The 132,782-nt window shown below is 39.7% G+C and overlaps 2 protein-coding genes across 6 annotated transcripts; both read right to left on the minus strand.

Annotated features, from left to right (window-relative positions):
* Nucleotides 1–4,878: 4,878 nt before the first annotated feature.
* Nucleotides 4,879–12,435, minus strand: LOC131230475 (glycosyltransferase BC10-like). The gene is made up of 2 exons (XM_058226399.1): nt 11,658–12,435; nt 4,879–5,550 (listed from the first exon to the last, which is right to left on the minus strand). Exons 1-2 carry the CDS (start codon nt 12,303–12,305, stop codon nt 4,906–4,908), a joined length of 1,293 nt encoding a protein of 430 aa, XP_058082382.1. The 5' UTR covers nt 12,306–12,435; the 3' UTR covers nt 4,879–4,905.
* A 14,056-nt stretch (nt 12,436–26,491) lies between these two features.
* On the minus strand, nt 26,492–93,130 carry LOC131237621 (uncharacterized). Of its 5 annotated transcripts, none has more exons than XM_058235490.1 (14): nt 92,634–93,127; nt 89,460–89,607; nt 87,249–87,403; nt 72,043–72,225; nt 62,042–62,117; nt 58,305–58,382; nt 54,026–54,111; nt 52,716–52,789; nt 48,582–48,627; nt 39,893–40,002; nt 38,508–38,682; nt 28,995–29,055; nt 27,034–27,078; nt 26,749–26,890 (listed from the first exon to the last, which is right to left on the minus strand). In XM_058235490.1, exons 1-13 carry the CDS (start codon nt 92,895–92,897, stop codon nt 27,041–27,043), a joined length of 1,494 nt encoding a protein of 497 aa, XP_058091473.1. In that variant the 5' UTR covers nt 92,898–93,127; the 3' UTR covers nt 26,749–26,890; nt 27,034–27,040. The 5 variants fall into 5 exon arrangements, 4 of the variants coding, with proteins under 4 accessions (XP_058091472.1, XP_058091475.1, XP_058091474.1 ...); XR_009167334.1 differs by lacking the exon at nt 27,034–27,078 and adding an exon at nt 28,826–28,891 and having other exon boundaries at nt 26,776–26,890; XM_058235491.1 differs by lacking the exon at nt 27,034–27,078 and having other exon boundaries at nt 26,726–26,890; nt 92,634–93,125.
* Nucleotides 93,131–132,782: the final 39,652 nt, after the last annotated feature.

Below are 132,782 nucleotides of genomic sequence, written 5' to 3' on the forward strand. Positions count from 1 at the left end.
CTTGATTCCAACTTTTAAGAATTCTGATTTAGATACATTCGAGCATTATATATGGTAAAAAATTTAAATTATCTTTTAAATCTGAAAAATATGTAAGGGAGTGGTTGATTATGTACACTCTGACGTATATGGGATATCGCTAGAGGTTTCCGTTGAAGGGTCATCATGGTTTGTATCATTCATTAATGACTACTCCTGAAAAGTTTAAGTTTTCTTCATGAAACGTAAATTCAAAGTTTTCACCACATTCAAACAATGGTGAAAAATAGTCATGGCGAAAAATAAAGATTTTAAGGACTAATAATGGTGGAGAATTTACTTCCACTGAGTTTAATGAATATTGTAAAGATGAAAGGATCATCAGGCATAACACAATGCATCACATGCCCAAACAAAACGATGCAGCTAAACGGATGAATCAGACTCTCTTGAAGAGGGCTCAATGCATGTTAAGTAATGTCGCATTGGGCAAGGACCCATGGATTGAGGCCGTTAACATAGCTTGCTATTTGGTGAATCGGTCCCCTTCTACGGTACTTGATTGTAAGATCTCAAAGGAAGTATGAAGTTGTTATAAGATGGACTACTCGGATTTGTGCATATTTGATTATGAGGCTTACTCTTATTTACCATCAGTTGAGAGAGATAAACTAGACCATAGAGCCAAAAAGTATATCTTTGTTCGTTATGGTGTTTTTGTGAAAGGTTACAGGTTATTCGACAACGTCACACGCAAGGTCATCACTAGCTGTGATGTCAAATTTGATGAAAGCCTTATATTCTACAAGAATGATCAAGAGGAGTAAGAGGAACCTATAAGGTTGATCGTAGACGTCCAGATTAGCACAGATGATACTCAGTAGAGACAAATGCGCAAACAGAGGTATAGGAGCAGGTAGAGCAGCCACCTGTGAGAAGATACCCACCGCGAGATCGCAGATTACCGACAAGATACAGGGACGACTCTAATATCACATATGCCCTCATTACAGATGAGGGGGACCTATCTACTATTCAAGAGGCTCTTAATAAGCCTAATGTAGAAAAGTTGGAGGCAGTTATAGATGATAAGATGAACTCTTTATACAAGAACCACACATAAGAGTTGGTAGAGCTTTCAGTGGGCCAAAAAGTGATCAATGTAAGTAGTTATTTAAAATGAAATAGGATAGATACAAAGTAAGGTTGGTAACAAAGGGTTATGCTCAGATAGAAGGAATCAACTTCAAAGAAATATTCACGCCAGTGGTTAAGCAAGTGTCTATCAGATTCGTGTTAGCACTGGTTGCCTAATATGATCTCGAGCTAGAACAGATGAATGTTAAGACTACATTCCTGCACAAGGAGTTAGAAGAATAGATCTACATGAAGCAACCAGAAGGTTACGAAGTTAAAGGGGAAGAGAACAACGTTTGTAGGTTAACATGAGGTTATTGTACGACTTGTAACAGTCGCCTAGGCAGTTGTACAAAATTTGATTCTTTCATGTTGAGTCAAAAATTTACCAAGAATGAATACGATTAATGTATCTATTACAAGACACTAAGTGATGAAAAATTCATTATCCTAGCATTGTATGTTGATGATATGTTAATCGTCAGTCATGATATGTTTGAAATCGACGTACTGAAGACTCAGTTATCAAGGACATTCGAGATTAAAGATCTGGGGGCTGTAAAGAAGGTTTTCGGCATAGATATTCATAGAGACGGAAAGAAGAGCAGGCTTTACTTATCACAAGCAGAATACCTTGAGAATGTTTTGATCAAGTATGGGATGGACCAGGCAAAGCCGGTAAGCGTTCCCCATGCGACTCACTTTACGCTTTCCTTAGAACAATGTCCCAAAATATATGAGGAAAAGTAGGATATGTCTTATGTGCCTTATTCGAATGCGGTTGGCATTTTAATGTATGTCATGGTCTGTACAAGAGCGGATATTTCACAAGCAGTCGGTGTTGTGAGAAGATATATGTTAAACCCCGGTAAGCAACATTGGGAAGCGGTGAAATGGCTACTTCGATACATTCGAGGCACAAAAGACTACGTCTTAACTTTTGAGAAGACAGGAGAAAAGTTGGCATGTGGATTCAAACTACACAAACAGTGTGAATTCCAGAAAGTCAACTTTAGGTTACTCATTTGTACTAGCGGGTGGAGCAATCAGTTGGATGTCAAAGCTTAAGTCTGTGATGGCTCTTTCCATAACCAGTGTATATGGTAGTGACAGAAGCGTTTAAGGAAGGTGTTTGGCTGAGAGGCATGATAAATCAGTTAGGACTTTAGTAGGAGGCCGTGCCAGTTAACTGTGATAGCGAGAGTACTATTAATTTGGCTAAAAATTCTGTTTATCACTCACATACTAAACACATTGATGTTCGTCACCATTTTATCTGACAGATGCTTGACGAATGAGGCATAACTCAAAAGAATATTCACACCAGCATGAATCTAGTGGACATGCTCACAAAGGTAGTTCCTATAGAGAAGTTCAAGTTCTGTACAACTTCTCTGGGTTTGGCGATGGCGTGTAAAAGGAAGACAAAGTGTGAATAGAAGCATTGATGGAAATATGATGTAAGGCAAAGATAAAAGAAAAGGACAAGAAAATACACGTTTAAAGATTGAAGACATGGTGGAGATTGTTGTATATGATGTCTTAAATCGAGTCAGATACAAGGTCTGTTCAATGTCACCTTCGATGGCATCGAACAGTTCTCGATCCCATCGATATTTTTTGAATTTTCTTCAATTGGTTGTTGGACTAACTGGGCACTTTTTCGATGTCGTTGACAAGATTAGTTCGATGCCATAGACATGGCTTCAATGGCATCGACAAGATTCTACGCAGATTTTACGCAAAACTGCAAATTTTCGGGATTTGTTTTCGATTTCGTTTGGGATTCTTTCCAAAGCTATATATATGGGTGTAAACGGGATTGGGAGGTATTCCAAAGGTTTTTAAATCGTCTTAAGGTTTCAAATGGGTGTAACAAAGGTGAGATTCGAGGTTGTTCGAATCAAGTAAGCTCTTTCTCTTTGTAATTTCTTCTTTCATGGTGATCATCTGTTGCTTTATGCTATGGTTTTTTTTCCTGAAAAGAGTTTTTCCACGCTAAATCACTATATTATCTTTGTATTTGTTTGGTGTTATTGGATTATTATCTTAAATTCATCTATGTGGTGGTGTTGCCATGGTAATCAGTTCTCTTGTGAATGGGATTGTCAATGGGCCACTCTAAGGTTGGCTTGGCCCAAGACTTTGAACGATAGAGGTGGAGGCCAAGACTCAGCCCATTGATAGTCCTAATTACTTTTTGGTACTTTGGCAGCTATGTACAATGCGTCACAGGGCACTTTGAAATTGTACACATGGGATACATTACATGATTTATACTAAATAAATTGTAAATTGTGTTGACATTAAGGTCCAATTGATTGCGCCCTCCAAAAGAGCATTTCACAGCTAAACTCCATTTTGAGCTAAATGCCTAGTGTGTTTGGATGCACTTCCATAAACCCCCATTTCCCCTACTTGTTTAAATAATCACTAAAAAAGTTTTATCTTGAAATCACTTACCTCTTTCAGTGTAAAGCATCAAGGGATTATTTAGATGGTGGTAAATGAAGGAAGTTGTAAATGATTTACTAGTAAATAATTTATAATTTGCGTTTAGATCCCCTAAAATGCTTGTAAATTATTTACTAGTCATAAATGATTTATCATTTTCTCCATTTTCCTTTTCTAATAAAAAGTTGAAATTATTTCATTTATTATTAAATGATTTACTAGTAAGAAGCCTTCAACTTTTTTTTTTTGTTTAAGTTGGGAGAACGCACCTCCCTCTGATCTCCATTGCATGGAGATCTCTGATGGCTCTCTCTCTCTCTCTCTCTCTCTCTCTCTCTCTCTCTCTCCAATCTGACAATATCTCTCCCTTTCTCTCTCTCCCTCCCTCCCTCACTTTGCCAACGACAACAGATCTTACTACCAGCCTTATAAAAGAGCATTTAAATTCACGAGCCCACTTTTATAGCTCACATACTGCTTGGTTTTATGTGAGGATCAATCCTAAGCTTTAGTGAGAAGGGTTTAACCCAATAATCCACTTTAAAATCCACTCGATCTTATATGTCATTTGAATAATTTTTAATGAATTACTTTTCTAAAGTATCTCAAGTGTGAAAGCACAATTACAGAATATAAATCATTTCCAGGTTGTTTAAATATTGTAGATGATAAATCATCTACTACTCACAACCAAATAAATAGGTGGTAAATCATTTAGAGCCTATACAACTTAAATCATTTGCCACCATCCAAATGACCCCTAAGCAAAAGGAAGCTTTCAAAATCCAACATTTTTAGTAAAATTTTAAAATAAGCATTTAATTATATTTTAATTTTGCCAAACAATCCGACTCAGAAAAAATTACTAAAAATAGTCCTTTTTAGTGATAAATGCAAAAATTAAGTTTTACCAAACAAGCCCTTATTTTCACTAGAAAACCTCTTTTGCAGAAGTTCACATTTAAACGGGGTATTGGTGAAAAAATCCTAACATTCTATTCACGGACACTTGTTTGTTGAAACAAGACCATTGGATATTTTTAGATTTTTTTAACCATTATTCCACCTATCCTATACTCTTAGATAATAAAATAGCAAACTTTTCATTAATGACACATCTAAAATAAGACCCATAATTCAAAGAGTTTAATTTAAATTAATTGTATTCCACATGCAATTTCAAAGCATCCATGCCTCTTCTATCACACACTAAGAGAATATTAAAGTTTTTTAATTTTTAATTTTATTTTTTTTTAAATGGCCATCTTAAGGTGTTAGCAATAAGAAGATAGCTTATGCCAAAAATAAAAAAATAAAATAAAAATCCAACCACTACTAAGGATTAAACCCAAGCAACTTGGGTGCAATCTGCAACATGGGCTCGAGTGTATTCGCTTCAAATTTTCTAGCAAAAAGGAAGCAAATCTCACTACTATTCCCATTGTAAATGCAGTTAGACTCATGACGTATCCGATTCAAAAATCCCTCATTTATATCATTTCGTTTGAAACTCGCAGGGTGCGATCCGCCCTTCGACCAATCAACCCAAGTCACGCTCCGGTTCGAATTTAGCTCAGGGAACCGTTTGGTTACAAGCGTCGGCAAGTAGTGCTCGTCCATGTAGCATGAAGGCTTGCAATACTCTCGGAAGATTGGATAGTACTCGCGATCGGATATGATCTCGATGGCAATCCTACGGTTGAGTTCAAACCACTGAGAGCCCTTACGCCAGTCCTGAATCGTTATGAGGGGCCACATGCGTTTGTTGTAGCGTCCTCGGCCCATGGGGCGTGGATCGTCAAATGAGCCAAGGAAGGTGTGGTTGGATTTGATGAGGTAGTTGTAGATTGTGGTGAAGTTGAATAGTGGAATGCATGTTTCGGAGAGTAGAACGAATCGCTCGTTGGAGAAGTCTAGGAGGGCGTTTGCTAGGAGGCGTCTCTCAGCATCGATCATGGTGGCCCTTCCCCATTCCACTGGCTGAAAATGTTACAAGAAAAATGCACTTATGTTAATGGTGGTAAACGAACAATATAAGCCTTTATATGAGCAGTGTGAGAAACATCGCTTGGAACTCGCTATAATATAGCGAGAAACGCTGTATTTTCAAAATAACGGAATTTGTCATAGAAATACATACTAAAACGGGAAATGATAATATAAGGTCGACCCCTCTAAACTTCCCATGAGGTTGATCTATGTGGGCCTCACTATAATGCGTATGGACCATTAACATTGAGTATCATGGGTTCCTTTTAAGTTACTGTATAACCCAAAAATTAGCCGTACATGGAACTCAAGTGGGTTATACCATCTAAAAACCATGTAAAGACATGTCTAAAATATATAAAACTAATTGGTGGGCTCACATGAGTTTTAGATGCGGTTGAAACTTGATCTAGCCCCTCATCGAAGTAGGACCCACACAATGAATGGTCAGGATTTAATAACCACATCTCTGTAGGCTCAATAGATGATTATGAATGTTTTAATGGGAGCGTAGCTCCTCTCAACTTTTGTATGTGGTGTGGTCTACCCAATTCATAGATTAACTTGATTTTTAAGCCCGTGGTCTACCATGAAATGGTGCATTTGACTAATGGGATAGATGTTTGACACACACCACGGTGGGGTACATTTCCCTACTTAAATTTAAATTTATTTAATAATTTAAATAAATATTTTGTTCTATGCAAGTTTTCTCCAGTAATATCCGAGGAAAACCTCATAGTATGAAAATCTCCACAGAAATTTCCGGGTCGAGATATTGCCGAGAACGATATTTGTCACTGTGCACCAGAGGAATGATGTATTACAATGCTCGACCGGACAATGTGTATAGTTTTTTCGGTTATTTCATTTCGTTCAAGTGGGGCCCTTTTTTCAGAAATCGAAACTGTTGATATGATTAGGGCAGGTTTGGATGACCCGTGCTTTGATTTTGCAAAGTTGGAAAGATTCTTTAGAGAACACAGTACAGTCTTACAAATGAACGGTTCAGAAAAGTACATCAATGGATGTTCGAAATCTTGGAGATTTTTTATGGCATCCTCCGTCCACAAGGGGTCCATCAAATCAATGGCTTAGATACCAATTCGTGGCCCCCACAGCGATGCATGGACGGGGCGCGGATTAGATACTTCCAAATGGCTACTGAAGTGACGTCACCAAGCTTTGTGGACCCCACCATGATGCATGTGTTGTATCCATACCGTCCATCCATTTGGAGAGATAGTTTTGTGGAATGATAAAAATAATGAGATAGATCTAAAGTTCAGGTGGACCCCACCATAGAAAAAAGTGGGAAGTGACATCCACCGTTCAAAACTTCTTAGGGGCCACAGTAGTTTCCGATCAAGCTTATATTTTTGTTTTCACTTCATCTGTATCTATGTTAACTTATGAATAGGTTAGATCTAAAAACTACATCATGGTGGGGGCTATAAATGTTTCAACGGTGGGTGTGACTGATCACACGGTTTTCTGTGGTGGCTCGACTTAAATTAAGATCTATCTCATTCTTTTTCTCACGCCATGAAACCATATCTAAAAATGTTTGGACGGTATGGATATAACACACAAATCATGGTGGGGTCCACATAGCTTGGTGACGTCACTTCAGTAGCGTTTTGGCTACGGAAACGGATTGGCTCCTCCCCTGCCACCAGCCCCGTGGCTGATGGTCGGTGCTCTGTGGGACCCACCATGATGTATGTGTTTCATCCATGCCGTTAATCCATTTTTACAGATCATTTTATGGCTTGAATCCAAAAGTTACATGGATATATGTCTCATGTCCACCACACCACAGGAAAAAAATAGTGATTGGATATCTACCATTAAAATCCTCCTAAGGCACACTGTACTTTTTATTTGACATCCAATCTGTTGATTAGGTCATACAGACATAGATGAAGGAAAAAACAAATACCATCTTGATCAGAAACTTTTATGGCCCCCAAAAAAGTTTTTAATGGTCGAAGCTCATTCAACACTGTTTCCTGTAATGTGGTCCACTTGAGATTGGGATATATCTCATTTTTTTGCCCCAAAAATCAAACCATTTCAAAAACATAGGTGGGCCGCACTGCGGATTTAGAGGTTTCATGTGTGATTTTAATTGGTGTAACCCACCTGAGTTATGGACGGTCGTGATTTTTGGGTTGAAAGGAGAACGTCAGGGTGCTGCACACATGATGGACAGTTTGGATATCATGCACACATCAGTATAGGGTGTGGGCCCCACACATCACCTTGTGGGCACGGGTTGCTAACTCGCTCGAGTCGTACCTGACTTGTCTGAGTCGACTTGGACGTAGAGCTGGGTTGAAGCCCTCCTTGCGGGCGTGGATTAGATACTGACAAGGTCAGTATCCAAAGGAAACGGATTCGCTACTCCCCCTGCGAGTAGCCAACGGCTGATGGTCGGTGCTCTGTGAGCCCCACCATGATGTATGTGTTTCATCCATGCCGTTCATCCATTTTTATGAATCATTTTAGTATATGAGACCAAAAAATGAGATATATCCCAATCTCAAGTGGACCACATTACAGGAAACAGTGTTGAATGAGCTTCGACCATTAAAAACTTTTTTGGGGGCCATAAAAGTTTCTGATCAAGATGGTATTTGTTTTTTCCTTCATCTATGTCTGTATGACCTAATCAACAGATTGGATGTCAAATAAAAAGTACAGTGTGCCTTAGGAGGATTTTAAAGGTAGATATCCAATCACTATTTTTTCCTGTGGTGTGGTGGACATGAGAATCTTATACATAATTGGATTCGTTCCATAAAATTAGCTGAAAAAAAGGATGGACAGCGTGGATATACAATTCATACTTCGAGATGGGCCCCACGATCACGGTCCCACCCACATGGCTGGTTCGGGGGGTGCGGATTGGATACTGACAAGGTCAGTAGCCAAATCACTACTTAAGTGACATCACCAAGCTCTGTGGACCCCACGATGATGTAAGTGTTGTATCCATACCGTCCAAACATTTGTAGAGATGGTTTTATGGCATGAGAAAAATAATGAGATAAATATTAATTTAATTCGACCCACCACAGAAAACCGTGGGATCAGTCACACCCACCGTTGAAACATGTATAGGGCTCACTATGATGTATTTTTTAGATCCAACCTATTCATGAGTTAACATAGATATAGATGAAGGGAAAACAAAAATATAGGCTTGATCGGAAACTTCTGTGGCCCCTGAGAAGTTTTGAACGGGTCATCGAAAGCTGCCCTAATCATATCAACGGTTTCGATTTCTAAAAAATGGGTCCCACTTGAACGAAATGAAATAACCGAAAAAACTATACACATTGTCCGGTCGAGCATTGTATGATACATCATTCGTCTAGTGCATAGCGAAATCTTGGAGATTTTTTGTGGCATCCTCCGTCCACAAGGGGTCCATCAAATCAATGGCTTAGATACCAATTCGTGCCCCCACATCGATGCATGGAGGGGGCGCGGATTAGATACTTCCAAATCGCAACTGAAGTGACGTCACCAAGCTTTGTGGACCCCACCATGATGCATGTGTTGTATCCATACCGTCCATCCATTTGGAGAGATAGTTTTATGAAATGATAAAAATAACGAGTTAGATCTAAAGTTCAGGTGGACCCCACCATAGAAAAAAGTGGGACAGTGACATCCACCGTTCAAAACTTCTTAGGGGCCACAGAAGTTTCCGATCAAGCTTATATATTTTTTTTTTCACTTCATCTATATCTATGTTAACTTATGAATAGGTTGGATCTAAAAACTACATCATGGTGGGCGCTGTAAATGTTTCAACGGTGGGTGTGACTGATCCCACGGTTTTCTGTGGTGGCTCGATTTAAATTAAGATCCATCTCATTCTTTTTTTCATTCCATAAAACCATCTCTAAAAATGTTTGGACGGTATGGATATAATAGACACATCATTGTGGGTCCACATAGCTTGGTGACGTCACTTCAGTAGCGTTTTGTCTACGGAAACGGATTGGCTCCTCCCCTGCCACCAGCCCCGTGGCTGATGGTCGGTGCTCTGTGGGACCCACCAAGATGTATGTGTTTCATCCATGCCGTTAATCCATTTTTAGAGATCATTTTATGGCTTGAACCCAAAAGTTACAGGGATACAATCTCATGTCGACCACACCACAGGAAAACAATAGTGATTGGATATCTACCTTTAAAATCCTCCTAAGGCACACTGTACTTTTTATTTGACATCCAATCTGTTGATTAGGTCATACAGACAAGATGAAGGGAAAAACAAATACCAACTTGATCAGAAACTTTTATGGCCCCCAAAAAATTTTTTAATGGTCGAAGCTCATTCAACACTGTTTCCTGTAATGTGGTCCAATTGAGATTGGGATGTATCTCATTTTTGGTCTCATATTCTAAAATGATTCATAAAAATGGATGAACGGAATAGATGAAACAAATACATCATGGTGGGGCTCACAGAGCACGACCATCAGCCATTGGCTAGTCGCAGGAGGAGCAGCCAATCCGTTTCCTTTGGCTACTCACCTTGTCAGTATCTAATCCGCGCCCGCATGGAGGGCTTCAACCCAGCTCTACGTCCAAGTCGACTCAGACAAGTCAGGTACGACTCGAGCGAGTTAGCAACCCGTGCCCACAAGGTGATGTGTGGGGCCCACACCCTATACTGATGTGTGCATGATATCCAAACTGTCCATCATGTGTGCAGCACCCTGACGTTCTCCTTTCAACCCAAAAATCACGACCGTCCATAACTCAGGTGGGTTACACCAATTAAAATCACACATGAAACCTCTAAATACGCAGTGCGGCCCACCTATGTTTTTGAAATGGTTTGATTTTTGGGGTTGTGATGTAGAGCAGGTCTGGACACTTTCATGGTAAATATGGACCAGAGAAGGCCCTGAGGCAGAAATGATCGGCACAATCAGTCCCTTAAGACAGTCCTATCTTTTAAACCAGGATCAGTTTTTCAACTCGTTGTATATGATTTTGAGGTAAGATAAGCTACTTTAGCTAACCAACTCCTCTGTACCAGGTTACCCATATTAGATTTAGGTGATTCCATTTGATCACCATCAAGAGTATATCTTATTTTCAATTTTACTATAAATAGTAAATTTTAATTCGATTATAACTTTTAATCATTTTAATTACAGGAGTCCTACCAAACATGAAAATGATTTAGAAAAATTAGGAAAATAACAGGGTTAAGCTAAATTGCACACTCGCTATTTTAGACAAAAACCATGAAGTCTAGTAGGAATCATGACAGTCTATAAATAGCAAGTCACATTTTTAAAGAGTTTGAGTCTAAAACTTCATGTTAAGTTTGAGCTTGTTATTTAAAGGATTGTAAATTAATTTGTTTTTTTTTTTTTTTAATCATCAATAAATTTATTAAAAATTATTTCTATTTTATCTTTTACAAAAATTATTTCTATTAAAAATTATTTAAAGGATTGTAAATTCATCCAGAGAGCTTAGTAAAAATTACTTCTATTAAATATTATTTAAAGGATTGTAAATTCATTCAGAGAGCTTAGTAGATTTGGAGTGGTTATCCCAGAGGAAGACAGTGATAGACCTCATCACGTTCTTCCCTACGTCAGGTTGCCTCTTCATCCTGGTGGGCAACATCATCTGAATGGCTTAGATGGTATGTAAAAAAATATGATGGGCCCCACACGACATCTTAAATATATATTTTTAACAGTGGGCACCCCCATTCCAACTGTTCTTTATGGCATGCCCCACCTGAGTTTTGTACTGACCAGATTCTGGGTGCCTACAGGAACATGAGGGGGGCACATATGGATTATATTAATCTCATTCACACATCGGTGGGCCCCACACATCGTGCTGTAGGTTATCTTACAAAGCTTTGTAGTGGATCCGGCCTCATTCTAATTAGTGGGTGAAAAAACCATCAATACAAAACTCCATAGCATAACGATCCAACGGTGGAGATTAAAATGGGAAACGCAGTAGTAGAATCTAAACTTCATGCAGGGATATATAAAATCGTTAAAACGGGAAGAACCCAGATTCAACGTTGAAAAAAAGCTGACCTGGCTTGGTATCCTACGCCGGAAGAAGACCGAGGACTCCGGCGGCTCTTCATTGAACTCCGGCGACGAATGTAGGTAGATAGAGAAGAGCCCATCATGTCCCTTGAAGAACATCTCCCAAATGGGACCCAGTGGCAGTGCACCCCTAGTCAAGAACATAAATGCTACCTTAGCCGTCCGATTATATGGGTACTCATTGACACGTGGCACCATCGAGGCCCTCCACATCAGCTCCTCGTCGGTCATGGAATGCCATAGCTCTTTAGGAGCTAACCATTGATCGAATCGAGTCGACGAAAAATTGGGAGATGGAGATGAACATGAAGTGTTACAAAGTGGGGTGATTGAAGATGGTAATGTGTTTGTAAAAGGAGTGAGTTTATCCATTTGGGGGAAGAAAATTTTCTCAGAGATGACGAATTTTCGGGCATGGAAGCTGATGAAGAATCCCATGATCGCGAGCGATAGGCAGAAGAAGATGAGGATGGTTGTGATCGTCGAGTTTCCATCGCGAAGTTCTCTCCTGTTCTTTATATCCAAGTCCTTTGCTAACATTGTAATCTCCTTCATGGCTTCTCTCTCTCTCTCTCTCTCTCTCTCTCTCTCTCTCTCAATGTTGTGCCATGATTGGAAGGACCCAAGTAACATTTGTTAGATAGAAGTCCATGTAAGCTTTTCTATGAATACTAGCTTAAATAGATTAAGTGGATCTCTCTCCCTCTCTCTCTAGAATGTAAGCTTCTTTTATGTTTCAATGGATTGTATGAGTGCGGATCCTCTGTTTCGTGGAAACGGCGAGCCGCTGAATCCAATATTATTATTGGTCCACGTTACTGTAAGTGCCACGTCACCGGCTTTTTTTAATATATTAAAAGAAAAAAATTACATTTCAAGAAAAGTCTAACGCCGAGAGCCGGTTTCGTTTGGAAATCGGAGTAAACTCTGTGGGGTCCACCATGATTTATATATTTTATCCGCTCCGTCCATCAATTTTAACGGATAATTTTAAGGCCGCCCATCCGTTTTTCCATCTAATACAAGGGGTTGAGCCCAAAATTAAAGTATATCCAAGTATAAAGTGGATCATACCACAGTAAACAGTGGGGATAATAATTTCCACCATTGAAACCTTGCTAGGCCCCACAGTGATGTTTCTTTGTCATCCAACCTGTTCATAAGATCATACAGGCATGGATGAAGAGAAAACACAAACATAAGCTTGATCCAAAACTTTTGTAGCCCTTGAGAAATTTTCAACAGTAAACATTCAATTCAACTGTTTCATATGGTGTGGTCCATTTGAACATCGTATATGCATCATTTTTGGACTCAAGCCTTAAAATTATCTGATAAAATTGATAGACGTAAAATACATAAATTATGGTGGAACCCACAGAGTTTACTCAGTACGATAATGTAGTGAGTTACTCATTACCGGCTTCCCTTCAATTTAGGGATTCAGCATACGGTTTGAGTAGCGAGAATCGCTACTAAAGTGACGTCGCCGGGACATATGGATCCCACCGTGAAGTGGACCCCACCACAGAAAACAGTGGAGAGAGTCACACCTACCATTAAGAACTTCTAAGGGTGACAAAAGTTTTTGATGAAGCCGATATTTGTGTTTTCCCTTCTTCAATGTCTATGTTAACTTAAGGTCCATCGTGATTTTTATTTAAGTTTTCATGTGGGGATTCAGCGCAGAGGTTGAGCAAACGAAACTCGCTACTAAAGTGATGTCGCCTAGTTATGTGGGCCCCACTATGATATATGTTTTGTATCCACACTTTTCATCCATTTGGAGAGATTATTTTAGGGCATGAGCCAAAGAATGAATCAGATCCAAAACTCAAGTGAACCCCACCACAGAAAACAGTGAAGAGAGTACGCTCACCATTAAAAACTTCTGAGGGCCATAAAAGTTTAAGATCAAGCTGATATTTGTGTTTCTGCTTCTTTAATATCTATGTTAACTTATGAACAAGTTAGATCTCAAATAAAAATCACAGTGGACCTTAGGAAGGCTTCAACGGTGGACGTCACTCTCCTCACTATTTTCTATGGTGGGGTTCACTCCAGCTTTGGATCTACCTCATTCTTTTGATCATGCCCTAAAATGATCTCTCCAAATGGATGGACAATGTGGATACAACACATACATCATGGTGGGCCCCACAGAACTTGGTGGCGTCACTTCAATAGCGAGTCTAGCTACTCAACGTGTCGGTAGCTAATCCGCCTCCAATTTCTTTCTTCTAAAATTTAATTAGGCCATGTCATCTCACGACAATTTTATAAGAAAAAAAAAATATTTACAAAATTTGCTTGATTAACAAGGAATATTAGCTGCGACCCAGGATGAGTGATGTCTGTAGGATCCTCATCGTGGGCCCACCTTGATCTATGCGTTGTATATCTACTTTATCTACCCGTTTTCTCATATTATTTTAAGACTTGACCCGAATCGGTACTTGTGATCGGGTTAGATTTAGTCCGGATTAGTGTAGTCTAGACCCGGACTCGGATTGGGTTAGGCATGTTAGACTCGGTATCGAGTCAGGTCGAGTTCAGGTCAGGCGTATTTCAAAATCGAATCGAGTCGGGTCAGCCCTAACTCAATTTGAATCGACTCGATGCCCACCTCTAACCATGATGGTCTTATACACACTGCTTATCCATTTTGCCCACTTACATCAAGGCATGAGGCTAAAAATAGATAGATGGATATCTCAAATGCACCACACCATAGGAAAAGTGGTGATTGAACACATAGCATATAAACTTCGTAGAGACTAATGTAATGTTTATTATCCATCCAACCAACTGATAACGTCACAAAGACATGGATGAAGAGAAAATACAAATATCAGCTTGATTCAAAACTTTCGTAGCCCCCAATAAGTTTTTAATCTTCTAATCACTCATGTTTCTCGTGGTGTGGTCCACCTAAGATTTGGATCTTCCTCAATTTTGTGCTTGTGAACTACAATGATCTGTAAAAATGGATGAACGACGTGGATAAAACACATACATCATAGTGGTGCTAATAGAGTTTTTCCAATAACACATAGTACTACAATTGGTGGTGTATGCTACCAGTGTCTCCTTTGTCAAAGACACTGGTATGAGTAAATAGTTAATGGATCAGGTGGGCCGTACTGTGATGTTTTTTGAAAAATCAACCTGGACCACAAGGTGCGTCACCCCATTTTAGGCCATAGGCCGATAAAATTAGTTATATCTATAATTCAGGTTGACCACATGATTGTATATAGTGTATAGACAATCCTCGTCTTTCAAATTGTTTCCATTAGTCTGGCCCAGGTGATTCATGTATCGATATGATTTTTGGTATATATATTTTTTTGTTAATAATCTAGTTGTTGAAGTGGATTTTGACGTAAGTATAATGCTTGACCCTTTAAAATAAAGGGTGGACATATCTCTCCCAACTATTTCCTTTAGTGTGTATCTCTAGGCTCAATATGGGACTTAATAGCCAATGTTTATAATGGATATTACATAAACATCGATCATCATGGTGGGTCTTATAAATTTCAAGGGTGGATGTCTCTCTTTTAAATATTTTCTTTGGTGTGGCTCACATAAATCTCGTGTTAACCTAACATTTTTTGGATTCGGGCCTAAATGATTATGCATTTAATTGTCAGAATGGATTTTGCATACACATCATGGTGGGCCCTCGCCAAAAATTGAATCCCCCATACTTCTCCAATTGTAAAGAGAGTTTATATATATATATATATATATATATAATTTTGTATGGGGCATGACTCTTGATTTTTCCGCGGGCCACTGCGATGTTTATGTAATATCCACTATAACCATTAGCTATTAAGTCTCATATTGAGCCTACAGATACGCACTAAAGGAAATAGTTGGGAGAGAGATGTCCACCCTTTATTTTAAAAGGTCAAACATTGTACTTACATCAAAATCCATTTCAACAATTAAATTATTTATAATAAAAAAAAGCATTTTGCCAAAAATCATACTGATATATGAATCACTTGAGAAACAATTTGGAAGGTGAGGATTGTCTATACACTGTTTACAATTCAATAAACAAAGTGATGATGTTTGGATTGAATTCGGTCGTAATAAATGATAAGTGTAACTCTCTCCACTATTTTCTGTGGTGGAGTCCACGTAAGTTTTGGATCTGATTTATTCTTTGACTCATGCCCTAAAATGATTTCTCCAAATGGATGGATGGTGTGGATACAAAACATACATCATGGTGGGACTGACATAACCACGTGATGTCACTTTAGTTGCGAGTCTCACTACTCAACTTGTGCGCCGAATCCCCAAATGAAAACTTAAATAAAAATCACGGTGCACCTCAAGTTAACACAGACATTAAAGAAGGGAAAACACAAACATAAGCTTGATCGAAAACTTTTGTGACACCTAGAAGTTTTTAGTGGTGGGTGTGACTCTCTCCACTGTTTTTTGTGGTGGGGTCTACTCAAGTTTTAGATCTGATTCACTCTATGGCTTATGCCCTAAAATGATCTCTCCAAATGGATAGATGGTGTCGATATAAAACATACATCATGGTGGGACCCACGTAACTAGGTAGACGTCACTTTAGTGGGGTGTCGCTACTCAACCCGTGCATCCCCAAGTGGAAGGAAGCTGATTGCGTAGTAACTCACTACGCTAGTGAACTCCGTGGGGTCCACCATGATTTACGTATTTTATCCGCTCCATACATTAATTTTACCAGATAATTTTAGCTTGAAAACAAAAACGAACCATATAAAATGTTCAAATGGACCACACCATAGGAAATAGTTGAATTGAACGTTTACAGTTGAAAATTTCTCAGGGGCTACAAAAGTTTTGAATCAAGCTTATATTTTTGTTTTCTCTTCATCCATGCCTGTATGATGTTATGGACAATTTGAATGACAAATAAACATCACTGTGGGGCCTAGTAAGGTTTCAACGGTGGAAATCATTATCCCCGCTGTTTATTGTGTTATGATCCACTTGATAATTGGATATACTTCAGTTTTAGGTTCAACTCCTTAAATTAGATGGAAAACGGATGGACGGCCTGGATAGACCACATTTCCAAAAGAAACCGTCTAACGGGGTTAGACTTTTCCTAAAATGTAATTTTTTAAAAAAATATATTAAAAAAACCGGTGATGATACACTTACAATGACGTGGACCGATAATAATATTGGATTCAGCAGCTCGCTGTTTCCACGAAACAAAGGATCCGCACTCGCTTGCAATGATATGTGGATGACATTCACCGGTCCATCGTGTGGGCCACTTCAGATTCTTCTTGACTCCCAAAAATAAGGCCGGTCCAAGAATTCAAGTGGGCCACACCACATGGAGCAGTTGGGAGCTAGAGGGATACCCACCATTAAAAATCTTCTAGTGTGTGTGGCCCACCATTTTTGTGTAATCCATCCAAGATGACTGGAAAATCTAAAGATCATGTCATTCCAAAACTCAGGTTGGCCAGACCATGTTACAGAGTTTTAGGTATAATTTTACACAGCGTTGCCCATATATCGACGTGATCTTTTGACCCAAAGGATATGATGAGTGGACCCACATGATATACTGATTGGATGTCGTGATCACATCATGGCGGCCCCCACACATCATTTTGTACTTAGAAAGTGGATCTAATCACCAAGGATATCCCTGGTGACCCACCATAGCACAGAGTTTTTGTACTTAGAAAGCAGATTATCTGCTAATCACCAACGATATTCCTGTTGATCTACATGGTAAGATTTGATTGATTGGAAAACGAACCGTTAGAGATGAGCCACCTAAGCATGTTAGAAATTTAATGGATTTGGGCCATCTCTAACATGTGACCCAAACAAATCCCACCATTTTGAAAATGCTGGTGATTCATTCTCTTAAGTGGGCAGAAAATATTCACTGATCAACTGATCATAACCATTCAATTGAGAGCTACCAAAATGGGTGGTTAAAAGTAAAGTAGTAAGTTGTCCAAACTCCAGGGGAGGAAATTAGACGGTTATTATCAGTTTAATATTTTTAGTTATGCTCCACTCGGTCTACGATCTTTTCAGTACAAGATCTATCATTTCTAAAAGGGTGGTGAACTATCTCAGAATTCCACCATCTCTCAGGGATGGTAAGCACATGGAAAACGCAGGGTCACGGAGGTTGCATGGAAAGATTGCCTGATTTCTGCATACAAATGGGGAAGAGGATTGCGTAACTAGGCGCTATAACGTACCGAGTAAAGTTCGTGGGGCCCACCATGATGTATGTGTCTTATCCACGCCGTCCATCCGCTATATCAGCTCATATTAGTGCAGAAGAGAAAAAACGAAACATATCTAGAGCTCAAGTGGACCACACCACAGGAAAACTTTGTGAAATGAACGCTTACCATTGAAATCTTCTTGGGGGCGACAGAAGTTCTGGATCAAACTGATATTCTTATTTTCTCTTCATCCATGTCTGTGTAACCTTATAAATATGATAGATGACAAATAAACATTACTGTGGGCCTCAGAAAGGTTTCAACGGTGAACATCATTATCTTCACTTTTTCCTCTAGTGTGGTCCACTTGAGCTTTGGATATGCTTCAATTTTGGGATTTTATCCTAAAATGAGATGGTAACACAGATGGACGGCGTGGATAAGACATATACATCACGGTGGGCCCCATAAAGTTTACTGAGTACGCAATCCGCTTCCAACAAATGGAAAGTTTGCTGAGGGTATCTTCCAAAGCCTTTTCTTTTGCTATATTTTCATCGGATGTTTCAGTGCCGAATGATGGATGGCGTGGTCTACTTCGAAGAGGTGGGCCTGAAATTGCGGTAGGGGGTGTTACGTGGATCTCGTGAGGGATTGATAGTAACGCTTTAGATCCCTACACGTCACTCGTGACACATCTAACCGTTCATCGTCATATTGGCCTCCCCACCGTTTGCTTTCCAACGCGGTTATTGCAACAGGAAGAAAACAATGATAGTTCACAACTATTTTCTAAATGGTGGTGACTCTACCAAAGTACATCTGTGGCTCGCACGTACGTCAATCCAGACCGCTGGAATTGTGGGGCCCACTTTTGATGGAGGGCCCAGCGACTTAAATCCCTAAATATTCATTATACGTTTAGGATTTTTAACGGTCAGCGGTCTGATATCAACGTAAGAAATCTGATGGTTGGGATCATGCAATTTTGGGCTAGCGCTTGCAATGGGTGGGAATTTCAATCTGGCTTCTGCGAGTCGAGAATAACCTTCCACCACAGCGACAATCTCGTTCTCGGCAATTTCTCGGTCTGGGAATTTCTCGGGAGATTTTCAGATTTTTACATTTCCCACTATATTAGCGGAAAAATCTTGCTAAAAATAAAATATCAAAAAATATTTATTATAATTTAATAAAATTTTAAAATACGTATTCGCAGATTATTTCAACATCTAAGTATTTTTATTAAAATCTTGATAATTCTGAGAATATAAAGTTCAGAGATTTTAACAATATCGCTATACGATAATATCATTTAATGGTTCAAGTGAAGACTGTCAAATGGTGGTGGTTCAGCCTATTTTATTAGAATGTCCTCTAACCAATATAAAACTACTTTATTCCTTTTATTTTTTAAAATTTTTAATGAAAATGGTCGATGACGAAATCTATGACCATTTCAAATCAAAATGACAAAAGTGACCGTTAAAGGGTCACTTGCTCTCGGAGAATGCTTAGAACGTGATCCCTTTGCATCTAAAGTAGGGCCCACATGTCCCGAGCCCGGCAAGGCAGATATATGTTTTATCCACAGCGTGCATTCATTTTTCCGTATCATTTAGGTATAAGCTCGAAAAAAGGCAGCTCAAAGGCTGAAGTAGACTAGACAGTTCAAATCTTCTTACCGGCAACGGAAGTTTTGGATCAAGCTAATATTTGTCTTCTCGTTTTGTCTGGATTTATGCTACCTTCTGAACAATTTGGATGGCAAATATGTTGTCAAAAAATGAGTCCTCAAGTCTTCTGTATTGCTCGACCAGTCGAGGTTCCACTCGACCGGATGAGGCTCGCTAGACTCGAAGTCCAGCAAGCTGTATTTTTTGGTGTCCGGGCCGCTCGACTATTCAAGGGTCAGGTTCAACCGGTTGAAGACCTGGCTCAACTAGTTAAGGGTTACGAAGATTCACCGCGGATTTTGCGCAGACTATGTAAATTTGAGGTGATTTCACAAAGGTGCAGAAGAGAAGTTTCCTAAACTATAAATAGAGGTCTCTAAGGCTTTCTAAAAGTTTTCCAAGAATACCTAAAGGGGTTTTAGGGTTATCAAAGGGTGTAACAAGGGTGAGATTCGAGGTTGTTCGAATCGAGTAAGTCCTCTCTCTTGTAATTTCTATTTCATAGTGGATTTCTGTCACTTTGTGCCGTGGCTTTTTCCCATAAGGATTTTCCACGTTAAATCTTTGTGTTCTCTTATGATTACTTGGTGCCATTGGATTGTTATCCTAGACGTAGATTTGTGTAATTCCGCAGCACAAATCTCCAACAAGTTGTATCAGAGAAATCATTGGGGGCACAAATCTGAATCTGAGGGATTAGTAATAATGGAAGCACTAGGTATGAGATTGAAAAGTACTCAGGGAAAAATAAGTTTGAGGTATGGAAGATCAAGATGATCAGTTCCTTAATCAAGTAAGGCAAAGATGGTGCTCTTAAGGAGCAAAAGTTTACTATAACTGATGATGAATGGAATACATCTGATAAGAAGGCTTTATCATCGATCCGTCTATGTCTCACGGATGAGGTTCTCTATAATGTCATGAGGGAGAAAACTACGGCTAAGCTATGGGTGAAGGTAGAAGATGTCTATGCGAAAAGGTCCTCTAAAAATCGCCTACACTTGAAGCGGTGGTGGTATAACTTCAAGATAGCAAAGGGTGAAGATCTGGAGGCTCACATCAGCAACTTTAATAAATTGGTTTGCAAATTGTTGGATATGGAGGAAGTGATGAAAGATGAAGAACAAGCATGTATGTTGTTGAATTCTCTTCCGGCGTCGTATGAGTTATTCAAGGATACAATATGCTCCACGAATAAAACCCTGAGTGTCAACACCGCTATCTCAGACCTTCAAGAAAATGCTATGAGAAAGCTTAACGTTAACATAGGGATATCTTCTGAGGCACTGCTTACAAGAGGTAGAAATTCTGAACAAGGTACATGTTCTTCAGGTTCTAGATCCGAATCCAAGGGCAAAGGCAAAGGAAGGTAAAGTGCTGGAATTGTGGGATGGAAAGACATGTGAAGAAGGATTGTAAAAATTCTAAATCTAAGAGAGAAGATTCTGAGGCTTCATACAGGGAGGCCAATGCTGCCACGTCAGATGGATCGAGTGGATGTGATGGTGATGTTTTATCTGTGTCTACGATCAGACAGTCATACGATGATCGTAAGGACGAGTGGATGCTAGACACGGAGGCTTCTTTTCACATGACTCCTCATCAAAGTTGGTTCACCAGTTACAGGGAATACGATGGTGGACAGGTGTTTATGGGCAATGGCTTTGCCTGTAATGTTGTGGCTGTTGGTTCGATACGCATCAAGATGGTTGATGGGTTGGAGCGTACCTTGACCGATGTCAGGCACGTTCCTGATTTGAAGAAGAATCTGATTTCTCTTGGTGTACTTGAGGCAATGGGCTGCAAGTTCACAGGTATCGATGGTGCTCTTAAGGTATCTAAGGGGCCACGGGTAATCATGAAAGCGCAACGACTCGGTAACATGTGCAGATTGATCGGGAGCACTTCAAAAGGTGGAGCTGCAGTGGATGTAGCGGATTTCACCTCTGCACGTGTGTGGCATACTGGGCATTGCTACATGAGCGAGCAGGGCAGGAAGGCTGGGACGTGCAAATAGGGATACAGAGTAGGTGGAGCAACCACCTGTGAGAAGAATCACACGACATAATCGTAGGATATCGGCGAGGTACATATACGACTCCAATATCATAGGGGATTTGTCTTCTATTCAAACGTCTCTGGGTAAGCCTGGTGCTGAGAAGTGGAAGGTGACTATGGGTGATGTGATGGACTCGTTATACTAGATCGACACATGGGACCTGGTGGAGCTTCTAGTGGGCCGGGAAGCAATTGGATGCAGGTGGATCTTAGGAGGTTACAGCATAGATACAGGGCGAGGTTGATAGCGAAGGGTTATGCTCAGAGAGAAAGGATCGGCTTCTCAGAGATAATCCCGCCGATGGTATAGCAAGTGCCTATTAGATCCGTAATTGGTGCTGGTTGGCCAATGCGATCTCAAGCTGAAAGGAAGGATGTACAGTCTGCACTTCTATATTGGAAGAGCGGATCTACATAAAGCAACCAGAGCGGTTCGAAGTTAAAGGAGCCGAGAAGAAAAGTTTGCAGGAGGTCGTGGTACAACCTGTCGCCTAGGCAGTGGTTCAATTCCTTCATGGTGAGTCAGAAATTGTATATTGATGACATGTAGATCGTCAATTATAACATATCTAAGATCAAGGTACTGAAGACTCGGTTAAGTGGGACATTCAGGATAAAGGATCGGGGGGCTGCAAAGATAGTTCTCAGCATTGAAACTGAAAAAGGAGTAGACTTTAGTTATCTCAGGCAGAATACCTTGGGTAGGTATTGATCAAGTATGTGTGGACCAGGCAAAGCCGTAAAGCGTTCCCTACGCGTCTCTCCCCAAGTTTTCCTCAAGACATGTCCCAAAACTGATGAAGAAAAGCAGGATATATCTCATGAGCCTTATTCGAACGTGGTTAGCAATTTATGTCATGGTTTGGATTAGACCGGTTATTTTACAAGGTGAACAAATAACCCGGCAAGCAATATTGGGTAGCAGTGAGATGATAAGAAGACTACGTCTTTACTTTTGGAAAAACAATAACAAAGTTGGAAGGGTATGTGGATTCAGATTACACAGGCAGTGTGGATTCTAGGAAGTCGACTTTATATTACTCATTCATACTGGCAGGTGGAGCAATTAGTTGGATGTCCATGTTATCTGACAGGTGCTTAAGTAAGGAGGTGTAACTCTTGAAGAAATTCACACCTGTGTGAATCTGGAAGACATAATCACCAAGGTCATTCCTGTAGAGAAGTTCAAGTTCTGTGTAACTTTTCTGGGCTTGGCGATAGCGAAAAAGAAGGACGGATTGTATATGAAAAGCTATGATGTGAAGCTATAATATGATACAGAGATAAGAGAAGAGATCAAGAAGCTATATGGTTGAAGATTGAAGACTTTATGAAAATTGTTGTCAGAAAAGAAATCTTCAAGTCTTTTGCGCTGCTCAACCGGTCGAGTGGGTTGCTCGACCAGTCGAGGGTCCACTCAACCAGTCGAGGCTTATCGACTCAAAGTCCAGCAAACTGTATTTTTTTGTGTCCAGGCCGCTCGACCATTCAAGGGTCAGGCTCGACCGGTCGAGGGGATCCCTCGACCAGTAGAGGACCTGGCTCGACTAGTCGAGGGTTACGAAGATTCTCCACGGATTTTGCGCAGACTGCGCAAATTTGATGCAGTTTCACAAAGGTGCAGAAGAAGAGTTTCCTAAACTATAAATAGGGGTCCCTAGAGCTATTCTAATGTATTCTAAGGCTTTCTAAAAGTTTTCCAATGGTACCTAGAAGGGTTTTAGGGTTATTAAATGCTGTAGCAAAGGTGATATTCGAGGTTATTCGAATCAATTAAGTCATTTCTCTTGGAATTTTTATTTCGTAGTGGATTTTTGTCGCTTTGTGCCGTGGTTTTTTCCTGCAATGATTTTCCATGTTAAATCTTTGTATTCTCTTGTGATTGCCTGGTGCCATTGGATTGCTATCCTAGATTTAGATATGTGTGATTCCGCAGCATAAATCCCCAACAAAATAAACATCACCCTAAGCCTCGAAAAGGTTTCAATGGTGGGCGACATTATCACCACTGCTAAGCTGGGGACCAGCGGATATAGTATCCAGTTTGCGTCCAACTCCTCTCTTCCTCTCGACGTTGGACTTAGGATTGGATCTTTCACCTGCTTACATGGAACTTGGCAGAAGCACGGATTTGATCGAACGGCAGGCCAGATGAAGCTAGACCAATCAAATCTCACCACCTCAGGGCTCCTCCATGTTTCACCAAATCCCGTTCATCAAACAGAGTCCCTAGACTTTTTCCTCCAAATCCCTCTCTGCAACGTGCCTTTGCTGCATCTGCAGCCTGATGATGTGGCCCACTGTGATGTGTGTGTTTTATCCACAGTGTGCATCTATTTTACTGACTCATTTCAGGGCATGATTCCAAAATTGAAGCATACCCAAAGCTCAAGTGGATCACACAACAGAAATAGGGGGTATAATGACAGCCCATGTTGAAACCTTTCTCTGGTGACGTTTTTACTTAAGTATTTTACTGACTCATTTGTGCAACATTTAATTAATGAATTCCTACGAATGCAGTCTTCTTCTTTTATGCATCTCCCTCACTCGGATAGCAATTTTCTCAGGAGATTGCCATATTCTCAGGTTTTTCTCAGGATATTATTGGGAAAATCTCTTCCCCACAAATAAAAGATTTAAAATTTTATTGTAAATTAATTGCTAGTTTTCAATTTAAATATTTATTAATATAATGAATCATTTTAAGGTTTTAAAATTTTCACATTAAAATCACAACAATTTCACGATAAAACCATGAAATATTAAAATCGGTTGAAATTTTCAGAATAACACGATAATATTGTTCAACGTTTTTGTGAAAATACCATGAAACGTTTCCAAAATCATGGCGATGGTTGTCCCATTGGTACTTCATAGCTGTTGGAAGTTTTCTAAGCCCCTGGGCATGAGGAGCGCTACCCATCAACAAGCATACAGACATGCCAATATGGCACGTGCAAGATCTGAGCTTTCCATTAGGGGGGCCACACTGTACAAAAAGGAATAATGGATGGCTAGAAAAAATGATTTAGCCATGCATTCATCTTGTCCTTTGGCCCACCTGAGTGAAACCGCCTAATTTTTAAGCAAAAGAGGACTTAACAATGTGGCTAACCTGATGAAAAGCTCAAATCTTTTACAATTTTGCCATGTCGGCACATTGCTTGCATGCATTGTTTGGAGTATCTCCAATATTATCTCTATCTGCAGCTCGGTGATACCGAGAACACTGGTTGTGATGCCGGCAAAACTAGTAGGATTAGAAATTCTAGGTATCTGCGATGTATCACTAAATATCACCAATGTATCACCAATATTTTCGACTGTGTAAATTTTAGGTGTCACTTGTATCAATAATGTATCGATATCTCCATTGTATTGCCAACCTTTTCAACTGTGTAAATTACAGTTGTCACCTGTATTGCCAGTGTCACTGTGTATAAATATCGCCAAAAATCTGTTTATTAAAAAAATTCCATTTCAAAATTTTTTTATGGGTGCATGCTAGTATGCAGTGATCAAATTATTGACAATATTATCATTAACACAACATGGGCGATATCGAGATTTCATTCCTTTGTTTCCTTTCCAGTTGTCGATGGTTTCTCGATGAAATATCATGTATGTCAATATTCTAAAATACTGATAGATGTTTAGATAGAAGGTTGGATGGTTGGATGAATAAATAGGATTGATGGGATGGTTAAACTAATTTCTTACAACAATACATGCTTTTAAGCTCCCCATTAAATGAAAACTTATTATGTATGCATTCTTTTTGTAATTTTTTTATTCTTAAATATGCAAATATGTGTATTTTAGCATCTCTTGAAGTTTCACTGAAAAATTCCACCATTTTTTCCATGTTTCCTCGATGTTTCTCCTCCTTTTTGGTTATCAACGATACTATTAGCAATATTGATATTGTTTCCATATCCCCGGCCAGCGAAACTTGAAACAATACCGATACTTCAAACACCACTTGCATGTGAACAGGCAGGGCTCCATGCATGAAGGCTTAGCAAACTTCCATTTGTGTCAAGGCTACCATACAATCTCAGCTGAGAGCTTGTACGGTTGTACCAGAAGGGTCCATGGCCCAATAATTAACACCACAGATGTAACTCCTGCTCAGATGACCCATGCAAGAAAAATACCCAAGATTTAAAGATCCCAACTACGGCATAGGTTGATATTCTTTTTAGGTTGAATGCATTCTTTCTTAAACATCTATTTATTGGACCACCTACCCAAAGGTTAGGATTTTTCATGAGAGAGACATTTAGTACATCAGCCATCCACAGTGGGAACCATAATATCAATGGTTCAGATCACTGAACAATGTTCCCCACTTGCACAAACTGAATGCCTGAAGGGTACTGTCCAGTGTCCAGACACTGTATAACACCTCTTTTCTTAAAGGACAGATACTTGGTACTAAGCAGTGTGATGCTTGATAGGGATATTGTACAGGTGGCATGTATTAACTCAAATTAAACTTCCTAAATTGTGGAAGCCCATTGTAACTAAGTCGGAGCCCAAAAACCAGATTTGCCAAACAAACCTCAGCTCTGATTCATGGACACTTGTTTGCTGAAATAGAACCGTTGGATAATTTTCATATCAGGCATCAGATAAATGTTTATCGGTCCAATAGGTATAAAATTAAGAAAGTGCAACCCATAATAATTCGAGTTCAATTTGAGTTATGTGCCGATTGTACAACTTCCCAGTGCCTGTGTATCATCCATCACCCTCTATCGGAGTATTAAAATTTTCTTCACTAAATGTTACTCTATTTCACATTTCTACTCTTCATGATGTTGAAAATGATGGGATCAAATGTTAAAAAGATTTCAAATTACACGGTCTAAAGTGGCATCTTATATGAAAGTTTGAGCTGTCTACAATAGCATTAGATTGGGAACTGATATTTATACTTTCATTTTTATGCATTCGCCCCTCTTTTTCTACTTTTGGTATTAGAAACATACCAAGTGGACTATTCAATTAACAAAAGTATAAAAGAGAACTGTACGCTGTCCACCAAAAGCATGGTGTGTAAACGTTTCTATTAGGTGCTTGATTTGCATTTAACAGAATAAAAACTTGCAAAACCTACCACAGCAATGGCAGTAAGTAACTTACATGTCATCAGCTTACTAGCTTTTGAAATAACTCCGCCTTTCAGGTATGCCCATACCCATCTGGACAGAAAATCTAGTCTGCATGATGCCTTAAATTTTTCCATGGAAAATTCCTGCATAACCCGAATATAGAAGATTCAGATGTCCAAAAAAAGCAAACACAAGTTGTAATGATCGTAATTAGGCATATCAAGACATGATTCCCATGTCAGCAGTGTTTTTGTTTGAGGCAGAATTTTGTGCAGGTGGGGCCCACCCGTCAGCTATAGCCCTACATCTGGTGGAACTAAACGTTGTTCACCTGAAAATGGATGGTTCAAAAGTAAACATACACAAAAATAGCTCATATGCAATTGGACGCGGTCCGCAAGTTGTGTAGCTAGGATTTGTCCCATATACGAGAAATTTGTACCATCAACTGTCTGTGGTGGGGCCCATCAGATGATAGGTTTGGATCACCTGCCTATATGGAATGTTAATCTGGACTAAAGCTAATTGAGATCAAGGGTTGAGAAGGCCTGAAGAAACTCACTAACAAGGCTTTGGAGGACTGGGAGGAAGGGAGACCGTGAATAGATTGCTAACGGGCATGCCTAGTTGGCAGAGTTCAAAACTACTGGCCTGCATTGATCCTTCAAGGGGTGTCTCAGCAGAGAATCCTTCAACCAAACAAGGGCAGAAAATACAGTAGTAGATGGAGAGATCAGCCATTCTCCTCCATCTAAGGTCCCGCACCAGCAGTCTCAGCCCTCTAATTGTCATGCACAGCCTGGTGTCTAGAGACACCCGAACATGCCAATTTGATTCCTATTCAATGGTTAACTTTGTAATTTTCTCTCACCTGACATGGTCAAAGATTTCATGACCGTTGGTAAATGGATCTGAACGCACCCAAATTTCAACAATTTTCCACCCCTTATTTAGAGGGTTGTAAACAAGCCATTTAATTTTCACATACTGAGTTTGTTAATTCTCTTTTGGGTAATTTAGTGGAGGACACATAATTCAATCTAGTTTTCATCATGTAACTTTTTTGTTGTTATCATATATACGTCGGGTAACTTGGGGATCTGCTCAAGCCAGGGTGTGCTCCATGGTACTGGGCAGATGTAGGTCTCAGTGATGTATTCACAGAATCCAAACCATCCATAACATGCGTCACCTCAGAAAACCTCCAGAGCCCAAAAACAAGACCGATTCAAATCTCAGGCCACAGCACAGGGGAGCATATTGAGGGGGAGCGCCCACCATTGATTAAAGTGGTGTGTTCAACATGTTGTGTATATGTAATCAAGGTCATTCAGACCCTTCATCTAGTCCTGATTAAGAGTCACAACAGACTTCAGGCTGGTTTACAAATCATGTGGGCCCCTGTGAAATTCAAGGGCAGGCGTTCCTTCCCAACTTGTTCACTTTGCTGTGGCCTACCTTAGTTTTCAGATCAGGCTGAGTTTTGAGTCCTAGAGATTTTCTCAGGAGAAGCATCTGATATCATCGTAAGCTTAGGGTGGTACTGGTGCCACTCATGCCTTGCTCAAGCTACCTAAGATAATGTATGACAAAATAATAATAATAAATTGCATGATAAAATTAATAAAACTAGGTTGAATTTAAAAAGTGCTACCCTTGAATGACCCAAATGTACGTAACAAACACCATATATGAAAAATGAAATGACCTATTTAAAACCCTCCAATTAAAGGAAAGAAATTTGTTGGAGTTTGGGGTAATTTCAGATCCATTTACGAATGCCAATGTTGTCTACTCATGGGAGATGAAATACAGTGAGACCAGGCATGGAGAACAGGAGAAAATTACAAGGTTAACCATTGAATGGGAATTGAATTTTAGTAAGAGGGTGTCTCTAAACACCTAGCTGTGCACCAAAGAACAGGGGTGAGGCTTTGTTGGTGTGGGACCTTTAGATGGAACTGAGACAACCCCTCGAGGGAGAAATGGAGGCCATTAGTTTTGAATTTGCAAACTACACATGCCCCTCAGTAATCTATTTTTTAAATGATCCTCAGCAATCTAATCATTGCCTCTACCTTCCCATCATCCAAAGCTATGTCGGAGGGTTCTTCTAGTCTTCTTGACCCTCCAATCTCATATGGCTGCATTGGGATTCATCATCATGTAAGCCTTATCCATCTTGGGTAAGTCAAAAAAGAAAAAAAAAAGGGTATGAATTGATAACTCTCGTCATTTGGGTATTACCGCCATCCATCTTGGCAGTGAATTCCTCACGGCTGCAATGGAACTTTTCTAAAGAGAAGTCCTGCACACTCCCAAATGAATACTTAAGTCTTTGCTCGAAATATGGAGAATGCAATTGATAGTATCTCCATGGACCCTTCCCTTAAAGAAGAATGATAAAAGGAGAACCCTCCCCATGAGAAAACACAAAACAAAAAAAGAAATCAAAAGGGGGTCTCCTGATTAGCATTTTATAAATTGGCCAACACGATGTCACCTGTTTTCACCTCTTAAAAGAGGGCTGTAGTGACTGGTGCCAGTGAAGGGCTGCCTTTTATGTTTTTCAGTATAAAGGCTATCCATATATCGTTCCCCTTAGGATAAAATATAGATATAAATAGTGTTGAAAGTCTTACACGACACAGTAGCAAATACTATTTCAGATGAGGTAGGGTACAATGTGCATTTACCATGATTACCCAGTTGTGGCAACTCATCCCCAGTAGAAATGGCAAACAAAATGCATTCAAACCATGGGCCCCATTGTGGATGGATTATAGGCCAAGAAACACTTAGTGAACAATCCTAACCATATGGCAGCATTAATGGCTGGTTCCAAAGAAATATTCTCCAGGTCCATCCATGATGGAGCCACAATTTGGAAGGTCTTGATTGGCATGCATATATGCCATGCGTACCGTGGATGAGTAGCTACGATTTAGTGTCTTGTGGCAAACTTACGTTGAAGGCTATCCCTTTCCAGAGATAAAACCAACATGTCCTTTTGATACAGATTAACAAATATTTTTTTTTTTTAAGTACAATTGAGATGTATCCAGCCTTCTGCCCAAATGATTCAAGGGATGCAGTGTTGGTGATAACCTGAGTTGTGTTGGATAGGTGAAGACTTGGACAAGTTGAACATATGACTCACATAGATTGGGTTTCTTTTTTCTTTTTTCTTTTTCTTTTTTTGTGAGATGATATTTTATTAAGCAAAGAAAGAAAAAAGAGGCCGACCAAATGTTTCAAGCGGCGCTCTCATCACTCAAACACACGGTCAAAGCAAAACGGCAAAAGGCTCCAAAAAACAAGTGAAATAAGAAGCAAGGGGAAACCAAAGATAAAGAAAAACACTTAGGTCCCTATTTGGTCGCCAACTTGCCACTTAAAAAATAATTTCATCTCATTTTAGTTAATAGTAATCATGTATTAGAGATCACCTTTTATATGGGTTATCAAGATAATTTTTAATCCTTACAAAATTATCTTGTTACCAATCACATTATGAGGAGGAGAAAAGAGTTTTGGAGAAGGATTTTGCTTACATAATCAGCCTCAAAAGCCAAAAGATCCTTATTAACTTAACCCTAATGAGATACAAGAATAGTGATCCAGAGGAGAACCAAAAGAGACATGCATACACACCCTTACAAGATGAGGCTCACACTAATCAACTTTTCTACACTCCCCCTCTCAAGCTATAGCAAATATGTCACACATGCCCAGATTGCAAACAATAGCTTGACAATGGGAAGGATGAATGGCCTTTGTAAGAAGATCTGTAAGTTGATCGTTAGTTAGAAAATGAGTATGAAGAAGCCCAGACCAGATCTTCTCACGAACAAAATGGCAATCAACCTCTGTGTGCCTTAATCTTTCGTGGAAGACAGGGTTTGAAGCAATTTGAACAGTGGCCTGATTGTCACAATACAACGGAATCATAGTAGAAACTACTATGTCCATGTCATGAAGAAGAGACTAAAGTCAATCCACACAAGCAGCAAGTGCCATTGGGTGATTTTCTACTTCAGCGGATGAATTGGGCCACCACTGACTTTTCTTACTTTTCCAGGAAACAAGGTTGCCTCCAACAAACATGCAGAAACTGGAAGTGGAACAACGATAAGCAAAACATCCTACCCAATTAGCATCAATATGCCTATAGATCAACGTGAACACAATAGGTGTACAAGAGGCCTTTTTCCTAGAGTTGATTTTAGGTAAAGAAGGATTTTGTGCATGGCATCCAGATGGTGAGAGTAGGGAGTCACATGAACTAGCTGACTGCACTCACAGCATATCAAGACGTGATGGTCAAATAAATCAGCTTTCCAACCAAGTGTCGATGCCTGACAGGATCACTAAGAGCAATGGACTCGGTATGATGAAGATGAGGATTTTAATCTCAATCAGCATGCATGGAGGCCGATTGGGCACCCAACATCCCCATCTCATGAAGTAAATCAAAAGCATGTTTCCTTTGTCAGATGAATATCTGCGCTTCAATTGAGCAACTTCAATCTCAACAAAGTATTTTAGTAACTTCCCAAATCTTTAATCTCGAAGGATCTAGACAAGAACTGCTTCACAGTGACAATCTCACTTTCACTACCACCTATGAGAACAATATCATCTACACAGATAGCTAAGATAGTGAATGATTATCCAGTATCTTTAATGAAGATAGAGTAATTGCATGCACTTAGACCGAAGCCTATCTGAGAAATCCAGGTGGGAGAGACATACAAATTTTTTTATGGAGATCACTACGAAGAAAGGTGTTCTTCACGTTAAGCTCATGAAGAGACCAAAGTCTGTAAGCTGCTATAGATAAAAGGACATGCACGGAGTTCAACTTGGCATCAGAAGCAAATGTCTCATGATCATCAACCCCAAATTGCTAAGTGAATCCCTTGCAACGAGACAAGCCTTCAGTCGAACAGTAGACCTGTCTAAGGGGAAGGTGACACTAGTGGAGGCAGTAAGAAAAGTCATGAGTACTATCATTTAATTGATGATATGGTCCATGGTATAGTGGAATGGAGAAAGAGGATTCGTGTATCTTGTATCCCACTTGTGCAATACGAAATGCACGCTAGTGCGATATATCCCACTTCTTCTTCTTTTTTGCTATAAATCATGTTAAATTAGTTTCAAATGTTTACAAATCCGTGATTCTTCATGTTTTGCATGAAAAAATCATGGATTTGGAGCTTTGATTTCGGGATTTGGGGGAGACGGGTTGAGTTGCAAAAGTTGAAATTTCCCAATTTTTCGCAAACTGGTTGCAATCTTTATGTCCAAACACAAAATCAAACATTTATGTAACTTGATCTCATGATTCTTGGTAATTGGGGATTTTTTGAGAGATTTTTTTTTATAAAAAATGTTTATTATTTTTTTTTTCTGAAATTCCACTTCGATCAGTGATCAATTGGTCCTTATTTCAAAGTATTTAGAACTTTTTGATGAAATCACCATCACATACGTTCTAATTTTGGAATGTGGGGGAAGATGGGCCGATTTTTGGAAAATTATGGAAATTTCGAAATTTCCCCAAATTTTGTCAAATTGGAAAGGATGAGTACCAACATTATGTTAGAGAGTACCTTCGCTGGTATCATTCTATTATAACCTGGGCATGGTATTGTTGGTTTGTGGAGGAATAGTACTATGCCCCGCCCTGTTGAGATGGAGACGATGATTTTAAACCACCATGCAACTCTGTGTGGGTCTAAACCACAGCCACAAACATTATTCAAAAGTATATTTCTAGTGTTTTCCTTTTCAATGTATTGCTTGTGTTTTCATATATATCTTCTTACATTTATAAATTATATGAATAGACTTTGAATATATTTGCATCAGTTCAGTCAGACAACACATAGATTAGGAGCCCATATACAGGAAACCTATTATATGCAATTGTTTTTTGTGATGTTTTTATTTTTTAGTGTGTATTGATGTACTTTTTTAAAATCCCTAAGGTTTCATTGGAAAATTCGACCGATTTCCCAATGGATCCTCATGTTTCCCAACAACAACAATACATTAAGCGATACAACTGATATCCCATGCCATAACCGATATGTATTCGTATCCCAAGGGTGTGATACACTATGCGATAATGATACGGAAAACATTGGTTGTTTCAAAACAAGAGGCACGAGGAAAATTTTCAAATACCATATCAATCTAAAATCAATTAATGATAAAGGCTTCTGTAACAATACTTTTTTCGAGTAAAACTATATAGAATCGTTCATGGTCTAGAAGAAAGAATGTATGAAGAAGATAAATAGTTAAATAAAAAGAGATACTTAAGCTTTAAGTTCGTAATTCATAATTCACAACCAGTGTTTAAATAGCTTATGCTACATATTGTAGTGTAGCCTTCTCACCATGTGGCACATGAAAATAGCACAAGTTGCATATTGCATACTCTACACAAAATGCTACCCATTATGTAGCCCACATTGCACACTTAGCCTATGCTAGACGCTACGTAGCTTACACTACAAGTTACTTATCACTAAGACAATAAAATCAATTATATTTTGGATGATTTGTTGCAAATTTCTATTTGTCAATAAAAATCAGTTAATGTTTTCAATGATTTTAGTGAAATAATACGAGCAACGGTATTAAATTAGTTCCACTTCTATTTTTTATCTTTATATTTACATTTTGATCTCTATTTCCTCTTATCTATATCGTTTCAAAAAAAAAAAAAAATCTCTGTTATCTATACTAATACAAATCATAATAATTTCTACGAATTTTCTTTCTTTAAAAAAAAAATTCATATATTGTTTTCACCACTTCACTGAAAGGCCCTTGCAAATTGTCCTTTTCCTCACTTATAAGAAGGGCATTATAGTAATGTACACCCACCCAAATCAAGGGTAAAACACTAATCCTCCAACAGACTGGTTCCTTTGCTTGAATACATCCTGAAGTTTGCTAGTGTACTACAATAAGATATGGTGGGACTCTAGCCATTGGGTTTGGGCCTTTGATGGTGGCCCACTTGTAATCAACCCACACATTAAGTAAGCTCCATGATGATGATGGATTGCCCCCAAAATTAGGTTTATCCAATCATCAGGTGGCCACATGGTTGAAGACAATGGACAACCACCCATAAAACTTCAAACTCACATGATCGCCCACCATATTTAAGATGGAAATCCACTCCGTCCATCAGGTGAGAACCATTATTTGAACCATGCATACAAAATATCAATATCAGCTCGATAAAAAACTCTAACGGGCCACACCAATGGGAACAATGCAAAACTACTAATAAAACCTCTAAGTTCACATGGTGTGGCCTGCCTAATATTTAGATGAGGCTGAGTTTTGTATTTCACTTCATCCGGGTGAGTTACTCCTGATTAACGGGATTGATGAAAGATACACACCATGGTGGCCCCACATACAAGACTACGGTTGGTATTCCATCCCCATTGTTCCACATGGTGTAGCCCACCTAAGTTTTGGATGGGCCTGATTTTTCGCATACAAGGGGATCATGTGGGTCCTCACACGATGGATGGAGGGATGTCATTTAAACATAATGTTGGACCCCACACACTGAAATGTAGAATAGGTTTATTCTACAAATGTCATACATTGCCTGAGTATCATATAACTAAGTCCCTGCTTGCAAAGAACCAAGGCAGCCTGACTAGGCACAAGGGGCGTGCCTGCTACTAGTATATGTAAATATGTGTGTGTGAATATATAGTGAAATCCTCATATGGGACCCGTTCTCATGGGAACTCATGAGCACTTTTTGACACGTTATGCGGACACAAAATCCAAATGGTCCACTAGATAAATCACCTCATGAAACCCCGAGGGCCCAAAAGTTAGACTGATCCAAAAATCTAGTGGGCCATAGCAAAGTGAGGGGGAATTCCCTCCCTTGATTTGCCTCTCACTTTGCTATGCCCCACCAGATTTTTAGATCAGGAAAACTTTTGGGCCCTAGGGGTTTCATGGAATGAGTCATCTAGTGGACTGTTCAAATTTTGTGCCCGCATCACATGTGAAAAAGTGCTCACAAGTTGCCATGAGAACCAAGATATATATATATATATATATATATATTAAGTGTGTGTGCGCGCGCGCGCGTATGCAAGCACATTACACACTACATGACGCAAGGATGAACGTGATGAGGATAACTACTCCGAATCCACGGAGCTTCTCTGGACTCCTCACAGAGACTTCTCGAATCCACGAGGAAAGAAAGCAGAAAATAGAAATAAATTCTAATAAATTCGAAATTGATTAATTGATCAATACAAACGAGTTCACAACCCTTTAAATAGGGGTACCAAGCAATGGGGAAGAAATCAGAATCAAACTATAACTCAAACTCCTAGAATCCGCGACTTACTATAAATAGTAAACTTACTATTTATAGACGGTCGTGATGTCTACTAGTGCGTAAGGTTTTCGGCCAAAAATAGTAAGTGTCCTATTTGGCTTCACCAAACCGTTCTCCTAATTATTCTAAGCTCTTTTCACGTTGGGCGCAACTCCTAAAGCCCGACGGATGAAGAGTTATAATCAAACTAAAACTTACTATTTATAGTAAAAATGAAATTAAAACAGGGAAACGACCGTCGATCCAGGGGTTTTTCGAAATTCCGGGCTGCGCAACCCAGCGTAGCTGGGTTGGTTGGCTAAAGTAGCTCGTTCTACCCCAAAATCATATATTTTACGTCAGATAACTCATTCCGGATTGCGAGATACGCCCGATCGAAAGTCTAACGGTCCGAATCACTTCTGTCGTCGACCGGGCCTTTTCTGATCCATCTTGGCCATGAAACTGTCCGCGACCCGCTCTACATCACTCCATAGCCTACATCTCACGGTTTAAAGGGGTGAACCCTATGCTACATGATATTCTCATTTTTTAGAATGTGAATTATACGCAAAAGGTGGTAAGAAAAAGAAAGAAAGAACGAAAGAAAGAAAACAAACTGCAATTTGATTTTCAAGAAATTGAATCGTGTTAAGGTGTGTTTGGATATGTGGGTAAGCACATTACAAACTACGTAGCCTACATCCCACGGTTTAAAGGGGTGAACCCTATGCTACATGCCATTCTCACTTTTCAAAAAATTGTGAATTAAATGCAAAAGGTGGTAAGAACAAGAAAGAAGGAAAACAAACTGCACTTTGATTTTCAAGAAATTGAATCCTTGTTAAGGCATGTTTGGATACGTGGGGAAAAAAAGTCCAATGATGATTCTCATGAGAACTATAAAAACATAGATTCCAGCTTCAAGTTCTTGTTGGGTAGCAAGTGGAGATCATGTATTCCTGATGCAGGACACATGACTTAATGCTAGCATGCAACATGGAGATTATGAAAGAGTCCATAAAGCAATTCAAATAACAAAATATACTAACCCACCACGTAATTAAAAGTAATTGGAAATAAAATCTGATTTGACCTAAATCACATACCCGCATGCTAAGAAATCACATAAATCAATTAAAACTAGGTTAGATGGAAAGATAGAACTTTTAATTTAGCATAGGCACAATCCACACTTAAGGGACTAACTTGTAGGTTCTATGATTAGGGTTAGGAAGGAGAATATCTGAAATTTAGAAAATTAAGGTTCATGGGAATTGGGAATTTTGGTATAAGGGTTTTTTAGCATTTGGTGAAAAGATGAAATTAGGGTTAAATGGGGTGAATTAGTTAAGGTGGTTGATGGATTTGGGTATTGGTAGAGGAGAATTAAGGTCTTCGATGAAGAGAAGTTAGGGATTTTGAGTCAATTAAGGAAATTAGAGATTTGGGGATTGATGGATTTAGGTATTGGCAAGGGAGAATTAAGGAGATTAATAGATTTAGGTAGAGAGTCAATTAAGGGGATTGATGGATTTAGGTATTGGTGGATGAGAATTAAGGTCTTCGATAAAGAGAAGTTAAGGATTTTGAGTCAATTAAGGAAATTAGAGATTTGGGGTTTGGAAATTTGGAGAAATTAGGGAATTAGAGAATTTAGGGTTAGGGTTAGGGTTTATACGTAGAGTTAGGGATGGGGAATCTAAGGGTTTTGATGGAGGAAGCAAGGAGAAATCAAGGGATTGACGGGTTGTTTGTACGGTCAGTCTAGGGGCTTGCAAATGTGGCCGTACTATCACACGTGCAGGTCATTGGCTAGGGTTTTGGGGTCCTTAATGGTTGATTTCGGTTGGGGTTGAGGTTGGATGATGAAAAGTTAATGAAAAAGATAATCTGGATGGTTTTGGATAAGAAGGGAAGAAGAGAGATGAAATTTTTGAAAAAATACCTCTTTTTGGATAGAAAGGAAGAGAGAAAGAAGATAATAGATGAAAGCCTCGCACCTCCATTGAATGGGGAATGGAATCGCACCACACCCAAGTTCTAAATCATATGGAATATCCTTCAAATCACATGAAAACATAACGGTTTTTTTTTTCTTCAAAATCATGGCATTAGGACTCCACACACCTTTCATTTCTCTTTTATAGTCTTAGAAAAAACCTTTTATAAAAAGTTACTCTCAAATAAGATTCTCAACATAAAGACGCTTAATAAATTAAAAGTTGTTCCTAATTCCTAATCTCAACACAAATATAAGTTATACCAAAAATAATGAAGCATGTAAACAATCTAAATAACTAAACTATTTCATGGCCCATGGGGGTCCACAATCAAGAGGTCCAATGATGATGATCCAACGGTCCGTTCATCCAGTTCACCTGATACAACAGTCCGATGTATCCATAAGCCCTTATATGCAGCCCACATGCATCTTCCTAGTGTGGGGTCTTCAAAGATGCACGAACATACACGTGGGATTTTCAACGTGGCTAAGAATATGAATTGGGCCAAGTGGGCCACATGAAATGGCCGTCTAGCCATAAGGAGACTAGCTCAGCCCTCCTCCGATATGGTGCTCGGATGTCCTCATCAATTCCTCTCCCAATACTCAGTTTCTTGTGCCAAGATTTCAAATTATAGAGAAGTGTATTGGCTACTATTGCTAGGTGGAATCAACGCTTCTGCTATCCAAACAACACAAATTGTCACATCAAAAGAAAACCCTCCTTTTCCATTGTTTGGCATGGAATCCATGGTTTTCCAAAAATAGCCTTAGGAACTTTTGCCAGTAAACAGGAAGATTGAGCTCGGGTAGAGTTGTGTTGCTGGATTTGTTCACCAAATCTCTTTCCATTTCTCGCTATGTAATTTGAGGTCTAAAACCCTAAACTATTAGAACAATAAACATTTAATAAAGTGCTTTTCCAAAAAATAAGCTAATGTCTTGAACAAAACTTAGCCAATTCCAACAATAATAGACTAGGAGAAAACAAAACTAAGATGAGTTTATCTAAATCTCACTTCAATTGGTAGAAGACACATTATTGCCATACTCTTCCGCACATTTTGAAAAATCTGAGTCGACACAAGAAATGACGGAGTAGACTCAATGAATTTTTTAGTTTTGAAAAACAACTTAAAGGAAACAAGGCAAACATGCCAGATTCTATATGTGCCCATGCTTGATTCAATATTGTATATGTTCCCATGCCAGTAAATTAACCAAAAGTTTGTACATGAGTTTTCATTGCCTAACAGGAAAAAAAAAAAGGAAAATTACCCATGAATAAATTGGGCATCGCTGCATATGTCTAGATGGAATCAGAAGACATGCCATGGAGTAGAAAATCAATGACAAAAGGAGAAGTTACCTTCGGGAGCTTATCTTGGTGGGCTAGAAAATCCACATGAAGCCTCACATTTGACGAAGCAGGAATCCACAACTTCTTATCCACATCAGCATATGACTTGGCAAGTATGTCAAACAGCGTGTGAGCTCCATTCTCTATGGCTTGCAAGATGGATGATTCCCTATCTCTACGATGCCTGTGGATAGAAATTTGTTACATTGGACAAGTGTTCATTCTATTATAAAATCTAAAAGAGCACAACACATGCCGTCACATGTTCCCATTGGCACAAATGAGATTGTGCATCAAACTTTTCCACGGTCCATTGGGTGGATGGGAATCCTACTTACAATCAACTTTTAGTGTGGCCAAATTTTCAAAAAGTGAGTGGAAATGCGCATGGGGATAGCTGCCCACAATTAATGGATGGGTGGAGATCCTTTGTGCACAATCTCTTGTTCACCAATTCTACAGTGTTGTACCCATTTATAAGGATAGATTAAACCCAAAGGATTGTGCAAAGTGCACATGAGTTGCTTCTCATGAAATCAAGGTTACAGTATTTTTTCCTTATGGGTGGTCGAGTTGGTGACCCAATAAAATAAGAGGTGCACTCCAATGGTACTGGTACGGAGGTACTAGCGTAAGCTTACCATGGTACAAGGCGGATGTAGAGCCAGTGACGCCTTCACAGAATCTATCCCATCCATATAATGTTTCACCTAAGAAAGACTCTAGAGCCCAAAAATCAGATCAATCCAAAGCTCAAATGGGCCACGGCACCAAACATATTGAGAGGGAACACCCACCCTTGATTAGCATGGGGGGCCCACCGTGTTGTGTATATATAATCAAGGCCTGTTCAGGCCCTTTATCCAATCCAGATAAAGGGTCAGGCCAAGATTCAGGCTGTTTTGTAACTCGGGTGGGCCCCTAGAGAATTCGAGGGTGGGCATTCCCTTTGTTGTGGCCCACATTAGCATTAGATCAGGTTGAGTTTTGGGTGCTAGGGGTTTTCGGAGATGACACATCTATAAATGGGTAGGATGGTGAAAATACATCACATGGGCCCCACATTTGCCCGGTAGCACGGTAAGCTTAAGTGGTACCAATACCACTGGCGCATGCCCCGTAAAATAAAGCATCACATGTATACCCAGCAAACCTCCGTATGGACCTACACAGCCCCAACCACTCAAAACAACATAGAAGAAAGAGGAGTCTATATATGAAGAACACATATCATTTGAGTCATCGCAAAATCCTTACTCACCTATATAAAACTCTCAGTTTCATGCATAAATACATAATGATCAAAATATCAAAAGTGGGAACGCACTAATTAGTTTGCATAGGTTTTTTCAAAGGAAAAGAAGATAATGAAATATAGTAGTTATCTTTCATACTTGAGATATCCGCAAAGCATTCGCTTAGGCCACAAGTTGACTCTCCCATGCATGGGGATTAAAACATGTGGTGAAAGCTCCAAGAAATTGTATGTTGTTTGGAAATAGTCCTGCATATACAAGTGAATATTTATTATCCATCATCACAATTGGAAGCATAATCTACATCATCTACGTACACATCCATTAACAGATTTTCTCAAGCAAAAATAAAAGAATTTCAATGGGTACACTGGAAAAAAAAAAAAAAAAAAGAGGTTTAAATGGCACCCTTTTCTAAAAAAAGGAAAGGGACCTAAATGACACCATCCATTATCCTCACAATGCCACAAAGATCTATCTGATATCAATTTAATGAGGTCAAGATCATAGCTACCATTAACACATGCAATTATACCTAGATGAACTTGCTCACAAGTGTCTCACGAAGTCTCTACCCATCATCATCATCAAGACCATTGCTCTTCAGTCAAATCACAATTCAAATAAGCATTCTTAATTTATAATTGGTGCAGTAATTAGTTCATATTAGCTGTAAGAGAAATTATCACCTGTATTAAATTTATCTTAGCAACAAGAGCAAAAGTCTCGGAATAATCATCACCATGTCTTTGTAAACCTTTTGGCTACAAAACGAGTCTTATATCGAGTTATACTGCCATCAAGGTTGTCCTTAAGAGCATACACCCAACAATAATCCATCGGATTCTTCCCTACAGGTAAATCAGTCATCTCCCATGTATGATTCCTCTCAATGGCAGCCACCTCATCCTCCATAGTTTGTCACTATAGAGGAGAATTGAGAGCCTATTTAAGATTTTTAGGAATAGTGGAAGAAGAACACTCAATGGCAGGAACAAAAGACCTGTGAACTCGAGACAGAATGACAGAAAACAAAACATTCGATAGGATGAGAAGTACACTATCTTTTGGCATTTATAACAGTATTAAGAAAATTCAATGATGGGTCTAAATATGAATCAGTACAAATATGGAAGCTAATAAGAACACTATCAATATCTGTCACCAAAGGAGTATGCTTTAGTGTCCTGAGAAAGAACTAGAGGATGAATATTCCTTCTTTCATACACATTCAAGTCTGGTTCAGTCGATTGTAAATATATAGAAAAAAAAAAAAAAACTTTATCTTTAACACTATCACGTTTAGAAGGAACAGAAACAATTAAACCAGACTCAAGAACATGGATGGCAAAAGTATAGAATTGTGCTCCCCTAACCTATAGAAAAATATGAAGCGTCTTAAAAAAATTTAACATCCATGGAGACAAAATGCTTCTTAGTAACATGATCAAAAAAATTATACCCCTTTTGTAAAGACGAATATTCCATGAAAATACACTTGGTGGTCTATTTTGACAAATTATTAAGATGAGGATTAGTATTATAGGATAGCAAACACACTCAAAGACCTGCAATGGGATTTCAAGGATAGGATAGAGCATTAAAAAATATTGAAAAGGAGACTGACCAGAAAGAACCTTAGTAAGCAAACGTTAATCAAATAACATGCAGTAATGACGCCATCTTACCACAAATATTTAGGAACAAACATACCAATGAAAAGAGCGCAAGTAACTTCTAAAAGATGCCTATTCTTTCTTTCGACAATTCTATTCTGTCACAGGGTATATGTACAATTTGATCGAGAATTAATATTATGCTCCTAAAGAAAAGACAACGTAAAATGGGAGGATGATCTTTTGCATTATATACACGAAGAGTACCAATATTCATGTTAAATTGATTTTTAACCTACAAAACACTTCCCAACCTCATCTCTATTTTTTTTATCAAACAAATCCATCTCATACAAGAAGTATCACCGATAAAAGAGACAAAATACTTAAATCCACTAGAAGCAATGGAAATTGGACCCGAGATCAAAATGAACCAAAGAAAAAATTTTACAAGACTTTTTCTTCACGAGAGGATAAACAGACTTATGATGTTTGACTAAACATAAGTCACACATTATAAATTCTTGATTTCACTGCACTCAACCAATTGAGGCAACAAAGATTGTAAAACTAAACCAAAAGGATGACCAAACCAGTAAATATCAAATATAAAGTTCTTCATTTTTTACTCTAGGACACTTACTAAACTGACTTGAAGAAATCAATTGAAGAATTTACAAGCCATCATTTTCACGTCAACCACCAAGCAGCTTCTTTGTTTTTAGATCTTGAATGACACAATGATTAGTTAAAAATGTCACACTACAGTTTAGGTCCTTTATAATTTGACTAACGGATAACAAATTCGAAGTATTATTAGGAACTAATCAAATGGAGAACAATTGAACGATCGTCAAAATAAGAACAATACCCTTTTCCCAATATGCGTTAGGTACCATCAGCTAATTTCACACGATCTGAAGTAGAACTGGGAGTAAATGGAGTATATGTACATGTCATATGACCAGTAACCCCCGAATCAATTACCAAAGGACTTGATGCGGAAGCAGTGTAGAAGGTTGTGAAAGTATTGCATGCCTAAGCCAAAGATAGAGATGAAGAGACTTTATTCTGAGTGACATCCCTTGGTAAGGCAAAATACCCACTTTTCAAGAGATGAACAACATCACTAGCTGATGGAACCACATGTGAATTTGTCAATGGTACAATATCCCCAACAATATCCTGAAAATCCTTACCATCAATACTTGTAAAATTAACAGCTTAGCCTTGAGGTCAACCATGAAGAACCCAGATATCATCAACAGTATATCTATATCTACCACAATCAGTGCACAGACGATCCATACCATAACCAATGCTGTGAAAATTGTACAACTTACAATTCAAATCGTATTGCATATGCATTCGATATGAATCACACGTTCAAATCACAATTGGGGTCAAATTGTACGATCATTTCTTGAATCGTACGAGCATATCGTGAATCATACGATTCAACCCTGTGCACAAATAACTGATAAAAATCGGTAAAAAAATTCTAATTTTTTTGCTTTTTTGCAAATTTTTAGGCCCTTTGTTTTTAAAACCCTTTTAGGGCTTACCCACATTAGAAAAAACACATGTTTTGCTCATTTGAGAGAGATTGAAGAGTTTTGGAGATTGTAGGGCCTAAAAAACTCTGTTGGGTGTTCGTAGGGGTCTATGGTCCTTCAAGGAGTCGGTATCGCCCCTCTTTCTGGCTAGAGCTCAATGCTGTGAACTTTAGATGGCAACTCTCTGGTTTGTTGGAGGGGACTTTAATGTCATTCGTTTTTCTTACGAAAAATCCAATGGATCTAGAATCACCACATCCAAGGGAAGTTTTTCTGAATGGGTGGGTACTCAATGGGATGATGGAGTCATTTATCTTTTGCCAGCCAAAAGGGTCTCCCTAAACTGATATCATATCACTGCCCTATCCTGTTGGAAACAAAAGAATTAAATTGGGGGCCTAAACCTTTCAGGTTCGAGCTGGCATGGTTCGAGGTCGAAGGATTTCAGGATTTGATTTCAGATTGGTGGAGATCTTTCTGTCTTAAAGGTAAGTCAGGCTTTACTCTTTTAAAAAAGTGATCCTGGGCATTATGACTTAAGGATGATCGGAATACTAAGTATTTTCACAACTATGCTAATGCCCAATCCCGTATTAACTCTATTGCTTCACTTGAGATTGAGAACCAGCATTTGTACAAGGCAGGCAGATCCTTGACTCAATTCTGATTGCTAATGAATGTATTGATTCTTATGTTAAGGAAAAGAGAACAGGCATTCTATGTAAACTTAATCTGCAGAAAGCCTATGATCATGTAGACTAGGCCTTCCTGGACTATATGCTCCAGAGAATGGGATTCAGTTATACTTGGATGAGAATTTGTATATCCTCTCCCAAGTTCTCGATCCTCATTAATGGATCCCCCTATGGATACTTTAAAGCTTCCAAAGACATTTGATAGGGGGACCCTGTCTCTCCTTTTCTGTTTGTGTTGGTTACTGAGGCCCTAAGTCAAATGTTGTCTGGGGGTCAGGAAGCAGGGGTGTTTAGAGGTTTCTCGATAAGAAATTTTCCTCTCTTCATCAAACATCTACAATTCACTAATGATACTCTCTTTTTTTTTTTTCAATGCAAAAGAAGTTATGATCACCTTCATTGGCATACAGTCTGTTGGTTCCAAGGTTTGCTCTTCTTTTGTTGATTCTTTTGGATGTAAGGTAAGATCTCTACCAACGCTATATCCATGGCTTCCTTTGAGCATAAGCAAACCTCCTCATTGCATTTGGGACAACATTCTATAAAGGATGGAAAGAAAACTCTCATCCTGGATGCTTAATGAGTTGTCTCTTGAGGGCAAGATCAACCTCATCAATGCATCTTTATCCAGCATGCCCATCTACTTCTTATCTCTATTCCTTTGTCCCAAATCGATTGTCTCTAAAATTGATGCCTTGCGTAGGAAATTATTGTGCCAAGGTTGTAGTGACTCTTTCAAGTTTCCCTTGCTTAGGTGGAAGGAGGTGTGTACTCTTTACGATGAAGGGGGGGAGTGGGAATAAAAAAAATCTAGAGATTGTAAACAAGGCCCTCCTTGGGAAGTGGCTCTAAAGATTTGGGGCTGACCCTAACAGCCTATGGAGGCAAACATAGCTGCTAAATATGGTTTTACGCCCTTGGGATGGTGGACGAACGACTCGTCTGTATATAGATCCTCCACCCTTTGGAAAAATATAGCCAAGGCATCCCAGGCATTCCACCCGAATGTGCGGTTGTGTCTAGGAGATGGCAACAGAATTAGGTTTTGGTTAGACCCTTGGTGTGGCCAATCCACACTAGTCGAGGCTTTCCCCTCTATTTCTGTTGTGTCCTAATCAGAATATTGTTATGAATGATTGTTTTTACCACAACGGGAACGGAGTGTGGATACCTCCTTTCAGAAAGAACTTCAATGCCGAGGAGATCACTAAGCTTATGTCGTTGCTTGCTTTATTGCAATACTTCCATCCTGACCCCTCCCAAGATTCCATGGTCTAGAAGATTTCTAGTTTGGGGATCTTCTCTGTCAAGTCTTTATATAATCATCTGTCTTATGCAGCCAATCCTCCTACCTACTGCCACACTGGAGCAATCTAGTCTTATGGAATTCCTCCTAAAGTTGTTGCGTTCGGCTGGTTTGCTAGGAGAAATCATATTTTGACTTTGGACAACCTTCGTAGGAGAGGAATGGTGCTTCCTAACATGTGTCCCTTATGCCTTAAAGAAGAAGAATCAGTGGCTTATCTCCTACTTCACTACCCTTTATCTATGGACATTTGGTGGACTGTCCTTCTTATGGTGAGAGTAACTTGGGTTATGCCTTCTTCCCTCGACCAGCTTCTCTGCTCGTGGCATGCTAAGTCCAATGGAGTGCTGGGCAGGAGGAAATGGCGTTGTGTTTTGTTGTCAGTCTTGTTGGCAGTGTGGGCCGAGAGGAACAATAGGGTCTTTAGGAATCATAGCTCTTCCTTGGCAATTGTGTTCTCTAAAGTGTCGGTCCTATTTAAGGACCAAGCTTCGTAAGATTGCTAGTTTGTCTGTGGAGGTTAGCCAGCGCATTGGTTGATGTCCCTCTCCCCCTCCCTCTCTTCCCTTTCTTGGTTTCTATGCGCTTCCTTCTTCTTCTTCTTTTTCCCTTGTTTTTTCTTTGCTGCTTGTTTTAATAAAGTTCTTATCTTTCAAAAAAAAAAAAAACACTTTTAGAAATAACTTCTCATATCTTTTTACTTGGTCAACGGAATCGAACGTCGCTTGCTTCATTGGATTTCTACATCAAAATAACAAAAAAATATATATAATACTTCTTTAATATTTTCTTTTTCCTTTCATTTCTAGGGTAAAATATGCATTTTTTTTATGTCTTTTTCCTTCATTTTTCATTTATTACAAGATTCTTGTCATTTTCTTAATGATTTATAATTTTATATGTTTATTTTAGCCTAAATTATTTTTTTCTCTTAATAGGTTGGGTATTGATTCTTGTTAAAGTCCTGAGATGGAAAATAAGTCAAAGTTCAAGGAAAACGACCCCATATGAAATTATTGCTTGAAGATAGATGAGAACAATGACCTTCACTTCAAATGTAATTTTTGTAAAAAAACTTGTTGGGGAGGAGTGTTTTAAATGAAACATCACCTTACCCGAACTAAGAGGAATGTAACAACGTGTTCCCAAGTAAGCGATGATGTCCCGAATAAATTAAAATTGTTGGATAATAATGTGAGTGGAAAGAAGCAATAAGAAGAATGAGAATACGATGTTGGAAAAGTTCCAATAATTAATGATGTGAATACATTGGGTGAAGGAAAAATAAAAAGGATGTCTATAGATGAATTTGTTGGAAGGAAGAGTGTGATGAAAGAAAAGCAAAAAGACACTTTAAACAAAATTTGGAAGAAATGAGATAGAGATAGTGTATGCCTTTCTATTTCTCACTTCTTGTACACGAACACTCTACCATTTAATTTTGTGAAGAGCCCCTTCTTCACGCCTATGATAGAAGCATTTGTCACATTTGGGTCAAGGTCAAAGTCCCCTTCTTATTTATATTAAGTGATGTCACAAATTATATAAGATACCCTTGGAACCAAGAGTAAAAGAGGAAAAACAAAAGAAAGAAAAAAATAATAAGAGAAATAAGAGAAGAATAAGAGACGGCACATGGTCAAGAGGAAGAACACCAACGATCTAGAGAGAGGGTCCACAATCCAAAAATATCTACATTAGCTACTAGTGCTACTCCTAAATTCCCTTGAATGCATTTATTTTTAATTTTATCCTTCCTTTTTTTACCACTCATCCATCTCAACATCCTCATCTCAGAAACACTCATCCTAATGGACATGTTGTTCCTTAAATACCCAACATTCTGTCCAATAAAGCATGGATGGTCTTATAGCCATCCTATAAAATTTTCCTTTCAATTTGGGTGTAGACAATGATTGCATAAAACTGCAAAGGATCATCCCCATATTTTCCATCCTACTTGTATTATATGGGCAACATCCTTTTCAATTTCCCCACTCTCATGAATTACTGACACAAGATGCCGAAAGTGGTCATTTTGGAAAATTTCTTGATCAACAATCTTTACAAATTCCACATTCTCACTCCTATTGTTACTAAAATTGCACTCCATATACTCTGTTTTAGTCCTATTAGTTTTAAATCCTTTAGATTCTAAAGTGCCACTCCATAAATCTAGCTTTGTGTTTACATCCTCCCTCATCTTGTCAATCAAAAGTATTTCATCTGAAAACAACATACACCACAAGATCTCTTCCTTCAAATGCCTCAATTACAAACTCTCTACTAAGTTTAAAATTCTGACTTGCCTACTAACAGAAATCCCCAATCTAAAGCATATTTGATGCGGACATCAGTGGTGCACCCTTCAGAGTGTACCAGAGGATGAGGCGTCACCAACAGAGTACTGGAGCAGATGAGTTGATGTGGATGGACACTGGGTCCATCGGACCCATTTTCTGACACGCTACAGGTGTAAGAGCGGCATGATCGCACGCGGACCGCAGGCCCATGAAGCGGATTTCACACCCTATCATGCAAGTATTTTAGTTATAGACATTTTTTTTTTAAAATTATTATTTATAATTCTTTTCCTTGTTTTCAAGGGCTTTAGCAAACTTTTTATTTTTAGGCATTTTTTTTTCTCTTCCTTGTTTTCAGGGCTTTAATGCACTTTTTGTTTTTTCCTTGGCTTATATATACATGGTGAGAAACCCTATTTTATTATTGAATGAATGAGAATTTGTATACTTTCTCCCTCTTTTACCAAAGGGATTAGGGTTTCAGGATTGGCCCTTGGGTGTTGAGGATTCCACCCTGGTTTCAGGTTTTCCTTCTTTTAAATCTTCGAGGTGTAGAAAAATATAAGAATCAGCCGTCTTCTTTTCTGTGATGCCCTAGAATCCATACTTTCTTTCATCTCGAACCCATCTCTTCTTCATCTCTTTCGTTCCTCTCTGGATATTCCTTTTTGGTTTGAATGAAAAAGAGGGATGACTAGTCAGGAGAATTAGATTCAAACTTGACTATGGACTGGTTTATGCTAGATCAAGGACATCCCCATATCCCTAGGTCATCACTTTTTACTGTTTACGTGATTTTTTGCTAAGGAGCATGATCCTGATGGAATGATTTCATCTCTGTATTGAGATTTGCTTAATCGACGTGATTGATAATAGTTAGTTAATTAATTTTATTATTTGAATCTCTTCAACCTGATTATACATGCATCTATGGTTAGGCCATCACATGTCCCTGCATCAATATTTCCCCAAGGTAAATTGTCATTCTTACATTTAACCTTCTCATAACATACATATCATTGGGGGTTACTGCAAACACTATCAAGATGATCCAGGTGATAATACCTTACAAGAAGGACAAAAAACAGTCAATATTGTCACAGATTAACAGAAAGGACATCAACAGATCATTTACGGAGAAGATCAAGGATAATCAACTATGAAAAGTAAAATTTACAGCTTGACGACATCACTGAATAACGAATCAGAGAAATGACAAAGAGAGAGTTCATGTTCTAAACCAATTTCACTTGTCATCATAGAGTCATTCCATATGGGAAAGCAAGGCCATTCTTTTTAAGATAATGTCATGAAATCTCAAAAAAAAAAAAAAAAAAAAAGAAACATTTACCTTCATATTTCCACCAGAATTAATGTCTAGGACGGCACTCCCCTGACTGAAAACAAAACCACAATAAGATTTCAGAGGAGAAGTTTCTAGGGGGCAAAAAAAAAAGGTAATCACCACACATACGCACGTGCACACACAAGGACTTCCATTGCAAATAAGAATTAGATCCTGACTAGGAGACTAACACATATTGCCCACAATCATTATAAACGAATTCATGAGTCACTGATTATCTGCACTCTTGTCATTTAAGATGAAGCATTCTTTAATCCAGTTATTTTCCTCAGGACGTGAATGGGGTCTTGTAAATGGTGGATTCAATTAATCATGGAATGTTGCACTACGGCATCCATTTCAGCCCTCATAATTGGAAGCCCTTTGGGAATGATCAAGATGGCCCATAGAATCAGGTAAGGTGACCCATTAACACTGTATCTTTTTATTATGACCTGAGGCCCTATCCACCTATCTGCAACATTCTGTCTAGTCAGGATTATTGGAACCCATCAAAATCTCAAGAGCAGGTCCCAATTTATCACGTCTTCTTTTTTACGAAGATGTCTTACTCTTTGCACATAACTCCATCCTGACATGCCAGAGTATTAGGAATATTCTTGATACTTAATGTTTGAAGCCAAACAAACAAACAAACAAAACACTTTTCAAAATCATCTGTGTACTCAAAAATACTCATCCCAGGATCCCATCATTCCTGCAAATGATGCATCAGATGCTTGGAATCAGATAAGGAACTAAAAGACTGAAATATCTAGGTCTTCCATCAAGCTTAAAAATCATTCCAAGAAGGACGGTCAGTCTCTGGTGGATCAAGTTGCCTTGCCTTACTGATGGAAAGCTAATTCTCCATCCCCACCTGCTAGATTAATTCTCATCAAGACGGTTACATCAGCCATCTGAAACCATTAGATGTTCATATACACTTTGACAGTGAAGGTTATTGAGGTAATCGAGTAATGCCAGAGGAACATCCTGGGGAATTCCTTTCCATCCAGCCATAAAAAACATACTCTGATTCTTGTAAGCTAGTCTCACTGGTGACCTGGGTATCAGATCCCTTAGGCTTGTGAACCAAGCTTTCTTAATGAAGTTTGGATGGAAGTATCACAATGTAATAACAACCTTTGGATCAAGGTGTTCTGTATTTGTTACAATACGATCGTAAAGGCCGATATCTATAGGTAATAGCTATGACCGTTACGCAATATAGAAGTGAAATGGGACAGTTGGTTTTTTGTGACTATATTGGCTGTTACAGGGGTCGTAACGGCCATTACGGAGCATAACGATCATTACCCCTATAATGGTGGAAAAAAAAACCACTTCTTTTTTCTACGTAAATTCATTTTTTTTCCCTCATTTTTTTTCATTTTTCTCATTCCAAGACTTTCCTACATTATTCTACAGCAAATTTCAACCGTTCATACTATAGTTTTGAGGATTAAAATAGTAGATTGAAGCCATTTGGATAAATAAAAGCTCCAAAGGTCATGTTTTCAAAAAATCGGAAAAAGTGGTATGTGTGCATTTTTTTCTTATTTCTAATTCTAAGGGTTGATTGCGATGTGTAAATATTAGAGACACATAACCATGTTTATAAATTCATCAGACAACCTAATACAACACTCTCACCAAAGAGTGGACTGTTACGTTACCATAAACATGTTCAAAAAAAAAAATGAATATAGATTTGGAATATTTACATTATTCTAGATTTTCTAGATTTTTTTTTAAAAGAAATTTTCAGGCAAAAATAAAAAATAAAAAAATTGAACCATTACGGGGGTCATAACGGTCGTTACACTCCCATATTGGCCATTACGACCGATACCTGTATCGGTAACGGTGCTAACCGTTATGGCCACCATTATCGATACAAAATATCTTGCTCTGGACCACTATTGTTCTAGCAAAGACTGCTTTAATGCTTCATCACCTGTCAATACTTTTGCCATTTGGAAAGTTTCATTTTCTTTTCACAAGGGCAGTTATTAGAAAAAAGATCATTTGGGCTAACTGAATCAGGCGACAAATTGGACATCTGGATAGATTGATGGTGTCCGTTATCCCCTTTCATCCTGCATCTATCCTCTTTGACTACATCCACAATCGCCTTCCTCATTAATCCAAACAAAAAACTAATAAATTCAGGAAACTATTACTCAAACTCCCCATTGATATATCCACACAAGATGATTGCAGGATATGAGCCCCATTTGCATCAGGATATGGGCCCCATCTTCTCGATCAAACCCCACCCCAACCTCCAACTGATTCCAATCCTAATATCTGGAAACAAGTTTGGCACTACCCTGCTTCCCCAAAGTTCTCTTCTGATCATGGTTAGCCCTCCATTATCATGCTTTAACAAAGGAATAGCATGAAAAAAGTATTCCATTTTCTCCTCTCTATCCTCTTTGCCAGTCCCAACCCAAAAAACTCACTTGCTTCTAACTTGCCCTTTCTCTTCCAACATTTAGCTTCCCTGGTTTTAACCTTTTATCCAGTAACCTTCACTACTGGCCTCTCGGTGTCAGATACCTTTATTGCCAGGAATGTGACTAACATTGGAAACGGATATGCATAGATATTCAAGAAGATTTTGTTTCCCTACTCTTTATGGAATATCTGGCTGGAGCGAAATCACTGAATCTTATGCAACTCTAGCTCACTCCCTTATGTCTTTTGGAGAGCATCCAAAGAGATGTATCAGAATTCTGTAACTTGATAAATCTTAAGAAAGTTCTCTTATCGAGAAGGCAGAATACTCACCCACTGTCAACAAAGCGTATATTCCCTGCTGAATCCAATTTCCATACTGGCAAAACAGGTGCTTCCAAAACCAGGATTTTTCAAACTTAACTTCAACAGATCAACTTGTAGCAATCCTCTGGTTACTAGCTTGGGAGGAGTTCAGGGCTCTTTTGGAAGATGCTTAGCTGCATATTCCAAAAAAGTTACATTGCTGCTGCTCAAATGTGGTGGAATGCACTGCTCTCTGTTGGGCATTAATCACAGTCAACTTACACATTCACCACCGTGAAATTGAGGGAGACTCTCTTCTAACTATCCAGTCCTTGGAAAATCAGAAAGTCCCTGGTTGGGGCATGCTGCAAGCCAGCAACTACTCTGCAATTGCCAGGCCCAGCTTAATGCTTATGAAGATCAATAGATAGTGTCGGCTGAGAACATCTAACTTGACATGAATGCATGTGCAGCTGCCTTGTCTAAATTTGCAATTTATCTATCAAGAACGGAAGAGCCTGACCCCACTCAATATTGTTCATATTATACTTTCAGATTAGGGGGTCCACTATATTCCAGACTGATATTTAAATGGGAGATTCCTCAAATATCCTCCACATTGGAAGATCCTGACCGTTTAATCAGTAGCATAGAGATAGACAGGATTAGGGGATACAACTGCAGCAGTCAGAAATAAGGTCAAATATTGGATGACTACGGACTTTCAAACTGGAAGATTTTTAGTGCATCCCTCCATTGGAAGCTGCACCCATCAGATCAATGGTCTGGATCATAGGACCACGGAGCCCACTTCTACGGAATAAGTTTGTTAGGACACTGTTCACATTGATTTGCAATTGTATCATCCACCAGAGAGAGAGAGAGAGAGAAATTGTATCATCCACCAGAGAGAGAGAGAGAGAGAGAGAGAGATTAGGTAATATTTCAATATGAATAAGTTACCTAAAGTGCTTTTTCTACCTTGAGTTCATTATATCCAGATAGAATCATTACCAAGTTAAATATCACATCTATGTTGGTTCCCTTTAGGCAAAGGACACTGTTCACATCCTGATCCATTAGAACCTGAGAATTGCTCAGTGAATATTAAATAAGACTTGGAGCATGCATGCATTATTTGCTATTGCTTCACTATGAATGAATTCCCAAAGTCCTTTTTAATCTTGAGTTCGTCAGCTCCAGATGGAGTCATTACTTGATACAAGAGGACCACTTACATTTCATTGCCACATCTATGCAGAACTAGATCAATTGGCCCTTTTTCCCTTTCTTTCTCTCTTTTTTTTTTCTTTTGAAAAGTAAGAATAATGACTGCTCTTTAATATAATTTCTACAGAAAGAGAATCTTACCCCACACAATGGTCCCCCACAATCAGCGACTGTGTGCTAATGTGAAGCAAAGCCATGTGACCATCCGTATGTCCCTGATATGTTATGGGGAACCTCTAATCAGATTTCAGCAGTAGTAAATCATCATCCCGAAATATGGGCATCAGACAGATATGAATAGCATAGCATCATATGAATGAGGCATTATATGATCCTTACAAGGCACTATATGATCCTCAACCCGAGGCTATGCATAGCATCTGGTTTCCGGTTTGTGCAAGTGGACCCGTGGTTCAGTGATCCAAATAGCTGATGTGATGGGATCCCATGTCAATTGGACTATGCACTAAAAATCTCGAAGACTGGAAGATACTAACCAGCTAACCTTTGCCCTTTTTTAGTTGAATGTGGACTTGTTGTATTTCACTTCTTGACCATCAATCTGCAGATCACCAATCAAAAGGGTCGATTTGTCTCATTGAGGATATTTTTGTGGCACAATTAATCCACTGGGACCCATCTGATCAATGGTCTCGATGGATCCACTTGTACAAACCAAGGACCCTTGTGCAATGGATCATATAATTCCTAATGAATAAAAAAGGCATGACTATCAGAACATTGTTGTATCAAAATCAAAAGAAACCCAGAAAATCAAAACCCTCTAAGAATTAAGATATCTGGGACCCATAGGTAAATCTAGAATAATAGGTTACACAGGGACGTGTATTCACTAATAGGGCCATACTTCATAGAGAAATTAAAATTTCAAGCCACAGACCATTGTGTTACTTCGACACTTCAAAACTAGCTCCATATTGTACACTGAAATGTAAAACCGCAGACGCCCATTTTCCCAGTGCGTTAATTAGGCGGTTCTATTTATGTAATCAATTTCATATATCGTATGAAATATGCCAAGACACGTATGGCACATATGAATATCATATTTTGAGTCATAAAGTGAACCCAAGTAGTTGGGACAGGACTATGATGATGAAAATCCAGACGTCATTCATGCAAATCCATGTCAAACATCTCGTATAAATGTCTGTGCAGATAGCGATGTTCACATAACATGAATATTTCATGTCTTGTTACTCTCTATTGTAATATCTTTGGCTTTCATTTGTTTTGTTTACCAGGCATTCTCTCATCTATTCCAAATTAAATTACACATCTAACATCACAGAAGGAGAATACATCCATCCTCTTTCAGGGAGAACAAAATATTGGACAACATAAAGCCCACATCAAAATCTTCCAAATTATACTTCAACAAGAGCTTTAGAAATGTCATAGGGAAAATAAGAACATGAAAATTGTGATACCAGAGCAGAAATGACTTCCAGTCTCTGACCGCCAATGCAAATAACTTCACCTCCAGAAATTGGAATGTGACTGCGAGACCAATCATCTGTCGCAAAAAAAATAATAATAATAAAAATAAAAAATAAAAAAATCGATTTTAAACATATCTTTATTGACTAAAAACATGAAATATGATATATTTAAATAGGTAAGGTTTGAGGATAGAATCAAGAGACAATTCTAGGAGACTAAGGATGGAATAATGGAAGGAATTCCGAATGAAGAGAGGATACTTGTAGTACAAGACTTAAATGGTCGTGTAGGAAAAGAAAGTAGAGGATATAACAGATTGCATTGAAGATATGATTTTGGGAGAAGGAATGAGATGGGGATGCTATCCTTACTTTTGCTATGTCATACAATCTAGCTCTATCAAACACATTTTAAAAAGATAAATGAATATTTAATAGCTTTCAAGAGTAGATTATATACAAGCCAGATTATTATTTTTTTCTACTTACAAAGACAAAACAATCAATTACTGCAAGGTTACACCAAGAGAGAATGATTGCGCAACATAAGTCAATGGTTATGGATGTTTACATAAAGAGATGGAAGAAAGGGACTGAAATTAATAGGTGTCCAAAAGTAAGTTGGTGGAATTTAAAAGCGAAGAAAACAATGTTATTAATGTGGGGGCATTTTCACACCGGACTCGAGGGGGGTTGCTTGTGGGATGCAAGGGCACACTCGAGGTGGGCGGCCCGTGTGAGGCGGGTGGCTCGTGCAATGTGGGTCCCACCCGTGTGAGGTGGGTGGCTCATGTGAGGCAGTACCCATGTGATTTGGGGCCCATGAGGTGGGTTCGGCCAAGGTCCTGACCCATGAGATGTGGGGCCTGGGTTATGAGATAAAAGGATTAATTCGTCATGCTCTATCAATTCGAGCTTTTAGAGCGAGTGGTTAATTGTGCTGCATCAAAGTGGTACAGAGCGAGAGGTCTCGTATTCGAGACTCCTCACCGAGGGTGATTAATGCAGGGGCATTTTCACACCAGGCTCGAGGGGGGGTTGCCTGTGGGATGCAAGGGCACACTCGAGGTAGGCGGCCCATGTGAGGCGGGTGGCTCATGTGAGGTGGGCCCCACCCGTGTGAGGCAATACCCATGTGATTTGGGGCCCACGAGGGGGGTTCGGTCGAAGTCCTAACCCATGAGATGTGGGGCCTGGGCTATGAGATAAAGGGATTAATTCAACGTGCTCTATCAGTTCAAGCTTTTAGAGCAAGTGGTTAATTGTCCTGCATCAGTTATTCATTAATAAATTGGTAGAAGAAGAAAAGAGGAATGTCAAGGAATAAAATAATGATATGTGAATAAGATGGTTGAGTGCAATAGGAGAGTGGCTAAAGATGTTTTACGAGTACCTAGAGGGAAAAGTCAACCATATAAGGAAACTTGGTGATGGAATGACGATGTACAAAATGCTATTAGTGAGAAATATCCATCTTTCAAAACCTAGCAAGGGACTAGAAATGAGGAAATTTTAGAACAATATAGAAATGCCAAAAAGAATACTAAGAAAGTAGTGAATGAGGCTAAACTTAAGGATTATGATAATCTCTGCAAAAGATTGGGGACAAGAGAAGGTGAGAAAGACATTTTCACACTTGCAAAATTGAGAAACATAAAAGGTAGGAACTTATTGTGTTGGATGCAATAAGGGCAATGACCAGAGGATATTGGTTAAGGACGATGAGATCAATGAGAAGTGGAGAAGTTATTTCCAGAACTTATTACATGACAACCACTTTGAGAGCTTAGGTATAGAAGAAACCATCCACTCAAATGAAGCTAGAGGCAATAGATACTTTTGTAGGATTACAATACCAAAGGTGAAAGAAGCTTTGAGAAAGATGAAGGAAAGACCGTCCAACCAAATGGTATACCTATAGAGGCTTGGAAGTGCACAGCATATACTGGTTTATTTTGGTTGACAAAGTTGTTCAACAAGATTGTAAGACCAAAGAAAACACCAGACGAATGAATGAAAAGTACCATGTTACCTATTTATACAATAAATGAGACATACAAAGCTACGCTAATTATCGTGGAATTAAACTTACGAGTCAAAGTTCGAAACTTTGGAAGAGAATGATTGAGCAAAGATTAAGGCATACAACAAGTGCATCAGAGAATCAGTCTAGTTTCATGCCAGGAAGGTAGACCACGGAGGCTATTTTCGTTCTTAGACAACTGATGGAGAAATATAGGGAGAATAAGGATCTCTACATGGTCTTTATTGACTTAGAGAACGCACATGATAGGATCCCTAGAGAGTTAATCTAGTGGGTGTTGGGAAAGAAAGGAGTTTCAAGAGAATATATTGACATCATTAAGTATGTTTATGAGGGAGCGGTAATGAATAAGAGGACTACTAGAGGAGAGACAAGTTTCCAATTATTGTGGGCTGGCAATAAGGGTCGACATTAAACCTGTTCCTTTCTGCATTGGTTATGGACAAGTTAACAATGCATTTAAATGAAGAGATCTCATGGTGTTTATTATTTGCAGATGACATAGTTTTGATTGACAAGACGAGAGAGGGGATAAACACAAAGCTAGAACTTCGGAGGGATGCTTTAAAATCTAAACGTTTTAAAATTAGTCAGACAAAAACAAAGTATATGCAATTGAGTAACAATAGGAGTGAAAACAAGGAATAAGTTAAGATTGTTGACTAAGAGGTGCTACAAAATAACCATTTTTCATATCTTAGGTCAATAATTCAAGAGAGCGAAGAGATTTAGAACAATGTTGACTAAGAGATTTAGACCTTCAGAGGGATGCTTTAAAATTTAAATGTCTTAAAATTAGTCAGACAAAAAAAAAAGTACATGCAATTGAGTAACAGTAAGAGTGAAAACAAGGAATAAGTTAAGCTTGTTGACTAAGAGGTGCCCCAAAATAACCATTTTTTATGTCTTAGGTCAATAATTCAAGAGAGCAAAGATTTAGAATGATGTTACTCATAAAATTAGAGCTAAGTGGATGAAATGGAAATGTGCCTTTTTAGTACTTTGATATGATCTCCACCTACCTATGAAATTGAAGGAAAAATTTTACAGGATAGCTATAAGACCTGCCATGCTTTATGGAACAGAATATTGGGCAGCCAAGGAACAACATGCTTATAGGATGAGCATAGTGGGAATGAGGGTGTTGATATGGATGAGTGGCAAGACAAGGATAGAATTAAGAAATAACGCATTCAAGGGAACTTAGGAGTAGCACCAATAGGTAATAAGATGAGGGAAAATAGAGTTAGATCATTTGACTATGTGCAACAAGGACCAAGAACTGCACTAGTTGGAAGAAGTGAGTCAGTTCAAGTTGAAGGCTCTAAAAGAAAATGAGGAAGCCATAAAAGGATGTAGGTGTAGTAAGAATAGACTTGAGGACTTTTAGCTGACGATATGATCCATGATAGCGTGGAATGCCATAACAAGATTCATGTAGATGACCCAAATTAGGTGGGATAAGGCTTTAATGATGATGAATGATTTTTTTTTAAATAACATTCATCATGATTAATGTTATCATGATGGATGTTATTAAAAAATAAGAATACAGATGATACCCAAAACATTTTTTTTTATGAAACATGGTTTACCATTATAGCATTGGTAACAAGATGAACCAATTCCTTTCACATCTTGGAAGTAACAAATAACTTTAGACGTTGGTCTAGCGACTATTGTGCATAAATAAGCACTTGATTCTTGTTATGGTCGACTTGAATTTGGAGAACAACATGCATATTTAGTCAAAGTGGACAACCAACCAAAAAATACAAATGAATGGCATAATTCCACCACCCCATCTTATTGTTTGAATTTATTTCAATCAAGTGAACTCTCTTTTTGGTGGGTAAGATCGGAATAGAACGAAGATCTCAACATTGCTATAAGATTTATTTTATTTTTTATAATAATGTAAAAAGAGCAGATAAGTTTCATATCAATTGGCCCTCCACAACTCATTAAACCCTATAAGTGTCAAAATTTTGTCAATTTAAATTTTCTTCCATTAATGCAGTGAATGTATACACTGTAATCTGATTTCAGAAGTAAGTCCATTGTCTTAGTCACCAAAGGAAAATCTGAAACCAAAAACTTTCATTCTCATTCTAAAAGGTGGTGAGAGTTTTGAAAATGCAGTTTCTATTCAGTATGTACTCCACAAACTAAAAATGTAAAGACAATCCCATCATAAATCTTTAAACAAGGACAAGGGGAAACCTTTTCCAATGCGACGCATGGTATTCTCATGTGCTAACAGCGTAGCATCAGGATTGCACTTTTGAACAATTGAAAGACCTGAAATCAAGCAATAGAAAAGCAAATTACAGCCAGTACAAAATAAATATTTTTAATGCATAAACCACACAGATCCAACTTCAGGACAAAATCCAACTCTGAGATTATTAATTTTTTAAAAGCATGTTAGGGAACTTTTAGGAAACTTAAGGAAAATGAAATGGGAATTTACTTTCATATTCATCTCTGTATTTAAGGAATGCCCTCTTTCATAAAAACTAGTAAAATGCACGTGTTGCACATGGAAGAGCCTAAGTTGTAGGTCCCGCTTGATAAGCAGCCTGCCTAATTCTATGAGCAGAGATATACTAGAATACATCCCTACATATTGCAGTAGAAAATATCAGTCATCTTTCAGTGGATTTGGAGTCTTCTTCCAATAATCTTAACTGTTCATATGATGGGCCTACTCTAGAATGGGGATAGCCAAAGAATAAAGACTCTTAGGGCTTGTGTGAACTTTGGACACATGCTCAAAAGGGGCTTTTGACGCTATCATTTTGAGCCAAACACCAGTTTACATTGTGTGTTTGAATGCACTATTGCAAACCTGTCTCGCTGGGCACAAAACAAACAAATAAAAAAAAAATACACCTACTCAACAAGCTGACCAAAGAAGCAGGCTTAAAACCCCATTTTGCAAGAGTGCATCTAAACGGGCTTTGATTAAGATATTTAAGCCCTTTGATCTTTTGAATCTTTTCCTTTAAAATAGTTGGAAACAAAATCAAGCTGAACCACTCATGAGGCATGTTTCATCCAACATCCATTAATTCTATCGTTAGAATCATTAGATATGCTCCATTCACAATGGGATCCACCATTTGGAGGGAAATATGTGCCAGTTGTACTGGAGGAGCAACCACGATGCCATGTATCAGATACTAAAGTCGATCAAATATATTCTGTAAATCCATGACCCATAAGAATCATGGTGATAGCAAACCACCACCACTTTTAAACTTGTGATGGCTAATTAACATGCACCTGGCATACACTTAAAGATCATGTGCATGCAGCATAGCACAAAATAGTAAAGTTCTTATGATCTTAGGCATCTGATTTTTCTCATTAATTTGGACCATTGACTCTTTCATTTTTAACCCTCCATTCAACGGCCAACAATTATATGGTTAGAATCATCAGGTCAAATATTATTTAATTATGCTCGATTCACAATGGGACATGCAATCTGAGCCAACTAAGTTGAAGTACCTGCGTGCCGAATGTCCATCCATGGATGAGCTACAAAGGGTGGTGAAGTTCACTGTAGTCAGCGACTGAGCCAAGGATATGCACATTATGCTCGTGTTTTCAAGCTGTAGAAATTGGTCCATGGTTAATAAATCCAAATGAATGGTCTGATGTTATCCGCCGTAGAAGGACCATGCCCTGATAATCTCCTCCACAGTAGGGCTGTCAATGGGCCGGGTAGTCCTGATGGGCCTTCGGGCTTGGCCCATATTGGGCCAGGTTTGGGGTGGTGTATCAGGCCCGAAGGTCAGGCTCGGATTATATCAGGAGCCCAATTGTAAATCAGGCCGAACTCGGGCTTAGATCTCCAAAAGCCCATAAACCCAGCCCAGCCCGATAGGTCTTTTCTAAACCTAATTTTCTTCCTTTTCTTTCATTCTCCCCCTCTCTCTCACACATGAGGAACAGAAAAATATCATTTATCCACAGAGATATTCAGGGCTTGGGCTCAGGCGGACTCAAGTTGGGCTTTGTGTCAATGTCCCAAACCGGACTCGGGCTGAACTATTTCAGCCCATCATGAGCCCGGGCTGGGTTTGGGCTTAGGTTCAGAATTACAGGCTGGGCTTGGACAGAGCTCGGCCTGGCCCATTGATAGCCCTATCCACAGTGACCAGTTTCCACCTATGTATTGCATCTTAAATGATGATTTGAACCACTCAAGTTCTGCATGCTATGCTAAAAGGGACAACATAAGAACTTCTGTTGATGGGGTGATTGTGCAGGAAGATGAACAAGGAACATTGGAAAGTAAGTTTTAATGGCTCATATTCAAATCGAAGATTTAAAGGCTAGGATCATCAATGAAGCATGATTGTAACTTGTAAGGTCATACCTTCTATACGTAGTAATGAAAACATGAACAATTAAGATTAATCTAAGGATGCAATATGGGGTGGAGACCGGCTGCTGAACAATATTGTGGTAAGGGGGTACCATATCTTATCAAAACCTGCATTAGTAAGAGTCCATCTCCTCCATGACATTTGTAGAATAAGCTTATTTCACAACGCACTCTGCAAATCCACCTGTGATGTGTGAATGCTATCTAATCGATCCATCACATGCACCCCCTCATGTTCTCCTTGTAACCCAAAAATAAAGATGATCACTCAGATGAGCCATACCATGTAAAACAATGACTAAACCCTCTTACATCACATGTTGTGGCCCGTCTAAGTTTTGGAAGTTGGGAGTGTTGGACTGATTTTTGGGTATCACGCATCTTGATGGGGCTCATCTTTGCATCTTCTGAGTGGATTGGATGGCAAATACAAAATAGTTCTAATGGTGTTCATCCCCTTTCGAATTGTTCTAATGGTGTCCATCTCCTTTCCAGTACAACGGTGGGCATCTTTGTCCCCACTGTTTCCTGTGGTGTGGTTCACGTGAGCTTTGGATCTGCCTCATGTTTGGGTTCATTTCCTAAAATGAGCCAGTGAAATGGATGAATGAAGTGGATATAACGCATACATCAGGTAGGCCACACAGCCTACGGCTGCAGGAATCCCCTTCAGCAACAGAAATCCGCATCCAGAAAATATCTCGGTAATGCAGCTGGATACGTGGGAACTTCTTATCAATTAATAACAACGGTATTTAGGGTATGTAAAAGTTCTAAAACAAATAAGGTATATTTGCTTTCATATGGTAGTATAGATTATGTCTTACTTTATGATTCTGTCAATATCTTCATGTACTGCCAACAAAAAAGACATGGGGCAACGATTTGAAGTGCAAGTTCAAAACTTCAAAAACATATACAAGAATACAGGTAAATTAGGATGCACCACAAATCAGAACAAGTATGAAGATTTTGGCAGAGAGAATGGCTATCCATTCTGCTATGCACTTGCAGAGTGCAGAAGTTGAAAACCATATTATGTGGAGCATTTCATTTCAGAATGTTTCCACCAAAATCTATATTAATGGAGATCAAGGTATTAAAAAATGGTTACATAACGACGGGTCCACACCCCCCCCCCACAAAAAAAAAAAAAAAAGAAGGGCCATATCGACCATTGTAGCCCATATTGTAATGGTAACAGTGGTGGCTGTTACAGCCACCATTACCGTTATTGAATACCTTGATGAAACTTCACTTCAGACTGTTTCCACCCCAAATCAATGTCATCGGCGACTGCCAGTATTGATTTGGGGCAGAAAAGTCATAAAAAATAAATAAATAAATGATATCAAACCCAATGTGGTTTCTGCAGTATCAGCAGCAATTGCAAATATTGATTTGGGGCAGAAAAGTAGAAAAACGATAACGTATGGAATGTGGTTTTTCATTTCCATGCCACCCCAAACAATCATTAGAATAACCATCCATTCTGCCAAAATATTCAAAGAGTAAATGTCTAACCAAGTTAAGTAGCCAATGACCTCATGCCAAAACTTACCATCAACATGATCAAAGTGATGATGAGTAACAAAGACCACTAACTTTCTTGGCAATGCTGCAACAATTTCCATAAGCTGATTGCATAAAAGAATTAATCTTAGATGCAACAGAAACATTAAAAGAAGATTAATATTAAAAAAAAAAAAAAGCACAGGGAACGACAAAAGATTCTCTAAGTAAATCCGTGAGGCATTTCTTATTGTCGTGTCTCTATGTATTTATATGTATAAAGAACAAAACAATGAAAATCCAGAACATCAACCATCCACTGAACAAAAATGAGAGGGTAGGATGCCAAATTGGAATAAATAAATAAAAATAAAAAGGGAAAAAAAGGAGCCATACATTTCTTAATGTTTTGATGGTCAAACCAGAACACAGGCTCTTGGAAATTTTCAAAGAGTTGAAGGCCAACATCATGCCTTGACGCTCACCTCTAAGCCCTAGCAGGGATGACTCACATTGAAGCACAAGTGCAACTAAGCAAAAGTACATGTGGTTACAGGCTTGTTGTGTGCCCGATTTGCAATTACAGATCCAACCTATGAAGGGAAGAAAGATAGATGCACCAGTAATACAACAAATGCAGGGGCATTTTTACACTGGACTCGAGTGGGGTAGCCTGTGGGATGCGGGGACACAATCGGGGTGGGCGGCCCGTGTGAGATGGGTGGCTCATGTGAGGCGGGCCAGTTCAGCCGTCCTAATCCATAGGATGCGGGGCCTGGGCTATCAGATAAAGGGATTGATTCGCCACTCTCTATCAGTTTGAGCTTTTAGAGCAAGTGGCTAGTTGTCTTGCATCATAGTTGCATCAGAGCGGGAGGTCTCGTGTTCGAGACTCCTCATCGGGGGTGATTAATGCAGGGGCATTTTCACACCGGGCTCGAGTGGGGTAGCCTGTGGGATGCGGGGACACACTCGTGGTGGGCAGCACGTGTGAGGCGGGTGGCTCATGTGAGGCGGGCGGCTCATGTGAGGCGGGCCCACGAGGAGAGTTCGGCCAACATCCTAACCCATGAGATGTGTGGCCTAGGCTATGAGATAAAGGGATTGATTCGCCACTCTCTATCAATTCGAGCTTTTAGAGCAAGTGGCTAATTTGTGATAAATATCTCGGTCCCATGTCCCACCATCAAAGCGAGTTGAACAGGGCATTCAACCTTACAATACATTTCCAATGATTATCATGTCATGTGAGAATAGGTCTCTACTATGATTCATAGATCTTTTGTTGGGATTTTCAAAATGCAGAGGAAAATTTAGTTTTTATAACCCTACAGATTCCCATTAAGATATTCTTTTTTTTTTTTAAGATTTCATTAAGATATTCTCAAATTTCTATAAAAGAAACAATCAAATCCTACAGCTAAGATTTACCTGAATAATGATGTTGATGAACCGTCAAATTGGTGGTGGCGTTTTTTAAACTAGAAGGTCTCCCCTAATCTAGACGGGAGCCACACATCAACCCTTGGGATAGGGCAAAGGGAAATGCTAGAGCCATCCCCTGATATCTCTCTCTCTCTCTCTCTCTCTCTCTCTCTCTCTCTCTCTCTCTAGGTGATGCTCAAATGAGGGACATTCAAGGCTCTCTCTCTCTAATTTCTAGGACTCCTCTCCCTCTAGGATAGGATCTATACATAAAGGGGAATTAGGGTTTGAGATCAATTATGGTACTATACCACCCTATAGTTTTCCATATGCCCCACAACATTGGAAGTATATAATCTTGCCTTATCCCATATATCTAAATTGATATAATCCTTTCATTATCATGGCCATCCACCATTGACCCAATATCCATACAGACCAAGTGGTGGACCACATCATATCTAAGCCATCAAATCATCATCATCAAGTGCAATCAAAACTATTTTAACAATTAAAACAAAAGCTTAATGCTTGAAAACATTTGTAAAACATTTTAAAACCTTTTGAGTACTTAGACTAGTAGAAAAACCACTTGATGAACATCTTATCTCCAATATCTAAGTCAAAAGTGAGTTACTAGGAAACTAGTGGATCCCCTGTTGGCCCGTGTGGGGTCTCAACGGACCTTAATGGATGCACCCAAGCTACACTGACTTTTGTTGGCCACATGACAACCTCATAAAGCATGTGGTGGATTCACAATCCACTACCTTGATCCATAACCCAAAGCACATAAAATCAAGACATGGATTCCCCACACGTCCTCAGATCCAAGGATTAATCAAAGGTAGTACATCCTCAAGTCGATCATAATCCAAGCATAATGGATCTCCTAGTCTAGAGACATGACCTTGACCCACCTATGCAAGTGCCAAACAGGTCCAACCCAAGAGCCTACATCCATGGCACACTCACACTCGTATGTGGGGTAGGGCAAAGGCACACCGACTCGTTGTAATGCCCGATGTTGGAGACATTTCATTGATGGGGCATCAGAAGACCTACTCGGATGTACCAGAAACGGAGACGACCACTCACATCAGCGCAGCTTTCTTTATGAATGGGTGACGAGTTCCAAATGGGGCCCGCCGAGCCATTTTGAAGACCCCACATGCATTGAACGTGCATCAAGAAGACCCCACCTTGGGATGATATGCATATGAGATGCTTAGGAGATCATTTTAGTCATAGGATTTCTATTTCGTGTCGATTCGACCATTGGATCTTGTTGATCAGGCCATCTGGCCACCAGATCTTTTAGATCTGGGCCCCTTGGACTCTGATCTTGCTTTTTCTATGTTTTTTGTTATTTTTATGAGTTATTTGATGGTTGAGATTGATAATATATGTTTTAGTTTTCTTATTTTGTATGATGGGCCACTTTACTTAAGTGAGTGGCATAGTTGTAATTATGTTGGATTTTAATTACGAATTTTTAATTATAAAAGCACAGGGAGGGTGGAGTTCCAACCCTAATAGAGATTTGAGAAGAAAAAAAGAAGAGAGAAGCTCTCTTGTGTGAAGGAATTTTCCTCATTGCTCCCTTCCAATTAAATTGTGGAAGGGTACAAACTTGTTCGGTGGTGGATTCCCCAAGGTATTCTTCTTCTTCTCTTGTCTTCCTCTTTTCCTTCCCAGTACAACCTTCTAAACCCTATATCTTCAATTTCCTATTTTCCCCAATTTTATTTTATTTTTTAAAAAAAGGCTAATTCCAAAATCCCCAATTCCCATGAACCCTAATTTTCCTAATTTCAGATTTTCCCCTTGCATAACCCCAATCATAAAACCTACAAATTAGTTCATTGGGTGTGGAACGTGCCTATGCTAAATTGGAAGTTCTATCCTTCCATCAGTCTTAGTTTTAATTGATTTATGTGATTTCTTAGCATACGGGCATGTGATTTAGGTTAAATCATATTTTATTTCTATTGTTTACTCTTAATTACTTGGTAGGTTAGCATATTTTATTAATTGAATTACTTTATGGACTCTTTCATAATCTCCATGTTGCATGCTAGCATTAAATCATGTGTCCTGCATCATTCATCCCGACTCGTCATCACTCCCCCCACACGAGATGGCCGCATATAAAGTAATAACCATAAGTTTGTCCTATAACTGCTACGCAATAATGGTATAATAGGGTACTAAGATCCATGGCCCACAAATCTCCCTTGGCCAGTGACCGTTGTGTCCAATCTCAAGTTCCCAAGGACAACCAAAGGAATCTCTCTTTTAATCCCGATTTACATACATTTATTATACTCCCACACATTAACTATGGCATAATTAATGTCCATCTAAGACCCATGGTCATGACGATCAATGGTCAAGATCATCAATATAATCGGATACCATCCGTGTCTTCAATGGGTAAGATTCACGTTTTTTTTCCAAAGCGCAATTCCAATCTCCCACTTTCCCAAAAACCAATCGTGCTCAATAGCCTTAAGCATACTTGTCGAAGGGGACTTTACTGCAACAACCAAGAAAATTAAGAAGTCATACTGGTCCTCTCGTGAAAGTCCATAAAGTCTTTCTAATAGTAATTATCATGCATAGTAGTCCAACCATAGTATAAAATTATACTACACAAAACATTAGTTCCACAATTAGTAGAAAGAGAGTTTAGGTCAAAATCAACTTGTGTTAGATCACAAGGGCTAATGCTCTTATATTATTATGAAACATAAATATGGTACTCTAAAAGATTACAGAAAAAGATAACCCATACACACATATTTCCTTACACTCCCCCCTCAAGTTAAAGAATGGATATTAATCATGCCCATTTAGAACATAAATAAAGCACGTGACAACGACCAGTAGCCTTAGTTAAAAAATCGGCTAGTTGATCATCAAACTTTTGATATGACATTTGAGCATCCTTCAAGGCCACCTTTTCACGGATAAAATGACAATCAACCATAGTGTGCTTGGTATGCTCGTGGTAAATTGGGTTTCAGGATATATGACTAGTAGGAAGGTAAACTGGAAGGCCCAATTCAGTCAATAAGGTCTTCAACCACAAAAGTTCACAAATGCCATGAGCTATAGCCCGGTATCAGCTTCCACACCAGAGCATGTCATAACAAACTATTTTTTAATTTTCCATGTCGCTAGATTGCTACCAACTAAAATACAAAACCCGAAAATCAACTAGTGATTGAAAGGAGAGCCAACCCAATCGGCAACCGTGTAGGAATCAACATAAATATAGTGCTTGGAAAAGAGTATGCCCCAACCTAATGAGCCTTTGAAAAACTTCAAGATTTGATACACAACAGCTAATTGATGGATTCGTGGAACATGCATAAACTGACTGACTATGCTCGTATCATAAGAAATATTCGAATGGGTAATTATCAAATAGATGAGTTTATTGACTAATCGTTGATACAAGCCAACATAAGGTAAAAGATCGCTACAACCAAGCTGAAATCGGTCAATCTACTCAATGTGAGTGTTAACAGGATGAGCACCAAGAAGTCCATTGTCTCGAAGAAGATAATGTGTATTTCTGTTGACAAGTGACAATACCACGGTTGGAGTGAGCAACTTCATTGTCCAAAAAATAGTGGATGGAACCAAGATCTTTAATATCAAATTTTGTACCAAAGAATGACTTAGTGATTAGATGGAAGAACCATGATCATCTCCTATCATAATGACATCGTCCACGTAGACATGACAATGGAGATACTCATAGCCCACTTGAAAAAAAAAAAAATGGTATGATGTGCACAACTTGGAGGGTAGCCAAACTTCTAGAGTGCTTGATGAAAACACTTAAACCATGCACGTGGGGATTGTTTGAGACCATAAATAGCTTACAAAGCTTACACACATACCCCTTTCCAGTTGCAGTAAGAAAACCAAGAATCATACACTTCCTTATGTGGGTCCCCATAAAGGAAGATATTCTTTACATCAAGTTGATGAAGGGGTCATGAAAATTTGCTTGGCAAGGAGAGTAACACACGAACAGAATTCAAACTTGGTGGTTGGTGCAAACAGTGTTCGAAATATCGATATCACATTACATATCGCACCCTTGGGATACGGATATGTATTGGTTATCACATGGGATATATCGGTTGTATCGCGTAATGTATCGCTGTTGTTGGAAACATGGGGAAACATTGGAAATTAGTCAAATTTTTCAATAAAATTTCAGTTATTGCTAAAGAAGACATCAATACACACTTACAAATCAAAACGTTACAAAAAACAAGTGCACAATAAGTTTTCTTTGTATGGGGTCCTAATCTATACTTTGTCTAACTGAATTAATGCAAGTATATTCAAAGTTTATTTATATAATTTATAAGCATAAAAAGATGTGTGGAAACATAAGCAATACATTAAAAAGCAAAAGAAGAATCACTAAATCAGGTTATATACATGTTTGATCTTATGTTTGGACCCAAAGATTACAACCGATTTACGAGAAATTGGGAAAATTTTAATTTTTTTCAATTTTTCACAACTTGGTCCTTCTCCTCCAAATCTCAAAGTTGAAACTCCCAATCCATGATTTTTCATACAAAACATGAAAAAACATGGATTTGTAACAATTTGACACTAATTTAACATGATTTACAGGGGAAAAAAAAAGCATCGAAAATATAAAAAAATGCACACCGGATCAAACATGTGGGATATATCCCACTACTTGTGCGTTTCGTATCGCACTGGTGGGATACGAGAAATATTGTGGGCTATATCGGCCGATATCATCTATATTTAAAACATTGGGTGCAAAAATCTCGTGAAAATCATCACCTTGGGCTGAATAAACCCTTTTAGCTACAAGATCGGCTTTGTAACGTTCAACAATGCCAACGAGTTTATGCTTGACAGTGAACACCCACTTCACAACCAACCGCTTTCTTACCAGCAGGATCATAACAATATCCCAAGTCTGATTTCTTTTTGAGGGCCTACATTTCCTCCAGCATAGCTTGTTTCCACTCAAGAAGAGTAAGGGCTCTGCAAACACTAGAAGAAACTATGACAAAAAAATAAAATAAAAAAGATTGGAAAGAAAGGCAAAAGAGGCTAGTTAGCAATAGGATATCCGTACATGATCGTTGTCCTTTACGCAATGCAATAGGAAGGTCTAAAGAATCCAACTGAGCATTCATACCCAATTCTGAAGCAGAGGAATGGGGGGGAATCAGTGAGAAGAGGACCATTATCCCTTCACTTCTGTCAAGGATAAATTTTGAGATCACCATCTTCTTGAAAAAGTGGGACACCAGGAAAGAAGTCGACATGAGAATCTGAGATGATGGAGAGGTAATGCCAAGGAGGATAGGTAAGCAAGAAGTCTTTGAAGATTTCCCCGAGGAGGACAAACAAGAGATTTCCCATTGGAGGAATAAAAGAAAATGTCTTCAAAGAATGTAACATCAATCGAGACAAAGCATTTGCTTGGAGCACCAAGAGAAGTATTTGCTTGAGGTAAGAGATGTGACAACCACGTTCACTATTATGACTTCCTCTTTGGCGACTCCTATCATTTCCAATTCATTAGTGATTTCAAATATTTTAAGCACATGATCGTTTACAGGAGCACCCTCTTCCAGTTTTAGGTTATACAACTTTCTTTCCAAAGCTTGAACCTGGGCAGCAACCTGATAATCAAATATACCCTTCAGGAAAAGGTAAATGTTCCTCACATTGATCATATTCCGCAATGTACTAACCAGCTAACCCAAAAAAAAAAAAAAAAAAACCAAACAGATCATATTCCGCAATTGATTGCAGAGAACATCAGAGACAAAGGCCAAAATGTACACTTCGGCCACCTCATTGCCCTCTCCTACTTGGTGTAGTTTAAAAGGACAGCCAAGGTTTGCTCATCATCTCCACTAGAAGAGAGGGTGGCTGACGAATGACATGTAGCACTCTCTGTAAGGTGATCATTAGCATTAGCTTTTGGGACCAATTTATGAAGTTCTTCTCCACGAGCTTCTCAAAAGCAATGATCTCAAATATCACACTTAACTTTGATATTCTTATTGCATGACCAAATCAATGCCATAAGCTAACGCAAATGGACGTTCCTTGCGTCTTGTGCCAGGGGGTTCACTTTAAGCAAACAAACACCAAGCCTGTCAAGTCATGCCACCAAAACACAATGGCTCCCATAGCACGGAGTAGTCTAGCATAACCAAATCAAGTTATGTGAAGGATCAAGATGTAGTGTCGACGCCTCCACACAACTTGGATCAATTATAATCATTTGTCTCATATCATGTAATTCTATCATCCATCCACAAGAATCTAAAGCATCCAACTATAATCAAACGCATGGAGTAAGACATTCGAACATCTATAGTCCTTTTCCATGTCAGGGCACGCAACTATGTGCATGACGAGTGCCCTCATCCGAGTTTGTGAGCCTTTGTACACATGTCAAGTCATACACATAGGAATATTGATGCTCAACATCTCATAATCATGGTAATCGGTGGGATGTGCCATATCAAAGTGATACCCACAATGTGCACCTCATGTACCCAATCCGGTACCAATCTCAATGAACGTATAGTTGGGATTTTGTAAGTGTTCCCGAGGATACATCCACAGGGATACCCCAAGCCTTTAACCATGAAGCACTAATTTGGGCTAAGCAGCAATCGAGGCACATTCAATGATGATTGTTTTACTTTTTAATGTTTTGGTTTATCTATAATGTTCATTATTTCTAATACAAATTTAGTATACACAAACTTAGAGAAATCTAGTTGATATGTTACACGCTAACGTGATGTTTGATGAATTTTCTTCATCATCTCTAGCATACGCGTCCCCAGGCAATGCTGGAATGATCATGTTTGTGTGCGCCACAAGGCTACATGGCTTTATAAAACCGATGCCTCTGAAGATACATGATATTCACTATTTGCTAATATCCCGATCCCTGCTGGCTATACGAGACGCCTAAACATCGAAGGCTATCACTAATGTCTCTACCTAATTGATGATCTGAACACTCTAAAGATGAAGGACCTACTCTATACCATGTAACAGACTAGTTCTTATTGGTTTTTACCTTTTAATCAAAGGTTTTTCCCTAGGGAATGTAATCAAGGGCCTGTGCCAAACCAAAGCCCAAAATGTATTTGTTTTCAGATCAATGAGAGCGCTTCAACAACGCAGGTTTGGGCACATATCCTTGAAATGGAGTTAATAATGGAACAAACATCAAATCTTATTAATCAATAGACACTATTTATGAACACCTTGGAATACATGCATCCAAACATGGGCTTAGTTAAATCCTTTGGCAATGAGATCTGAGGTTCCACTCTACTTGCAACACTTGCATATTTGACTTACAATCTTTGGTTAACATGTTCACTTTTCTAAAAATGGGTGGGCTAGACTGTTATGTGCGTTTTCCACCATTAATTAGTCTGTGGCGATTCATCCACCAGACAAATGACATGCACCCAATGTTTGAATTATCGACAATATCAGCCGATATATCTTGTATCCCACTTGTGTGATACGAAACGCACAAGTAGTGGGATTTATCTCATATATTCGATCCAGTGAGCATTTTCGATCCTTTTTTCTGTAAATCATGTTAAATCATTGTCAAATTGTTACAAATCCATTATTTTTCATGTTTTAAAAATATGGATTGAGAGCTTCGACTTCAAGATTTGGAGCAGATGGGTAGAGTTACAGAAAATTGACAAAAATCAAAATTTTCCAATTTCTCGCAAATCGGTTGCAATCTTTGTGTCCAAACATAAAATCAAACATGTATGTAACCTGATCTAGTGATTCTTCTTTTGCTTTTGAATGTATTTCTTGTGTTTCTACGCGTCTTCTAAATTTATAAATTATATGAATAGGCTTTGAATATACTTGCATCAATTCAATTAGATAGTGCATAGAATAGGTGCATTGTTTTTTGTAACGTTTTGATTTATAAGTGTGTATTGGTTTTGATTTATAAGTGTGTATTGATATCTTTTTAACAATCACTGAAGTTTCATTGGAAAATTCAACCAAATTCCCAATGTTTCCCCATGTTTCCAACAAGAACGAAACATTACGTGATACAACCGATATATCCCATGCGATTACCGATACGTATCTGTATCCCAAGGGTGCGATACGTAACATGATACTGATATTTCAAACACTGCATGCACCTACATCAATCCAAACCATCCAAATCATGGAATCATCAGCCCAGTTGTGAATGGAGGATATCCTGAAAATGACACTCCAGGCGATCCAACCATCCAAGCAGTGGAAATCAAATGGACAGATAAAAGAAACAGTCAGTACTCCATATTCAAGACTTAGATCAGATAAGATCTTCTGATCAGTGTGATTTTAGGGAACACTCCCCATCCAAAATGGACCATGATTTGGACAGTCTTGAGTCTGGATTGACATACATGTGTGACATACGTGGATGATTTGTGACTTTAAGAAAAGGTGAAAATTGCACAGAGTGGTTTCAGCAGAAAAATACCATCCATTGGAAGGTATCGAGCGACAATCTCAATAGAAAGCATTTACACCTCATACCTTTGTATGACAGTCAGAACGGCATCCAGGATCCATTAGTAATGCATCTCCATAAGCAGCAAAACTTGAATCTTCACAGCCATCAGTAACATTATTGGGTGCAATCACAACTAAGTTTGTCGTCCGAAAAGGGGGTTGTGTTCTACTCCGCAATGGTACCAATGTGACACCTGGAGGGTACTCCTGAAGCAAAAGCAGACAATTTTACAACTGCGGTACAGTAAGGAAACATTTCTCTAGACATAGGAACACTAATTCTCTTAATTTCTTTTACAGAACTGAGGGGCAAACACCACAATCAAAACATGATAAGTATTAGAATAAGATAAGATTCTGATTCAGATCCTTCAATATTTTCATAAGGTAAGAGACTCTACTGAAGTATTGAAGGATCAGCCAACAATCTTACACCTTTAATTGAAGGGATCATAAAGTATTCAACTAAAACCAGTAAATGATGTGGCCAAAAGAATTTTTTATTTTTAGCTCCTGAACTTTCTTTTAGCATGTAGGAGAACCTAAGGACTATGATTCTAAGATGTCCCCCCCAAATGTTACCAGCTGTCAACCTTTCTTTAACATTGTGAGAGTCAATAATATATTATCGATGTTGTTCCATTTAAAGCATGAACTGTCTGTCTCCAATTCTTTCAATTCAATATGTGATCTCCTAGAATTATAGTCACTGCAAGCTTACATAGTACAAAGTTGGACTTTGGAATGAAGAGAAGGTCTCAAGTACAATCAGTTGGACTATAAGTTAACTTCCAACTTTCATGTGTGTGTGACATCCAACCCATCCAGTAGGTTGGCCCTATCATGAGGATCACCTTGTGCAAAAATCAGCCATATGTGCTAATCGAGTGGACCACACTTGTATTTTGCTCAGTGTTTTAAATGGCAAATAGCGTTTGCTCCTCTAAGGTGCAAAGCATAAGCTACATAGCATGTGGCATAAGCTACATAGGTGTGCGGTATAAGCTACATGCTACTTCTAGATTTTTAATTTTGTGCTTGATTGCACCAAATATCATGAAATTTCATGATATTTTGCACCAAATTAGATTGACTAATAATGAAATTTCATGATTACTGGTGTAACCAAATACAACCTAAATAATAGGGAAAATAGGGCAATGATTAACTGAACAAGCAACAAAACAAGTTTAATATTGTTACTTTTATTATTTTACTAAAATCGCTGAAAAGATTAACTATTTAAAAATAATAATAATAGAAAAATGTAACAAAACATTGAAAAAATTAATTGATTTTTGTTTTAGTGAATCTCTCATTTAAAAAAAAAAAAAAGTTTTTTTAGTGAAATATAACTTGTAGCGTAAGCTACGTAGCATGTAGCTTAGGCTCTGTAGCATACAGCAAAGATTTTTTTTTTTTTTTTTGAAGCGAGTGCATCGTAGGTAAATTACCGTGTAGCGTATGTAAATTAGCGTGTAGCATAGACTACATGCGACTTAAGCTATTTTCATGAGCTAGGCAGCTTTAAGGCTAGGCTACGCTACATAGCGCAATCTACATGCTACATAGCGTAAGTTATTTAAAACAAAGATTTTGCTATGTATCAATGGCTAGACATTGTTTTCAATTGTGTGGCCCTTCTGATCAGTAGATGGAGCTGATTTCTGCATTATGTAATCCTCAAGGTAAGGCCAACCTATTATATAAGGGTTGGATATCATATGCGCTAAACAGGTTGGAAGTTATCCGCTGGGTGGACCATACCTTGTGTCCAACCAATTGGACTTAAGACCTTTTCTTGAATAAACCTTTATTGAGTTCGTCATAAGATTGCGTAGTAATTGATATTCAAGTATTAAAGAAAAGATGAAACCATGCTTAGGGGTTACTGATTTGATAATGGTCAAGGAAAAGGCACTTAGACTAGCTTTAACAACAACCTGAAGCTGTGACAACCAAACAATTAAAATTTTGCACTAGGGAGTCCAATGGCAATATAGTAGGTAGTCTTGGGATGGCTACAAAAGTTGAGCCTTTTCAGTTAGATTATGTTCACCAAATTCACATTTCAGTGTTATATTTTAGGACTGGCCACCAAGTTTGCAACTGTCAGAACTACAGAGAACACAACTAAAGAATCGGCTAATAAAGCACCATGAAATGAGGTGCTATTAAGTGAGGCACCAAGGGCTCGGCTTAACAACAAATATCCTAGGAATCCCTTCAATGATGAACCTCCCCAAACGCAACACAACACAAAAAAAGGGGGGGGGGGGAGGCGGGCGCGGAGAACTTACTTTAGAAAGGAGCCACTAATGGAGAGATGAGTTCCTCCTCAATCATGGAGGTGGAGGCAACGAGGAGGAGGGGACAAAGATAGGGACAAGCGAAATAGGAACACAATCACTGTAGGCTTACACCAGGGGTCAGCATTGAGACCATATCTTTTTGCATTGTTTATGGACGAGTTAAGGAGGCATTTTACAAGAAGAGTCCCATGGTGTATGTTGTTTACAGATGACATAGTTTTGATTGACAAGACAAGGGAGGGGTAAACTCAAAGCTAGAATTATGGAGGGATGCTTTAGAATCTAAAGGTTTTAAAATTAGTCGGACTAAGGCAAAACATATGGAATGTAATTTTAGTAACAATGGGAGTGGAAATAGGGAATTAGTTACAATTGCTCACAAGTACACCAAATTGAATATTTTCAATATATTGGGTAAATAAATTCATGAAAGCAAAAAGATTGAGAAGGATGTTGCTCATGGAATTCAAGCTGGTGGAAGACTTGGAGATGTGAGTCAGAGTTTCATGTGATTGTCATGCACCAATCAAATTGAAGGGCAAATTTTATAGGACAGCTATAAGATCAGCCGTGCTTTATGGAATAGAATTTTGGGCAGTTAAGAAAAAACATGTTCATAGAACGAGCTTAGATGAAATGAGGACGTCGAGATGGGTAAATGGAAAGAAGAGGAAGGATAGAATTAGAAATGAATGCATTCAAAGGAACTTAGTAGTGCCACCAATAGGTAATAAGATGAGGGAAAGTAAACTTAGATGGTGAGGTATCTGCAAGACTGCAATGGAGACCAAGAACATTGCTAGTTGGAAGGCTCTAAACGGCCAAGGGGAAGGCCCAAAAGGATGAGGATGGATGTGATAAGAAAAAACTTGATGACCTATGGTTTAACTAAGAATATGGTACTTGACAGAGTGGAATGGTGGAAAAGGATTCATGTAGCTGAACCCAATTAGTTGGGATAAGGCTTTGAGATGATTGTGGTGGTGGTGGTGGTGGTGGTGGTGTTGGTGATTCTTATTATTATTATGATAATGATGATGATGATGAGGATGACGACAACAACAATATTTTGATTAGTAAAAAGAATTCTTTCTTATTGTGTTTTTGCATAGAACCCTAGCAGTGGATAAATTTTCTTGTATCTCATAGCCTAAGGTACCGTTTGGTAAACTGAAAAATTAGTTCTGAAAATTAATCTTAGTGCTGAAAGATTAAAATGATGAATTTTAGTACTTTGTACTGATAAATCTGTTTGGTAATTTGTCTGAAAAAAGTCCTGATATCTGAAATTAAGCACTTTTTCCACAATAATCTGTTTGGCAAGCACAAACCATAAATGTATGAAAATTGACAATTTGTCATATTTGCCCCTATTGTCTCAATTCTATCTTCTATAGAATATGAGACAATATATACTACTGCCATGCCACAAAATTTGGCACACCTATACCCAATTCTTATAGATCTCTCAAATATAATATTTCAATTGATGGACCATGTACTATATTCTTCTTAATAGAATAATCATAACCCTTCGATTAGTGTCCTTGAATTGAACAAGTAAACATCTCATGTTTAACTAATAAAGGCTGATTTGAAGGTTAGGAACATCTGATTTGAAGGATAACAATTATTATTTAACCATATAAAGGCTTATTTGAAAGTGGTTGTTGTTGTTGTTGTTGTTATTTGCATGATCCATCCATAGTGTGCCATATGTTGGCAGCATTATTGATCATGAAACCAATAGGCCCAACTGTACGAACAAAACCCGAGATACAAAGTATACTCGGGTGGAGCATCATATAACTCCCCTTGTCAAGAGATGACTCACAACACATGATGATGTGGCATACTAACAGACATTGTGCCATTCATCTCTAGGGTTCCCACCTACAACACGCTTTTGGTTTGATGACCTAAAAAAATGCTTTGGTTATATATATATATATATACATACATATATATATATATATATATATATATATATATATATAAAAAATAAAATCTTGTCCCGTCGAATGAATGGGCCACACAAATAAAATTTTATCTAATAGGTGTACTAGCCATCAAATTTTTATCAACTATCATTCAACAATTCTTAGCTTAGACAGTCACAACCATCTAATTGATGGCATTTAATCACCACTTTTCCTGCATTGTGGTCCAGTTAAGATTTGGATCGACCTCTTTTTTTGTCTCATGCCCTAAATTAAGCTGGCAAAATGGATGGACGGCATGGATAAAACACATACATCGTTTTGGACCCACCGATCACCTTCATGTAGAATCTATTTAACCTATGCGTTGAATGATATTCCCTCTGCCATTAAAAAAATGAGATGGTCCACCTTGATGTTTATGTGAAATCCTTGCCCGTCCCACCATTTTGCCAACTTATTTTAGGGCATGAGCCCAAAAATGAGGCAAATCCAAATCTCAAGTGGACCACACCATAGGAAACAATGGTAGTTGTATGCCCACTGTTAAAAACTTCTCGAGGCCACAGAAGTTTTGGATCAAGCTGATATTTATGTTTTCCCTTCATACAGTTCTATGTGACCTTATGAACAGGTTGGATGGAAAATAAAAATCACATGGGCCGTAGGAAGTTTTCAACTATAGGAATTCAATCCCCACTGCTTCCTATGGTGTGGTGTGGTCCCCTTGAACCATTAATTTGCCTCCTTTTGGGGCTCATGCACTAAAATGATCTGTAAAAAATGGATGGACGGCGTGGATAAACCATATACATCATGGTGGGCCCCACAGATCCCCTAACAGGACCGTCCATCTCTAGCTAGGCCGTGGTGCGGGTAGTGCCCAATCCGCACAAAGTAATCAGCGTACGTAAGGGATCAGATTAGATGTGGCTCCAGGCTCACCCAAGACAGTGCAACCTTTACCGTGGGGCCCACCTTGATGTGTGTATTCTATATCCACGTTGTCCATCCGTTTTTACATACCATTTTAGTACATGAGCACCACAACAAAGAAGATCCAAATCTAAAGTGGACCATACTATTTGGAAACAATGGTGATTGAACGCCCTACCATTAAAAACTTCCTAGAGCCCACTGTAATGTTTATTTTCCATCTAACCTATTGATAAGGTCAAAAAACTAGATGAAGGGAAAAAACAAATATCAGCTTGATCCAAAACTTTTGTGGCCCATTAATAGTCAATCATCATTGTTTCCTATGGTATGGTCCACCTGAGCATTGGATCTACTTCATTTTTGGGCTCAAATGATCTTAAAAAATGTATGGATGGTGCGGATGTAGAATACAAACATCAAGGCGGGCCCAATGTAAGGGCCATGTCTTGGTTGAGGCCAGGGCACACCTAATCCGCTCCCAATATGCAATGTGCTCGGTGTTGACATGGCAAAGTTCTGCCAGCTCCACCTTGATGTATGTGTTAGATCTACACCGTCTATCCATTTTTTCAAATCATTCTAGGTCATGAGCCCAAAAATGAGGCAAATCCAAAACCCAGCAGTAGGCAAAATAGTTCAACAGTAGACATTTCTTTCCCCACTTTTCCCTCTTATGGCCTACTTGAGTTTCGGATCCGCCTCATTTTTTGTATGAAGTCCTAAAATGAGTTGGAAAAACGGATGAACAAAGTGTATTTCTCACAAAAATCACGGTGGCCCACCTAGCTTCCCAATGCAGCTACTTCCTGCGAGAGCCTTTCGACAAGAAATCTGCACCTGCCAACTCCTAGGTCTTGTAAGGTGTTCACATGATAAAGTTATGTGAGCCCTACCATGATGTATGTGTTATATCAACACCATCCATCCATTTTTTTCAGATCATTTTAGGTCATGAGGCAAAAAAAAAATAAAATGAGTAAGATCTAAAGCTCAAGTGGACCACACCATAGAAAATAGTGGGAATTGAATGCCTAACATTGAAAACTTCTCGAGGGCCACAAAAGTTTTGGATCAAGCTGATATTTTTGTTTTCCCTTAATCCAGGTTTGTGTGACCTTATGAACAAATTTGGTGGCAGATAAACATCAAGGTGGTCCCTAGGAAGGTTTCAACGGTGGGCATCATCATCCCCACATTTTTTATGGTGTGGTCCACTTGAGCTTTCAGTTTGCCTCATTTTTTGTCTCATGCCCTAAAATAATTTTGCAAAATGGATGAACGGTGTGGATGCATACATCATGATGGGGGCCAAAAAACTTTGCCACATCAACGCATCAACACGGCTTCTACCTTACGCAGAAGTCCTGTAAAAGCTTCCAGTGGAAGGGCAAAGTTGCCATTCACAAAATAATAATAATAATAATAATAATAATGATGATGATGATGATAAAATAAAATTAAAAATTAAAAATTAAAATAAATTAAAATAAATATAACTCAAAATCACTTACCGCATTCCACGTTAAGTTTTAAGTCATAAGAGGGAAGCTTTAAAAAAAATCTTATTTTTTTAGTGAAAAATTGAATTGAGCCATTAATTTTTTGGATTTATCAAACGATTTGAATTCGGGAAAATCATTGAAAACATGCCATATCAATGATAAGTGCCAAAAATAAGTTTTACCAAACGGGCCCTAAGTGTCTGAGAAGTGAACTTAATCACCCATGAAGACTCAGCACTTCTTTGTACGGTTTTTTATCTACTATGGGGAATCAGCAACATCCACCAAGCAGCCAACAGCTTGTCAAAAACCCAACCTATGAAGGTGTCAATAATACTCATCTTGGTAATTTCTAATTTTCATATCAGGAATAGGCCTTACCAAGCCCCCATTAAAGGTTATGGCCATGGTTCAGTTACAAAATTGCATTTTGCTTCCTTTAACAGATGACTAGCAATTAAGATTTGTAAATTGAAGCCGATGAAGTTCGATTCGCTCATCTGTAACCAATGCCATTTGTTTGTGACCTAGTATACAACTGCAAACCAAGGATCTTGTTGATTCTCGTGGTGTTATCCATTGGTGATTGTTTGTAAGAATATATTAACCATGGATCTAAAGTGAAGGAGTGGTCACTAACACCCTGGTGGATGACAAGTTTACGTACAACCCACCACATGTGCCAATATGTCATATATGTAGATTTGAACCATGCATGAGGTGGGTCCCTCCATGAAGATCACCTGGTGAAAAGATTGGGTAAGTCCACTTATTAGGCAGGGCACTTGGTACAAAAACAATGGGGTCGAAATCAGGCACGGCAATCGTCTGATTCGACGTACATGTTTGGCTTTCCTTACGAGTGGAACGGCCTCATTCTTTATCCAGGTAATCATCATTGCAGGGTCCAACTCATGCACAGCCCAGATCACCTAGACGTGAAACGTTGCCAAGAGTGCTTGAGTGGATGTTAGCTTAAGGTCCACAACTTTTTGTGATCATTCATCTTTCAATACCATGTTCCGGATTCCATTGTGCGGAAGAAACTATTTCTAATATATGCTAAGAAGAAACAAGAAAAAAATTTGTCATCATGCTGCATGAAGGAAAGGTTGATCGAACAAATACCAGAACATAATCAACAATGAGCAACTTTGATCAACACATCATAATCATCATCATCTAAACCCTATCCCAGTTAATTGGGTTCGGCTAAGAAAGTAGCCCGTCCAGGTACATTTTTTTCAAGTTGATTTGAAAGTAATGCGATTGAAATTTGGAGATCATCAATATCTAGTTGGACAAAGTGTGAAGATAAGTGGCAATGGATTCCAGTGCAGGAGTGGTGAAGCATCTATTTCAAAATGTTAGCAAAGCATAAACAGCTGGGAAGTAGTAGGAGCAGGAGCACCAAACCAAAGTGCAAAATAAAGTGAGGCACCTAGTTAAGGATGATGCAACCAGTGTTCAAATTATCTCCGACATTATCGAAATATCTCCAATATTATCTTTATCTCCAGCTCAATGATACCGATAACACTGGTAGCGATAACGCTGGTAGTATCAGAAATTCCAGGCATTAGCAATATATCGCTAAGTATCGCCAACGTATCAATATCGCTAATTTAATCGTCAATATTTTCAATTATGTAAATTCTAAGTGTCACTTGTATTGACAATGCATCGACAATATTTTCAACTATGTAAATTCTAGGTAATGCTTGTATCATACTAGGTATTGATGATATTTTAATAATATTGCCAACATATTGATATCATTAAAAAAATTTATTAGAAAATTTTCTATTTCAATTTTTTTCATGGTCACGTGGTTGTATGTAGTGTTCAATTTGTCATTGATAATATTGATAATATCTCAATATTATTTATATCGCAACATGCAAGATATTAAGACCATGATCTTTCGTTGCATTTCCAATTGTTGATGATTTCTTGGTGAAATATCATGTGTTGTTGATATTTTGCAACATCAATGGATGTTTGGATGATTAAATAGGCCGGAGAGGATGGTTGGACTAATTTCTTACAACAACACACACTTTTAAGGGCCCATTAAATGGAAACTTGTTATGTATGCATTTTTTTAATTTCTAAATATGCAAATATGTACATTTCAACATCTTTTGAAGTTTCGCTAAAAATTCCACCGTCATGCCTATATTTCTCCACATTTCCGGTTATCAGCAATATTATCGGCGATAATCAATATTGTTTATGTATACCTGGCTAGCGAAACTTGTAGTGATACCGATACTTTGAACACTGGATGCAACCAAGCATCAATGTGGATGCTGAGTAAGGAAACTAAATTTTGATTATTTCAACCTTATCAGACTAATAACTGCATTCAATATAATAGTGCTGCCAAAAATGCGCTCTTTAATAACTAATAGCATGTAGTAGTGAAAATAATATGCAAAAATGCAACCTTCATTTATCTCAACATCACTGTAAAAAAAGAAAAGCAATGCACCACAAGTATCTTACTGGGTCTTCCAATTAATATCTGAATTCTTACACTACGTTAGATGTATGAGTGAACTGAATTGCGAACATTCAGTTGAGTACAAAATAGTGATGTTTCATGGTATTCATAATGATGAAGTAACCCTTGAATACCAATGAAGTTTCTTTCAAGTTCAACTTGAAGGTAGTTAACGGATGTGGAGATGTGGGCCCGCCATATTGAAAGTGTATTGTATTCCTTTTTTTTTTTTGTAGTCTGTATACTCTACTGTGTACCATATCTTTATATCAATATATGTTAAGAGGGGTGTGGTAGAGGACATACAAATACAACACAAAAACCCTAGCCTTTTCCACCCCTTTTTCTTGTCTATTTCTCACATCTTCTTCCAATCATGTCATTCTCCTACAACCTTCATCTACTTGGTATCAAAGCCTTCCCTTTTGATTGAGTGTTTGATCAGAGCTATTGGAGACTACTGACGTTAGCATCCGTATGGCTGACGTCAGCAACTATACTATCCATAAGGACTTGTGATCTAAGAAGGGTATGGGTTGATAGATCTTGATTTTAAAAGATTTTATGGTGATTTTTGTGGATTTTTGTGGAATCATTTAAGTTGTGTTTTGAGCCCCACAAGGCATGTTTCCGAAACGGCCCATTTTCGAGTTTTTTTTGTCATTTCTCTCAATCGAAGGAATTTTTTTGAGAAATTTCTCCACATGGTTGGTTGGATTCACTGTTATTGACCATCCGTACATGAATTTTACTCCATCATTGGAGATTTAGCAAGTTTTGGGGGTTTTCCATGTGCGGTTCCACTGTTTTGGGCCTTTTTTGGAAGGAAAATGATGGGGGTTCCATTGTTTTGTGGGATTCCATGTGCCTAACATACATCAGGCCTTGTTTTGCTCTATCTTTGTTGAGATTCAGGTCCGTTATATGAGGGTTTCAAATTTCTGAACGTTTGAGCCGTTGACGATACACGGAAAGTTGGGTGTATATGCTATCCTGTTGTGGATTGCTTGATTGATCTTTGTTTATATATCTGGTTGTTATCAGCCTTATCTATTACTCTAGTATGGAGGATAAGCTCCCTTCTGGAGCTATTATGGGGCCCTCCGAGTCACACCCTATTGATCACCACGATCAAGTTGAATGGGAATAATCATTTACAATGGGCCCAATCGATCAAGCTCTTTCTAGGTGGAAGAGAGAGCCTTTCGTATATCTTGGATGACCCTCCTGACTCTATAGATGAGCATTTCAAAACCTAGACCAAAGAAAATTACCAAGTCATGGCCTAGCTTCTAAACAACATGAAGGCTACAATTAGCAACTTTGTTATGTTTTTGATATCAACTAAAAAGATATGGGATACTATCTGCGACATGTATTCAAAAGATAGCAATATATCAAGAGTGTATAAGTTGATCTCGGACATATGTAAGCTTCAACAAGATGCCAAGAGCCTAAATGAGTATTTCATTACTTTACGTGGTATGTGGGATAAGCTAGATGTGTAACATCCTCTTCCCACTCACTGTACTCAAGACCATGAACTCATTCGGCAACAACGTGAAGAGACTCAAATTATGCAATTCTCACCAAATTAAACCCAAAATACTAAAGTGTATACCGTAAAATCTTAGCTATGAAGCCCCTTCCTTCACTTTCGATGGTCTATGCTCTTATTCAAAGAGTTGATGTCCCATCTCCTACTATTCCTGTGGACACCAACAGATCCGCATATATAACTATAGATCGCCCTTCTCCTAGTTCCAATTCTATGGCTCCTAGCTGGAGCTCCCCGATAGTAATCATTCTCCTAGTTATGGTGGTCGACGCAGGGGTCGAGCTCATGACAGAGGCGGTCGTGGTAACTGTACTTTTGGTGAACGTGGTCGTGATCGTGATGGTTCTCCTCATTCTTGCACCCATTGCGGTGGTACTCATCATACAATTGATCGATGTTGAGATATTGTTGGCCGACCTTCATAGGCAGGTACTTGTATGACCGGTACAATGTCATCTGATTCTAAGAAGACTCGTTCGATGCCTTCAGCATTATCTTACGACATGTCTACTTCAGGTAATTCGGTCACTATATCCAGGGAGGCGTATGATGCTTTGATGTATGGTGATAATCAAGACGTGAGTTCTATTTCCAACACTAGCTTGGCCCGAGCAGGTACTGCCCTCCATGTGTCCTCTTCGTCTCCCTCTTGGGTCATTGATTCTGGGGCTACATCTCACATGACTAGTAAGTTCCACCTTTTTTACTCTTATCAAACTTCTAGTCAGCCTAGCTTTCTTACAGTTGCAGATGGTAATCAATCTTGCATCTCTAAGACTGGTTCCATTACCCTATCTCCCTCCATGCAGTCATCTTTTATTCTGCATGTTACTTCTTTTCCATTGAACCTATTGTCTGTTACCTCTCTTACCAAACCATTAAATTGCTCTGTAACATTGTTCCCATCTCATTGTGTCTTACAAGACCTCTAGACGAAGCAGATGATTGGTGTGAGCCATGAACATACTGGGGTTCACTTTCTCAATGATACTCATGCGAGTCCTATGAGCCTTTTGTCCTTGGATAGAGACTTTGTATCTAGATGGCATTGTTGTTTAGGACATCCATCCTTATCAAGATTAAAACTTATATTTCCTTCCATTAATGTTCTTAAGCCATTATGTTGTAATAATTATGAATTTTCTAAGCATCATAGAATTGTGTTTCCTCCCAACTCAACTGGACAGAAGCCCAGACCTTTTGAACTAGTTCATTCTGATGTGTGGGGTCCGACACCTATTGATTCTACCTTTGGTTACAAATATTTTGTCTTTCATTAATGACCATTCCCGAATGACATGGATCAATCTATGAAATTTAAACATGAAGTGTTTGATATATTCGAGGCCTTTTATAATGAAGTTGCCAACCAATTCCTACATTCCATTAAAGTTCTTCACTCTGACAATGAGAGCAAATATATATCGAAATCCTTCTTGAGTTTTTTGCAGGATCATGGTATACTATCTTAGACTTCTTTCCCAAGGACTCCCCAACAAAATGGTTGCTGAAAGAAAGAATCACCATCTTCTCATGGTTATTCATGCTCTCCTCAGTATAAATGTTCTGAAACGTTTTTAAGATGATGCTTTACTTACTGTTGCCTTTCTTATTAATAAACTTCCATCTCGATTTCTACAAAATAAATTTTTTTTGAAAATCCTTCATCCTTGTGACAACGCATTTCCATTATCCCCCGGAGTTTTTGGATGCATCTGTTTTGATCACAAACTGATGGCAGTAATGAAAAGTTAAGTCCTCAATCCGAAACATGTGTAGTTTTGGGATATTCTCAATCTCAAAAGGGTTATAAATGATATAATCTCCTAACTCCAAAGAAATTTGTTGGTGGATGTCACTTTCTTTGAGGACATTCCCTACTTCTCACCTGAAGAGAATTCGCTACATGATCCTCTTGCAAGTCAGGGGAAGTCTTTGTTAAATCACCCCAATCCTCTTCTAATTCCCTCTCTTGATGAAGATTCCCATCCTCCTGAACCTCTCAAACCATTTTGTATGTACCAATTACAGAAAAAATCCCCCACTACTCACACTCCCATTATACCATCTACTTCTCATGGAGATGTAGGTACGATTCTTCCATCTTCTGATGATCTCCCTATTGCTTTACATAAATCTACTCATGCATGTACTCGTCATCCTATCGATCATTATGTCTCTTTTTGGTGTTTGTCTCCTACCTTCAGGATCTTCACTACTTTGGTCTCTTCCTCTATTCCTAGGACTCTCAGGGAGGCCATCAGTAGCTCTGACTGGAAGCAAGCTATGATAGAAGAAATGCATGCACACGACAAAATGATACCTAAGAACTAGTTTCCTTGCCTAAGGATAAACAAGTCGTGTGGTGCCGTTGGGTTTATTCTATTAACTACCTCCCAGATGGATTGATTGACAGATACAAGGTTCGATTAGTAACCAAAGGCTACACTCAAACATATGGTGTGGACTACTTTGAGACTTTCTCACTCGTAGCAAAGCTCAACTCAATCCGCATGATCATCTCTTTGGTTGCAAATCTGTCTTGGTCGTTATTCTAGTTGAACGTGAAGAATGCCTTTCTACATGATGACCTTGTTGAGGAAGTCTATATGGATCCACCACCAGGTTTTTCTTTAACCAATGGATCACATCAGGTATGCCACCTTAAGAAGTCTATTTATGGCCTTAAGCAGTCTCTTCAAGCCTGGTTTGACAAGTTTAGCCATTTATTGTTAGACTTCGGATTTGCTCGTAGTCATTCAGATCTCTCTCTCTCTTCATTTGTTGGCGTACTTTTGGGATTATAGTTTTGCTAGTCTACATTGATGACATCATCTTGGCTGGTGATGATGTTGCAGGCATTACTAACCTCAAATCCTTCCTTCAAGAGCGCTTTGCAATAAAGGATTTAGGTACTCTTCGCTATTTTCTTGGTATTGAGATGACTAGATCTAAATCTAGCATTGTCCTATCACAATGGAAATATGTTCTCGACCTCTTATCTGAGAGTGGAATGCTTGGGTGTCATCTAGTTGCCACCCCTATGGATGTCGCCCAGAAGCTTGATATTAATGATGGCAGCCCCCTATCAGATCCGGGCATATATCGTTCTTTAGGTCATCTCATTTGCCTAACTATTACCCGACTTGATCTATCATATGCAGTAGGGGTGGTGAGCTAATTTATGCATGCTCTTCGTACAACACATCTCACCACCATATATCAGATCCTTCGTTACATCAAAATGGCTCCTTGTAAAGGCCTATGATTTCAGCGACATGATCATCTTCATATCTCCGGTTACTCTGATGCTGATTGTGCCAGTAGCCTTTATGATCGGAGGTCTACATCTAGTTATCGCACTTTTGTCGATAGGAATTTGGTCACCTAGAAGACTAAGAAGCAGTCAGTAGTTACTCGATCCTTTGCAGAAGCTTAATATAGGGCAATGGCGCATGCAACGTGTGAACTTATGTAGCTCCGGACATTGTTATGAGAACTTGGGTACTCCTCTCTTGATCTTATTCCTCTACACTATGATAATCAAGTCACTATTCATATAGCCAACAATCGTGTATTTCATAAGCGCATAAAACATATTAAATGGATTGTCACTTCATTCATGAAAAGGTGGTTTGCTAAGGAAATTTCCAATTCATTTATTCGTTCAAGTGAACAACTGGCTGAGATGTTCAATAAATCTCTTGGTCAGGACGTCTTATGTTGTCTAGTGGACAAGTTAAGCATGATTGCCATCTATGCTCCAATTTAAGGGGGAGTATTGAAGGTGTATTGTATTCCTTTTTGTGTGTTTAGGCATAGTTTGTATACACTGTTGTGTACCATATCTTTATATCAATATGTGTTAAGAGGAGTGCTATAGAGAGAAAATACAACACAAAAACCCTAACCTTTTTACTCCCTTTCTCGTCTCTCTCACCTTTTCTTCCAATCATCCCATTCTTCTACAACCTTCATCTACTGGCCATACCACTGTACTACCCAGCTAAACTTTGTTTTTAGTTATTTTTCTTATAATCAGTTCTTTAGTTTGCTTTGGGACATGTTGGGTATTTTTTCTTTTGTTATTAAGGGCATTTTTGTTATATTGACTTCTTATTATTAATATAAAGGGGAGAGGGTAGGCATCCAACCCTAGCTCACCTTTCCTCTCTTCAAAAAAAAAAAAAAAACTAAATCTATGTGGGTCGTACAGTGGTACAGCCCACATCTCCACATCCATTAACAGTAACCTAATAACAATTTGAAGCCTAGACCTTCAATATGAATGCTAAGAGAATCACGAATTGGATATTTCCACTTTATTAGGCATAAATTGCAATTCAATTCAATATTGCATCCAAACACGTTCCCAATGCCCTCTCATCGTATAGCATCTCCTATCACATACAGTTCTTGAGTATTATGTTATACTATATCTAGAAACCAAACTTCAGTAGAAAGAGAACAAACCTGGCAATGCAAGGTTTGGGGTACTTTCCACTTTCTATGATCAGCCGAATCAATTAAAAGCCCAGCAGCTATAAGAGGTCCTATGCGATCTTCTCCTGGCTTGACTTCCAAAAGAAACTCTGGGCCATGCTGGATAGACATCCATTTAGATAGCCCTGTATGCATAGCCACCAATATTAGCTGCATTCGTCTTTCAAAAGATGTAATGGTATGCTAAGCTCAGAACTTGGGAGAGTAAGAATAGCATGAGAAGTGAATTGAAATTGGATATGCTAATCATCAAAACCAATCATGTTGAATTGTAGATAGTGATTTTCTGTAGAGGAACGCTAATATCACATGCCATTGTCACACACACACCTCCATGGGAAACATTGCACAGCATACAGAATGCATCCAGTGGGCCTCAACATGGATGGGCCATAGTCCAAAAATAACACCAGTCCAGATATCCTAATAGCTGGAATGTAGGGTGTGAACTGTTGGTATCCTTTTAGCCATCTCATTCCACTCAAAGCCCCTCCCATCAGATGGTCAGGTTTGCCTGATTGGACTACGGCCCAACCATAATACATCCACAGTGGGCCTCACCATATGTGTGGTCAAGATGCCATGAATGTTAGCCATGTACCATGAAAATACATTGACAACTGCATTTGACATTAGCATTCCTCTTTTATGTAATATAGACAGCTAAAATTGCAAATGAGTGAGGCGCCGTTTGGCACCATGGAAACTATAGTAATCAGTGATGATAGGTGGTAAAAGCAAAAAAGCAAGTGCGTTTAGTAGATGTGCGGCGGTCGTAAATGGATTCCCATTACCACCGCTTCAAGCGTTTTGCTTTCCCCGGCTAGAGGCATGATTTCGATTCCCATTACTGTGGATTACCATGGATTATATCAACATGAATTACAAAGTGGGCTTCACTTTGACAATTGGTGGGCTCCATCATGATCTTTAAGTGAAATCCACTCTGATCACTTGGTGTGTCACCCCGTTTTAGCCGTAGGGCCCAACAATCAGCCTTGTCCGAATTTAGGTGGGCCACACGAAGGGAAACAAGTGGGAGAGGGATGCCCATCCTTGATTTTTTCAGGGCCCACCGTGACAATTATATGAAATCCACTCTAACCATTAGATGCATAGGCCTCAGGACAAAAATCAGGCCCATCATTGATTCACATGGGCCACATGAAAGGAAACAATTTGGAGGGTCAGCTTTGTTGTTTCCCTTTGTATGGCCCACTTGAATCATGAGTCAAGCGGATTTTTGGGCCTTACCACTAAAATAAAGTAACACACCTAGTGATCGCGGTGGATTTTACGTAAACATCACAATGAGCCATGTTTGAGAATTTTTCAGGTGTGGATGGGTGCACATAGAGGATTTCTACATGAAAATGGCATAAATTTGACTTTATTAGTTAGCCCCACCGTGATGTTTAAGTGAAATCCAACCCGATCACTTGGTGCGTCACCCCATTTTAGCCATAGGGCCCAAAAATTAGTAAGGTCTGTTATTCAAGTGGGCAATATGAAGGGAAACAGTTGGGAGAGGGATGCCATGTATATTGTTTCCAATCATATGGTCCAACTGAATCATGGACCAGGCTTATTTTTTAGCCCTACAACTAAAACAGAGTGATGCACCTAAGGATCGAGGTGGATTTCACTTAAACATCACAGTGGACCACATGTGTAAATTGGTAGAATGTGTATCATGCATGTAGAGAAGGCGCCAAATGCAAATTTGGATTCACATGGAATCCATCTGCATGCCAAACACAACTGCAGATTCCAATTCACATGGATTCCATGATAATTGTAATCTGGATTCCAATTCACATGGAATCCATGGTGCCAAACAACCCCTGATGTTCATCTTCGTGGAAAGAAACACTACAATGAGATCTTTAAAACAATTCTAGTCCAAGTAGAAGTCTTCAAGTAAGAGTCCTCGCTTCTGCCTCTTTCCTGTTCCAACATTAGAGTGGATTCTCATTGGGAACAATATACCAAGCTATAAATCATTACACGAGTAATCCTAGCCCAAATAAAAAAGAATATTTGTAGGATCAATTGAGGTTGGATTTGTTGATATACTAGTCCAGATCAAAATATTATGCAAAAAAAATAAAGATCAGAACAGCAAGAACCAAAGAGATAATTACTACCGAAGTAAATAAAATCATGCCTCCTTATGCAAACCTTGTATATTTATATCTCCGAGTTTCAACTTCCCACATATGAAAACTGTGTGAACAAGAGGTTCTGGGCCAAATTCAGGTTCTTCTATATACTTCCAGAACACCCAATGTTCTTCTATTGATCTTCCCACACCCACTTGTGAAAGAACCTACCAATCCATCGGCATAAATATGTTATGACTTAACAAGGGAACTTTACGAAGCAGATTAGAATTTTCATTATACCAAATGAACCAAACATATTATCTTTTGTAGTAAATGCAAAAGAAAAGGTAGTGGACTAATGAAAACATGAAAACAAAATTGCAGAAACATTCAAACTAACAATATGACCAGACATTTTCTATAACCAACATAATTAAATGACTGTTCTCAAAAGGTTTTGTGTAGAGGAAGCTCCAAATCCTTTTTAAGTAGATTGCCGTATCCATAACATGGTGTGTTGTAACGGCCGTAACAGCCATTATGTAACAGTAACGGTGCCAACCATTATGCATTACGGGGCCATAATGGCCATTATGGAAAAAATAACCCATATCAACCTCGTTACGACCCCTGCAACAGCCGTAACGGTCCATTATGAGGCCAATACAGATTTTTTTCTCAGTTTTTTTTCAAAAAAAAAAAAAAACAGGAGAGACCATAATAACTGTTATGGCCCTTACGGCCACCATTACCGTTACACCACACCTTGATCAATAACAAAAGCCATTTCTGATCTATAAGTAATGATAGAGATTGTGGCCTTAGTAAAAAATGTAAAATTCCAATATTCAAGGGATGGGATTCTGACAGGCTCAAAAGAACACCAAGGTGAAGGCGTGACAATTAAACCAATTCTAAAGTCAACCAAATAAATAATGTACTAGAGGTCTAAGGGAGTTGTTTGGATGTCCTCCAGAATGTGGATGGTGCATTAAGACAATTAAACCAGTTCCTAAATCAACCAAATCATAAATACTGTACCAGAAGGCTAAAGAAGTTGTTTGGATGTCCTCCAGAATGCGGATGGTGCATTAGAACTTGCACACATCCATGCCTGGGGAAACAGGTGCAGGAAATGCTAACACTCCTGCCCGCAAAAAAACAGCCCAAGATCAGAGTGAAACAGTAACAACTGGGAGCCATTATCATTCATTTCTCATTTTTTGCAGTGGACAGGCAGTCCTCTATGCATTTCCGGTACATCCAAACAGGCCCTTAATATGACAGCCAAACATCAAAACAAAATTCAGGTCTCAAGTAACCTTAGTAGATTGATGATATTATCAAAAGCATCTCCCTGATCATTTTCAATATTGTTTCGGTTGTGGGGAAAGAAAGCAAGAAAAGAAAAAAAAAGATGACTTCTCCTATGATAAGACATTTCCAGCTAATTGGATATTGCAAAAGATTTTTGGAATCCAAATCAAAGACTGGTACCATTGGAATCCATAGGAATCTATTTTTGGATACAATTTTGTAACCATTGCATGGGAGAATTTTGTTTCTTGGGCTTAAGCAAGCAACCCCTTGTTTACGGAGTCCTTCATGAAGGAGTGGGAGAAAATTAATCATTGGGCAATTATAACCATTTCCTATTCTTTTGTTTTCCCACGATCCAAACAGGCGAGGAAGATTTCTCTATTAGATTTTCAAGTTTTCTCACTCAATTCATACTAAATTTCCAAGAAAACCTCACGGCAATGAGATACCCTGATTAATTTGCAGACGTTTGGTTTGGCATCAGAATTATATATTCTTGTTTAATTGGTTCAGTACTAAATTTAGAAGAAAATTTCAGTTTCAATGGACTTTTTTCCAGATTTTCTGGTTTGTGTTTAGATTTCTTCATTTCATTTGTTTATATTTACTACAAATTTGATAGCTCTATAGTATATTCCACCACATTAGTGAAGTACCACTCCATCAAACCACAATGTAAGGTACTAAAAGCATTCTCTGTGGAACAGGTACCTTACATACACATGCAAATAAGGACAGTGATCGAAACAGTGGATCTGGTGTGCTGCCATGCAGATGGGCCATAACATAAAAATTGCAACTGTCAGACAATCTAACAGATAAATTTTGACGGTTGGATGTGGACTCTTGATCATTTTTTTTCGTCACTGTTATGTTAGCCATCCATTTTCCTGTGGCTGATCAGGTGGCCACCAATATTCCAATTGCTTATTTTTTTAATTATATACCACCGAAATGATGGCCCAAGAAATCAAAGGTCCTGATCAACGAGTGCCAACATGTATGCTGTTGATGTTTTTGACTGAAGAGGTTGGATCCACCACAAAAGCTTTGGAGGTTAAGCTTAACCTACAACGGGATATGTGGGGGCCACCATGCTTTGTTCATAGCATTCTATCTGTCCATCACGTGCGCCCCCTCAGGTTCTCCTTGGCACCCACAAATCAAACCAATACAGAACTCGGGTGGACCACACCAAAGGCAACAGTTGGGAAAGGGCCCACTATTAAAGACCTTCCAGATTATGTGTGGAGTCCACCATGTTTGAATGCCATCCAATCCATTCAGAAGATGTGCCCCACCAGGATGAATAAACACCCAAAAATCAGCCCACTCCTAAACTTACGTGGGCCACACCACGTGATTTTAGAGGTTTCAGGCATGATTTTACATGGCGTGGCCCCACCTGAGTTTTGGATTGGCCTGATTTCCAAGGAGAACATGAGGGGATGCACATGACAGATGGATTGGATATCATGCACACATCACGGTGGGCCCCATACATCGCGTTGTAGGTTAAGCTTAACCTACAAAGCTTTCTAGTGGATCCGGCCTCTAGATTGGATAGCTAGAACAGCAATCTTCAACCTTTATTGTAGTAGTTGTTGAAAAATCCAAGGAATAGCTTTCAAAGACGAACTATACGTACTCTGCCAGAGTATGGCACATCATATGCACGCGCATTCTCACCATACATGTGGAATGCGTATTTCTTCCAAATCATCTGCCCCACTGTGGATAATACTCAGCCAAAAATCACATCTAAGAGACAATCTATAGTGGGCCCTTCATTAGGACGGTTCAGATGGGAGCAGGAAAATTCCACGTGTATAATTGGTGAGTGCGTTGCATGATATTCCATGCTCCAGCAGACCATGGTAATAATTCACTCATTTCCGGAAAAAATCAAGAGCACCCCTGACGCCATTACCTGATCGAGAGCGGAGTCAACGTCGAAGGCGCCGAGATTGAGCCGATCGGTGCAAGCATCCGCACAGTCGATGGCCAGAGAAGATCGAGATCCATGAGGAAGAGGATTCAACGGAGCAGATGGCAAGTCCCAGAGATCGGAATCGACGTAATTCGAGTATTCTTCTTCTGGAAGTTTGGGTGGAGGAGTCTGACGAACGAGAAGGGTATTTTCGTCATTATCGGAGGAGCTTTGGATGATGACTGCGAGTCTGTAGACGGCCATCGAAATTGGAGAGAGAGAGAGAGAGAGAGAGAGAGAGAGAGAGAGAGAGCTGAAATTAAAGAAGCTTTGGAAATGAGTAAGGCGGGTGGACAGTTGAAAGAGTACAGACTATGAAGAAGAGGCCGGAGGGAGTAATTTGATACTCGGCTGCTTAAGATACTTGATACGCGGTACTTGGAAATTGCAACGTGGCATATATTAACTCAAATTAAACCGATTGAATTGTGGAACCCACCGCCACTCAGTCACAGTCCCAAAATAAGATTGGTTGGATAAATATAAGCTCTGATTAGTGGACCATTTATGTAGATACCGAGGGAGTGATTAGGTGCAGCCTAGACCTCACAGAGGACGGTACATCCCTTACCGTGGGGCCCAATTTGATGTATTTATTGTACATCCATGCGGTCCAATCGTTTTTCCAGAGTCTTTTAGGTCATGAGTCCAAACATGAAACAAATATAAATTCCTGGTGGACCGTCCTAGAAGAAACAGTAGTGGATGAATGCTCCACAATTAGAAACTTCCTATGGAATATATTAATGTTTTCATAAGTTTTATTTCCAATCCCAACTGTTGATAAGGTCAAAAAAATCTGGATGAAGGGAGAAAACAAATATCAACTTAATCCAAAACTTTTGTGGTCCACAAGAAGGTTCTGATGATCAATAAACACTGGTTTCCTATGGAATGGTCCACCTGAGATTTATATCTGCTTCATTTTTGGGGAAATACCCTAAACTAATATGGAAAAATATATGGATGGAGTAGATGTAAAAATACATACATCGATATGGCCCCACTGTAAGGGTCGCACCGTCGCTACGCAGCACCTAATCCGCTCCCTGAAACCAAACCGTTATTTTCATTATTAGCTGTCCCTTAAATGCCAACCAATCCGACGGTCAGATAATAAATAATCTTAATTTTGGTATCCTGATTTATCCAAGTTGGAAATCATAACTTGGACAACATATCTTGAATTGAATATATTCCTGGGCAATTTCAAGTAATCCGCCTCGGTACCACTCATCACACGTTGCAGAGGAACCAGATTCGGTGTGGCGTGGTAATCACAGCACACAGCCCCTACGTCGGTGCTGTGGCTGTGTGGTGCTGTAAGAGCTCTATGGCCCATCACGATGTCTGTTTTGTGGAAGCAGATTGGCTGGTGTACCACACGCCACCGACATGGCTGGTTTATTGACGTCACCAGGATCTGTGGGTCCTACCACGAGGTTTGTGTTATATCAAGCAACCAGGTAATTTGGTGAGCTCCTTGAAACCAAAAAAGACAAATCCAAAGACTCTTAGGGGTCATTGGAGTATGGTATTGAACCTATGCCACTGGAACCTTTTTAGGGGTCATTGGATTTTTGGATTAATATGATATTTATTTTTCCCGGTGCGAGATCTTCTGAATAGATTGGATGGAAAATAAATATTATGGTTGCCCCTATGATTGTTTTAATGGGTAAGAATCAATGTCCTACTTCTATTTGTGTTGTGGTCCACTTAAGTTTCAGATATGATTTATTTTTGGATTCATCTTCTAAAATGATCTCATCAAATGAATGAATAGTGTAGATATAATAAATACATAGTTGTGTGGCTACCTAACTTTGTTCTCATTTAAACCGTTAGTACAGCCGGCTTCACATGACACAACCACACACTAGCTAAGTCGGTGGTGTGTGGTATACCAGCCAATCCCCTTATGTGTTTTGGCCTCTGGATTCATCCTTTTCTGTGGCAGATCTAAATCTTAGGTAGATCACACCACAAGAAACAGTGGTGATTGAAAACCCACAGTAAAAAACTTCCACGGGCCACAGTAATGTTTATTTGTCATCTAACCTGTCACACACTTAAATCAAGAAAAAACACAAATATATTGGCGTGTCCAAAAACTATGGTAGCCCTAAGAAGCTTTAAACCATGGGTGTCTAATTGCCATTATTTCCTATGGTGTGATCCACCTGAGATTTGGATCTACCTGGTTCATTTTAAAATGGATGGACGTCTAGATAAAACACATGCATCATGATGGGGCCTGCAGAGCTTTCCAACAAGCTGCAATACCAATGACTGTACCGTGTGCGATACTAATCAATCCAATTCTCTGAGTTCGGTGCAGTAGGGATCCACCGAAATTTGATCGTATCACGTGACACCGTCAAAGCTAATCATTGAAGGCATGTTTGAAAGTGATTCATTCGGAGTAAGTGCTTAGCCAAGATCACAGTTAAACTGCACCCATCAAATCTTGCCACATCGTGGACTCACTGAAGTTGGTCACCTGCCTAACCAAATCTGGATCCTGCTAGGGTATAAAAGTTTTTCCCTTGTTTAATGCTCTCGCTGTGTATGACACTTGATACGGAGGCACTTAGAAATGGTACATGTTGCCTATATTTACTCAATTAAACCAGCTAAACTCTGGAATTCATTGTTACTAGGTTATATTTCAAACATTTGATTGGTTGAATAATCCTAATTTGTGGACACTTATTTGTTGAAAAAATATCATTTGATATTTTTTATTTTTAACTCTGTAATTACTGTCCACAAATCTAATAGTCAGCTGATATTTATTTTTTTTAAAGCATAATCATTCCTTCATGATTCCTCTAAACTGGTACGAAATTTTTTACAGCTTAATTTGAATGACATGTACACCAGGTAGGCAATTTCCGAGCATCACCGTATCATCCATCACACTCTGACAGGGTATCAAATTCTTTCTCATATGATATATGCCCTGTACATGTGGAGAGGATACATGGGGTTTTATTTCTGACCATCTAAGCTGATTTGGCGTGATCCAGGCCATTGGTCATGACTCAAAATTTCTCCTAGCTAGGAAAATCAGACTCTTAACTTTGGACCTATTAAATATATATATATATATATATATATATATATATATATATATATAACCCTTGGAGAAGAGGCCAACCGATTGTCTCATTTCATCAACCCCCCCACCAACGGACCAATATAGTTAGCGTTTAAGTAAAAAATTACTTATAGCATTTCAATGGCTTTGGTTGGGGACCAAATTGACACAAGTGTCCTACGAGCACTATGGCCTATAAAGCAATATTGCATGCTTTGATCTTGAATCGGACTCCGTCTCTTACGGAAACCTTTTTATGCGTAAAATGATGTATGGAAATGTGAGATTATGCATCAAAGGGTTTGGAGGTGATTGAGAAATTAAAACATATCAAATTTTATAGTCCACCAATGTTGGAATTTAACAAAACAAGCATACCACGAGCGATATTCATTAACCTCTATAGGACGCTAAAATGAGGCATCTACAATGGGCCACAAGTGTAAGTTGAATTTTAATTGTTCGTTGTTTCCTTTTATAGTATTACACTTCTTTTTATCTTTTATATATGTGGCTTGCACAACAATCATGTTAGGAAGGCATGAAAGCAATCTTAAAATCAATCACACAACAATAGAAATATGCAAACAAAACAATTACAGAAAATACATGATTTTATTTAGAAAAATTTTTGTGGAAAAAAATCACAGCACAAAGCAATAAATAATTCATTATGAAAACGAATTACAAGAGAGAAAATTAACTTATAGATGCAAGAACCCAATAGTAAATAATTCTCAAAACCCTAACTCTCCTTTAGAATAAGTTCCTCGTTATCATAATTTTGTATTACAAATTCTTATATAAAATTACACAAAATTAAGAAACAAATCACGCAATTATGTAAAATTGTGCGTGCCGTCGATCTAACAATCTATCAATCGACATCAATCGACGATCCTTTGATTGATCAAGTCTTAATGTTCAATCAATTGAATATACTCAAAAATGCCCAGAGAGTTGGCATCATATTTCATATTTATCTCAATCAATTGAGTATCCATGTTCGATCAATCGAACATGTCCAAAACTGTCAATTGGAAAATTTGGGATTTGCTCAATTGCTTGAGGTTGTAGTTTGATCAATCAAACTCTCCTACTTTTAACTAGATTGAGGCCACAATTTCAACAAATCAAACCAACCTATCTTTCAGTATACTTACATGGAATGAGGATTAACAAACTAGATCCCACAAACATAGTAATGGTTTTTGGATAATCAATCACCTATCTCTTTGAATTTCTCTGATTAAAGGCGGAGTTATCATTGTATTATAAATAAGCCGATGGCAACCAGATGATAGTGAGTTAGGCCTTTTTTGTAGCAACAAAAGTCTTGCTCATCTTGTGATACATTGGCACATCTAGCACATTGGCACTTCTAACACATGCATGCTGCTAGAGAATAAATTTGCGTTATACCATAATTGGGATCGACAAGTGGGCAATGTAAGAGTTTTGCTTGCGAGACATTGTGGAACACTGGTCTTTATGGGATGGAACCGGTCGTTTGATCTAAAGTGTATTGTCATCATTGGTGATTATTTAAAATGATTGGGGTAACAACACTATCTATATTTATTGCGATAAAGAGTTCTAGTAGGTATATCATTTGTTATAGTGTAGAGAATACACTTGAGATCAAACAACCAATTCCATTCCCATCTCCATGAGCGTTTTAGGAAGAAAGGAAAGAAAAATCAAAAGGGCATCCATCTCAAAATTTCTATCACTCATCAATGTACTAGTTTCTTTCCTTTCCAAACCATGTGATCTTGATGCATGGTAATCTTGAAAGTTTAGAAAATCCAATTGCATTATGGATATGTTTGGACGTGGAATCCAAGAAAAGATAATAAAGGAAAAACCAATAATTACTAAACTCATTAATGATTTTATAATCATTATTAAAATATGGATTTCATTTTAAAATTCTTGTTTGGATAGCAAGTAGATATCTCAGTCTCCTCTTAAAAGTCACCCAATTTGTGTGCCAAAAGTTTATTTTGGAAATTTGTAATGACTATTTTATGAATCTACCTTTCCCTTTGTCATCTAAACAATACAAATTATCCCATCGAAGAAAAACTCATTTTCTTTTCTATAGTTTAATATGGAATCCATAAATTATCCCATTGAAGAAAAACTCGAAGTTCACTAGCCATGGAAAATGATGTTAATGTAATGTGACTTAAGAACATATATCAGAGGTATGACATGTGCAACACATGTGAAGAGAGGGAGACACATGGAGAGATGAAGGGAGACAGAGTTGAGAGGAAAATTGTGAGGACTACATAAAGAAAAGGTGTAGGTGCGAGCTACATGTAAAGAGGAATTTGATTGAATAAAAATAAGTTAAATGGAGTCCATCTTAATTTCATTGTGACATTCATTAATTCAACCTGTTAGCTAGTGAAATCCTGTTAGAATGTGATCTCAAAAATGAGGCAAATCCAAATCGGAGGGAGCCATGGCACATGAAACAATGATACAATGATGCCTAATATTGATACCTTCTTGGGTCCCATCAAACATTTGGACCAACTTCTTTTTTTCCATTCATCTTGCTGTGACTAACCTTATGAATGGGTTGGATGGGATACAAACATCATAGTGGGACCCAAGATAGTTTGAATGGTGAGCATCCCAATCCCAACTATTTCATGTTTCGCTACCCATTTGAATTACCTAATCTGTCACTTCTTTGAGCTAGCACAACAAATCAATAGAGTGGATGTTATACATTTATCATAATGATCCCACAAAGTATTAGTGCTGCTTTTTACACAACGCAGACGCCAAAGTGAGCTAGATACTCATATAAATGAAATTAAAAATTAAAAATTAAAAAAATAAGAAGATTTTTTTTTTTTACACCCCCACACACACACACTCACGCCAAAGTGGAATTTCACCTCCCATGGGTACTTGAACCCTTGACGGGTGTTGAAACTCCTGAGAGTCTACCACCGGAGCAAGAGTAAGGACCCAAAAGAAGAAGAAGAAGAAGAAGGATGAGGAAGGTTTATACATAATAGAGATGAGTCATTTCAAGTGAGCTTGAGAAACTGCTATGGAGCGTCTATTTGAGGTCTGCCAATTCGATGGTTGGGATTGTCCAATCACTATCATTTTTAGGCCATTCTTAACGCATTTTTGGGCCATGATTTGGATGCAACCAATCCGGAAGATGGCAATTTTTTTTATGAATGATTTTACAAAATCCAGCCAAGTTTGGCCAATTGAGCCCAGCATACCTACCAAAAAGGTAAAAATCCAAGCCCAGCACTAATTGGTCCAGATCTCGGACAAGCTTACAGGCCTAATGGGCCTGTAGGTGTCCTTCAGACCCAACAAGGTGGGCCATCAAACAAGTAAATGTTTTAAACTGTTGGGTGAGTATTTGATCGAAGGGCCCAACCTTTTTCCTTGATCATTGGTTGAGCGAGGCTTGGAGAGGAATGCTAGCTCATTAGCCCACGCCAAACCTTCTCACAACAGCTCTGCTATCTCTACCAAGAAATGCGCAGTGGGGCCCGCGAGAAAAGATAAATGTTGGGATGGGAATGTGCAATGCTACGTCGATGGTTAGTACTTCGTAGAGTATGACTCTGTCCATGCGCATCAAGACGGCCAAACAAATGGCATATAGAGGTTAAAGCGGTCACCCCATCCCGGCCTGGCCCATCCCATTTTCATCGTAATGGGGCTGCTCTTAGAGGCCCATAGGTTGGACTGGGAAGTGAATTTTGAGGCGAGAACTAGAGTTGTACACAGTAGAATTAGCTTAATTAACTCACTCAACTCGACTGGGAAAAGCTCGACTAGCCTTGGTTCGAATCTGAATTCGAGCTGAGTTGAGCTGATTTTTTTAGCTCAAATAAATTTTGAGCTGAGTCCAATCTCGACTTCTCATCTCAGAACTTGACTCGAACTTGACTTGGTTAGAATCATTTAGACTTGGATCAGGTTCACTTTATATATATATATATATATATATATATATATATATATATATGGGAAAAGGTACTATACGCTCGACTGTACAGAACCATCCAATAAGGTCGAGCGCTGTCACCACTTAGGCCGTTGGATGGGAGAAATATCTTCCTACGGTGAGATGTTTCTAACCGAGTATATACTCGGCCCTATAAACAGGGATTTTACCCCACTCCAAGGATTGAGATCCCGCAGCCCTCTCTCCCTCAATCCTTGCGACCGGATGCCCCCCGTCCCTCTCTCTCTCTCTCTCTCTCTCTCTCTCTCTCCAGACACGCCCGCCCCCACCGATCTCATTGGTGCCGTTCGGGCGGCTAAGGATTTTGGAGCTGAGAGGGTGCGATCTTTCGATATCGGCCGCACAAGGGCTTCTTGAATTGAGGCACACTCTGGAGAAGATCATCTGTCACAATTCTACGGCAATTTCCTTTCTCTTGGAATTGATATTCACACCCTGCTGATTGATTTGAGGACACTTTTTTCTTTTTTTTCTTTTTTTTTTTCTTTTTTCTTTTCATTTTGAGTGTACTCTTTCAAGTCCCATAAAGGTATGCGGATTGTTGGATTCATACAGTGGCTCTCTTTCTGATTTTTCTTTTGCCATTTTACCTATGAGGAAATATATAGTGCTTGATATGGAAATCAGCGTTGGTGGGACCCACCTTTCAGTTATTTAAATTTCTGCGCCTTGGTTTCTATGAACGATCAACCATAATGCTAATCTGTCAAAGAATTCTGGTCCTCCAATTTGTGGGCTTTATCCTGTTCCTATAGGGATAATTTGCTGGCCAATAATAAGATGGGTAGGATTTTCTAGTGGGGCGCGCGCGTGGGGTTTAAGCAGCAGTGCCCATCGATGGTGTGCCCACAAAAATTGTAGTTTGTATATGTGAAGTGGGCTTCACTACAAGGGGCTCTGCCCTATCTGGAGCCTTAAAGCCTGTTCAGCCTAAGCTTTATATAGGTTCTGATCTCTTTGAGGCAATATAGATTGGCACACTGAATTTTTATTTATTTTTATTTTTTTCTATATATCTGAAACTGTATAGGTAGGCCCACGTTTTTGTTATCAAGGACATTTGTCTATTGTGCCATCTGCAAAATCTCCCCCATTAGGAAATATTATTAACTTGATTGGGCAGTTTTCTCCGGTTAAATGTGGATGGATGGACAAATCATCTGTTTTACAGGTCACCAATCTGATTGCTAATATCATCAAATGGAGGAGCGTTTTGGGGCATAGTCAATCCAAAATGGGGCTGTAAGATGAACACACTGGGTCACCAAAAGTTGGACCCCACTTCTGCATAGAAAAAAAGAGGTCATTTTGTTTAGCGAAACATCATAGAAAATGTGTGCACAGTGGACTGGTTTTACTACCTGTTTGGTTCATTATATGTCTAAACCACAACTTTCACCTTGGATTAATTTGCATGCATCCCAAAACTTGGATTAATTTGCATGCATATACCCAATTTATAAATTTATGTGTATCATCTATCACACTCCACAATCAACCATGTGCTAAAAGTCTCCCATATCTGGGTAGGTCCACCATATGGAAAATTTTGCTTGCCATGTCTACCCAATATGATCCATTAGATTATGCTAAAGGTTATTATTGGTATTGTTTTTTATTTGTATTTTACTGTATTTTACTTCATTTATAAATAGTTAATTTTTGTGCCCTCATGTTTATTTCGTAGATTTTGGTTAAACGCTAGAGTTTACTTTGAATTTGTGGTTGGGGAAATGGAGTCACAACCTAATTTTGGTTAAACGCCAGAGTTTATCAAATTCCTAGATGCATCACTGAAACTTCCTTTGTAATATCACCCAAAAAGGCCTGAGTTATCAGCCCAAAAGGCCTGTAGTACTACAATAATCTCATCAATAGACTTGTCCTCTATGGTAATATCACCGTAAAACAACAACTTGATTCGTCATTACAAATGAATTTTGTTTTGCCTCGGTTATAGATTGAAGAATCCTTGCAGGAGCTTGCACCAGCTTGTTGTTTATGCAGACTCAGGTATTTATCATGTTTGTATGTTTGAGTCATTTATCTTTTCACGTCTTTAACAATGCTTATGTTATTTTCCTCTTAGGCCATTGTTGACATTCTTCAGAAATACCCTGTGCAAGAATATGATATTTGGTTTATCAAGTTTTCATGTGATTTTCATTACAATGCGGCAGCAATAGGTAAAGGCAATTGAGATACAGTTTTTGTACTTGTTACACTCACAACTGCATTGGATCTGTTCTATAATTCAACCTTTTGAACTTGGTCTGATGATCGAGATTGAAAGATTGCAAACATAGGCTGTGTTTGGATGCACATTCGAATTAAAAGATTGCAAATATAGGCACATTTCAAATCTTTCAAAAAAAAAGAAAAGAAATTGTTAAAACTTAAGATTTTTTTTTAGCATAGCTCAGCAGATTCTGAAGGAATGTCAAGAGTTCTAACCTCTTTTGGGAAAGAACAAATGTTGCTACATCATAATAGTATTCATATAACCTGCATTGTAAAAGATCGAAAGGAAGCTTATTGATTGATCCCTTAGATGTTCCATACAAGAGAGAGAAATCTGATCATTTGTATTAATATTTTTAAGTGGATTGTATAACTAAAGGAGATTGATTGACATGACTTGTTTATATTCTTTGAAGAGTTCCTCTTCCGTGACCATCATTCCTTTTTCTTTTTTCTTTTTTGAAATTCTGTACACTATAAAGTTTTTGTTCTTTCTTACACTGTTGAAATTTGTGTAGATGGAGGTAGTTAAATCCTTTAATGATACAGATGGACCACAATGGAAGCATTCCCTTTTTGGAAATCCAAATGACTCAGAAAGTTTCAGGTTTGTATTTCTATGTTTCATTTCTATGGCGTATTACGGAAACTGAAACAAAGGCAGAAACATTAAAGGATAAATGACTGGAAAACAATGGGAAGGAAAACATTCCTGATAAATGTAATTACCCTCATCTCCGTGCTTCCAGGATAGGAATCCATTCTGACAGCTTGGAAAACTTATTATAAATTCTGAATTTCCAAATAGCAGAAGCATTATTCTCAAACTGATTTATGATCATGCTCAGCAGAAAGGACACATGTCAGTCACCTTCTGAAACTGGAGCAGAACATTCAGAAGAGCTAAAATTCATGCTCTAAGCAATAAAACACAACCCTCAATCATTGCAACCCAATTCCTTTGGCCACTTTCATCCAAACCATGTTCATTGCATCAAAGCATATGATAGCAGGAGGCCATAAGCAGAGATTGTTACATGAATTATAGATGACGTCATCCAAAATGGGGTCCATGATCAATTGTCGGAAAAGGAGGGATGCATTCGTTCCTTTCTTTTTCTATTTGGTATTTTAATAAGGTTTATTTGGTAGCTGTTGGGAGCCTATACTATATGGGATGTACAGTTTTGAAATTATTATTTCCTCAAATTTTATTTGAAGAGTTCCCTCTCTCCCTCCCTCTATATCTATTTATCTATCTGGGGCATGTTTGGGTGCAACTACGAATGAGTTTTAGTGCATTTTTCTCCCATATCAGCACTTGTTGGAAGGATGCAAATGGCTGTTTTTAAGCATCAGATTTTGACCCACCCAGGTGTCCAAATATGCCTGAATTTTCAGGAGAGTTTTCCATGATGTGTAGTACACAATGGAGGAAGTATCTTTTGGAAATCCTTTAATGTTTCTGCCTTTGTTTTAGTTTAATCCAAGGAAGTGTTGCTTGCTGTCCTAATTGGACTAGCTTGTGTTGGCTTCGTGGTGTAATTTTGATTTTTGCAGTTGTGGTAATGGATCATGTGGCTCTGTTTTGTAGTTCGTATTTTGTGTTCACTGTAGCTATGTTTTTTTATTTTTTTTTTCCTTTTTTCTTTTAAAGATATATGGCTTTGTATTGTTTAACCGTGTATAACCTTTCTAACTTGATAAGCTCATCTTCTTTAAAAATTTCAGGATTGCAATTTATTCATGCAAATACTAAGAATCTACTTAAAGAGGAAGATGGTTGTTGTCCTCTTGGTTTACCATTGTTTTCCCCGCCATGATCAAGCTTGCGTGAGCTGCAACTTTAGATGTGTTATTGATGAAGATAATGGTTTTGTTTTGATGGTGGCATACGAAGGAGAGAGGGTGCATGAGTAGTGTGAAAATGAAGAATTCAAATCTTGATAATATATTTCTTTATCAATCATCAGAGAGAACTATAAATAGAAACAACTATTTTGTTGGTATTGTGCTTTTATGAATGGATTAAAATGAATGTTTGTAATTAAATAAATGAATGAATATAGTCTTGCCGTGGACTGAAACTGTATTATTTTACTCTTAGCTACGGCTTTTATCTCCATCAACGATGGTGACTGGTTTCTAGACACCTCAGATTTCTGAACAAAAGTGCCACCTATATGGTAGATGTGTCACCAAAAATGACACAAACTATCGCTATATTGTAGCCCTTCAAATTGAGGTGCTTGCTTTCACAGAATGGTTCAAAATAAAGTTCCACTGCCTGTTATGGTGGACGTTGTAATGGTATATTCAATCTGTGTCTTTCAGTCTTGACAAAATGCCTGAGTAGTCACTGGTATTTAAATTGGAGGATTATTTTAAATACAATGGCATTACATGGAATATAGAATACTACTTTCTAAGAAATGGCCATTATTTATTAAAAAAACGTCTGCTATTTCATTAGGGGAATTACAAATAAATTTAAGGCAATTTGAAGTGGATTGTGACACATGTTTTCCCATCTCACATTCAGATCCCAAAGAGGTTGATGCAAATGTAGAGCATTCTAAGTCATTGGGAATGTAAGATCAATTGAACTTTTGCTCGTAACTCCTCTGGAAGAGCATATAGGAATGCAGGATCAATTGAACCTGAGGCTGTGGCGCTATTGATTTGTTGCTCCTCGGTTGGACCACTCTGATCCCCTCCTCGGCCAGGATGTGGCAATACTTCATTAACACTTTGAAGAAATGCAAATTCTATTGATGGACAATCGTAACCATCCAACTGGATTCCTCAAAATAGTAATAATTTTGTTAATACTTGGATTAGTATGTGAAACCCAGAGCTAATATCCTTCAAAACAAAACACAACCAGCAGTGACTAAGATGCAATTGCAAGGCAGTATCAGTTGAAGCAAGGAAGATACAGAAGTGTATTGGAATTACACCATTATTTAGGGTTCAACTAGCAATGATTTTGTAGTAGGCGATGAAAATACACCAATCACCATGAAAGTGGGATAGGCAAAATTTTCATTGAAAAATCAGAAGGGCAAAGCAAACAGATGTGAGATTGAGTTGTTTTGAATCGTCCACCACTACCTATGTATTGTTATTATTAGGAGTTGGTCGCTGGCAGCCATAGTAACAAGAACATACTCCAATACAACCGATGGATTGCATGAGTCTACAACAAATACCTCATTCTAGCACATGCAGATCCAATATAACCTACTCCAATCACTCCAACTATCTGCCCCTTCAGTAAATTACCATCAAACCTAAGATCAATGTATAGCATCTGTTCTTATCAGTTGCATGGGTGGTGGAAGGAGAAACCTACAGTAGAAAGAAACTAAGACTTGATATTTGATATCTGCTATGCTAATACAATTTTCCATGGATAATTAATTGATTTCTGCATGACAATAGTATTGATTTCTCCTTCCACCACCCATCCACTTGCTTTCAGTATCATGAGAAAAACGTCCAAATCTATAACTCTCCCTATAAATTCCCAAGCCTCCCTAGATATTCCCAAGCCGAGAAATTGTTGAGATTAAGATTTGTCATTATGCTCAAGACAACCACCTGTTTGAATGGTTAGCTTTGTAGTCAATTGTCCATTTTAGTAGACATTTTTACTATAATTATTTTTAAATGAAAAATCAAACTTTATTAAAACGAACCGTAAAAATGGATGGGCCGGGACTGCCATAGACCTTGCATACGGTTCTGCCAAACTCGCAAAAATGGATGGGCGGGCGTGTCTGGAGAGAGAGAGAGAGAGAGAGAGAGAGAGAGAGAGAGAGAGAGAGAGAGAGAGAGAGAGAGAGAGAGAGAGGTAGGTGAGGGCGGGCGTGTCCGGAGACAGAGAGAGAGAGAGAGAGAGAGAGAGAGAGAGAGAGAGAGAGAGAGAGAGGGGGGGGCGGGAATGTCTCGAGAGAGAGAGAGAGAGAGAGAGAGAGAGAGAGAGAGAGGGAGAGAGGTAGGTGAGGGCGGGCATGGCTAGAGAGAGAGAGAGGGACGGGGGGCGTCCGGTCGCAAGGATTGAGGGAGAGAGGGCTGCGGGATCTCAATCCTTGGAGTGAGGTAAAATCCCTGTTTATAGGGCCGAGTATATACTCGGTTAGAAACATCTCACCGTAGGAAGATATTTCTCCCATCCAACAGCCTAGGTGGTGACAGCGCTCGACCTTATGGGATGGTTCTGTACGGTCGAGCGTATAGTACCTTTTCCCTATATATATATATATATATATATATATATATATATATATATATATATATATAACTCTAAAACCTAAACTTGATCTCAACTCATAGGCTCAAACTCAAACTCAACTAAAAAGATCGAGCTCAAGTTCAGCTCGAACTCGGCCGAGCTGCTGACCAAGTATAGTCAAGCTGGCCAATCAGGCTAGAGGACTGAGTTGAGCCAAATTGGCCAGTCAAGCCGGAGGACCAAGCCGAGTTGAGTTCGAGCTAGTGTAGCATGTTGGCCGAGCATAGCCAAGTTGGGCCAAGCTCGACTGGGTTTGGCCAGCTCGCGTATAGTGCTACGCGCCAGATCAGTGATTTGGTTGGGCTCGGGCTTTGTTTTGCATAAAGGCCTAATTTGCCAAGCCTGGATGGCCTTGCTGAGGTAACACTTTGGGTTGGGTATTGGAATCACATGGCCTAAAAATCAGGCCGATTTACACATCGGGTGGGCCACACCATCAACTTCACTGTGTGGGCAATGATCTGACCCAACATACAGGCGGGGCCCACTGGTTCAGTTCGGTCCACTCATCAGGTGTGTACGCGTGTGAGTAAAATGGACGGTCAGAAGGTCAACGAATGGATAAAAAACTCTCAATCCATCGTTGAAGCTGCCGAATGTTAATTGCACATGCCTCATCAGACCCTCCTTTTGCACAAATCCTGTGGGGACACGTGAGGTATGTGTACAAGATCTAGAGCGTCCATCTGGCCTGTTCAACACCATAGATGGGTCAGTATTAAAAATCAGGCCAATCAGCCTTAGTTTTAGCCCATGGCCTGTCCATCTTAGTACCCATCTGCACTGAGATTGAAACTAAGCTAACTCTAAAAATTAGGGGTGCGATGAGCCGGGCTGAGGCGGGCCGGGATTGACCCTAGCCTAACCCTAGTCCATAAGCCCTGGCCGTGGTCCGGTCTCAACCTTCATCTGACTGAAAAGGCCCTAGCCCTGGCCCTACAAAGCCCGGCTAGCCACGGCGTATAGCTACCAAAAAGCCTGAGAAGTTGGCCCTGCAGAGCACATTTGAGAATTGGGCCGGCCCTGCAAGTTTCGTCCCACCAATGGGAATAGATGTGTGGCCCACTTGATGTTGGAGTAACCTGATTTTTGCGCCAGATAATCTTGATGATGAGACCCATGTCATTTCCAGATTTGGTGTCCCACTCCCACGTGCGTTCCATGTCGGCATATCTAGACTCTAGAGTGGCTCTTCTAAGTGTCCCATGCCTTTGATACTCTTAACAAAGTCTGATGGTTGATACGCATGTACTAAGAAAATGCACATATAACAAACAAGTAACTTCAATTAAACCACCAAAATCGTGGGTCCCAGCCTCCTGTGGAAGTATATTAGGAATGTATATTTGTTATCCCGATATTCAAATATATGAGATTTTGCTCTAATACTAGATTAAACAACCACTTACTCTAAAAGCTCAAGCAGTTGGACGATGCATATCAAGAGCCTTTAATGGAGAGAACCCTAACCTTCCATATGTGCCTATCAAGTAGATATTTTGAGAAGAAAATACCACTATTCATATTTAAATCAAAAGAAACCAAAGATATGATAGATGTGTGATCAAATATGGGGGATCTTGTTTGTTGCATGGCCATTCCATGGTATGAAAACGTTAGATATCCAAACCAATTGCCTCATTTATTGAAATTAATAACTCAAGGTACAAACTGTGAGGCTGAGTACCAGTTCGGTAATTGAAAAAGTTATATCCAAATAACCTTATCTGGCTAAAAGCATTAAGGTTTGTTGAATACAGGCCCTAGTCACAAAAACCGCTAATAGCCATGTCAAAAAATTCAACGGATAACTTGGAGAAGTTAACATTTTTAAAAAGTGATGTAAGACGTGGCACTAATGTTTTCTGGCATCGCATGGTCGGACCAAAAGAAGGCTAAACAAAAGTGAAAGTAGTCTATCAAATCCGAGCTCAATTCTACATAGGACATGGCGTAATTAAGCCCCAGGTGTGTCCGATTTAAAGAAATTCAATTCCGATAAGAAGAAATTGTCGTTCAAAGTGTGAACCGTAAACCAGCCATAACTTTTGATGTAGATATCATTACAAAACGCACAACCTATCAATTTTTACGTAACAATGGTTTCATGGTCAACCGACCTCCATAGTAGGCCGCGTAGCTTTGTTTCTTAGGAAAACGTACACTTTTAGTTTAAAATTACAATTTTAAAATTTTTATTATTTTTAGTAATTTTGAATTTTCACATATCGCTTTATTTTTAGAGTTTTATGATTATCTTTTTAAATCTTTTTAGAAATTGTTTTTAATCGTGCTAGGACTCCTTTAGTAAGGCCAATTTTGAACTTTTTATTTTTGACAAAATTTACTATTTTAAGTAATTTGTATTTAGTTGATTTAGGACTTCTATTAGAATTAGCATTTTACTATTTTTGATCATTTTAAATTAGAATTTTTTTCATTATTAGCAATGTAATTGAGAAATCTTAATGCACACATTACACATTATTCAATAATACAATTTCAAATTTTCCTGGATTACCTTGTCAATTCAAGGCTTTACCAACCATTGAGGAAGACTGGTATCTTTTTCTCATTGGTGTAAAAAAAATAAAAAAAAAAAGGCACTTTAAGCTTGTGCTCGATGGATTGGCTTAAGAGTTTTCATTTTTATTTTTTTTTAACATATGCACATGACATTTCCCAATGTAACATAAGTGAGAAAGTCATATTATAACACCTAACGTGTGCCACATCTAACCTTGAAGCATCCATGGAAGGGCCAAATGTGCCATGTGTATTACTTCATATCTTCAAGGGTTTGACATGTGCCACGTTATATCTTGAAGCACCCTACGTTCGCATGGCCATATGTGCTACCTTGCTAATGAGACAGACATTGCATGTGTTTGTCCATTCATCTCTGATCTTGGGTTTTACCAAACAACACTTTTGTTAATGTCCTTTGATATATATTGATACATCATCTTTTAATGTCCCAAGTTTTTAAAGAAGTGATTATTTGACATGATATTAGATCAGAAGGTTAAGTGTTCAAATCCCGAAGTAACAAATATGTCTCCATAATATATTCTCCTATGAGACATTGATAAAGATAGTAATGAAAAGCATCTTAGGAAATAAAAAGTATCCTAATAAATCAAGTTGAAAATTCTCTAAAAGAAAACTCTTAACATTTAACTAGAGTTAAAAGGGGAGGTAATTAAGATGAATTTATGTCTTCAATTAGTATATTCTAAAATTGACATTTTGTGTAATTTCATGTTAAACATAGGTTGTTTGGTCTTCATGAGAAATTTTTTGCAAAATTGCAAATTCCCACCTAAAATTGGGAAGGGAATTTCGAAAATAAAAAGTAAACTTATCTATAACTATATAATTATGATTTGCAAAATCTTTAATACCGCTCTCTCTCTCTCTCTCTCTCTCTCTAACCGAGGCGAAGTGATCTTTTGAGAGGTAGGTGGATGTGCAGTCCAATCAATCGTCAGACCTAAATTACAATCAATATGAACCGTCCATTCTTACACCATTGATCAGATGACTAGATCCTCATATCAAAGTGACTTCTTACTTTTAAGACGTATGGGTAGTCAAAGGTGGACCTCACATGATGGATGTGATTAGATATATATAATTGGATCTTCTCTATTATAATCAATATGGACCATCCATTTTACTAACCATAGACCAAATAGATACAATCATGCAATCTATGTAATTATTTGGGATGGACAATCAACCAAGAGCGATCTCACATGGTGGATGGTCCAAATTAATGATCAAATTCATTTTTATTATAATCAAATTGAATTGTCCATTGCCCTTGCCATTGATCGAGATGACTAGGATCATAAAGATGCATGAGCAATCAAAAGTATGCAATGGACAGTCCTGATTAATGAATGGACATACTCTAACCCTTGATTGCATAGTTAGAATTATTGATCAAAGTGATTTGGGATGGACATGCCACAAAGGTGAGGCACACTGGATGGTATACATCAATGATAGAACCTTCTATATTATCAAAACATACCATCTCTTTTATAGTCATTGATCCGGTGGTTAGGATCATTCGATCAAATTGACCTTTAAGTGGGATGCGCAATCAAATCTAGGCTCCACATGATGGATGGTCTAGATCAATGATTGTACTTTAATTTATAATGCATGTGTTGTCCATTTTCTATCCATTGATTAGATAGTTAGGATGATCCGATCAAAGTGATATTTTTATGAGACATGCAATGGAAGGTAGACCTCACTTGATGGAGAGTCTAGATCAAAGTGACATTATTTTATAATGAATATGAGGCATCTATTTTACTAATTAGATGGGACGGATAGAATCATCTTACCAAAGTGACATTTAAGAAAAAAGGGCCAAACAAAGGTGGGCTCCATATGATGGATATCTAAATCAGCTATTGAATCTCTATTATAGTTAATACAAACCACCCATTGTTTTCTTAGCCATTGACCAGTGGCTCAGATCATCTGAATGAAGTGGCTGTTAGGGATAGACATGTAATCAATGATGGGCACTGCATAATGAACAATCCAAGTCACTTATTGGACTTTTTCTAATAAATAAATGAGATCATTCACTCCTTATCCATTGATCGGATGGTTAGGATCATCTAACCAAAGTAGTTTTTAAGAGTGATCAGCAGTCAAAGGCAGGTGGCACAAGGCGATGGTTTAGATGACTGATCAGAACTTTTCTAATATGATAAACATGTACCATGCACTCTCATCCACTGATCCAATGGTTAGGATTATCATATCAAAGCAATATTGTTTGGGATGGTGGAAGATCATAAGTGGGTCATGTTGCATGATTGAGGGTCCATACTGATTGAGCTTTTCTAGCATAATTTCTATGGAACCTCCATTTTTACACCTAGCCATCATTGGTATCTTGGTCAATAAAGATCATTAATCAAAGCATCTTGAGAGGGAACAATAATCAAAGGTCTAATAATTAATTGCTAGTGGTTCTCAATAATCAATTTAGTTGGAAAATATCCACTTCATTCAAGAAAAATGGAGATTCCAAATAGATACAATGGCATAATCATTGGACTAGGTTGTCCATCATGCTCCTCATTTGACTGACTTTGCCTCTAAAGTATAGCTGATTCTAATTTCTTTTCATTACTAGAGGATATTATTTTCAATTGAGGTTGATTCCTTTACAAGTCCTATCATGGAGCCCTCCATTATGTTTATATGGCATCTAGCCCGTCTAGCTGTGCAGGTTGACATGAAAGTTTGATGCCCCAAAGATTTAAGTGGAGCCGGACCTCCTGCAGGCTACTATGTGAAATTTGCAGTTTTTCAGTGGTTGTCCATTATTTTTTATAGTGTGGTTCACTAAGGGGGCATTTGGATAATAAGTTACTTAAAATAAGCTATTTATGCCTTAGGTAACCTATCTTGATTTTTATTTATTAAGTTGAAGTGATTAAATAACTTTGAAGTAAAAAAGTTACTTATAATTCATCATAATCAAACTTACTTATCTCAAATAAGTTATGTAAGACCCGTGTCATAATCCGTACTGTTCCGTTAGTTTCCGCGGTCCTTCCGGTCAAATTCCGGCAACCTTCGCACCGTATTCGGTATTTGCGCACGATCCTAAGCCAAGCCCCGCGCACCGACGTCGGCTTGGTCTGAAAGTTATATCATAGCGACCGCGTCGTCGCCGCGGTTCCAACGCCGTGACTTGCGCACTGAACCGATACCCAGGCAAGAAGATGCCGATCAGCGTTTATTCCGAAGAAACACCGCGCGTTGCGGATTTCGAGGGAATCTCTACTATTAGTCCCATCAATCAACCATTAAAGCATCCCATACCTCAAGTACATCAACCCATCCCCACCTTTTTCAAAAGTCCACCATTCTTTCCACCTCACCACTCCTCTTTTCCAAATTTCAACAACAACCATACACCTTTTCACAATTTTCAACCCAAACCATCCCCCATCACTCCATCACCCATCTCTTTCTCTCTCTCTCTCCCTCCCTTCACAACTATCTCTCTTATTCTTTTTTTCAAAAAAAAAATCCAAATCCAAGAGAGAGCACCATGAGTCCCCCATGGTGAGAAAACTTCATATGTGAGGTCCACCTTTCCCACCCCTTCATCTCTCATCTCAACCATCAATTTCCCATCTTCCTCCATCAAAGAGTAGCACAAGGAGCTAAGGAAGCCAAGGGAGCAAGAAGATCAAGTGGTGAGTGTTTGGATAGGATAGTTTTTGATGTTTTTAAGATGGGCCAAGTGAGGCCAACCGATCAATGGTTTGGATCTCGCTTTGGACCCTAAGGTGTGGCCGATGGCCCACTTGGATCATCATGATCATTCCATGACGGGGCCATCCTCCATGGACCCCATCATGATGTTTATCTTCTTGAATATTTAGGGTCATCTAGACCGTTTAATTTGGTGGAGAAGGGATCTCCACCGTTGGATTTAATTTTAATGGGCCACATAAAATGGGACCCACTTGATGTATGATTTAGTGCAAGGGAGGGCCCATAGTGCCGGGGTCCCTCCATCACACGGTCTCACTCTTTATCTCTCTCCCTTTTTATTTTTTTAATTGTTTTATTTTTATTTTTATTTTTATTTTTATGTTAATGAGGTTATGTGGCCCACTTGAATGGACCCCACCATAGGGTATGTATTCCATCCAACTCACCTACGAGTGGGGCCCACCTTGTGTGTAGTATACACACCATCCTCCATGAGGTGGCCCACATAAGCAAGGCCCACCTCTAGTATATTTGCAGAGTCCAGCGTCCAGGGACGCTGGACGTTTCATGGAAAATGTAAAAAAAAAAATATTTGCTTGGTTTGGGGATGGCCCACTTGTGTAGGCTCCACCTTGATGTATGTATTAAATCCATGCCGTCCATTCCTTTCCCAAATCTGTTTTAGGCGTTGAGCCAAAAGATGGGGTTAATCAGACCTTCGGGCGGACCGTACCATACCAAACGGTGGTTTTCACCGTTGAAACCTTCCCTGATTTCTTATCCGCCAAAATACATCCAATATTGGACTCGTTTTGCTCGCGCTGAGCCATGGAGAGCCATTGGACGGAGTGGATTTACAAGATGTGGACCCCACCTGCAAAATCCTTAAGAAACCCCAAAAATCAAAAAAAAAATTAAAACAGCAGCCGCAGCTGCTGCTGCTGTGTCAGTAGCGCAGCAGCGCTGCCTGCGCATTTCAGCGGGCGGACGGCTTGGCCGTCGTACAGCCAGTCACGGCTGCAGCCGTGGGCCCCACGTTGATGTTTACATGTCATCTAATCCGTTCAGCAGGTGGCCCACTCTCTGAAGTGGGCCCATCTCAAAAATCAGCCTGCTCCAAGACTCAGGTGGCCCACACCGCGTGAAACAGTGGAATTGAACATTTACCTTTGAAACCCTTTTTGGGGTCCACAGAAGTTTTGGATCAGGGTGAAAAATTTTGTCCCCCTTCATCTAAGTCTGCTTGACCTTATCAGTGGTTTGGATGAAATATAAACATTATGGTGGACCCCACATAGAGACCACAATGATGTATGTGCTTCACCGTCCGCTGGACAGTGGATGTGGAGCCCACTGGACGGTGGAGCCCAATGTGACAGTGGACGTGGAGCCCACTGTGATAATTGTGTGGGCCCACTGTGATAATTGTGTGGGCCCACTGTGCTGCGTGCGTGTGTGTATGTGTATATATATATATAGATATATGTATATATATATATAGGTATATATAATATTATAGTTCATGTAATATTATATGTATATTATATACTATATTATATATATACATATATATATATATGTATATAAATATTGTACTTATTTATGTTGAGGCCCATGATTGAGGCCCACTTTGACATATAGGTGAGGCCCATTTCAATTACTTATGGCCCATGACTGAGGCCCACTTTGATGTATTATGGGCCCATGGGTCAAGGCCCATTTGAGGTATTAAGGGCCCATGGTTTAAGGCCCATTAAGACATATTGGGGCCTATGGGTTGAGGCCCATTTGATGTGCATTTGGGGCCCATTGGTGTGGCCCATTTGATACACATAAGGCCCATAAGATTAGGCCCATTTGATACGTTCTAAAGCCCACAATTTATAGTCCATTGCAATGCACATAAGGCCCATTGGTGCGGTCCAATGATGTGGCCCACTTGATGAATACAAGGCCCATATGATATGGCCCATTTGACGTATTTAAGGCCCAATGGGACGTGCCTAAGGTCCATTGCAATGTACGATCCCAGCATGATTTATGTAATGATGTTTACGTCAGGGCTATGCCTTGGGAGCAATGGTGGTTTGACGTCCACATTGCAAGTATAGTGTGGTTAAATGTCCGCATTATGACATTCCCTAAGGCCCATTGTTAGGCTCATGCGTGTTATGTGTAGGCCGTCTAGGCCCACCTTCGTTATGTACATCATCCATCCTATATAGCATGTTTAATTTCATGATTCATGATCATATGCATCATACGCATGCTTGATATGAGAAATGACTGATCATAGAATATGCCTTTGGGCAGATTGTTTAAGGGCTCCCGTACAGGGTGTTGCCCTATATGAGCGCATGATACGTGCAGAATTGCTTGAGTGGATAGTGTGATTCATGCATTCGCATTGTGTGATATGGTTACTTATACGCCCTAGCGACATCGAGTCGTAGCCTCCACGAGAGCGTATCGTGGTTGGCGAGGATTGGATCACGAAATCTTTTCTACATGGGGTGCGATAGATATCCACTGGGTGAAAGTCCCTAAACCCTTATGGTACCGGAGGTTGCTCCAACGTCTAGACCGAGTGGGTGCATGAGCGCTGGGTGCCGATTACCAGACGGTTGCGCTTTCCACTGTGTCGTGGTCGGTTGGAAGGGGGTGCGGCCTTACCCGCCCGAGAGTAGGGGGCAATGCTAGGCTGAGTCTGACCAGCTCGAGGAATGGGTCCGCTATTGAGAAGCCGAGCCCGATATTGGCAGGCGGATAGTGAGGTCTTTTCCACTCACCTTATTGCGCGCAATGGGGCGGCAATCTGGCTTGGAGTGTACTAGACCCCGGTGATATTCCAGATTTGAGCCGTATTGACATGTGGACTTAGATGAGGATTTGTATGCTTGACTTGCATTTTGCATGGCCTTGGTATGGCCGACATCATTCTTTGCACCGCATGGCCTTGGTACGGCTAATGGGATTCTTAGCATTCATCAGCATGTTCCGCATTACTCTGATACTGCATAACTACATTATCACCTTGAGCATACACTTTCACCACCCTCTAAGCTTTCTATAAGCTTATGCACGACCGTTGCGTGCAGGTGACGTTGGATCGCAGCAGCGCTGAGGCTTGGACGCGTGGCTGATCTTCTTTTGGAGTTTTGGTCTATCTTCATTGTATTTCCCTTATGCTCATTGTACCTGTAAAGTTTTTGATTATAGTGGAAATGTGATGGAGTTTTTGGTCGTTGTTTGTGGGTTATGCCTTTGGTTATGCTTATTACGAATCAAACTGAAGTTAAAAATCCTCCTTGTAGCATCCCAGGATCGGAACCTGGCGAATGGGCGCTGGGAGCCGAGAATGGGGTTCTACGGAGGCTCTCGCGGATTCGGCGATCGGGAATTTTGTGAGCCCGGTTTCCGAGTTTGGGGCGTGACAGAAGTTGGTATCAGAGCATAACTCGGGAATAACCAAAAACAACATTACATGTCTGCTATGAATGATTTAAGTCCTAAGTTCGGGTAGTCTAGCGATCTTTTATTACCGACCCTTAACGAGTGTGCCTTCGAGAGTTTTCAAAGTTGATAGGCACCTTCGCTCTTTCCTGTAGGACATGGCGCGCAGGAGAGTGACCCGATCGACTCCCGCTCCACCACCTGCGGCTCCCGCACTACCACCTACGATTCCTGCCCCACCACCCGAGATCCCTACTGCCCCACCTGAGGATGCCACCCATCTACCAGGGATTCATGCTGCCCAGCCTATGGGCGCAGCTCCTCCACCAAAGACCGGTGCGGAGCCTACCTTATCTGTGAGTGCCTCTCAGTTACAGCAGATGTTGCAGTGGCGGCCGCACTCGAGCGAGCGAGACCCCGATCGTTTCCCAGGCACGAGCGAGCAGGAGCGCTCGAGTGCCCTCCTTCGAGAGTTCCGACGCCTCGATCCTCCGCATTTCCAGGGTGAGCCAGACCCGACCGTGGCCGAGAGATGGCGCGCTGACGTAGAGAAGATATTTGAGACGATGGGATGCGCGACCGAGCGGCGAGTCCGATTAGCCGTATTTCTCCTTCATGGTGAGGCTGAGCAGTCGAGGATGGCTCAGCCCGATTTTGTTTGGACTTGGGAGGATTTTGTGGATCGGTTTGACCAAACAGTATTTTCCCGATCACATCCGACGCATCGGGCGTTGGAGTTTGAGGCCTTGGTGCGGGGCGATATGACAGTGGCTGAGTATGCCGCTCGTTTTGTAGCACGCCGATTTGCACCATATTTAGTGGATGATGAGGAGCGGAGAGCCCGCCGATTCGAGGCGGCTTACGTTACGGTCTTCGATGCCGTGTTATTGGGCATGAGCTCCCTACATTCGATGTAGTGGTGCGGAAGGCCCAGATTTTTGAGGCTGAGTGGGACTGTTCTCAGTCTGATCGCGGTCAGAGGTGGGACCGGAAGGCAGGCTCCTTCTGGTGACTCTCATCAGCATCGACCACAACAGCAAAGGTGCACAGGTTTCCCAGCCTTCCAAGCGCCAACAGCACCTCCAGCACCACCTTTGAGGCAGTTCACTGGCACCTATTTTGGGTGCGGTGCGACAGGGCATTGAATGTGGGAGTGTCCCTGCTCCTAACAGAAGCAGAGAGGTCCACAGCGGCCTCCACCATAGCCGCAGCAGAGACCCCCACAGCAGCGGCAGAGGCCCCCAGCAGCGACAGCAGCCTCCACCAGCGAGACCACCTCGGCCGGCATCGGCCACAGCCTCCGAGGCCGCAGGGAGACGGCGATTTCGACCGCCTCGGCGACCTCGGCGGCGGCATGCTCGAGAGGGACAGGCACCTCCCCCGCTCGGGCTCGATTCTATGCGGCCCAGCGGGATCCTCAATCATCCGGAGGAGTCGTTGAGGTATACTTCCTGTATCTGCATGCATTGCACGTGTGTTGTTTGATTACGGTGCATCGCATTCTTTCGTGGCCGAGAGTTTTACCGATCGACTAGTTTACCGTTGGAGTCTGCTCATGAGGGTTTGATCATATCGACTCCCTTGGGGAAGACTGCAGTGTTGGGCGATTTTGCTTGTCTTGCCCGTTTTGGTTGGGGATATGTTTTTGCCTGCCGACTTGTTTGCTTTCGATGTTCGAGTTTGATGTCATCTTGGGCATGGATTGGCTTGCGAAGTATCACGCCATATTGGATTGCTCGCGAGGACATCCACGTTTTGTATACCGCTTGCCGCGATTCGATTCATTGCTGAGCCCAGAGGAGAGTCGTTGTCTTGTTTGATGTCTTGTGCCTTAGAGGAACCCTTAGCTGTGAGCGTCGACCAGTTGCCTGTGGTTTGCGATTTTCCCAATGTGTTTCAGGAGATTTCGGGATTACCGCCTCGTCGACTCACCGAGTTTCAGATTGATCTCGTGCCCGGTACTGCGCCTATTTCAAAGGCCCCATATCGTATGGCACCATTGGAGTTGCGGGAACTGCAGAAGCAGTTGGACGAGTTGCGCGAGTTAGGCTTTATCCGTCCGAGCAGTTCAGCGCCGGTACTATTCGTGAAGAAGAAGGATGGCTCGTTGAGGCTCTGCGTAGATTACCGCGAGCTCAACAAGGTCACGATCAAGAACAAGTACCGCTCCCGAGGATTGATGATTTGTTTGATCATCCGGGTGCACAGTTCTTTTCGAAGATTGACTTGCGTTACGGTTTCATCCGATTCGGGTCCGAGAGGAGGACATTACGAAGACGGCATTCGGGACGCGTTATGGTCATTTCGAGTTTGGTCATGTCCTTGGATCGACCAATGCGCCAGCAGTGTTCATGCAGTTGATGAACGAGGTCTTCCGTCCGTATCTCGATCAGTTTGTCGTAGTCTTCATCGACGACATTCTGATTTATTCGAGGACTCGTGAGGAGCATGAGCAGCATTTGGAGGTTACATTGCAGACCCTCCGCGCACACCAGTTGTATGCAAAGCTGGAGAAGTGCGAGTTTTGGCAGGAGGAGGTGAAGTTCCTCGGTCACGTGGTGACGAGGGAGGGTGTCGCAGTGGACCCCTCGAAGGTTGAGGCAGTGCGTCAGTGGGGCCAGCCCACGACTGCGTCCGAGATCCGTAGTTTCCTTGGTTTAGCGGGATATTATCGGCGTTTCATTGAGGGCTTCTCCCGTATTGCAGCCCCGTTGACTAGGTTGACTAGGAAGGGCGCAGAGTTTATTTGGAGTAACGCCTGTGAGCGAGCATTTATGGAGTTAAAGGACCGTCTGACGTCCGCTCCTGTCCTCACTCTTCCCTCTGGGAGTGACGGATTTATTGTATTCACCGATGCCTCGCATATTGGTTTGGGTGCTGTCCTGATGCACGGCAGGACTGTAGCCTTCGCGTCTCGCCGGCTCAAGGTCCATGGCCTGAACTACCCCACGCATGATTTAGAGTTGGCTGCAGTTGTTTTCGCACTGAAGGTGTGGAGATACTATCTCTATGGGGTTAGGTTCGAGCTCTTTTCTGATCATAAGAGCTTGAAGTACCTCTTCTCACAATCTGAGTTGAATATGAGGCAGAGGCGTTGGATGGAACTCCTGAAGGACTATGACTTCGATCTCCAGTACCACCCGGGTAAGGCAAACGTGGTGGCGGATGCCCTCAGCCGTCAGCCACGAGGCCTGGTGGCACACATGATGATTCAGGAGTGGCGGATGCTCGAGGATATAGCAGAGTACGACTTTGAGTTTGGCTTGCAGTCTTCTATTGTGCAGTTATTGAGACAGTCGATTCAACCCTCTCTTGTCGCAAGGGTGATCGAGGCTCGGCAGAACAGATGAGTCGTTACGAGATTACGAGCAGGAGCGGATCATCGAGAGTCGAGGCAGTTGGCGATTGGTACGAGATGGTGGACTTCGCTTGAGGCCGATTATGTGTCCCGGATATTCTGAGCTACGCCGAGATCTTATGGCCGAGGCACATCGATCGCGGTTTTCTATCCATCCTGGCTCGACAAAGATGTACCATGACATGAGGCGGCAGTATTTTTGGCGGGGATGAAGCGCCGGATCGCCGGCTTTGTGGCCGAGTGTGACACGTGCCGGCGTGTCAAGGCCGATCATCGAGACCCCCTGGTCTATTGCGGCCGTTGAGTGTCCCGATGTGGAAATGGGAGCACGTGTCGGCAGATTTTATTATGGGCTTGCCGAGGACTCGGCGGTCATGACGCCATCCGGGTTGTCGTGGATCTGACAAAGTCGGCACATTTTATTGCGATACGTGCGACTTGGCCTTTGGACCGGCTTGCGAGATTATTCATTGAGGATATTGTGAGACGGCATGGCGTTCTGTCTCGATCATTTCGACCGAGACCCGAGGTTCACGTCTCGATTTTGGGGAGCTTCCAGAGAGCGATGGGTTATGATTTGCGCTCAGCACCGCGTACCATCCGCAGACCGATGGCCGGACCGAGAGGGTCAACGAGATCCTTGAGGATATGCTTCGAACTGCGCGATTGATTTCGGGGTATGGGATGAGCATCTGCGATTGGTTGAGTTTTCATACAATAACAGCTATCGGGCGACCATTGGCATGACTCCTTTTGAGGCGCTATCAGGCAGACCATACAGATCACCAAGTTGTTGGACCAAGGTTGGAGAGCATCGTCTCCTAGGTCCTGAGCTTATGCAGGAGACGTCAGAGGCTATTGATATCATCGGGCAGAGGAGGCGCACAACTCAGAGCCGGCAGAAGAGTTTTACTGATCGTCGGCGTCGTCCCTTGGAGTTTGATGTAGGGGACCATGTGTATCTCAAAGTCTCACCCATAAAGGGCGTAGTTCGATTTGGAGCGAAGGGCAAGCTTGTCCCAAGATTTATAGGACCTTTTGAGATTACTAGGCGTGTTGGCGTCGTGGCCTATTGGCTTTCCTTGCCATCTTAGTTGTTTGTCATCCACAACATTTTCCATGTCTCTATGTTGAGGAAGTGTGGGTCAGACATCGTTCCTATTATTGATTGGCAGCCGTTAGAGGTTCATGCAGATGCTTCCTACATTGAGTAGCCAATTCGTATCCTTGATCGGAAGGAGCAGGTCCTTCGGACTAAGGTCATTCCGTTGGTGAAGGTTCAGTGGGGTCACCATTCTGTCGAGGAGGCTTCTTGGGAGCGTGAGGCTGAGATTCGAGAGCGTTATCCCCATCTTTTTGATGATTGATTGTGTTGCATGTTGTATGTTATCTCTGATTTTATATATTGATGTTATGTTTCTTCTCCCTCTTGAATTCTGCCTAGTTGCGGTGATTGTGTAAATTTCGAGGACGAAATTTCTATTAGGAGGGGAGAGCTGTAAGACCCGTGTCCTAATCCGTACCATTCTGTTAGCTTCCGCGGTCCTTCCGGTCAAATTCGGCAACCTTCGCACCGTATTCGGTATTTGCGCACGATCCTAAGCCAGGTCCCGCGCACCGACGTCGGCTCGATCCGAAAGTTATATAGCGACCGCGTCGTCGCCGCGGTTCCAACGCCGTGACTTGCGCACTGAACCGATACCCAGGCAAGAAGATGCCGATCAGCGTTTATTCCGAAGAAACACCGCGCGTTGTGGATTTCGAGGGAATCTCTACTATTAGTCCCATCAATCAACCATTAAAGCATCCCATACCTCAAGTACATCAACCCATCCCCACCTTTTTCAAAAGTCCACCATTCTTTCCACCTCACCACTCCTCTTTTCCAAATTTCAACAACAACCATACACCTTTTCACAATTTTCAACCCAAACCATCCCCCATCACTCCATCACCCATCTCTTTCTCTCTCTCTCTCCCTCCCTTCACAACTATCTCTCTTATTCTTTTTTTCAAAAAAAAAATCCAAATCCAAGAGAGAGCACCATGAGTCCCCCATGGTGAGAAAACTTCATATGTGAGGTCCACCTTTCCCACCCCTTCATCTCTCATCTCAACCATCAATTTCCCATCTTCCTCCATCAAAGAGTAGCACAAGGAGCTAAGGAAGCCAAGGGAGCAAGAAGATCAAGTGGTGAGTGTTTGGATAGGATAGTTTTTGATGTTTTTAAGATGGGCCAAGTGAGGCCAACCGATCAATGGTTTAGATCTCGCTTTGGACCCTAAGGTGTGGCCGATGGCCCACTTGGATCATCATGATCATTCCATGACGGGGCCATCCTCCATGGACCCCATCATGATGTTTATCTTCTTGAATATTTAGGGTCATCTAGACCGTTTAATTTGGTGGAGAAGGGATCTCCACCGTTGGATTTAATTTTAATGGGCCACATAAAATGGGACCCACTTGATGTATGATTTAGTGCAAGGGAGGGCCCATAGTGCCGGGGTCCCTCCATCACACGGTCTCACTCTCTATCTCTCTCCCTTTTTATTTTAATTATTTTATTTTTATTTTTATTTTTTATGTTAATGAGGTTATGTGGCCCACTTGAATGGACCCCACCATAGGGTATGTATTCCATCCAACTCACCTACGAGTGGGGCCCACCTTGTGTGTAGTATACACACCATCCTCCATGAGGTGGCCCACATAAGCAAGGCCCACCTCTAGTATATTTGCAGAGTCCAGCGTCCAGGGACGCTGGACGTTTCATGGAAAATGTAAAAAAAAAATATTTGCTTGGTTTGGGGATGGCCCACTTGTGTAGGCTCCACCTTGATGTATGTATTAAATCCATGCCGTCCATTCCTTTCCCAAATGCTTTTTGGCGTTGAGCCGAAAGATGGGGTTAATCGGACCTTCGGGCGGGCCATAACATAACAAACGGTGGTTTTCACCATTGAAACCTTCCCGAGTTTTATTCGCCAAAATACATCCAATATTGGACTCGTTTTGCTTCTGAGCCATGGAGAGCCATTGGGCGGAGTGGATTTACAAGATGTGGACCCCACTGCAAAATCCTTAAGAAACCCCAAAATCAAAAAAAAAAAAATTAAAGCTGCGATTCTTCTGTCTTTGTGTCGATAGCGGCCAGCCTCGCGCATTTCGTGGGCGGGCGGCGTCGTCGACCCGATCACGAGCTGCTGTGGGCCCCACGTTGATGTTTACATGTCATCTGTCACACCCCGAACCCCACTCTCTGAAGTGGGCCCATCTCAAAATCAGCCTGCTCCAAGACTGTTGGAAACAGTGGAATTGAACATTTACCTTTGAAACCCTTTTGGGGTCCACGAAGTTTTGGATCGGGGTGAAAAATTTTGTCCCCCTTCATCTAAGTCTGCTTGACTTATCAGTGGTTTGGATGAAATATAAACATTATGGTGGACCCACATAGAGACCACAATGATGTATGTGCTTCACCGTCCTGGACGGTGGATGTGGAGCCCACTGGACGTTGGAGCCCAATGTGACAGTGGACGTGGAGCCCACTGTGATAATTGTGTGGGCCCACTGTGATAATTGTGTGGGCCCACTGTGCTGCGTGCGTGTGTGTATGTGTATATATATATATATATAGATATATGTATATATATATATAGGTATATATAATATTATAGTTCATGTAATATTATATGTATATTATATACTATATTATATATATACATATATATATATGTATATAAATATTGTACTTATTTATGTTGAGGCCCATGATTGAGGCCCACTTTGACATATAGGTGAGGCCCATTTCAATTACTTATGGCCTATGACTGAGGCCCACTTTGATGTATTATGGGCCCATGGGTCAAGGCCCATTTGAGGTATTAAGGGCCCATGGTTTAAGGCCCATTAAGACATATTGGGGCCTATGGGTTGAGGCCCATTTGATGTGCATTTGGGGCCCATTGGTGTGGCCCATTTGATACACATAAGGCCCATAAGATTAGGCCCATTTGATACGATATAAAGCCACAATTTATAGTCCATTGCAATGCACATAAGGCCCATTGGTGCGGTCGATGATGTGGCCCACTTGATGAATACAAGGCCCATATGATATGGCCCATTTGAGGTATTTAAGGCCCGATGGGACGTGCCTAAGGTCCATTGCAATGTACGATCGCATGATTTATGTAATGATGTTTACGTCAGGGCTATGCCTTGGGAGCAATGGTGGTTTGACGTCCACATTGCAAGTATAGTGTGGTTAAATGTCCGCATTATGACATTCCCTAAGGCCCATTGTTAGGCTCATGCGTGTTATGTGTAGGCCGTCTAGGCCCACCTTCGTTATGTACATCATCCATCCTATATAGCATGTTTAATTTCATGATTCATGATCATATGCATCATACGCATGCTTGATATGAGAAATGACTGATCATAGAATATGCCTTTGGGCAGATTGTTTAAGGGCTCCCGTACAGGGGGTGTTGCCCTATATGAGCGCATGATACGCGCAGGATTGCTGTATGACTGGATAGTGTGATTCATGCATTCGCATTGTGTGATATGGTTACTATACGCCCTAGCGACATCAGGGTCGTAGCCTCCACAGACGTATCGTGGTTGGCAGGATTGGATACCGAAAATACTGTTCTACATGGGGTGCGATAGATATCCCTGGGTGAAAGTCCCTAAACCCTTATGGTACCAGGAGGTTGCTCCAACGTCTAGACCGAGTGGGTGCATGAGCGCTGGGTGCCGATTACCAGACGGTTGCGCTTTCCACTGTGTCGTGGTCGGTTGGAAGGGGGTGTGGCCTTACCCGCTCGAGAGGAGGGGCAAAGCTAGGTTGAGTCTGACCAGCTCGAGGAATGGGTCCGCTATTGACGAGCCGAGCCCGATATTGGCAGGCGGATAGTGAGGTCTTTTCCACTCACCTTATTGCGCGCGATGGGGCGGCAATCTGGCTTGGAGTGTACTAGACCCCGGTGATATTCCAGATTTGAGCCGTATTGACATGTGGACTTAGATGAGGATTTGTATGCTTGACTTGCATTTTGCATGGCCTTGGTATGGCCGACATCATTCTTTGCACCGCATGGCCTTGGTACGGCTAATGGGATTCTTAGCATTCATCAGCATGTTCCGCATTACTCTGATACTGCATAACTACATTATCACCTTGAGCATACACTTTCACCACCCTCTAAGCTTTCTATAAGCTTATGCACGACCGTTGCGTGCAGGTGACGTTGGATCGCAGCAGCGCTGAGGCTTGGACGCGTGGCTGATCTTCTTTTGGAGTTTTGGTCTATCTTCATTGTATTTCCCTTATGCTCATTGTACCTGTAAAGTTTTTGATTATAGTGAAAATGTGATGGAGTTTTTGGTCGTTGTTTGTGGGTTATGCCTTTGGTTATGCTTATTACGAATCAAACTGAAGTTAAAAATCCTCCTTGTAGCATCCCAGGATCGGAACCTGGCGAATGGGCGCTGGGAGCCGAGAATGGGGTTCTACGGAGGCTGTCGGCGCCAGATTCGGCGATCGGGAATTTTGTGAGCCCGGTTTCCGAGTTTGGGGCGTGACAAGTTACTTATCTATTGATGTAAGTAGAAAAGTTAATTTATTTGGTGGTATCCAAACGGCCCTTTTTGTGGCATCTTAAGATCATGATGGGGCTCGCTTAATGAGTAAGTTGGGTGGACCATACATTATATGGTGTGCCCAAACAAGCAACAATGTAGAAGTGGTTGAATAAGGGGTGGGGATTGAGTATTGCCCCCACCAGACCTACCTAGAGATGGACACTCCTATCAGAGGCTCTATAGGGCCCACCATGATGTATGTGTTTAATCTACGTTTTCCATTCATTTTGACAAATCATTTTAGGTGATGAGCCAAAAAGTGAAGTAGATCTAATGCTTAAGTCGACCACAACACAAGAAATAATGATGATTGAATACTTACCGATGTAAACCTCTTGGGGGCCATGGAAGTTTTGGATCAAGTTGATCTACACTATCCATCCATTTTGACAAATCGTTTTAGGTGATGAGCAAAAAAAATGGGGCAAATCTAATGCTCAAGTCGACCACATTACAGGAAACAGTTGGGACTGCCTACCACTGTAAACCTCTTGAGGGCCATGAAGGTTTTGGATCAAGCTAATATTTGTGTTTTCCCTTCATCCATGTCCATGTGACCTTATGAACTGGTTGGATGGCAAATAAACATCAAGATGAGCTGTAGGAAAGCTTTAAGGGTGGGGTCTACTCAAGCCTTTGATCTACCTCATTTTTGTTGGGGAGACGCGTGGAAACAACCCAAGTTATAATCAAATAATAAGATATCAAATAAACAAGTACACAAATAACATAAGGTTTTATGTAGAAAAACTCTCGTAGGAAAAAACCACTGCACAAAGCGACTACGAATCCATTACGATAATCAATATTACAAGAGATGAAGATTTTACCGATCTAAGAATACACCCTAAATATCACAAAAACTCCAACTTTAAACTCACTTTGCTCACCAAAAGTCGTAGGCACGTTTCCAATACCCTAATCCTCGAGCGCATAGAGAACATAAGGTTCTACATGAAAAAACTCTCATGAAAAAAACTATGGCACAAAGTGACGAAAAATCCATTATGATAATCAATGTTACAAGAGATGGAAGAATTTACTGATCCAAGAATACACTATGAATACTATTAAAACCCTAGCTCTGAACTCCCCTTGCTCTCCAAAAGCCCTAAGCATGTTTCCAATACCCCAATCTCTTATTACAAGCCCTTAAAAATAATTAAAAATAAATTAGAAAATAAAATCCGTAATTCTGTAAAATTGCGCAAGTCGGTCATATAGGAGCTTCGATCATATTGAGTATCATCGATGATCCATTGATGCATGGGATTGAAGCCACCTTCAATTAAATCGATTTGGACAAAAAAAGAAAAAAAAAAAAAAAAACAACTATGCATTAAACAGAGGTAAAAATATAGGATTTTTTCGATTGGATCGAGTGGTCTATCAATGCCATCAACAGACCCAATTACAAGTAAATTAAAGACTTCTGACGACAATTTCTGATCTGCCCTAAACCGATCTTTCAAAAATATGGATGAACAACTTGGATAAATCATATATATTACTGTCAGCCCCGTTGAACCCTTGACGGGACCATTCGCCTCTTACTAGGTAGAGGTAGGGGTAGTAACCAATTCGTGCCCTGGATAAGTAATTAAATAACTTGCATACTCAGTCACCTTTTGCACTAGAGTGGATAACTCCTAGAATGAGTTTGTTCTCCAATTACTTGGAGATGAATGACCTTCTTAATTTGCACTGTAGAAAAAATGTAATTTAGAAAATTTTACAAGCCCAAGGACCAAACCAAAGAGCCTTGCTCTGTACATATCCCCTCCTTTCCGGGACAAGAATTGGGTGGTGAGAACCTCTTCATCTTGCTCTACCGTGAAATGACGTGAGAAGATTTGATTGGTGGGACTGATACGAGCCTTGAGCCTTTTTCAAGGTTATTTTTATTGAATACAGACTCAGCCGTCTCTGATGGTGTACAACTCTACCAGTAAAATCTCACAACGTCATTTCTCCACCGAGGTGGGCGAAGCGGATTTGCTGTACCACACACCAGCTGTATAGCTGGTGTAGATACGTGTCGTGCGAAGACGACTGCCGACGATCATCGTGCTCCGAGTTGTACGAACGGTTTAAAGGAGATTAGAGTTACGTGGGACCCACAATGATGTATTTATTATATCCACACTGTTCATCCATTTTTCCCGATAATTTTAGAGCATTAGAAAAAAATGAATCATATCTAAAGCTCAAATGTACCACACTAAAAATAGCAGCGATGAAAATGATTTTCACCGTTGAAAAATTCACAGGGCCCACCATAACGTTTATTTTCCATCTAATTTGTTAATATGGTCACAAATATATGGATGAACAGTAAAAACAAATTTCATATTGATCCGAAACTTTTGTGACCCAAAAAGGGTTTCAATGGTAGACGTTCAATCCCCCACTTCCTTTTGCAGCGTGCTCCAATTGATATTTAGATCGGTCTTATTTTTAGGTTCAAGCCTTAAGATAAGCTCAGCAAATGGATGGACGGTTTGGATATAACACATAACTCATGATGGGACTCACAGAACTTGTCAGCTATACGGCTGGTGTGGTACACCAACCAATCCGCTTCCCCCTTATTAAGGTTTTTTTTATTGGACGCGGATTTCCTGCGAAAGCCTTTCGCAGGAAGTTCCTGCGCTGGGAACGCAGATGGGGCCCACCGTAATGTTTGTATGGAATCCACTCCGTCTATCCGTTTTGTGAGCTAATTTTAGGAGTTTATACAAAAATTGGATAGGATCCAAGACTCAAGTGGGCCGTACTAAAAGAAAAGGTTATTTAGAGAAATTCCTACCGTTGAAACCTCCCTGGGTTCGACAGTGATGTTTACATGCCATCCACACCGTTAATAACATCATTCCTACTGGGATGAACTGAAAACACAAATATTATCATGATTCAAAATTTCTGTGGCTCCACAAATATTTCAACTGTGGAAGTTTAATTATCACGTTTTCGGCGCACTAGAGCATTGGATACCATTCATATTTGGCCTGATGTCCTAAAATGAACTCACAAAATAGATGGACGGTGAGGATTTCTCACAAACATCCCAGTGGGCCCCACATGCGTTCCCAATGCAGGAACTTCCTGCGAAAGGCTTTCGCAGGAAATCCGCGTCCTTTTTGATTGACTACATGTTCGGCCATCTCTGATAGTGTACAACTCTACCAGTAAAATCTCACCACGTCATTTCTCCACGGAGGTGGGTGGTGTGCTACTCATCATCCAATCCGCATCCCCCTTTCAAGCATAAGCACGTACACGTGTACGTAGGTGTATCTGCAGAGAAGAGCTTCTCTTCCGACGTACGTAGTTGCATCCGCATGGTGGATGTCAATATCATGCATGGCACGATCGACTTGCTAATCAACGTCATCTTATCCTTTCAAAAACGCTTTATTTGTGGGATACAATGCGCACTGGCGTGCAACGCACCATGCACGTCCCACGTGGGACCCATGCACGATGCACGTGTTATGTTGGCACATTCACGAACAGGTTTACACTAGCGTGTTGAATCTCAACCGCACACTGCATGCTTGGGTGCTGATATCGGACTGATGTTGGTATACCGGAAGCGGATTGCGTATACTGAGGTAACTCTGTGGGGCCCACTGTGATATGTGTATTTTATCCACTCCGTCCATCCATTTTATCAGATTATCTTAGGAATTGTGCCTAAAATTAAAGTATATCCAAAGATGGAGTGGACCACATCACAGAAAAAAGTATGAATTGAACGTTTACCGTTGAAAATTTTTTGGGGCCCACAGAAGTTTTGGATTAAGCCGATATTTCCGTTTTCCCTTAATCCATATCTGTGTGATCTAATGAATAGGTTGGATGACAAATAAACATCGCTATGGGCCGTTGGAAGGTTTCAACCGCGGAAATCATTGTTCCCATTTTTTTCCTGTTGTGTGGTCCACTTGAGATTTGGATATAATTCAAATTTGGTCTCAACCACTAAAATGATCTATAAAAATGGATGAAAGGCGTGGATAAACCATATACATTCACGGTGGGCCCAACAGAGTTTACTCAGTCTGATAAATGCGTACTGAGTTACTCAGTAGTAGGCAATCCAATTTCTGGTATATATGCCTCATGTACGCACAAACATGCACGTTTCGCCTTCAGCCCATCCGTACGTTTGGCACATGTGCAATCAAATGTATACCATCTAAGGTTACGACTGTCCAATTGATCTGATTTTGCGGCAATGCTCCATCTGAAGTGGGGTACGCAGTTTCGACGGCTAGGATTGAGATTGTTCCCTGGCCAAATCATGTGACCTTTCAAGACACTGAAAGGAAGCTCAAATCATGCTTTAATGGCCATGGGGAGATTTTGCTAACTCCACATGCTTTAGGGAGTCATGGATACTTGCACTTGGGCGCATGTATCATACATCTGAGCTTTCCATCAATTGAGAAACACTGGTTAGACCTTCTAGCATAAAAACCAGGCTATTTCACACCTCAGGTGGGCCACAGTGAATAAAAACAAATGAATGGCTAGAGGAAAAGCTTTTTAACCGTTGATTTTCTTTATGCTTTGCAGCCCAACAGGAGGGTGAAATTATCTTATTTTAAAAAATCTAAGCATGAGCATTATTTCTAACCGTACGTAGCGATCAGATTCATATACTCATTTCATATTTGCACGTGTGCCAGCATGTGGATGGGTACGGCTCTGCAAGCATGTGGAATTAGCAAACCTCGACCATGCATAAGCATATCATCAATCATAAGGGGACATGGTTCAGTAATCCAGACCATTAGAAAACATGTGGCCCATTTGAGTTTGCGAATTAAATGATTTTTAGCAGTCAAGGAGAACATGAGGGTCTGCTCATGATAGACGGATTGGATTTGACTTTCACATCACAGATGACTCCTTCAAAAGGTTTTGTAGGTTAAGCTTAACCTACAAAGCTATGTAAAACTCCGAAGCTGCTATGCACTTTAGTACTGATATTTGACAAACTCCACACACGTGTGGGAACCTGTTCATTCTCACATGCACGTACAAATATGGAACACGTGCCCATCACGTATACTACAGTGCTTAGATCTTCTGGCCTAAAAATAAGCTGGCCATTCAAAACTACAGAGAATTTATCTCGGCCGTCGGTTTGCTTTGTACATTGTGGCCCACCTGAAGAGTAACATGAAATTGGGTCCTCACTCATGCCCGTGGTAGACTCACAAGGTTTTCAATACGTGGTGTGTGCATTGTCGTGTGAGTGCGTGGCTGCGATTTCTTTCGGATTGCTTTCTAACTCAGTATGCTTTATCCCTTTTTATCATTCCGTGTAAACTCTGTTGGGCCCACCATGAATTTATGTGGTTTATCCATGTCGTCCATCCGTTTTTTGAACTTATTTTAGAGGTTGATTCCAAAATTGAAGGATATAAAAATCTCAGGATGACCACACCACAAGAAATAGAGGGAATAATGATTTCCACAGTTGATACCTTTCTAGGGCCTGCATTGATGTTTATTTGTCATCCAACCGGTTCAAAAGATCACACCGGCATGGATGAAGGGAGAACACAAATATAAGCTTGATCCAAAACTTCTGTGACCCCAACAATTTTTCGACGGTGGACGCTTAATTCACACCGTCTCCTGTGGTGTGGTCCACTTTATCTTTGTATATGCTTCAATTTTTTGCTGAACCTATAAAATCGTCTGGTAAAATGGATGAATGGAGTGGATACAATATATAAATCATGGTGGGGCCCATAGAGTTTACTCAGCATCGACTGCAACCAGCCACACACAAGTCACCATATTCCCTATTTGCAAGGGTGCCCGCACGTGGAAGGATAGGAAGCACACGTGCATCAAATTACTAATTAGCAAATCTCTAACCACACATGTTATAAAATGAAAAATAAAAATAAAAAAATAGTCCCTTTCCATTCATTCCTATCGTATTCACCAGAACCAAAAACATTTTGGTATTTTGAAATAATACATGAGCGTGGACGGCTTACCCTTTCCATTGTATTATTTAATTTCTTCATATTTTTTAATTTTTAATTTTTATTTTTATGATTTGTTCTTTTAATATAGTCTTGTGTAGTGCACGCGTCTTTGAAGCTTTTTGCTTTTTTGATCTTTCTTTCCCACATCTCATATGTTTCCACGTAGATTTTATCACTAATATATACAATTATCTTTAAACGCCAGCCACTTTCATTTTATTATTATTATTTTTATTATTATAAATGCCGAGGCTATTCAATATTCATGCAGCCACTCAAATGGGAGATTGGACCACACGGGCCAAAGTGGCACATATATGGGATCCTGGCCGTTCATCATGTGTAGTCTACCGTTAACTTGCCATGGACCAAAAATCAAACCGGTCTGTTCCGTTCATCATGTGGGAGACGTTTGGATGTTGAATACAATCAACGGTCACCATTGATAATTGTTCTAGTACATAGGCACACTTGATGATAAGACTGCCTTAATTTTGTTGCCAGTGTATATTTTCAATGGGCCCCACCTGACTAATGGATCAGATCTCTTAGACGTATGCTAGGTTTAGCCAATGCGTTGTGAATCACCAAATCAATCTTTGGTCATCCAAATCGTCTTAGCATTTATCCATTATACTGTATAATCTTTTCTATAAAACGTGGGAGGGGAATCTACCTTTTAAATTTGGGGCAAGGATGGTGGGAAGCTTCTCCTTCTAACCGATGAATATTAACCTTAATATTTTAGATTAGTGGTTATGATGGACTTGTGGCTCACAGCTACCATTATAATGGCAAAGTGGGAATCATCACATAGGGCTACTACTCATGGCAGTATGACCTCGGTGGGGCCACCATGATGTGTGCCCAACTTCCATTAATTTATGTCATGAGACCCACCATAAATTTACCTTGGAGCCCAGTAATTGGCTGATTGGTGTTCGTGTGAGTCACAGGATAGGACTTGGATTGTGTGGTGGTATTGACACTACCAACCTTGGTGGTGATTAGATGTGGCTGGATTTGGACGATACGTTGTTGTCAAAGATGGGCAATGCAAAGCATGTTTGAAAGTTGTTAAGCCCGTATGTAGTTAATAGGAAATATCTTTAATAATGGCACAACTCAATTAATGTCACCATGGGTCGATGGTATCAGGGTCATCATACAATTTACGTCCTTGTGTGATGACCTTAAGACTACATAGTTTGGTAGTGTTAGGATGTATAGGGCTAAGCTAATTAGCACACCACATGCTGCTCACTTTAGTCATTCTTCATCATAATATCTTATTATACATGAAGAAAAATAATTAAATATGTCTCGTGTGTTCTATTCGAATGTGGTTGACAGTTTGATGTATGTCATGATTTCTACGAGATCGAATATTTCACATACAGTCGGTGTTATAAGAATATATATGTCAAATCTCGGTAAATAACATTATGAGGCAGTGAAATAGCTATGAGGTATAGCGAATTACGTCTTGACATTTCAGAAATCTGATAGAAAGTTAGTAAGCTATGTAGATTCAGATTACGCAAGAAATGTGGACAATGGGAGGTCGACTTCTGGCTACTTGTTTTTTATTAACAAGTGGAGCAATCATTTGGATGTCGAAGTTTCAGACTGTAGTTGCCCTTTCCACAATAGAAGTTGAGTATAGGTGGTGACGGAGGCTT

The sequence above is a fragment of the Magnolia sinica genome, chromosome 2 (assembly GCF_029962835.1).
Source record: "Magnolia sinica isolate HGM2019 chromosome 2, MsV1, whole genome shotgun sequence".
NCBI lineage: Eukaryota > Viridiplantae > Streptophyta > Magnoliopsida > Magnoliales > Magnoliaceae > Magnolia > Magnolia sinica.

Coding starts and splice junctions, on each gene's coding strand:
- LOC131237621 (XM_058235489.1), bottom strand. CDS start 92,897: ATGGCCGTCTACAGACTCGCAGTCATCATCCAAAGCTCCTCCGATAAT. Junction 58,383..62,041: donor TCACTTTGATCATGTTGATG/GTAAGTTTTGGC, acceptor GCTTGATTTCAG/GTCTTTCAATTGTTCAAAAG. Junction 52,790..54,025: donor TGGAAGTCATTTCTGCTCTG/GTATCACAATTT, acceptor ATAACATATCAG/GGACATACGGATGGTCACAT.
- LOC131230475 (XM_058226399.1), bottom strand. CDS start 12,305: ATGTTACTTGGGTCCTTCCAATCATGGCACAACATTGAGAGAGAGAGA. Junction 5,551..11,657: donor GGCGTAGGATACCAAGCCAG/GTCAGCTTTTTT, acceptor TAACATTTTCAG/CCAGTGGAATGGGGAAGGGC.